General features: G+C 35.4%; 1 protein-coding gene across 3 annotated transcripts; it reads left to right on the forward strand.

Moving 5' to 3' along the window:
* The first annotated feature begins 9,742 nt into the window (after window positions 1–9,742).
* On the forward strand, window positions 9,743–101,633 carry TMPRSS11F (transmembrane serine protease 11F). 3 transcript variants are annotated; one of them, XM_058722385.1, is made up of 11 exons: window positions 9,743–9,904; window positions 28,174–28,254; window positions 59,212–59,363; window positions 66,744–66,862; window positions 81,137–81,204; window positions 82,760–82,923; window positions 85,125–85,163; window positions 89,953–90,154; window positions 92,068–92,327; window positions 94,530–94,672; window positions 98,775–101,633. In XM_058722385.1, exons 2-11 carry the CDS (start codon window positions 28,244–28,246, stop codon window positions 98,931–98,933), a joined length of 1,317 nt encoding a protein of 438 aa, XP_058578368.1. In that variant the 5' UTR covers window positions 9,743–9,904; window positions 28,174–28,243; the 3' UTR covers window positions 98,934–101,633. The 3 variants fall into 3 exon arrangements, with proteins under 3 accessions (XP_058578368.1, XP_058578370.1, XP_058578369.1); XM_058722387.1 differs by lacking the exon at window positions 98,775–101,633 and adding an exon at window positions 94,975–96,901; XM_058722386.1 differs by lacking the exon at window positions 9,743–9,904 and having other exon boundaries at window positions 28,014–28,254.
* Window positions 101,634–108,124: the final 6,491 nt, after the last annotated feature.

Here is a 108,124-nt window from a genome sequence, read left to right on the forward strand (position 1 = left end):
AAAATAATTTGTTAATCAATTATCAATAAGAAAATTGTTAGATATTCAACATGAAAATTTCAACTTCTAGCAATTTCATTCTTTTATCTGCTGAATATTAGTTAGATTTAGTATAGTTTATTTAACCTCTCCTATATTGATGGACACTTTAGTTCTTTCTGGTTTCCTATAATTAAGAGAATCCTGCAAAGAACATACTTGTATTTGTTAGGTAACACAAAACTGTTATAACATGCCAGAGCAAGAATGCATAATGGGGATTCTCTGTGCCTTTTGGTTCTGGATATGTGTTTCCTTCCCTAGACTGGGGAAGTTTTCAGCTATTATCTCTTCAAATAAATTTTCTCCTCACTTTTATCTCTCTTCCTCTTCTGGTACTCCTATAATAGGAATGTTATTACATTTGATGGAGTCACTGAGTTCCCTAAGTCTATTTTAACTTTGCATAATTCTTTTTCTCTGTTTTGTTCAGCTTGATTACTTTCCATTGCTCTGTCTTCTAGGTCATTAATTCATTCCTCTGCTTCTTCCAGCCGGCTGTCATTCCATCAAGCATGTTTCTCATTTTGTTTATTGATCCATTTTTCTCTGCTATATTATTACTTTTCTCTGTGTTAAGGGTCTCACTCATGTCTTCTCTTTTATTAAATCTAGGGACTATCCTTATAATCATTACTTTAAATTCTCAATTAGGTATGTTACTTATGTCTGTTTCACTTAGATTTCTCTCCATGGGCTTTTCCTGCTCTTTCATTTGGGATACATTTCTCTGGTTTCTCATTTTGTCTAAGTTTCTATACTTGTTTCTGTGTGTTAGGAAAGTCAGTTACATCTCCTGTTCTTGAGGGTAATGGTCTTATGAAGAAGCCCTATATTTCCCTGCCAGGTAGTGTCCCCTGTTCCCTAGGGCCTGGCACTTCTAGGAGAGTCTTTAATGTGTGCTGCATCTGCTCTGCTATTTTGTTCTGGCTACTTTATCCTTTAGGTCAGTTGACTGTGGAAGCTCTCTTTGCCCATTGTGGGCAGAGGCTGGTCCCTGGCCTGAATGTGGTGCACTTTAACTAGGTGAGCGCTGGTGTGCTTGTGAAATGAGATCTGTCACCACTGCTGCCAGAACCAAGGCTCTGCAAAACTCCTGAGTTGAGAGACAAAGTGTGTGCAGGGATTTGGCTGGGGGAGGGGGCCTGCTGTGCTGGGACTGAGGCAAGCAAGACTGGGAATGGACCTGTGAGAGTGTGAGAGCATGGGGTTTGATGAAAACAAGTTAGGTAGCAAGTGTGGGCACTGTGTTGGTTCCCCCATGTGTCCCTGTGTTTATGTTAAGGGGCAGGGGAGGGGAATGGCACCTGCCAGTTCCTTTGTTCTTAGAGGGGTCTCTCCATGAAAGCTGCCTCTCTGGGACACATTCTGAGATGAGCAAATAGCGTCCCCCCTGTGTGTGCCAGACACTATTCAGATCACTGTTTGGGGGCTAATGTCCATGGACTGTTTGCCTGCCTTTGCTCCAAGAGCAGCACAATGCTCAGCCAAACTCACTGACCTTTAAAGGTTTAGGCTTTAAGCTCCACTTGTTGCCCGAAGTCACAAAATTCAGCCACTCTTGCTTTCCAAGCTGATTGCTATGGGGAATTATCTCTTCCACGGGCTCCCCTGCATGCTAGTCTGTCCCTTGTCCTTCCCTAGGACCTTGGCTCCCTCTCCACCATGGTGGCCTTGATCTTTTTCTCTCCCAAACAGTGTGTGCCTGTACTTCCTACCTTCATGATGTGACCTCTTCTCTACCTTTAGTTGTGGGGTTTGTGTGCCAGTCTTTAGTTGATTTCTGGAATACTTAGGATGATTTGATAGTTATCTAGTTGTGTTCATGGGACGAAGCAAGCTGAGGGTGCTCCTACTCCTCCATCATCTTCCCTCTCCTCTCCTCTTAAATAGGATTTTTAAATATATTTAGAAAAGGCACACTTAATATCTGTTTTAGTCAAATTATCAAGCATTTTAGAATCTGTTCTACATGTCATAGAATGTAAATTACTAAACATACACAGTAAAACATTAATCTAAGAAGAGGTAAGCAATACTAAAATAAAATTTTCAGACTTGCAGCTACAAGTTCTAGAAATCTGATACAGTTACATAATTCAATTATAAAATAGGTATTTATCTGTAGGTTTTAGCATAATGAGTTATTCAAGAATATTTATTGAGCCAACTGCTATTGAGAGTTAATTTGAGAAGACACAATTTCTATAAACCCAGCCAAATGGATGGGTAAAACCACCAAAACCTGCAGGTTAGTATAAATGCATTATTACCTCCCAATGCAAAGACCCCAGTCAAGTTTCAGTAGTTATCCCCACCACATGCGTTACAGCAAGGGACTCAGAATCACTTGTTGCATTTGGTTGTTTAGACTCCTTCAATCTGGAAGAGTACTTCAGTCTTTCTTTGACTTTGATGACATGGACATTTTTAAAAAGTATAGGACATCTATTTTGCAGGCTTTTTTCCATTGGAATTTTTGTGTTTTTTTGCAGAAACTTCATAGGAATGGTGCTGCAGTGTGCTTGTTATATCCTATCAAGTAGAACACAATTTTGATTTGCCCCATTCCTGGTCATATTAATTTTGATACTTAATTAAGCAGTTGTCTGCCAGTTTTCTCTACTGTAATATGGTTTTAATTAGGAATTTTTAAAATATTTATTCATTTTTCAGAGAGCAAGAGTCAGAGCAGGAACAGGGGAGGGACAGAGAGAGAGGGAGACACAGAATCCGAAGTGGGCTCCAGGCTCTGAACTGTCAGCACAACACAGGGCTTGAGCTCACGAACCAGGAGATCATGACCTGAGCCAAAGGTGGATGCTTAACTCACTGAGCCATCCAGCCACCCCTTCACTGTAGTATTTTTTGTAACTAATAAGCAATTTGTGGAAGATGTATTGACTCTATGCAAATATTTTGTTCTTCATCAGGCTTTCCCTTACTAAATTTAACATCCACTGATTTTTTGGCTTAATCAATCATTGTTATGATATTTGCTAAGAGGTAATGTTCCCAATTCCATCATTCTACTTACATTCGTTGATGGACATTAAATTGTAAAGAAAGACTATTTCTTTTCTCTGCTTCTTTATTCATTTAATTATGTATAAAAATATTGCTTTGTAACCTCCTATTTTATTCAGATTATAATGCTACTATTATTATTTATTTTGATACTAAAGTTGTCTTGGATTTGGTCTGTATGAACCCCTTCATGCTGGCTTCCATGCCTTTTTGGCATGTTCCTATAATTCTTTGAATACTTCCATACGTTCTGGCTTTGTGTGAGTCAGCCTTGAAATCAATCATTTCTCTAAATCCCTGTTTAATAAAGAATGGTATTTAGAAACCAAGACCTGACTGCTAGGTGTGATCATTACTATTGGGGTATTGCTTCTCCCAAGCCCTCTTGGTGGACAGAACTAAAGAATATATGCATATGTATATCCACATCTATATACAGTTATTGAACTATAACTATATATATGTATGTACATATTTGCATCTATATTTCTTTATCAATGTATTGAAAACTATGGATTCATACCAATATGCCCAATGTCAAAGAAAAATCACAAGGTTCACTCAACCTTTATCCCTTTTAATATTTGTAATTTCCTTCTATTGTGAGAAGCTTGGCTCTTACCATCCTCAAAAAATTTACTTATTCACTCAAGTTACCACTGAGTAACCTGACTCCTTGACAGGCTGTTGCTTCTGCCTTCTACTTCCCAATCCTGGGCCCCCACGTGAACACACTCTGTGAGGTCCCACCCTGAGTTAGTCTGCTCCCACTGCCACCTCCTTTTTAAAAATTTCATTCATTCATTCATTCATTCATTCATTTTTAAAAAATTTAAACCTAAGTTAGTTAACATATGGTATAATAATTATTTCAGGAATAGAATTTAGTGACTCATCACTTACATATAACACCCAGTGCTCGTCCCAACAAGTGTCCTCCTTAATGCCCCTTGCCCCATAAGCCCATTCCCCCACCCAACACCCCTTCAGTTACCCTCAGTTTGTTCTCTGTATTTAAGAATCTCTTATGGTTTGTCTCCCTCTCTGTTTTTATATTATTTTTGCTTCCCTTCCCTTTTGTTTATTTGTTTTCTATCTTAAATTCCACATATGAGTGAAATCATATGAGATTTGTCTTTCTCTGACTGACTTACTTCGCTTAGCATAATACACTCTAGTTCCACCCATGTTGTTGCAAATGGCAAGATTTCATTCTTTTGATTGCCAAATAATATTACATTGTGTATATATAATATATAGATGTACCACATCTTCTTTATCCATTCATCTGTCAATGGACATTTGGGCTCTTTTCATACTTTCCCACTGCCACTTCTTTGGATGGATACGTGTCATTCCACTTAGGCTCTCTTTAAGCTGCCACATTTGAACACCTATTTCACTCACCCTTGTTTAATGGGTTTTCAAGTGAATTATGAAAGAAGGGAGGAAACAATTAAGGAAAGAAGGAGGAATACAGGGAAGCAAGTAAGGAAGAGAGGAGCATAGGATTAATTGATTTTTATATCAAGATCATGTTAACATTTAGAAAGACTTTAGGAAAAGTTTATGCTTCCCTCAGCAGTATATGAGACTGCCTTTTTCTCCATGGCCTGTGTTAAGGTCTAGTATTACAAAATTTTTTAAATGCTTATCTAATGGGTGCAAATGATACATCTCTATTTAGAGTTCCTTGATTCCTACTGAGATTGCATATTTTCTCCCATGTTTATTTGGTCATTTGTTTCCTTTTTTGGTATTATTTATTTGATAGGAAGTAATAGTTGCTTAGAGAAATTTTGCTGTAAAGCAAAATAGAGAAATGACAATGGCTTAACCTATCAAGGATTTTCTTTCTTTCTTAAAAATGGGTGTATTCACCTTTTGGTATACTAAAAGGAACAATCCAGTACAAAGTAGAAAAATTATTGATGCAGGAGAGAAAGGCTATCAGTTGCTAGAATGACATCTTAATAGACTAGTGGAGGTCAGCATTAGGGCCCAAGAGGAAGAGTCTCAGATAAGAACGATTGATGCATGCATCCATGGGTCAGAGAAAGAAAATGTGTGGATTCAGATGAAGGCAGGCCACTAGATGAGTGTGGGACTTGACTCCTATTTCTTCAAGAAATAAGTAATAAGACCATCAGTTGGGTGAGAATGAGGAGGAATTATTTGAAAAGAACAGAAGGTCTGAAATAATTCTCTAGGAGAGTGTAAGAATTGAATAGAGATGTATGGTAGGATTATTAAATAGCATTTGGGGGCTACTTGAGGTTAGCATCATGAATGTAAAGACAGAAGAGAGTTGAAAGCTTATTCAGGAAATTGTTTATAGAGAAGGACCATGTAATCTAAACTGGGTAAGCAGGGGTGCCTGGGTAGCTCAGTTGGTTAAACATCTGACACTAGATTTCTGCTCAGGTCATGACCTCATGGTTCATGAGTTTAAGCCCTGCATCAGGCTCTGCACTGGCAGTGTGGAGCCTGCTTGGGATTCTCTCTTTCTCTCTCTTTCAAAGTAAATAAATAAACTTAAAAAAATAAATTAAACTGCATAAGCAAAAGAAATCAGATTTGATTTGGGTGAAAGATCATGTAAAGGGGTTCTGTGGACTGAAGGTCCGAGTGGGGTCCAAGAATTGTTGGAGTCAGGTTACTAGAGGAAGTGAACTGGAGAGATAGGCAGTGAATGCATGCCAATATCTTAATTTCTTCCTCCCCTTAAATAATTATGTATCTGAAAAATGGAGTTCTAGCTTATACATTATTTTCTTATATTTTTAAAAGTATTGCTCTTTTTTCTTCTTTTTGCATCCTGTGTTTGTAAAAGAGTAAGCTGTATTTTTATATGTTTGATTTGATATTTTTCCTGGTTATTGATATTCTTAAATTTTACTGAAATATTTTATAGATGAGAACTTTTAAAAGCACTTTATCCTACTTTCAAATTGTTAGGTTCTCTATTCTTAAGATTTATGCTTTTAGTTCTTAGAAATTCTTGGCTATTATTTCTTATAATGTTGTCTCACTGTGTAATATCCTTATGAGATCCTATGGAATATGTTTTCATCTTATTTTTACCTTTATAGGTATTTTAGGTAATCCTCTTTGCCATTTTTAAATAAGAAATTCTTGGGCTCAGCATTTTAACTACCATTAACCTTATTTGTTCTAGATGTTTATCAACAGCAATACTTAGAGGTGTTCTTTATAGACTTTTAGAACATGATGCAAATATTAAATGAGACTATTTAAAAATGTTATTATAAAATATTTTAAAAATAGGGGCGCCTGGGTGGCGCAGTCAGTTAAGCGTCCGACTTCAGCCAGGTCACGATCTCGCGGTCTGTGAGTTCGAGCCCCGCGTCAGGCTCTGGGCTGATGGCTCGGAGCCTGGAGCCTGTTTCCAATTCTGTGTGTCTCCCTCTCTGCCCCTTCCCCGTTCATGCTCTGTCTCTCTCTGTCCCAAAAATAAATAAAAAACGTTGAAAAAAAAATTTAAAAAAAATATTTTAAAAATACATAATGAATTATATGTAGCTTATTAAAAGTTACCTGGTTATAGGCTGAATATACAAATAGGCAATAGGCAGATTATATATAAAAATGTAAAACTCTGACCCATTACCTTCAGCAATCAGCCCAGAAAACCAACTCACTATCTGTGACAATCAATCCAAGAGGCTCAACAAGAAATTGGTCCCAGATGACTAGAATTTGATTAGTAATTTAATTAATAGACGACAACTTCCTTAATATTTTCCTCTGCTTCCAACTTAGGACCAATCACAGGAAGCTAAATATGCACCTTTATCCAATCAAGTAGGATGCCTTACTTTTATTTAACCCTTCTACAGTTTTCCTCTGCTCTGCCTATCTTTGAGTCTGCCAGACACAAATGACAATGGCTGACTCCCTTCCTACAGAAACTCTGAATAAATACACTTTACCTGTTCTCATTTGGTTAGTCTTTGTTTATTACTGTGTGTGTTTGTGTGTGTGTGTGTGTGTGTGTGTGTGTGTGTGTGGAGAGAGAGAGAGAGAAGAGAGAGAGAGAGGGGGAATTTATAATGTATTATGTATGTGGTTCCAACATTAATTTCTAGCACTTTATTATTAAAGAATTGGCCATTAGGTATAGCTAGTGAAGATATCTCAAAAATTAGATATTATGGGGGCACCTGGATGACTCAGTTGGTTAAGCATCTGACTTTCAGCTTTGGCTCAGGTCATGATCTCACAGTTTGGTGACTTTGACCACTGCATTGGTCTCTGTGCTGACAGTGCAGAGCCTGCTTGGGGTTCTTTCATTCTCTCCCTCTCTCTCTGCCCCTTTCCTTCTCACAGTGTCTCTTTATCTCTCAAAATAAATTAATTAATTTAAAAAATAAAAAATAAAAAATAGGTATGTATACTGTTTATGTACAAAGTCCTTATGCATGTGTACTTGATTAATTTTTTACTTCAATAATATTTACAACTATGTGCCAAGAACTGTTGTAAGCACTAAAGAGGCAACAATCCCTGTTTTCAATCTCCTAATAAATTGATGAATTAATATATGCATATAGGTATATATATATGATACATATGTATACAGAGACAGAGACAACAAGCTGTAAATGCTAAGACAAACAAGTAAGCAAAGGTTGAGGATGGAGAGTGAAGGATTCACTATTTTAGAGAACATGGTCAGAGAACTACCTTTGATGAGGTGACATTTCAGCAGAGATGTGAAAGAAATAAAGGATCAAGACTTGTAAGTATCTCTAGGAAGAGTTTCAAAGGAGAGAGAGAACATAAATTACAAACCCGCAGGGCGCCTGGGTGGCTCAATGGTTAAGCATTCGACTTCCACTCAGGTCATGATCTCACCGGTTGGGAGTTGGAGCCCGGCATCGGGGCTCTGTGCTGACAGCTCAGAGCCTGGAGCCCGCTTCGGATTCTGTGTCTCTCTTTCTGCGCCTCCCCTGCTCATGCTCTCTCTCTCTCTCTCTCTCTGTCTCTCAATAATAAATAAATGCTAAAAAAAAATTAAAAAAAAAAAAAGAAATTACAAACCCGGAGGACAACATGGCTGGAACTGAGTGAAAATGAAACTAGAAAGAACAGAGAATTAGTAGGGCAAGATTATATATGGCTTTGTATGCTAAGATAAAACAGTAGTATTCTAACTGTGCTGAAAATGCATTTGAGCAATATAATCTAATATTTCAATGAGATCACTCTAATTGTTGTATACAGGATAGATTAGATGGAGCCAATTATGGAAGCAGTGATGCCAGTTAGGAGGTCATACAGTATTTCAGATGACTGATGATGAAGTTATTGATTAGGGTGGTATTGGTGAAGATGGTGACAAGCAGTCAGATCTGAATATATAGTTTGAAGGTTGAAACTCCAGGATTTTCTAACGGATTGGATGTGGAGGGCAGTCTAGGATCACTTCAAGGTTTTGTCACAACCAACTGGGTGAGTAATGGTGCAATTTACTGAGATTGAGATTGAGTGGGAAGAAGCAGTCAGGAGGTTTAGGGAGAACTAACTGTTAAGGTTGGGACATGTTACGTATAAGATGCCTGCATGAAATACAAGTGAGTATGTTGAGCAGAGATTTAGATATGCAAGTTTGGGGTTCAGAGAATGTATCAGAACTGGAAATATAAGTTTGGGAATCATGAACAAACAGAGAGTATATTTGAAACAAAAAAGACCATAAAAGTCAGAGAGTAAATGTGATAGAGAAGATATTTGAAGGCTGAGCCCTGAGAACGTGCAAGATTTACTGGTTGAACAGAATGGAGGATTTTGCAAGAAGTTTCTCAGTCATTGCCCTGTAATTAGCCGTTGGTGAGAAGTCATCTAAATCTTAGCTGATTCATGTTTCAAGTATTAGATACAATCTACTACTGCCACAGGTGCACTAAGAGCATGGCGTGTGGTAGTTTGAACACATTTTCATTATTAATTAGCAATAATTTAAAGCCAAAAGGTAGCTACAAATTATTTTCTTGGGTAATTGTTCAATAACCTTTCGAATTAGATGTTTCAATCAAACACTAAAAGTACTGTAATTTAATTTATGTAATAATAATGTCTGCCAAACCACTCAAATCTTTTGTGCCTAAAAGCATGCCTTATAGTAGGAGCCAAATAAATATTAGTTTCATACTGTAATGTTTTGTTGGCAGATATTTAATAGTCACAAAACCATTTTATATACTAGCAAAGAACACTCTAAAAATTATTACCGTAGAGGATATTTCCTATTCATTTGCTTTGGCAGCAAAAAGGGAATATGAATAAGAAATGTATTCCTTGAAATAAAGATCCCATATCCAAGTTATTTCATCAATATTTTCTCTTCTGACTTACTGTGAGGCTTAGGTCAAACTGCATAACTCTTATATAGAGTGAGCATAATTTTTTCTTGCTACATGTTGGAAGCTATAAGTCTTGATAGGATGGTGTGCTGTCCTCAGAAGTCTCTGGTACAGAGTCAGCGTTAATGATAGTGGTGATTATATAGATGTGTTAGAATGATATCTCAATTAACCAGCTGTTGTTTTTAGCATGGCCCTATGATTGGCTGAAGAAAGATGGCATGTGACTAGCTTCAAATTGGCAAGAACCCTTTTGAAATTGGGCCCATGTCTGACTCAGATTTAAAGGGTTAAGTCCTGGGAGAAGGAGGTTAACTCTGCATTGTCTTTAATATATTTCGGATGTCAGAGAAAAGATTCCAGATTGTATCCTAGGACCATTTCCAACAGCTGCCAGCCAAAGAAGTAGAAATTCTCTAATGATGAAACCAGTTCAGACTATAAACTACAAGGTATGGAAGCAATGGTTAAAAGGATTAAACACATATGTAAAAATCCATTTGCTTTCTTCCTTATGCCCTATTATAGTTTCCTATGACATGCTTTTTTTTTTTAATTTACTCCTTATGCTTATATTTTAAATCTATCTTGTTCAAATTTTATTCTCTCTACTTGAACCTTGAATGATTAGGCATTTCAATTTATTGTGTAAAAATGTACTTATAGTCGTTTAAAAAAGTATCTTGGGAGGTTTAAAATGGCATTTATTTTGCTTGAAAACTTTAATTCAGTACGTACTGAAGACTCCTGGGAATTCCTGAAACTCTCATGGACTGCTAATATCAAACTTAAAGTACTACTAGTAGTTTTGCTGTGTTGACATTTGTACTGATTAAAGCAAAAGCAATGGCGTTGAAAACTGCTGGCACCTTAGTGTGAATCAAGACAATGGCACCAAACTGCCATCATATTTTTGCTTTCAAGAATTCCAGAAAAAAAGAATTCCATTTTCACTTAAGAATGTTATTGATGAAGCAATAAAAAGTATTAATTTTATTAAATCTTGACCATTGGGTACAGAGCTTTATTAATATGCTGGGTGACAACATGAAAACCATGCATAAACACTTCTGGTGCAATGCTGAAGTGCAGTTATCTTGAGGAGAGTTCTTGGATATTTGAAAAAAACTGGAAAAGCTACTATTTAACATATTGTACCATTTTTACTTTAAAGAGCGACTGATGACAAATTAGGGTTACTTAGACTTAGTTTTTTGGCAGGTGAAATTAATAAAGTAAGCCTGCCACTTCAAAGAAAACACTAATTTGTTGTTTGTGATAAAATTCAGACTCACAAGTGTTAATTAGAATTTTAAAAAACTTGTATAATCCTCTAAATTTTACAGCTTTCCAATATACTTACTTTTTATAATGAGGTTGGCGTTATATTAATATGGCTTTTTTGATATTACATAATGAAATGTGTCAACACTTGAGAGATGTGCATGATTATGTGAATTAAGTGAATCAGAACTTTATAAATAGCAAGCTATTACAAAATCATACACATTAAGAGATCCACTCAAGTGTGACAGAGACTGATGGATTTTAACATAACAAAGTATAAAAATTTCATTGATGTGGTCTCAGATTCTACACGGCAACAACTAATCTCTAAGAAGCGACCATTTTTCAAGTTTTATCATAAAATCAGAATATCCACAATTATTCAAAAGGCTATCAAAATGTTCCTTCTTTCTAATTACATCTCTGTGTGAGATAGAATTTTCCTAAAATACTTCAATCAGAACAACACATGGCAATACAGTGAGCTTACAAGCAAATAAACATTAAAAAAATCACATTTTTTTGAAAATATAGTTTTTTTAAAAATAAAAATGTCAGGGGCGCCTGGGTGGCGCAGTCGGTTAAGCGTCCGACTTCAACCAGGTCACGATCTCGCGGTCCGTGAGTTCGAGCCCCGCGTCAGGCTCTGGGTTGATGGCTCGGAGCCTGGAGCCTGTTTCCGATTCTGTGTCTCCCTCTCTCTCTGCCCCTTCCCCGTTCATGCTCTGTCTCTCTCTGTCCCAAAAATAAATAAAAAACGTTGAAAAAAAAATTAAAAAAAAAAATAAATAAATAAAAATAAAAATGTCATTTAAATGGCTTATTATTTTTATTTTAAACAATGTTTCAAGTTTCTTAGTTTTAATATATAATACATTAAATATTGATAGATAGTCCACATAAACCATAGTGCTTAAGGTCCTCAGTAATTTTTAAGGGTATGGGGTGGTCCTGAGACCAAAATGTCTGAGTACCACTGATTTAATTTTTTGCAAAGGAGAAGCCAGCCATAACAGATTTATGTAATGGTAGGGTGCTAATTCATTAGCCTTGAAGCTAGATTTTAAAAATATATAAGCCCACAAAAAATGTTATCTCTTCTTTTTTCATTCAGTGACTCAGTCCATGACATATTTAACATAGTGATTATACATATGCAGATCAGAAGCTGTGCAGATCAGAAGCTTTAAAATGTATAATTCTAGTGCTCTGGGTGATATATATATGTATTTTGCTTGTTTAATTAATACTTATCTCCTGGCTCCCAGCATTTAACAAGGATCTTTAACAAGATATATTTTGATGATCAGAGCTTTGTGTGACCCTACGATAAATAGTCTTAGGTTTGTTATAGGTCATGTGATTAAAATCATGGAGATATAATTATTTTAGAATAGAAAAAGACATGGATGAGGTAGTCCAAACTTTCTTTTGGCAGAAACAGAAACAGAGGCCCAGACAAGGATAAATAACATACAAGGTCAGCATGTGACTAATTCTGGAACTGGAATCTGGTTTCCCAGTTGAATATTCTTTTCACTGTACTGCTATTTATTCCCTACTTTCTGATATGTGAAATATTTGATCTTGAGTGCAAAATATTGAATTATGATGTTACCATAATTCCATAAATTGCTGATCTTTGAAACTTTCACCCCCTTCTTCCGTCCACTAAAAGGGCCCAATTTTATTAAGTTAATGTTTTGAGGTATTAAATTAGAGGTGGAAAAATCCAATGATGAAAATCAAATTTGGAACTTTAGCTTAACTTTCCAGGTAGTATTATTCTAGTTGTTACCATACCTGCTTTGTAAAAAACATGTATTTTTTTAAAAAAAATTTTTTTTTTCAACGTTTTTTATTTATTTTTGGGACAGAGAGAGACATAGCATGAACGGGGGAGGGGCAGAGAGAGAGGGAGACACAGAACCGGAAACAGGCTCCAGGCTCCGAGCCATCAGCCCAGAGCCTGACGCGGGGCTTGAACTCACGGACCGCGAGATCGTGACCTGGCTGAAGTCGGACGCTTAACCGACTGCGCCACCCAGGAGCCCCAAAAACATGTATTTTTTACTATAATTATTTGGGTAACATAACTAAACTGAAGCCTCTGAGAAACTATAGATAAAAAGCATTTGAAGAGCCACAAGCTGAAAACATTCTGAATTTTATACCTATAGGAATATTTGAGCATTAAAATCTACTAATTTTCTGTTTTTTTCTCTCATTTTCATTATTTTTTTATTGTTTTCTGCCCATTCTCTTCTTTCTCTTCTCTACTTCTCCCCTTCCTCATCGTCAAATCTAATATGAATTTTCACATTTAAAAAATATTCCATTTATTCAATAATTGGGTGTTATCAGTTTTCACATATAAAATCATCCATTGAGAGGTGCCTGGGTGACTCAGTCGGTTAAGCGTCTGAATTCAGCTCAGGTCACCATCTCATGGTTTGTGAATTCAAGCTTCGCATTGGGTTCTGACAACTCAGAGCCTGGAGCCTGTTTCAGATTCTATGTCTCCCTTTCTCTTTGCCCCTCTCCCACTCAGGCTGTCTCTGTCTCTCTCAAAAATAAATAATAAACATTAAAAAAATTTAAAAAATCATCCATTTAGCTTTTCTTTTGTAAAATTTTTCTGCATATCTTTGTAGTATTTTTTTTTCTCTTTAAAATGTGTATAGCTTTCTTTATGTGGGTATTGCACATTTCTTAAGGCTATTACTAGTTACATTTAATTAGTTTTGCTTTTGTGAAAAGATTTTATTATTTACAACTGGCTAATACTGATAAAGTTATTGTTTGCTATATTTACTTTTCAAATCAAGTCACTTTGAAAGCTTTTATTAGATTAGCTAATTAATCCTTAACTAACTTCGATATTCTATCTAGAAAATCACATTGTATGCAAATATTAATTTACCTAACAACCTTTTAATAGTTAAATGTCATTCTATAATTGTGGTCATATCATATTATCATGAGCATTACAGAAAACTGTTAAATAGCATTTAAATCCCTCATTTTAACAATGGGAAAAACCATGGCTCAGAAGAAATGATAACCTATATTTATACTAGCTAGAAAAAAGTATGCATATTAATCTGTAATCAATCCCTACAATCCCTACTGAAACAGATTTAAAATCATTTTCTCACATGGTGTAAAATAACTGAATGGTTATTTATGTAGAACTCAGAATAAATCATCCCCTTTAAAATCTTTATCTAAATATATTTCATAAATTTTAGCTGTTTAAATACATTTTTGGAAATTTTATACTAATGATTAAATCCCTGTTTATCATAAACCAAAGAGTATATAAGGGAGAATAATTTGTAGTATTTGAAATGTATCATTAAATATAAACTTCTCATCTTGCTGTTAATTAGGCATCTAACCATAGTTTTCATGAAGAAATCCTGGCCAGCCAACATTGCATCATGACTGGTTTCATTAATGAATTATGGGCATATAATAACTCCTCCAGTGAGAAGTACTTGAATTATGCATAGATAATTATAGAGATACCTAAGGAATTAGTACACTCACTGGAGATGAATAAAACAGGACACATGGTATAAAGAGGGATGGAGATTAATGAACTTCAGTGTTATGTGAATTTGGAATGGAACTAGAAACTGGCCAGAGTTCAATGAGAATAAGTGTTTTGAGATGGGGAATAGGGTTGAGGAAGAGATTGAGAGAAGGTACTCAGGTCAGGGCCAGATTTGGAAATGGAAACTCCAAAGAACAAGGGTGTGTGTGTGGGGTGGATTTTGGGGTGACACCCACCTCTCAGCCTGGACCGATGGTGGGGCTCGAACTCACAAACCGTGAGATCATGACCTGAGCCAATGTTGGACGCTTAACTGACTAAGCAACCCAGAAGCCCCAGGAATTGCACTTTAAACTGCTACCCTAAACTGTCAGAGATTTCATTAAGGAGGTGGTAATTGGGTTGAGCTTTTACAAAGTGTCATACTTAAGTGACAGAAAATAACAGGGAGAACACTCCAATGGGAAGGAGTCTATAGTAATAGAAATTACAAAGTCAGAATGAATATTACACATTTTAAGAATGACAAAGCTTAATTAGGCTTAAAATTCATGATGCAATGTAGCATGGGAATTAAAGGTGGGATGAATTTGATTCTTGGAGGATTAGAATTTCATTGAGCATATTTTTGATGAGGTAGAAAACAAGGAAGCTATTAAAAGGTTTTTTAATAGTGACATGATGAAAGTCATGTTTATAAACAATTAGTTTTTAATGAGCATGAAGGTGAAATGGAATAAGAAAAGAGTAAAAGTCATAAAATTCAGCTGGAAAGCTATTATAATAGTCATGAGAAAGGAATATATGGACCAAAGAAATAATTTGAGGGAATAATTACAAAAATCATTGGCTTGATACAGAGAATTAAAGTGACCACTGAGTCAAAGATACATTTCAAATTTTGAGTGTAGCTGATTGAGACATTTGGTGGTGCCATTGACAATGACAGAGAAATTTGGAGGCACAAAGATTTGAGTTTGAGATAACTGGCTAGACTGTAAAATTCTCTGAGAGCAGGGTGGTATCATATTTACCATTTTAGCCTTAGCAAGTTGATAGGCTCAATGCCTGGCACATAGTAGTTGCTAAAGAAAATATTTCTTAAAATATATGATTGAATATAGTTACGGTAAGACAATGGGGGGCGCCTGGGTGGCTCAGTCGGTTGAGCGGCCGACTTCGGCTCAGGTCATGATCTCGCGGTCCGTGAGTTCGAGCCCCGCGTCGGGCTCTGTGCTGACAGCTCGGAGCCTGGAGCCTGTTTCGGATTCTGTGTCTCCCTCTCTCTGACCCTCCCCTCTTCATGCTCTGTCTCTCTCTGTCTCAAAAATAAATAAAACGTTAAAAAAAAAAAAGACAATGAAACAAAACATCAATAGGCATCTATAGGACTACAACTTTAATGAGGGAGTAATTGGGGATACAGATTAAGGAATGGTCTGAATAGAGGAGAGTCCTATAGAGTCATGAGAATTAATTAATTAATGAAAGAAATTGTTTTGAAAAAAAATCTAGAGGACCTGGTATAGAAACCTCCTACTTGAGGTCTTAAGGGACTTCTTTCAATTTAGAAATTATGAAGAAAAATAAATGCTTATTTAGTGCATGTGTCACTAAACAGTCTTTTCGCATGTAACCCTACTGGGGGTGTGTTGATTAGTTTGACGTATTTTTTCATTCAGTCAAAGACACTGACATGTAACTAATACACAAGAATGTAAAAAATACATTAGTCTGTCTTACTCAGATCCAGTATCATTTGATGACAATGGGAATATCTCAGTCTGCTTAATTACAAATGAGAAACATGTAATGATTTTTAATTTTTTTAAATTTTATTTAAATCCAAGCTAGTTAACATATAGTGTAGTAATGGTTGCAGGAGTGGAATTTAGTGATTCATCACTTACATATCACACCCAGTGCTCATCCTAATGAGTGCACTCCTTAGGGCCTGTCACCTTTTTAGCCCATCCCCCCCACCCAACACCCTGTCAGCTACCCTCAGTTTGTTCTCCGTATTTAAGAGTCTCTTATGGTTTGTCTCCCTCTCTGTTTTTCACTTTATCTTTGCTTCCTTTCCCCTATGTTTATCTGTTTTGTTGCTTAAATTCCCCATGTGACTGAAATCATATGGTATTTGTCTTTCTTTGACTGACATTTCACTTAGCATGGAACATTCTAGTTCCGTGCACATTGTTGCAAATGGCAAGATTTCATTCTCTTTGATCACTGAGTAACACTCCATTCTGTATATACACCACTTTTTTATCCATTCATCAGTTGATGGGCATTTGGGCTCTTTTCATACTTTGGCTACTGTCGATAGTGCTGCTATAAACATTGGAGTACTTGTGCCCCTTTGAATCAGCATTTTTGTATTCTTTGGATAAATACCTAGTAGTGAAATTGTTGGGCTGTAGGGTAGTTCTATTTTTAATTTTCTGAGGAACCTCCATTCTGTTTTGCAGAGTGGCTGCACTAGTCTGCATTCCCACCAGCAGTGCAAAAGGGTTCCTCTTTCTTCACATCCTTGCCAACATCTGTTGTTGCCTGAGTTGTTAATTTTAGTGATTCTGACAAGTGTGAGGTGATATCTCATTGTGGTTTTGATTCGTATTTCCCTGATGATGAGTGATGTTGAGCATTTTTTCATGTGTCTGTTAGCCATCTGGATGTCTTCTTTGGAAAAGTGTCTATTCATGTCTTTTGTCCATTTCTTCTCTGGATTATTTGTTTTTTGGGTGTTGAGTTTGGTAAATTCTTTATAGCTTTTGGATACAAACCGTTTATCTGATATGTCATTTGTAAATATCTTCTCCCATTCTGTTGGTTGACTTTTATTTTTGCTGATTGTTTCCTTCACTGTAGAGAAGTTTTTATATTGATGAGGTCCCAATAGTTCATTTTTTCTTTCGTTTTCCTTGCTGCTGGAGACATGGCCAGTAAGAAGCTACTGCGGCTAAGGTCAAAGAGATTGTTGCCTGCTTTCTCCTCTATAATTTGATGACTTCCTGTCTTAATGCTTAGGTCTTTCATCCATTTTGAGTTTACTTTTGTGTATGATGTAAGAAAGTGGTCCAGGTTCATTTTTCTGCATGTCACTGTCCAGTTTTCCCAACACCATTTGCTGAAGAGACTGTCTTTTTTCCATTGGATATTCTATGCTGCTTTGTCAAAGATTAGTTGGCCATACATTTGTAGGTCCATTTCTGGGTTCTCTATTCTGTTCTATTGATCTATGTGTCTGTTTTGGTGTCAGTACTATACTGTCTTGATTACAGCTTTGTAATACAGCTTGAAGTCTGGGATTGTGATGCCTTCAGCTTTGGTTTTCTTTTTCAACATTACTTTGGCTATTAGGGGGTCATTTCTGATTCCATACAAATTTTAGAATAGTTTGTTCTAGCTCTCTGAAGAATGCTGGTGTTATTTTGATAGGGATTGCATTGAATATGTAGATTGATTTGGGTAGTATCAACTTTTTAACAATATTTGTTCTTCCAATCCATGAGCATGGAATCTTTTTTCCATTTTTTTGTGTCTTCTTCAGTTTCTTCCTTAAGTTTTATATAGTTTTCAGTGTATAGATTTTTCACCTCTTTGGTTATGTTTATTCCTGGTATTTTATGGTTTTTGGTGCAATTGTAAATGGGATCAATTCTTCGATTTCTCTTTCTGCTGCTTCATTGTTGGTATACAGAAATGCAACAGATTTTTGTACATTAATTTTATATCCTGTGACTTTGCTAAATTCATGTATCAGTTCTAGCAGTTTTCTGGTGAAGTCTTTCAGATTTCCCATGTATAGTATCATGTTGTCTGTGAAGGGTGAAAGTTTGACTTCCTCCTTGCCTATTTGGATGATGTTTATTTCTTTTTGCTGTGTTATTGCTTAGGGTAGGACTTCCAACACTACATTGAACAGTGGTGGGAGTGGACATCCCAGTCATGCTCCTGACCTTAGTGTTTTCCCCACTGAGGATGATATTAGCTGTGGGTCTTTTGTATATGGCCTTTATGATCTTGAGATATGTTCCTACTATTCCTACTTTCTTGATGGTTTTTATAAAAAAGGATGCTATATTTTATCAAATGCTTTTTCTGCATCTATGGAGAAGTTCATGTGGTTCTTATGCTCTTTTATTCATGTGATGTGTCACATTGATTGATTTGTGGATATTGAACCATCCCTGTGCACACCTTGCACTTCTGGTCTGACACTGTGCCATCGGGCACCTCATCCTCGTGACTGGGCTTTTTCTCCTACTGGTTCTCCTCCCCGGCCCTGTTCTGCTTGGACACCAGCTGCAGCTCCTTCAGCTTGTGCATGATGAAGAGGTGCTTGGACAGCGACGGGTGCGATGTGTAGCCGGCACTGGTAGGAGGAGTCATCTGACTTGTGCTGAGGGTGAATACTTGTTCATGGTGAATAATTCTCTTTTTTTCTACCTTGTCTCTTTCTTTCTTTCTTTCTTTCTTTCTTTCTTTCTTTCTTTCTTTCTTTCTTTCTTTCTTTCTTTCTTTCTTTCTTTCTCTTTCTTTTTCCTTCCTTCCTTCCTTCCTTCCTTCCTTCCTTCCTTCCTTCCTTCCTTCCTTCCTTCCTTCCTTTAAGACAGGCAGGGAGGGGAAGAGAGGGAGGGAGGGATAGAGATAGAGATAGAGATAGAGATAGAGATAGAGATAGAGATAGAGATAGAGAGAGAGAATCCCAAGCAGGCTCCTCACTGGCAGTGCAGAGCCTGATGGGGGCTCAAACCCATGAACCGTGAGATCATGACCTGAGCTGAAATCAAGAACTGGAAGCTTAACTGAATGATTCACTCAGGTACCCATGAATAGATCTTTTAATGTATTGTTGGATTCAATTTGTTGGAATCTTTTTGAGAATTTTTGCATCCATGTTAAATAGGGAAATTGGTCTGTAGTTCTCCTTTATAGTGGGGTCTTTGGTTTTGGAATCAAGGTAATGCTGGCCTCATAGAGTGAGTTTGGAAGTTTTCCTTCCATTTCTATTTTTTGGAAGAGCTTCAAAAGAATAGGTGTTAATTCTTAAATGTTTGGTAGAATTCCCTGAAAAGCCATCTGGCCCTGGACTCTTGTTTTCTGGGAGACTTTTGGTTACTGAATCACTTTCTTTTTTGGTTATGGGTCTGTTCAAATTTACTGTTTCTTCCTATTTCAGTTTTGGTAGTGATATGTTTCTAGGAATTTTTTCATTTCTTTCAATTGCCCAATTTGTTGACATATAATTTCTCATAAAATTCTCTTATTATTGTTTGTATTTCTGTGGTATTAGTTGTGATCTCTCCTCTTTCATTCTTTTATTTTATTTTTTTTTTAATTTTTTTTAACGTTTATTTATTTTTGAGACAGAGAGAGACAGAGCATGAACAGGGGAGGGGCAGAGGGAGAGGGAGACACAGAATCCGAAACAGGCTCCAGGCTCTGAGCTGTCAGCCCAGAGCCCGACATGGGGCTCGAACTCACAGACCGCGAGATCATGACCTGAGCCAAAGTCGGCCGCCCAACCGACCAAGCCACCCAGGCGCCCCTCCTCTTTCATTCTTGATTTTACTTATTTGGGTCCTTTCCTGTTTTGTTTTGTTTTGTTTTGTTTTATCAGTCTGGCTAGGGGTTTATCAATTTTGTTAATTCTTTCAAAGAATTCAAAGAACCAGCTCCTGGTTTCGTTGATCTGGTGTTTTGTTTTTTTGTTTTTTATTTTTTGTTTTTTTTATAGTATTGATTTCTGCTCTAATCTTTATCATTCCCTTCTGCTGGTTTTGGGCTTTATTTGCTGTTCTTTTTCCAGCTCCTTTAGGTGTAAGTTTAGGTTGCATATTTGGGACCTTTCTTCCTTCTTTAGGAAGGCCTGGATTGTTATATACTTCCCTCTTATGACTGCCTTTGCTGCATCTCAGAGGTTTTGGCTACCATGTTTTCATTTTCATTGGCTTCCATGTACTTTCTAATTTCCTCTTTAATTTCTTGGTTAACCCATTCATTCTTTAGTAGGATGTTCTTTAATCTCCTAGTATTCATGGTCTTTCCAAATTTTTTCTTGTGATTGATCTCAAATTTCATAGCATTGTGATCTGAAATATGCATGGTATGTTATTGATCTTTTTGTACTTGATGAGAGCTGATTTGTGACCCAGTATGTGATCTATTCTGGAGAATGGTCCACTGTATTCTGCTGCTTTAGGATGAAATATTCTGAATACATCTGTTAAGTCCATCCAGTCCAGTGTGTCATTCAAAGCGATTGTTTTCTTGCTGATTTTCTGTTTAGATGATCTGTCCATTGGTGTAAGGGGGGTGGGTATTAAAGTCCCCTGCTATTATGGTATTACTATCAATGAGTTTCTTTATGTTTGTGATTAGTTGATTTATATATTTGGGTGCTTTCGAGTTGGGGGCATAAATATTTAAATTGTTAGCTCCTCTTGGTGGTTAGACCCCTTAATTATGATATAGTGCCCTTCTTTATCTTTTAGTACATTCTTTGCTTTAAAGTCTAGTTTGTCTCATATAAGTATGTCTACTGAGGCTTTCTTTTGACATCCATTAGTATGATAGATGGTTTTCCATCCTCTTACTTTCAATCTGCAAGTGTCTTCAGGTCCAAAATGAGTCTGTTGTAGGCAGAATATATATATGGGTCTTTTTTTTAAAAAATCCATTCTGTTACCCTATGTCTTTTGATTGGAGCATTTAGTCCATTGACTTTAGAGTGGTTATGGAAAGATATGAATTTAGTATCATTGTGTTGCCTGTAGAGTTAGTTGGTGTTTCTCATGATGTTCTCTGGTTCTTTCTAGTCTTTGTTTCTTTTGGTCTTTTTTGTTTTGTTTTGCTTTTTCAACATTCAAAGAGTCCCCCTTAAAATTTCAGGGCTGGTTTAGTGGTCACAATCTCCTTTAGTTTTTGTTTGTCTGGGAAACTATCTCTCTAATGAATTTTTGGAAGTGTATACTGAGGGATGCCTGGGTGGCTCAGTCAATTAAGCATCCAACTCTTGATTCAGCTCAGGTCATGATTTCATGGTTCATGAGACTGAACCCCAAGAAAGACTCTGTGCTGACAGTGTGGAGCTTGTTTGGGATTCTCTCTCTTCCTCTCTCTCTGCCCCTCACTTCCTCTCTCTCTCAAAATAAATAAATAAACTTAAAAAAATAGCATATACTGTAAAATGTTAGATCATATTCTGAGCTCATGTTTTATCATCTGAGAATGGTATACATCAAAACAATGGCAGTGGTTAACTCTGAGTGGTATGGGGAGATAAAAGAGACTAGAAGAGTAGGTATTTATCCAAAGAGACTTTAGTCATATCTTTGATATTTAAGAGGCTGGATATATTATTTAAAAGTATTAGAAACAAGAGCATGACTTCCTCCCATGCTTCTCTGAAAGAGTTAACCTTCCCAATAGGTCAAACTTCATACTTCTTTATTATTTATACTCAACCTTTCCCATTTTTTGAGGAATGTTTATAAAACCAGGTATATTTACTCATAAAAAGTTCACCTAATCAAATACATGAAATTTCAAAACATCAAAATATGATAAAAGCCAAACAACAAATACCAGTGTCACTGTTAACTGAACCCTTAGCCTAGGATGCCATCTAATGACCTGACATCCAAGGCTGAGTGAAGATGCCAATCTCAATCAAGGAATTAAACACGAGTAATGTGTTGCTTCTTTCTTAATATTCTGTAGATTTAAAAATACATGTAAAATAAGTTCTAGCAGTTTCTTTCCATACCTCTTCTAATGACCTTGTGCCTCACCCACCTTATAGAGTGTGAGCCCTTCTCTTTGAAGACTAAACTATATCAGACTAGCCTATATATACTCTACATGTCAATAACTCAATAACACAATGGGTGTAACTGCTTAAAAACAACTATGAGAATGCCAGAGAAGGCAAGGAGAACTATGCGAATGCAAAAAAGAAGAAAAAAAGACAAGAAATAAACAACAACTGCCCCCTACCACTCATCTGTCTATGTAATCTTTCCAGGATAAGGAATAGAAAAAAAAACTTGATCAGGAAGCTAAGTGTCCTGATGACAGTACTGACTGCCATCTCAGAGTTATGTGTCTGAACAATACAGATAACATCTCTAGATCTCATTTTATATATACTTGATGGATAAATGGATAGGTAGGTAGGTAAATGATAGATGACAGATGATATAGATAGATAGATAGATAGATAGATAGATAGATAGATAAGATAGATAATTTCAGTGTTTGGACTAGGTCCAAGGCCCGTAGATGTATTTCTTTTTTTCAATGTTTTTTAATGTTGGGAAATCAGCATGGAAGAAATGCAATCTCACCCGTAGCCACAAGCTATACTCTTCATAGTATTGCATGATGACATCAAACATATCATCCAGAAAGCTTTTCAACATGGTTTTGTTGTTGTTGTTGCTGTTTGTTTTGTTTTGTTTTGTTTTCCTGTTTTCATGAGTTTGGTCATTCCTTGTTCTTTGGCCATTCCAATGACCCAGTGCACTAATTATCTGATCATTTGATAACAGAGAAGCATACACACTCCCTGTTGGGACACATGGAAATCCTTCCTTGTATAGCTTTGGCATCATATTATTGTCCATTTGGCTATTTGACTTTAATGCTATACCTATGCTCAAAGAATTTTTAAAGAAAGACTCTTTTGGTGGAAAGATCTTTGGCTTTAAGAAGTTCATATTTTTTTCAATTTTTCTGTTATAGACTACCCTTTCATCTAGCATTCAAACTTCTTATCAGGTTGGAGATCAAGGTCAAGTTTTTTTTTTTCTTTCTAAAGATGACAGGTTTTAATCAGTAGTTACAGACTATTACCACGCCACCCCAGGAACATACATTTTTAGACTTCCTATCATGTGAAAAAGTTCGTATAGATGTTATTAAGCCATTTATGTACATAGAAGACCTATTCATTTTAGAAAGCCAGAGTTAAAAGTATCATGAAAGAAGATATGTGTGAACTATAGATATACTGAAAGTGTAACAAAAGAATTTCCAAAATTTGAGTTGAAGTTGATGTAGTGTTCTATCTCAACAGAACCTACTAATTTTTTCCCAAGAGTTAAACAGCTTGTACATAAACTATTTTCCAGTAATGTCACGCAAAGAATGAAAATAAATTACTTTTTGATTATTAGAAACAATCGCAGTGCTATTGATATTAGACAATTCCCCTTCCATATAAACACTTAAATATCTTCTATTCCCCAACATTTATCTAAATAATAAATGGATCACAAAGCACAAAAAGTGAACTCTATATAAAAGAACTCTATATAAAATGCAGAAATATATCTTATAATTACTTGTAAAATAATTTGAGTAGCAGTATTTTTAAATATAGAGACTGATAAATTATTTTAGATTTATAGATTTAGACAAATACAAATATTTAAATAAATACAGCAAGGAAATCATTTAATACTTTATATTTGAATGAAGATAGAATATTCTACAACTTTGAAGATGGTTATAATGAAGTAATTAAGCTATTTGTATTGAAATAAAATAATTTCTCTTATATGTAAAATATATATTTTGCCTACAAATAAACGTTTTCTAGGGGCATCTGGGTAGCTTAGTCTGTTGAATGTCCGACTCTTGATTTCAGCTCAGGTCAGGATCCCAGGGTTGTGGGATCAAGTCCCATATAGGGATCTGCACTGAACATGGAGCCTCCATGAGATTCTCTCTCTCTTACTCTCTCTCTCTCTCTCTCTCACTGTCTCTCTCTCACTCTCTCTCTGCCCCTTTCCCCAACTCACATGCTCTCTCTCTCCAAAATAGAGAAGAAAAAAACTATTGACTTGAACATTGGCTCAAAAAACTCCAAGACCTATTCTTTGAGATGAAAAAAAAAAGCTCATATATTATCCTTTGATCTCAGTTCCATGATTTAATGAACACATGGAAGTGATACATGGAAATGAGTTGATCTTAGAGTGAGTGTCTCCAATTTTTGTCACCCTAGTTGTCTGGGCAAATGATATCTGTTAGTTTTTATATACATTAAAGAGAGGCCATTCAATTTGGTGTTATTTTCCTTAGGTCAGTGATACATTCATTCTAGTCCAAAGAACTCATTGTTTCCTTTGAGGGTGGCCTCTTCCATGTTATCACCCTTTGGCAGTGCTCGTACATTAACTCCCTTACGTTCTTTCTTCAGTGGTAAAATTGAATTAAAATTGTCTTAATAAGTGTAAGATAAAACTTAAGGCCACTTCTCAAACCTTAAGCTGTTAGCAAGTATGAGGCTAATTTATTTGTATGTGATAATGCTATTACATTCATAAATTTAATTTATTACAAAATCTGCAACTACAGGGAAATGTATAAAAACCTTTTATAGATTCTACTCTAAAAGTTCTCTTTTTTCTATTCCTTTCTTTTATTTTGGACACTGAAGAAACATGATCAGTTTGGGAGTATCTTAACTTTCCCCTTGATGTCATGATGTAACGTCATCTTATTGTTGACTTTCCCCATTGACATTTTGCAACATACACTCATTGTGTTTTGACCAATAATAAATCAATCAACAATGCAGTAACAGAAACCAGTATTGTGCCTGCACACATGTAGCAAGTTGTGCTGAGGGTGCTGAGAACCAATTAAATAAAACTCACATGTAGTAATTTCACTTCTACAGTGCAAACTGTTAATGCCTGCCAATCTTCAGAATTAGCTGATAGTTATTCAGCCTTATAAGGAACATTTATTTAAAAAAATGCATATGTGGGGTGCATGGATGGTTCATTCCATTAAGCATCTGACTTTGGCTCAGGTCATGATCTCATGTGAGTTCAAGCCCTGTCTTGGGCTCTCTGCTGTCAGCACAGAGCCCACTTCAGATCCTCTGTCTGTCTGTCTGTCTCTCTCCGCACCTCCTGAACTTACACTGTCTCTCAAAAATAAATTTAAAAACTCTGCATATGCTACATTAATTAGAATCCAATACATCAATATCTTTAATTATGCATTACAATTAAAACTAATTTAGTTAAAATTAAAAAAAAATTGTGTAGACACAATATATATTGCTGAAAAGAGAACCATAGAAACAGAAGAGTTTGGAAATAGCACTTTTGAAGTCTGTTGAAAACAATTAGCAATATAGGACTAATCTTAGAAAAAAATGAGAGTTGGAGAGAAGAGTGTACCTAATATTTTTGTGAGCTTTATTATGAACCAGGCGTTACTTTAAGTCCTTTACATTTATTATTTCATTTAAACGATGTACAAGTATTATCCTCACTTCACAGAGGGAGAAACTTGGATGTAGAAAGCTTAAGACTTTTCCTAAAGTTTATACAGTTAGTTGATGACAGCAGCAGGAAATGAACCCAGCCATCTTACTTGGAAGCTTAGGGTACTGCAACCGCACCATGGCAAAGACATTACCTCAGAGAGTAAATGGAGTTATTTTACATATTCACTGAAAGTAGAAGGAGGGGGAAAAAACGAAAACAATTAAAGAAATAGAACATTTAAAATCAGAAGATAATTTGAGAGAATGGAATAGGAAGAAAGATTCCTGAGCGTAACAATTGAACCTCTAGTTTTGCATATATATGAATGTAAGAAATACATGCTTACCACATGTCTCAGTCCAGAAACCTCAAAGTGGATTCTTGTACTTACAAGGTTCTTGTATAGAAAAATTTCCTCCATTTAAGCCAGACTTTGTGTTCTCTGTATTATCTACTAACATAAAGAACTGAGGGGTGCCTGGGTGACTCAGTTGGTTGAGCATCTGACTTCAGCTCAGGTCATGATCTCACAGTCTGTGAGTTCGAGCTCCGCATCAGGCTCTGTGCTGACAGCTCGGAGCCTGGAGTCTGCTTTAGATTCTGTCTCTCTCTCTCTCTCTCTCTCTGCCCCTTGCCTGCTCATTCTCTGTCTCTTTCTGCCTCAAAAATAAATAAAAACATTAAGAAAAAAATTTTTAAAAAGAACTGAGAATATTTTAGTATTATAATATTAATTTATGCAAATATATTAATTTATTAATGAGAAACATTTTAATGTAAACATTAAACAATTTTAAAAGCATATGTGTATGATGTTAATTTCAAGTTAAAAATTTTTTTTAAATGTTTATTTATTCTTGAGAGAGAGAGACAGGCAGACAGAGCATAAGCAGGAGAGGGGCAGAGAGAGAAGAAGACACAGAATCTGGAGCAGGCTCCAGGCTCTGAGCTGTCAGCACAGAGCCCAAAACGGGGCTCAAACTCATGATCCATGAAACCATAACCCAAACCAAAGTCGGACACTTAACTGACCGAGCCACTCAGATGCCCCACTAATTTCAAGTTAGCATGGTACTATAATACAGAAACAATAATGGGTCTTTATTGTATATTAAAATTAGTATAATTTTTCTAGTACTTTTTTTGGTTATAATTTTATGATTTTTTTTTCACTCTTGAAAAAAATCAAATCTCCAAAGAACAAAATTACTTTCTGCCAAGTTAAGTTATAATTTTCAATATAGGTAAAGTGATTCAGTAACTTTTCTGCAATTATTTATTCAGAAATTTTTATTCCTTTTCAAAATTCTATTGTCACATGTCTTTTTTTGCTGATAATTGATTACACAAACTGACAATTTGGCCAGTTTTTCCATTCATAATATGTCTTGAGAAATATATTTCATATTCATGACTATGTGGAATATTATAATAAAAATGTTGGAATTAGATTGATATTGTTTGTAGCATTTTAGATAAAGGTATTCTGTATGAACAACAAAAATGCATGTTTAATTTTTTTTCCTTTAATATTTCCTGGCTCTAAGCCTTTAAAAGCAGCTCTTAAAATTTTCATATCCATTCTGAAACTTTACTGATCTTCATTAGAAGTTCATATATTGAGACCAGAATCTCTGTGAACGAATGCAATTATCTAAAGTGACAATAGGGGTGCCTGGGTGGCTCAGCTGGTTACATGTCTGACTCTTGATTTCAGTTCAGGTCATGATCTCATGGTTTGTGAGTTCAAGCCCCGCATCAGGCTCTGTGTTGATAGCGTGGAGCCGGCCTGGGATTCTCTCTCTCCCTCTCTCTCTGCCCTTCCCCTGCTTGTACTCTCTCTCTTTCAAAATAAATAATTAAAAATTAAAAAAATAAAAAAAATAAAGTGAGTATAAACACTGAGGAATTCATACCCAGTTAAGATGAACTAAGCTGTTCTTAATGATGAGAAAGAAGAAAAAAGTTTTGTTTTGTTGGTTTTTTTTTTTTTTTTTAATGTTCCTCTTTTGCCTTTTGGGGGATAATTAAATTCTTTCGATAAAATATATAATCTTTAGAGCTAAAATGCACAATAAAGCTAACACAAGTATTGCCATTTTACTTATGATCAAAATAGTTCCAATGAGTTAAGTACCATGCCTATGGTCATACTACCACAGTGGTGGAGATAAGCACCCTGGCCCATAGCCCAGGTCCTCACCACAGCACCATAAAGTTTCTCTTAAAGGGAAGAGACACAACAATTCTCATGAAGAAGGAAAAAGTACCATTGAGGTGCTCTAATGTTTTGTTGTTGTTGTTTTTTAAACAAATTGGAACCACACCTCAATCCTGATCATACCTCCCCAACCGGAAAAGTACGGTCTTCTGAATCATCAGCAGTTGCACATTGTGCCGTCCACTGCTTGGAGCTTCTCTATGCTATGAAGTATTAATAATTACTTCACTGTGTTGAACTGGCTGGCACAAAATTGATCATGTTCTTATCAGGCTACATCAGGACAGCAGATCTCAGTCAGTAAACCTGTAGGACTCGTTGCCTTTCTTGTTGCCAGTGACTCTTATTATTTTCCAGCCTCCCAGCCTTGACCTGGCTGATAGAGATCAGATGGTGACTGAATAGAAGCTGCCCCAGTCCTGGGTCCATGATGTACGCGTAAGTACGCAGCTTTTCTCAGTCAGAGTTATCAACAGGGACAGAGGTTCACAACTCCTGAGATGGGCAGGACAAACGGCTAGTGGATAGTGCTTTAAAACTAAGAGGTTTTTTTAAAAAAATGTGTTACTATATTTTCTGTTAAAGTTTTATTTTGTTGCTATGTTTAAATATAAGATTTTTTTAAAACAAAAGGAGCCAATATGATCCTTTCTTTCTAAATAACAGAAATAGAAATGATATGCAGTAATATATTAACTATATTATATTTAAACATTTAGAAAAACCTATGCTTCAAAAAATAATCTATAATACAGTTTAGTTAATTTCTTTGGTATGATCAGTAGCTTGGAATAAATTTTTGTCTTATGCTGCTTTGTGAAGTATATTCTGGGAAAATTTGAAATATAAGAGGAGAGTTTATTGGAATTTCAATTTTTAATTCTAAATAATAGAAAGTATGGTAGCAGTAAGATTTATACATATATATATATATGTAGGATGAAAATTAAAATTCATATATAAATATTTTTGAATTAACAAAATCTAGACTATGTGACATTTGTCATGATATATATATATATATATATATATATATATATATATATATATGTATGTACATATATATATACACATTTAGGTAATTTCAGGCTATTGTTTAACAGACTCAGAAATAAATAACTAATATTTTATGTGAGTGATTTCATTCAAACACCTGCTTAGTCTAACCTTGCTTCTCAAAGAGATTCTTGACCCCTCTACAGACACCAATTTCCCACAAGGTTTGCATTGACTGATGTTTCAGACTTAATCATGATTCTTTGATAATTATAATTGTGCAGTCATTTGATTTTGTCTTCAATGAAACATAGTACTTTAAGCCTGTAGGCTCTGGTGCTCTTAGATAATGAGTGTTCTTGCCCTTCCTAAATTACTCTAAAATAAAAGCATTAGCCTGAGGAAGACTGTCTATTTCATGCATAAAGCTTCTCCCCACAGGCCTTTTAAGGACAGCCTGATACAGCATATTATCTGTACTTTTTATTAAATATGAGAGGTGTACTTCTTATTAAATATGAGAAAGTATTATTTCTAATTCACCACGATAAGGACAGAGTAAGACAAAATGTGCAGTAGGAAAAATTAGTTTTGTATTTAATAAACATTCACAAATACATGCTATGCTCACAATTTCAGTTGTAAACAATTAACAAAGAACTTGAAGTTCTCCCATTCTCATTTTGCTCAGAATTGTGTAGTATGGCTTTTCTGTGAGCCTGGTTCCTCTCTTTCCAACTTCTGGTATCATCTCTGTTCACTCCTTTTCCCACTCTAAAAGTATCATTACGGACACATCAAATTTCTATATTGAAACCTCATCAACTCTGACCCAGAGTTTACAATTCTGAGGATTTTAAGTATCTTTTCTAATTGGATTCTATATCAGTATTATTTTTAACATGGATATTCTTTCAAAAATGTGGGCTGTGCCACAAAAGTAAGAAGGGTAGGTAGCAGGCTTATTGACTTCCTTAGTACAGGTATTTTGCCCATTGGCAAAGAGTCTGTCTCAAAGAATGAATGACTTAGATGCTATAGCTTCTTCACAGCAGCTCCGTCTTTCTCACTGTGGTGTAGTGGAAAGAGCACTAGCCTGACATTTAGATGTGTCCTAGATCCAGCTTTGGACTCATTGTCTGGACAAGTCACTTATCTCTCAAGACTTCATTCCCTTTATGTGTAAAATGTGAGGAGAGTTTACACTAACAGAAATGGGGGAGTAGTTGTCACTATTAATGGGACTAGAAATCATTTTTTGGTGGGTAAGCACAAAGCTATTTTATTTATTATTTGGCTTATTTTGATATTATTTATCTTGGGTTTTTTTCTTGGTTAAATTAAATAATTGTGAAGTAATATCTGATATTGGGGTTTTTGTTACATTTTTACCATATCATACCTAGTAAGTCTAGATATTGAATTGTGGAACTGTTGTTTTAGATACATGATTATGTGTGTGTTCCATGCTATGATGCAGAACATTTCTTACTGTGGGTCAGGGCAAAAAATATTTTAAAAAACTGCATTAGCCTTAAAGTCTTTTGAATTCCATGATTTCAAAAGTGTTAAGAGCTAGTTAATATGGAGGACATTAACTTTCTTAAGGCACTAGAGAACCACTTAAATTATCCCAGAGTAGAGCTTTTCTTTTCACTAGTCCCTATAACTGGTGCCTCCCACAGGTGAGGCAGAGATGAGATATGGCTACCTGCAATATAGATACTTTAGTGGCAGGATGTCACATCCTGAGGGCACAATCTGACAAGTGTGGAAAAAAAAGTATAAACAGAATGCTATAGGGATACCCACTCTATCTCATAAAGGCCTCTTTGAACATACAATGATAGAGTTTAGTCTAAAAAAAACCTTCAGAATCAGCTGGAGGAGAAGGAAGTCAGGATTCTGGACTGGTTGAACACAGCTCTTGCAAAGGTCATGAGACTTGACATACACTGGTGAATGGATGTTGGAAATTATCAGATGAAATGAGCAATTGGTCAGACGATAAAGGACATTTTGTGCCAGATGAAAATCACTGAGCTGTATTATGAGAGTTGAGTAAAACTTTAGGCATAAGGAAGGAATGACAAAATTTGCTATTGAGAACCATTCAGGTAGACAGAGCAGTCTAGGGGGGCTCTACTGGTGCAGTTGCAGAACTGCACACAGACACATATACACATGCACATAGACACATATATACATGTGCATGAAGGGAACGGCAGGGAGACTGCCATGTACAGGTTGTTTCTTCTGTCTAAAATGAATGTTCCTTCCCACAGTTGATGAGATTCCATATCTTCCTTGAAGATTCTAATCAAAATCGCTGTGAATTTTTTCTTACTTTACATTTTATGTGTTAATTATTCCTGAAGCACAGCCATCCTATTAAAAACTCGCATAAACATTGTATATGCTACTGTTGTCACTTCTCTGTATGGTCAAGTATTTTACAATTATGGCCCCCAGTCAAACAGACAGCTCTCTATATTCCCAGTGCCAAACACATTGCCTGGCCCATTGGAGACCCTCAACATTAGTCTGGTGACCTATGATAACGTATGCCTGAAGCCAAAGAACAGAGACTGAGAAAGGAGGAACGGTTGGAGTCAATGAAAATTTCAAGTTTACTTTTCATTACATATCTATTCAAGAAGGCCTAGGAGATATTTGAGGTAGAGTAATTCAGAAGGTAAACAAAAAGCCAAACAGTGGAGAGAAGAAAACTTGTGGTGCTGATGGGGATTTATTATAAAAGAGATGAAAGCATCACATCTATAGACTAGATTTTAAAGTTTCATTTATTCATTAATTCAACAAATGCCTATTATTCTAGCTTATAGTGTACCAGTAGCACATTATATACACACATAATATAGACACATATATACATGTACTATATATGCATTGTGAGTATATATCATGTTTGCATATATACATGTATCATATGCACATAAACGTACACATAGACACATACAGGAATCTGTATTGTGTTTGCAGTGTGTACAGTTGTTTGCAGTAGTCTTTAAAAAGGGTATTGTAGGTATTTACCCAAAGGATACAAAAATACAGATTTGAAAGGGTATATGTACCCCAGTGACTATGGAGAGAGGCCAACTGTCCATCAACTGATGAATGGATAAAGAAAATGTGGTGTGTATGTGTGTGTGTGTGTGTGTGTGTGTGTGTGTGTGTGTTGGAATATTACTCAGTCATCAAAAAGAATGAAATTTTGCCATTTACAATGATGTGGGTGGAACTAGAATGTATTATGCTAAGTGAAATGAGTCAATCAGAGAAAGACAAACACCATATGATTTAACTCAAATGTGGAATTTAAGAAACAAAACATATGAACATATGGGGGGAAATAGAGAAAAGAGGAAAACAAACCACAAGAGACTCTTAGTGATAGAGAACAATGAGTTGATGGAGGGAGGAGGGTGGGGGATAGACTAGATGGGTGATGGGTACTAAGGGGGGAATTTGTTATGATGAGTACTGGTGTTGTATGTAAGTGATGAATCACTGACTTCTATTCTTGAAATCAATATTGCACTGTATGTTAACTGAAACTTAAATTTAAAAACAGGATGAAAAGAAAAATAAATAAAATTATAACGAAAGGATGGAATTAAAAAAAGGATATTGTGTCTTTGGAGTACTGTGGGGTTAGGTGTAGTAGGGTAATGGATGGATTTTTGGGAAAAATAGCAAGATGGTTTTCATGCTATTGAATCATATATTCATTATATGGTTTCATTATTTATGAAGCATTCAAACCCTTAGCATTTCAAGAATATTCACATCAAAATCCAAGTTGAGATGTCAATTCAAAGAGATATGAGAGAAGTTTTCATCTGCTGTTTTAGGCTCTATACATTATATTTTCTTCCAATAATGTATACAACTAAACTTTGACTTTTAACTGATTCCTTGTAGTTGCCAGTATTAAAATGTATTTGTCTTTGAATTATTTTACAAAGTTTTTAAGATTTTATAATTAATTGTTTATTACTGCTCACTATTTGAAAACAGGCTACTTTGAGGCATTCAGTAATTTATGTAACATTATCATTGGGTAAAAAGAGCAGCCCACAACTTTGGCATTTTATATAAAATGAAAATTAATTAATCTAAAATATAACTGTAGAACATATACAGTAGTGTGATCTTTTAGTGGGAACCATATGAAGTTGCCCTTTTATAGGTTAAAAATGACTGAGCCAGGAATTTCACATGGTTCAAACTACTCAAATCTCTTCCAAGTCTTATTTTGTTTATAAATACACACATATAAACACACATATAGAATGACTGACACAACTTTAAAATTCCATGATTTTAAAAAACTATGAAGACAACATTTGAAAAATCCTCCATACTATCTAAAAAACCACAGACTTGGATACTAGAATGTAAAACAAACTTGAACACACATCCCAAAAGGTGAGATAAGGTAGAGCGAGCTGACAAAAATTAACTCCTGGAAAAAAAAATCCAGTGCAAAACAGAGTGTAGGGTGTATCTATACACTATTGTAAGCAAATGGGGGGGGGGAAATCCAGTTATTTATTTAATCTACAAGGTGTCAACAACTCTTACATGTCCCCCTTTTACACCTGTTGACAGATTTTTGCATATGCTCTGCACTGCTTCTTTTCATAATCAACCAGATAAACCGAAATAAGTAAAAGGACCTGAAATGAATGAGGCGTTTAGTACAACCTGGCAGTGTCAAGTCATAAGAGAAGCTATATAAAGCAAGAATCTACAGCTTTATCTTGATAAAAGTTTTTAAAGATAGATTAAAAATCAGGTCAGTTATGTTGCTCCCATCTTACACACTCAACTCCTGATTTTGGTCATACGTGCAGACATGAACAAGTTGTCTGTTAAAGATAGTGTTGGGCATATTAGCCCAGACACCGCCTCGAAACTACGTCAGTGTTTTCATTTTATCTCTCCTCTCTACTATGTCAATGAGGCATTTGCTGCCCAATTATGTTCCTAACTTCTCCTCCCTCTTATCATTCATCCTTCCATAATCATTTTTCTCCTTGACGGTTACTTGCCTCTGATTATACCTTTACTTTCAATCTCAAACTTCAGTTGCTTTGGTGGTACTGGCCACCATTTCTGCTACTGGCAAGAGAGAGGAAAGATAAATGTATTATTCCATTCCGTATATACCATGTCACTTTTAAGAACATATTAACTCATGGGATATTGTGATTGGGTACTTGGGTTATCATCAGATAAAATGGTTCAGACAAGTACCATCACCTGTTCACATTTTTGATAAGGTTAACTGAAGAAATATGCCCTCTTTAGAGGAAAACATAAACTTAGAATCCTCGCTTTTCATGATTCAGCTTTTTTGGAGCAACTACTTCTTGTTTAGGACCGCTCCTGTGTCCTTCACCCTTTGGTCCAACAAGAGCAGGAAAAATTTAGTCAGTATTTACTACTTCTTTAAAATTGGTAAAACCATTCATTTTCCTTTGTTGCTATTTATTTAACTGGTCAGCTGCCATCTTTCTCTTGCTGACAACAGCTTTTAAAAGAATATTAAACATTGCTTATAACAACCCTGTGGCAACAGGGAAGGATATAGCTTATTAGCTGAGAAAGACTTCGTTCACAAACTTCTGGATTTTGAATCAAATTTTTAGTAGTGTTGTGCACATCTATTTGTATTGTGTGATTTGTCCTGACTCTTTCAAGGCTCTCTATTAGTTGGAAATTTTCGTGGCTGAGGTAGAGTTGCAGTTTATTATCAAGGAACATAGCAAAGGCAACTGACTGTATTCTTACTACACAATTCTAATAAGCTAAGCTACGTACCCCTTTTATTAGTAAACTGGAATTCGGGTTCAAGGATCAACCTACCTTCCCTCAGAAAAAAGTTTTTTAAGTGGATCAGGCACTCAGGGAGCACACTGCATATCTCTAAACTAATGAGGATAAAGCGTGCTAGATTCATGATTTCTTTCTGGAAATGATTTAATGCATTTTAAATAAAATGTAGTTTGATTCAAGACTGATGTATTAGTTGTTCTAGGTGCCTGAAATGGGATTTTCTGCTTCAATTATGTGTTACATATTCATTAGAGTAAATGAAATAACCATTATTCAGAGTGGAATCTACCTACCAGAATTGCATTTTCTTTGATTCATAAATTAATGTTGTATTTATAATACTTAATTGTTTAATAGCATAGGAGAAGATATATAGAAGCTGAATTCCAAATTCTGCAATATTTATAATGAAATATGGCTATTATTATTCACATAGCTATGAAATAAGCTTTTTTTCTGACTCTAATTCCCTTTCAGAGTTTTATCTGTGGCCAGATGTAATACCATGATAAGTCAATTAATGGACTTTCATGGAAATATAGAAGTAAATTCCTGTTGATTCATTTATAAAAATAGAAGTAGAATCTATCAGAATATGAAATTCAATAATGGAGTCCTACAAAAATGGAGTCCAAACAAAATGTAATATTTACACTGTTTAAGCTTTATACATAGTTTGTAGGATCTCTCTAAAAGTTCAGAAGTTCAAATCCAATTATTTTATGTGATTCCATAGCTACATAGTGTTTCTTTAAACCACTGGGACTTCGATGATTTTACTATAGCAATTAGTTCATTATCAGTGGAGGCACCTGGGTGGCTCAGTTGGTTAGGCCTCCTCTGACTCTTGATTTCGGCTCAGATCATGATCTCATGGTTTGTGAGTTTAAGCCCTGCTTGAGATTCTCTGTCTCCCTCTCTCTCTGTCTCCTCCTCTCAAAATAAATAAATATTTTAAAAATTTATCAATGAGCCATTTAATGTATACTCAGACCTTCAAAAAATAAAAAATAGCTGTTTGAAAAAAATACAAATCTAATGAAACAGCATTTGGGTTGCATGGTATTTTAGTAAATTCATCAATGATAAGGCAATTGAGCATTTGAGGGGAAAATTCTAAGAATGAGAATCTCTTAAACTCTGTATCCAGTCTAGCACTCTTACCTACTCATTACCTCTTTCACACATGACACCTCAGAAATGTGACAGAAAGATTCTGGGACATGTTAATTTTGTTTATTTAATATGCAGATTATATTAATTGCAAATGAGAACACTGTTGATGTGCTTTATCTAGGACATTTATATCTTAATCATACATCCTCCCACTGAACTGGATTGCAAAATACCATTGACATACAAACCTTCATATCAATCATACAGGAAGCTAAGCAAAGAACATTGGCTGCTTACTGAAAGTAACTGCATTTTAAAAGTACATATACATGCATATATGCATTTATTTATTTTGCCAAAAACTGCAAATCAATAGCACATTCTGTTTGGTATCTGTGATATATATATATAACATTGCAAGTTCAAATTTATTGTAACTAACAGCATTCTGTAACTATTTAGTCTTTGAATGGTAGACAACATACCGAAGGCTTTTTAAGATTAGCATCCAAAAATGTTTCACATCAACAAATACACAAAATATTTGTCAGGAGAGTGTATGCTTAGCAGTTTATGAAATTATTCAGTCACTATGACCATTTTAATTCTGTCCTCTAAGATATTCTCCCAAATTCAGTCACAAGTAGCAGAATGTGATTTCAATGGAAGCATATTATGCTGTGTTAAGTGAAGATGAGTAAAATTATTTTCGTTGAAACAAATGGAATTGAGTTAAAAAGAAAATTTGTTGAGAGTTCATTGGGCTATTTCGTAAAACTTAAAAAGGAATTGACACAGGAGATATGGCTCCAGTATGGATCCAGTCAGCTGGATGTGCTATATAGAAGGGGAGGTGAGGCTGATATGCACTTTCTTATAATTTTTTTCACTTTCTTGTAATTTAGGAATTTTCTTTTCAATTTCTCGTATGTCATATTTTAAAAGAGAATTCCAGGATCATACCTGAGGAAAAAAGTAAACACCTTGCCTATTACCTGACCTGAAGTTCAAAACCTTAATGGAAAACCTTGTTGTTCTTACTATTAGATAACATGTGTTATTATTTTTCTGAAGCTTCAGAGGAGAAAATAAAAACCTCAGACCAGGGATTCTTGATTTGATTCTGGGAAGTTATTATGGTTGTTCTCAATTGTTTTGTGTCAAATATTGATTTATGTCTTCCTTGTCTTCAGGAAATACTGGCAAGTTTGTGGATTGGGTTCCTTGTGACTTATTCATATTTGAAATTTTTCAAGTCAACCAGACTTCCTAAATAATTGCCATGCAGGAGCCTTTTGGAAATATGAAAGCAGAAGACAAACCTTGATTCTTTAGGAGTTTATAATCTTAGAGAAGTAAACTTTATACACATAAGCAAAAAATAAATCAGCATGTAACCGGTGGCTGAATAGAGCAGTACACTGTAAAATATATGTAGAAAAAAAAAACAGAAGAATGTTAATATACTAGGATGTTTATATTAATGATCACAGGTAGTATTTCTGTAATTCGTTTACCTTTTGCCTATAAGGTATCCATGTTAATACTGGTTTTCTAACATTTTTACATGACTAAATTTTACAAATATTCAGAGTACTATGATGAGCTCTGTATATTTTTATTTTTATTCATTAATGAACTTTTTATGATAAAAATATTGTCCAGATTTGTGGAACTAATTTTGTTCACTCATACACAAAAACATCTGTGGAATTATTTTGTTTATCTTTTGCAGTGACTTTAGGCTGTTCTCTTTCACACACCTTGTGTTTCATCCACACTGGTCTTATTTTAGTATTTGAATTTACCAAACTTCAACTCACCCACATGCGTTGCTTCCTCTGCCTGTGCTGCTCTTCCTTCTAAGCTTCACTTAATTAGATAAAGCTTCAGGTTTTAGTTTAAATGTTCTTGGGGGGATCTTCCCTGATCCCCTACACTAGATCAAATTTTTGTATTATACACATAGATGAGCACCTTGCATTTCTCTTAGCATTTTCATTATGGTAATTATATACATATTCTTATAATAGTTTTTAAGTCTGCATTTCCCCCTGGGCTATAAACTCTATGAATATGTCTGCTTAACCATTCTACCCCTAACAGTAAAAATTTTCAAGAACTATTTTTTCAATGAATATATAAATATCAGAACTCCTTACCAAGGAAAATCCTGAAGACCCTATTTCAAAGAATTGCTAGAAATATTTATAATTAGTATACCAAGGATTCGTAATTGGGTGCTTCCAAATTGCATAAAATACAGACAAAGCAGTGGGTTAAAAAGAATTTTCTTTTTAAATATTTCTGTAGGCATGTAATACGAGAGCCTGTGTCTGAACTATCCAAAATAGAGTTACAATAGAACCTGAATCAAATCTTTAAGCTTGGGAAAAAACAAAACAAAAAACAAAAAAAACATCCTTTCCATATTCTTGGAAGATACTGAGGCTGAAGAATTAACATTTAAATATGTGTATTAGTTTCGATGTTTTCAATTGCAATCAATTAAAAACCCAGCCTCTGGGGATATCTGGGTGTCTCAGTAGGTTAAGCATCCAACTTAGGCTCAGGTCACTGTTCGTGAGTTCAAGTCCTGCCTTGGGCTCTATGTTGACAGAGCAGAGCCTGCTTCAGATCCTCTGTTTCCTTCTCTCTCTCTGCCCCTTTCCGGCTTGTACTCTCTCTCTCTCAAAAAGTAAAAAAACATTAATAAAATAAAATAAAATAAAATAAAATAAAATAAAATAAAATAAAATAATAAAGTAAAATAAAACAAAATAAAATAAATAGAAATCCAGCCTCAAACTGGCTTACACAATAAGAAAAATTACTTAACATAACATGATTTCTAAAAGCAGAGCTGGTCTTAGTCCTGTTTAATATAGCAGCTCAAATGTGTTAGGTAAGATCCAGATTCCTTCTGTCTCCCCTAGGCTGTTTTTAGTGACTCAGCTTTGCCCTCAGGTTGGCTTCTCTCAGAGTTGCAAGATGGCTATAGCAATCCCATGTGTCAGATTGATACAGGATGTGCAGAGGAAAAGAAAAGAAATGATCTCTTAGTTTGACTTATTTTATTTATTTATTTTTAAAATTTTGTTAGCATTTATCTATTTTTGAGACAGAGAGAGACAGAGCACTAGTGGGGGAGGGACAGAGAGAGGGAGACACAGAATCCAAAGCAGGCTTCAGGCTCTGAGCTGTTAGCACAGAACCTGACATGGGGCTCGAATTCAAAGACTGTGAGATCATGACCTGAGCCAAAGTCGGACGCCCAACTGACTGAGCCACTCAGGCACCCCTAGTTTGACTTATCTTAAAAGAAAGGAAGCCTTTGCTAGCAGTCCTCCAGCCAACTTTCCCTCCCATATACTTGGCCAGAACTGAATTGGCATGTCCACTCTTGAAGAACCATTGGTCAGGGGGGTGGAACCACCTAGTTTAGCTAACACTAATTACATGGGAGTGAAATAAATGTAGGGATGTTCTTTAAGAGAACTTTTGCCCAAGGATCAATGGTAATTAGTAGTTCTTTTTATAGTTCAGTGAATTGAAGATTGAGAATTCTAAGAGGCAAAAACATGAACTAGAAAGGTTTTTCAGTGAGGATGCCCAACTTTCTACTCAAGATAACATTAAATAATCATTGGATATTACTTGTATTAGTACTCAGATTCCTTTTTGGGGGAGACATTTATCCTTTATTATGACAAATATTTGTTCAAAATTTCAAGAAGTCACCTTTCTTTACCAACATGTTAACAGAATAATACGAAGATTCTACTGTTCAGTCTGTGAACATTATGTGAATACTGTTTCTTTCCTCTTGAGAGTAATGTCAAAGGATCTTCAAGGACACCCTTTGATACTCAAGATAATTGAAAAATAAAAATTCCTAAGTACAAAATTCCATTCTCCATTTGGGAAAGTGATAGGTTTCCTCTACTCTCTAAAATAGACATTTCAACGTAATAAACACTGAAAAGTTCTTAGGTCATAGTGTAAGATTTAAGTGAAGTGATTTTTTTTTATGATTTCTCTCTCTCCCCTTGTTATAGTTTAGCATGTGGATGTGGAATGGCCTAAGCCTTGCTGAACCTTTCACCCAGTGATAATCTTACTAAGAAGGGGGGTCCTAGTTGAAGAGAGTCTTAACAGGAACAAACAGCAAGCAAAATATTCCAAGAATACGTGACACAGTAACACGGACCCCACCAAGATATTTGTTACAGAAAAAAATTAACTCTTATTCTTTTCTTACATTTAAATAAATAATTTTTGTGGAAGGTTTGTCTGGCCATGAAATTCACTCATAGGAGCCCATCCAGCCTAGTAATATGTTGCCAATCCAACCTCAGGAAGTGTAACATGTAATAATCTGCACTGCCTTTCTGTTATCAACACTAGAGATTAAATATACTGCAACATTTTTTAGTTGCCATTTATCATTTCAGTATTTATAAACATGTACAAATTCTCTTTTTCTCCACCATGTTTCCTATCAGCACAACCTCTTGGAGTAAGTTTCATAAATTTATTATCTATTTTCAGACATCCCAGTTTCCATTTGGCTTAATTCTAGTTTAAAAGGATGCTCACTCTTTTTAACACTTTGGGATTTGTTAAACGAGTTTTTGATAATGACACTGCTCACTCTTACTCTTTCCAGATTAGAGTTTAATATTTCTACTCTAGGATCATATGGGAACTCTAGGAGCCCCTTGGTCATTTAATTTCCTTTCTTTGGGCCTGTTCTGTGTCCATTAGCATTTTCCTTCAGTGCAGTCACTGTAATTATTATACATGGTGTTACAGAAGATTGATTGGCCTTTTATATTCATGAGATTTTCCTTCCTAACTTTCCTTTACAGCAAATTTACTCTTTTAGTTTTGCAGTTCTATGAGTTTTGAGAAATGTATACAATCAAGACTATATCTATTGCCTTAAAAAGTTACCTGTGCTCATTGATAGTCAATCTTCTATTCCTGCTCCAGTCTGTGATGATCACTGGGCTGGTTTTCGTTCCTATAATTTTACCTTTTTCAAATGTCATATAAATGGAATCAAATAGTACCTAGTCTTTTGTACCCAGCTTCTTTCTTAGGTGTGTGTGTGTGTGTGTGTGTGTGTGCGTGTGTGTGTGTGTGTGTGTGTGTGTCTATCATAAAATCATTGGGAGATTTATCTATGTTATTGCATATATAAGTGTGTTCATTTTTATTGCTGAGAAAGAATACATTGCATGGCTATATCATGATTTCTTTATCCATTTAATAGCTGGTGGATATTTGGAATGTTTGAAGTTTTTGGTGATTTATTTTTTTTCTACTGGTTTTCTATTTTGCTCTTTGCTATTCCTTTCTTTGACTTTTTCTTGGTTTACTTTGCTCTTCTTGTTTCTAGTGTCTTAAGGTAGAGGCTAAATTATTGTCTTATTTTCTAATAAAAGAACTTAAAGCTATAAAATTTTCTCTTAAGCACTGTGCTAAGAGTATCCCACAAATTTTTATATGGTAGATATTTTTTCTTTCGATGCAAAGTATTTCTAATTGTGAATTCTTTTTAATCTATAAGTCATTAGAAGGTGGTTATTTAATTTCTCAATACTTGGTGGATTTTCCAGACATCTTCCTGTTATCAATTTGTAGGTTAATTCTCCTGTTAAGATTTATTTTTAATTTGTTGAGGTGTAACCAGATTGTGGTTTTTCTTGGTAAATGTTCCATATGCAGTGGAAAAGAATATATATTGTGCTGTTGTTGGGTGGAGTGTTCTAGAAATGTCAACTAAGGCAAGATGGTTGATACTGTTCCTAAGGTATTTTCCTTCCTTACTGATTTTCAGTCTACCTATTCTATAAATAGGATATACTACTAAGGAGAATATATAATATACTACTAAGGAATGTTGATGTTTCAAACTATAAGTGTGGATTTCTCCTCTGATTTTAATAGTATCTGCTTCAGGTATTTTGAAGCTCTGTTATTAGTTGCAATGATTGTTATATCATAGTTATGTTGGTGAAATGACCTCTTTATTATTATTCATTACCTTCTTTAGTTCTTGATAAATTCTTTAAATTTGTAGTCTAATTTTGTCAAATGTTAATAGAGTCTATTACAGCTTTCTTTTGATTGGTGTTTGTATAATAGAAAGTTTTTCTATCCTTTTACTTGTAGCTTATGGCTTTATATGTATAATAGGTTTTTTATAGACAGAATATAGTTGGGTTTTGTTTCTATAACCAATCTGATAATCTCTGCCTTTTAATTTGGGTTTTTAAAATAATTTACATTTAATGTCGTTTTGATATGGTTGTATGTATGTATGCATGCATGCATGTATATATTTTCAAGTTTTTATTTGAATTCTAGTTAGTTAACATATGGTGTAATACTAGTTGAGAAGTAGAATTTAGTGACTCATCATCTACACACAACATGCAATGTTCATCACAATGTATTCAAATCTAACCATTTTGCTAATTGTTCTATATTTGTTTCATCTGTGCTCTTTCCCCTTTTACTCTTTCCTGCCTTCTTTTGGATTAATCAATTATTTATTTTTTCCCACTTTATCTCTACTATTGGATTTTATTTATAACCCTTTCTTAAAAGTTTTAAGTATCTTTCTATGATTTACATCTTTAAATTATTACAATTTACTTTCAAATAATATTATACCACTTCATATAGTATAAGACGTTAATGCTGTATTCTTCCAGTTTCTTTCTCCCATCCTTTGAACTATTCCTGGAAAACATTTTACTTTTTGTATGTTATAAATCCCATAATGTATAAAAATCCCACAATATGTGGTTACTAATTTTGCTTTATACAATTATCTTTTGAAGCAATTAAAAATAATGAAGTTGTCTTATATCTACCACTCACTACTTCTTAAACACATGGGGCATTTTCCTAATTTAGACTCATTGCACAAGATGTTGCCTCTACCTAAGGTTATCTTTCCCTGCCATGTGTATGTATCATTTTTTTTACTTATTATGGTCTTGCTTCATAGTGAGAGTTTCCTTGGCTACTCTATTAAATGTTTTACTCCTGCAACCTAGTTCACTGTTATGCTTAAACTGCTTTATTTTCCTCCTATAAGAATTAGTACCATCCAATATGCTATATATTTTTTACTCATTTTTCTGTCTGACTCTTCTAGAACATTCATTGTAAACTTCATGAGGATAGGGTTATCTGTTTTGATGACTGACATATTCTTAGGCCTATAGCACACAGTAGGTGACTACTCAATAAAAAAGATGGTGAGTGATACTAATGGAACATTATTTGCATGACTCTGTTTTTAATAATGAAATGGAGGCATATCTAAAAAGACCAAAATGACATTACTTTAATTGTTATTACAAGTCTATGGGATAGATTTTGAAAGAATGAGTTTTCAATGTTAATATTACCATGACTAACCTATTTCCATCTGTAGTTCCATCAAGTGAAACTGAAACTATTAATTTATAACAAAAATTTTACTAAAATGCTCATTGATGGAATGAATAGTTTTATTACTAATCTTTTCTACCCTTTATGCTAGATTTTAAGATATTTATACAAATTTATACAAATTAATGGTGATAAAAGTATGTTGGGAAATTCTCTCTGTGAAGAAAAGTCTTTTGTGTGTCATGACTATCTCTCCTTGGGATTGTTCTAATACCAACTAAAGGCTGTGATGCAGATAATCCATAAGCTGCTTCCATGTAAATTTTTAAAATTAGAATCTATCTGTCTGGGTGAATTTATAAGGGCTTTCATTTCCCTAGATGCTGATTCACTGCAGTGAATAAGAAAAAAATGGAATGTTATGTTAAATCAATATGAGACCTGATTTCTTCCCTTGAGAAATGTACACTATGTAGGTGTGTCTCTTGTTTAGCTATGTGCATATTTGAAAAATAATGAAAACAGCTGAATACACCTTTGACACAAGCTTATAGTTCAACTTGATAGAGGTTTCTGTTATTAAATACTAAAAGAGCAATAACAGTAATGATCATTTATAGGAAGATGACTGTTAAGTTAAATGTTAAGCTCATTTATTTATCAGGTGGTTAATTGATAGCTACCATGTGTCAGGAATTAAGTTAAAATATTCTACCAGAAGAGGTAGAAAATAAGTAAATATATAACATAATTTGGATAGTTATAAGTACTAAAAAAATAACAAAACAAAGCAGAATAAAAGGGTTGCTTGGAAAGTGATATGGGCTATTTTAAGTTAATCAGAGAAGTCCTCTCTGAAATGGTTTTTGAGCAGTCACCTGAATGAAATAAAGGCATGAGACATACAGATGTCTGGTGGAGTAATATTTTAAGCAAAAGGACTTTTCAATGCAAAGATGCAGACTTAATTTTTTTAATGACTCAGAGTAAAATATTACTCTAAATAACTGGCCAGAATAACTGGGAGATATGACAGATTGAATTATAAAATATTTGAAAATGTAATTATACACATATCATTTTCTATCCCTTTGTTCTTGATTCAGTAGACAGTAGGCATCTGGAGATGTTTAAGCAGAAGAAACACCATCAGAAAAGTACTTAATAAATATCTCTATTCACAGGGTGTTAGATAGATTATCAGGAAGAAAAAGTGAAAACAAAGAGAACAGCTTAGACTCTATTATGATTGTTCAGTAAGGACACAGGGACGCAGAACTTAACCTAAATCTTTGGGTTTAATTGTTTGTGGGTTCAGTTATCAAAAGTAGGTGTGTAAAATACAGAAACAATTTGAGATTTGGAATCATAGTCCTGAATTCAAATCCTAATCCCAAATTTTGCCAATTTTACTTTGCCCAAGTTAATCTAAATCTTAGCTAATTCATCATTAAATGAGGCTATTAGTAACTACATGGTAAATTGCTGGAAAATTTGAGATAAGATGTATCAACTGCCCAACACCATGACTGACAGAGAGGAGATGTCGCAAAGTAGAAAATACACAAATCTGCCTCCCTCAAGGTGACATCTGGGGGATACCATCCTTTCATTGACTACTCATTATATGTCAGACACTGTGCCTCAGCATTTAACTTATATTATCTTTTAATATAGTCCATAAAATTAAAGCCATTATCCCCATTTTATCAAAAAGTTATCTGCCAGCTGGAAGTATTAGGCAATCTGTTTCATGTTCTCTTAATATAGCAGGCAAGAATGTCTCGGCTGTCATAAGAATATTCCTAAAATTTTTGGAAGGAGAATGTGTTTATTAGAGATTCAAAGTGACAGAATAATTTCAGAAATATTAAAATTGTGATAGACGTGTAAACTTCAACTGTAAAATGTAGACTTAGGCAATGAAGGTAAAGAAAGGGAAAATAGCTGTGTTCTGGAATTACAGTGTTGAGGTTTAGTTATATTATAGTATCACACCTAATATAACACAGAATTCATATAGAAACCTCCTCTACTTGTTGAGCTTTAACATAAATGAGGCATAAAAGAAACATGGCATAGGATCAAAATGCATGATGGTCTTAGTTTTTTTTTGAGGTGACTTAATAGTCTCTTTGAAAAATGATTGAAGAATTATTACTCTTCATTCCTGTCCTTGGACCCCTACTAGAGCTATTTTTCTTTTTTGAGGCAAGAAAGTCTGACAAGAATACAGAAAAATATTCTACTGGAGTGAGAACCAAAATTAAATTAACATACTGTAAGGGAGGAAAGACATTGGATTCAATTATACCTGACAAAACACTGTGTTCTTTTTTAAATAAAAATTAGCAAGCTAATGGCAGTTTAATAATAGCAAGCTCATTTATAGCATTCATGGCACTTTACATATAGAATTTCATTTTATTTCCATAAAACTTATGAAGTAGATACTCTCACATCCATTTTGCTAATAAAAACAAAACAAAACAAAACCGAAACACAAAAAAGTTAAGTATCTTCTGTAACGTCACACAGCTGATAAGCATTAATGTAGGATATAAAGCAAATAGCTGGACTCCAGAGGGTGCTTCTGAACACTATACTATATCTCAACTCAAATCACTCAAAACAAACTTTATGCCTTTTAAGTAACCATAGAGCAGACCATAATGAAAGGCCATTGTTGGGGATTTAATTTCACTGTACCTTATATCCATGGCTAAACACTAGAGAGAAATGGTCTAAGTCTATGGATATTTGTTTCACAGGTATCTTTGTGCATTCAAAACTGCATTTATTTATTTATTTATTTATTTATTTATTTATTTATTTATTTATTTTTGTGTGTGTAAAGTAATTCTATCTATTTATTTAGATTGTATTTTTTTAAATACTGTATTTTTTTATTATTTTTTGTCATCTCCTTAACATAACCACTTCCGTTATTGCTTTTAGTGTTTTTCTTTTTAATATAATTTATTGTCAAGTTGGCAAACATACAGTGTATAAAGTGTGCGCTTGGTTTTGGGGTAGATTCCTGTGGTTCATCACTTACGTACCACACCCATTGCTCATCCCAACAAGTTCCTTCCTCAATGCCCATCACCTATTTCCCATCTCCCCCGTGCTCCCATCAACCCTAAGTTTGTTCTCTGTATTTAAGAGTTTCTTATGGTTTGCCTCCCTCTCTCTTTTTTTGTAACTATTTTTTCCCCTTCCCTTCCCCCAATGGTCTTCTGTTAAGTTTCTCAACTTCCACATATGAGTGAAAACATATGATATCTGTCTTTCTCTGACTGATTGATTTCACTCAGCATAATACCTTCCAGTTCTATCCACGTTGCTGCAAATGGCAGGATTTCATTCTTTCTCATTGCTAAGTAGTATTCCATTGTATATATAAACCACATCTTCTTTATCCATTCATCAGTTGATGGACATTTAGGCTCTTTCCATAATTTGGCTATCGTTGAAAGCGCTGCTATAAATATTGGCGTCCATGTACTCCTATGATTCACTCCTGTATCCCTTGGATAAATTCCTAGCACTGCTATTGCTGGGTCATAAGGTAATTCTATTTTTAAGTTTTTGAAGAACCTCCACACTGTTTTCCAGAGTGGCTGCACCAGTTTGTATTCCCACCAACAGTGCAAGAGTGTTCCCGTTTCTCCACATCCTCGCCAGCATCTGTTGTTTCCTGAGCTGTTAATTTTAGCAACTCTGACTGGTGTGAGGTGGTACCTCACTGTGGTTTTGATTTGTATTTCCCTGATGATGAGTGATGTTGAGTATCTTTTCATGTGTCTGTTGGCCATCTGGATGTGGATGGAATGCAGACTTGAAACTGCATTTAAAATGAATATCGTGTCAAGTAAAAATTGCTGCGGCTGAGGTAAGAGAGAGGTTTTTTCTTGTTTTCTACTCTAGGGTTTTGATGGTTTCCTGTCCAAAGGCAAGGGAATTAAAAGCAAAAATGAACTATTGGGACCTCATGAAGATAAAAAGCTTCTGCACTGCAAAGGAAACAATCAACAAAACTAAAAGGCAACCAACGGAATGGGAAAAGATATTTGCAAATGACATATCAGACAAAGGGCTAGTATCCAAAATCTATAAATAACTCACCAAACTCCACACCAAAAAACAAATAATCCAGTGAAGAAATGGGCAGAAGACATGAATAGACACTTTCCCAAAGAAGACATCCAGATGGCCAATAGGCACATGAAAAGATGCTCAATGTCACTCCTCATCAGGGAAATATAGAGCAAAATCACACTCAGATACCACCTCACGCCAGTCAGAGTGGCTAAAATTAACAAATCAGGAGACTATAGATGGTGGAGAGGATGTGGAGAAATGGGAACCCTCTTGCACTGTTGGTGGGAATGCAAACTGGTGCAGCCGCTCTGGAAAACAGTGTGGAGGTTCCTCAAAAGATTAAAAATATATCTACCCTATGACCCAGCAATAGCACTGCTAGGAATTTACCCAAGGGATACAGGAGTGCTGATGCATAGGGGCACTTGTACCCCAATGTTTATAGCAGTGCTTTCAATGATAGCCAAATTATGGAAAGAGCCTAAATGTCCATCAACTGATGAATGGATAAAGAACTTGTGGTCTATATACACAATAGAATACTACTTGGCAATGAGAATGACATCTGGCCTTTTGTAGCAACGTGGATGGAACTGGAGAGTGTTATGTTAAGTGAAATAAGTCATACAAAGAAAGACAGATGCCATATATTTTCACTCTTATGTGGATCCCGAGAAACTTAACAGAAGACCATGGGGGAGGGGAAGGAAAAAAAATTAGAGAGGGAGGGAGCCAAATCATAAGAGACTTAAAAACTGAGAATAAACTGAAGGTGATGGGAGATGGGAGGGAGTGGAAAGTGGGTGATGGGCATTGAGGAGGGCACCTGTTGGGATGAGCACTGGGTGTTGTATGGGAACCAATCTGACAATAAATTGATGGGAGATGGGAGGGAGGGGAAAGTGGGTGATGGGCATTGAGGAGGGTACCTGTTGGGATGAGCACTGGGTGTTGTATGGAAACCAATTTGACAATAAATTTCATTAAAAAAACTTGACCACCCCCAAAAAAATGAATATTGTATTTGTTTTCTGTTGCTGTTTCTCTCCATTAACATGTGTGCATCACTACGTGTGTGTTTTAGGGGAGGTTGTTAACCTCAGTTAACCCATGTTATTAAAGAGGTATTACTAATCACAGGCATTACCAGAAATGAAGGCTTTTTGGCAAGAAGTAGAGAGAATCGTTTCCAAACAGAATATCTAATGTGTATCTGTGCTTCAGGTTGAATACAAATACGTTAAGACATGTGTAAGACATAAAAAGAATTTCCCCTTGGGGCTGCTGCTGTGAGAACACCTGATTAGCAAATAAATTATGCTGCACATTGAGGAGTGTACATCATTTATCTTAAGCTGGTTTATTCACATTTCTTTAGTACCAAGGATAATCAGATATTTAAATTCTCATTCTGATGGCACCAGCTATCTGATGGATTCACTTCATCCACTTCAAATTAATTGTACAGAGTCTCTTTATAACATTTTAATGGCATTAAGAACAAACACAGAAATATGCCCAATGAGGAAGTTATGTGAGAGTGATCAAAAAGTTTTGAATAATATTGGTCATACTCTGTTAAAGGATGTTTATATAATCATTACAAAGTAACTTCTCTTTTGTACATAAACACTTAGCCAACTCTTTCTCATTCCCTTGTGTTACTAAGTCACACTAACCTTATTCAACATAAACTCTTGGCTCTGTTTCTAATTTTGAAAGGCATCATTTAGTTGGTTGATATGAAATCAAAGGCAAAGCCTTACATTCTTAATGAAAAAAAAAGCATACTTACAAAGTTCTCTGGGACCTGTGCTTTCATCATTTATATTCACCTAATATATAGTTCCTGTTGATATTTTTATAATTCTTTTTTTAATGTTTATTTATTTTTGAGAGAGAGACAGAGACAGAGTGCAGGCAAGGGAGAGACAGAGAGAAATGGAGACAGATTCTGAAGCAGGCTCCAGGCTCTGAGCTGTCAGCACACAGCCTGATGCGGGGCTTGAACCCATGAGCTGTGAGATCAGGACCTGAGCTGAAGTGGGCAGATGCTTAACTGACTGAGCCACCCAGGCACCCCAATATTTTCTTTAATTCTTGAAAGTTGTTTGGGAAATGTTTTCTCAACATGTCTTTCCCAGGCAGTAAAGAGCTTTAACCCTTTGGTTTGGCCCACAGGTGGAAGAAATTGACATGCTCACCTGATTTTAATTTATGTGACACTATGGGGATAGGTTTGTTAGTCAGCAAATACCCAGTGCTTATAATGGTGCTGGACAAACAGTAGGTGCTCAATAAGAAATTGTTGAATAAATTACATGTGGCAGAAGGATTAGATCCATTTTATATGAACCTAAGGAAAGATAACTAGTGTAATAGATGTAAACTTTAGGAATGCGTTCCTTAAAACCATTGTAAGGTTATTTAAAGGTAAAAGGAGCTTCCTCAAAGAATTAGGAAGGAAGGGTTTTAAGAACCGGTTGGAAAACATTATAGTGGTGACATAATAAAAGAGAGTTTAGCATTGGTGATTGAAGTGGATTAATAATGTTACATTTAACCATGAATTTTGAGAAACTATATGTGTTCTTTGGTAAAATCAAGAAAGGGGTCTTCATATCCCTACCCCCATACTTGCAGATACATTTGTATCTGCAACCAGTTTCATAGGAAGCAGGTCCCTTTATCAAGACTCTCTCTCGAGATCCTAGCTTTTCCTACCTCTTCTGAGGCCCTACGACAGAGAGGGAATAAAGGACTCACGTCTGTGTCTACCACCTGCCTGCTGATTGCTTAAAGGTCAAAGCCGGCTCCAGTTCAGGAGTTTCCTATGATGAAAAGACTTTATAGAGGTACCCCTTGAAAAGGTTCTCCTTGGGACGACAGGCAAAGGCTGCGAATTGAATGTGAGGAAAGTGATTAGGGGCTGTGTGACAGATCAGGCTACAGTGGGTTCCATCTTGGGGCATCTTCAGGATTATGCTAAAGAGTTTGTACATCAGTGTGAAAGTCAGCAGTTCATTCTTGTGAATGTGTCTCAGTGAGGAGATTACATACTAGTAGAGTTCTATATATCCTCTCTGTTCCAGAACAGCTCTGTTTTAAATCAGTGTTCTACGGTAGAGTTCCATGTAAGCATTAATTTGAGAAAAGCGTTCTCACCCCCTTGGACATGTTTCTTTTCCCTGCTTAGGGTAAATACCTTGGGATCCTCCTTAACTCTTTCTCTCACATTCTGCATCAATTCATCAACAAAGTCTGTCAGCAAGGCCTGCAAAATATATTCTGAATCCAACAATATATTCTGATCTTCTCACTGCTCACATTCTAGTCCAAGCCACCATCGTCTCCAGCCTGAACTTCTGCAGTGGTCCCCTAACCAGTTTTCCTGCTTTTACCCTTCATGCTACCCCCTCCCTCCACCACAATGTGTTCTCTACAGAGTGATCCTTTTGAAAAGACCCTTACATTCCACCAATCAAAACTCCATAATGCTTTCCTTTCTCACTCAGAATAACATATAGGAGTCCTTATGGTGGCTTGCTAGGTTATGATCTGCTGTGTGACTCTCTCTGACCTCGTCTTCTCTTCTGCTTGCTCACTGCACACTGGCCACATTGACCTTCTCGCTCTTCGGCCAACACACCACATCTGCCCCCACTTCAGGACACTCATACTTCTCTGTTCCCTTTGCTTGTAGTACTTTCCCCTCAGACAGCTGCATGACTCCATCCTTCACTTTGTTCATGCCTGCTTGGATGTCATCTTTGCAGAGAAGTCTCCTCTGATCGCCTTAATCCCACCCACCTCCATTCATTCTCTATTCTCTTACCTGACATTTTACATTTATATATAGATTATGTGTTGTTCACTGCCTTTCTTCCTCACCAGGAGACATGAGGGCAAAGAATATACCTTCAGTCCTACTATATCCCTACTACTAAAATAGTGCCTGAAACAAATAGACAATGAACATATGCTGACAGGATGAAGTCCAAGCATATTAATGGTATGCTTGGCAATCATAATAACCATAAGATCTTTTCCATGAAGGAATTGTGATCATTCTAATGCAAATTTTGTAGTTATCCAGAAAATAAAAGATTTTGAAGAGCCTGCTATATTTTTGAGGGACACATGAAAACTATAGCTAAGTTACCCATATGTATAAGAATGAAATTAAATTACTAAATATTGTTGTTCTTGTAGCTGCTTTCACAGAGATGGAGCTGACCTTGATAATATTATAGCATGGGAGAAGGTGGCCTTTGAGTGCTTAGAAGATGGCAATCATGATTTTGAAAATAAGCTAGCTATAAGGGGGACAGATCTCATGTTGGATCTAAAAATCATAGGTCTAAAAGAATTTTTTTAAAAGCATTTTTGGAAAGCACATGAAATTCTTATCAGCAATATCCTAGGATGTCCTATATGCTTTTATGTTACATTGCATTATGTAAATAGGATTTAATAGGATTAACATACCTGCCTCCCTGCAATGTACAGAACTATTCCACACTACAATAAAGGAACAGATTGCTATCCATTTTCTGCCCAGTCTGCAACTTTGCCCTTTTCCATTACCTGCCAAACCAGTCAATTTTATGACTAACTCATACTTGAAATCCCCCCAGGTTCTCATCACTTTGCTAGCTCTTTATGCTACTGTAGTCACTTATTATCATCACATTTTTAGAATATGCTTTCATGTGCCTTTTGAAAAAAAACAGGGGCATTTCTTGCTAGAGTCCCTTGATTTGTGTTCCTAGTCTTTAAAATTCTTATCAAGTCTGAAGCAAATTTTGCCTCATCATGAATATATCAGTGTCATTACTACTTAGATGACTGAATTTATTTATCTATTTATTTATTGTAATTTTTTTTACTCAAGTATAGTTGACATACGATGTTACAGTAATTTAAGGTGTGTAATACAGTGATTCAACTTCTCTATACATCATGCTATGCTCACCACAAGTGTAGCTACCATCTGTCACATACAGCACTATTACAACAGTATCATTGACTATATTCCCTATATTCCTTTTATTCCCATGACTTTTTAATTCCATAACTGGAAGACTGTATTTCCCACTCCCCTCACCCATTTTGCCCCCACCCTTCTCCCCTGTGGTAACCATCAGCTTATTCTCTGTATTTATAGGCCTGATTCTGCTTGTAGTTTCTTTGTTTATTCATTTGTTTTGTTCTTTAGATTCTACATATGAGTGAAATAATATGGTATTTGTCTTCCTCAGTCTGATGTATTTCATTCAGCATAATACGCATTAGTTCCATTCATGCTGTCACAAATGGCACGACCTCATTCTTTTTTATGGCTGCATAATATTCTATTTTACACACATACACACACACACACACACACACACACACACACACACACACCCCATATCTTCCTTATCTACTAATTATATATCTTATAAGAGTTTAATATCCAAGATAGATAAAGAATTTCTACAACTCAACACCACAAAACCCAAAATTTGATTAAAAAATGGGCAGAGAACCTGAATAGACATTCTTCCAAAGACATACAGATTGCCAAAGACACACGAAAGATGCTCAACATCACTAATTATCAGGGAAATGCAAATCAAAACTACAATGAAATATCACCTTATGTCTGTTTTCTTTTGTTGATTTTATCAATTTTCATTTGAGTGATATCATTTATTGGTGAGTTTTCTTTGACTTCCAAATAAAGTCTGTGGTCATATTCCTGTTTAAAAAGGTGCTTTTATAATAATGAGAAGTTGTTCTGCTTGCAAGCAAGGAGTAAACAGGAGCAGGATGTATTTAACCCATATCACATGCTGGAGAGCTCCTTTGATCCATCAAGGTCCTGCTCAACTGTCATGTCTGAGATGTCTTTCCTGTATGCCTCTCTATCCCTTTCCCAAACACCTTTATTATTCAATCTTCCATGTTTACTTATCACTGTACTTGGTAAATCTATTATTTTTCCTATGACACTATATTCATTTTATTATTTTATATCTTTCTACTCTACCATAAGCCTCTGGAATATATTAGGCACATAATAAGTTTCTTAAATAGAATTGAATTAAGTATAACAAAAGGACATATAGCGGTTCCACTGGCCAGATCATGAATCATGTATCTGGGTTCCAAATTCAGTAGTAGCAGAACTTTGTCTAGAGATAAACACTTGACATATTTCACATCAATAAACTAATTGTCATATTATTATGGTAATGTGATAATATAGTGTTGGGATCTTTTACCATGAACTCAATAATCGCATAGTAAGACTATAGGAGAAAAAAAAAGTATTGAAGAAACTTCTAGTCTATGTGGAGTTCAGAGAAAGTAGATAATACCCACATTTACAAAGCACAAACCAAGCTTTGCCTCAGCATCTACAAATAAATTTTTATAGTATAAATAATACAGATATTTTAATTATATCTCTATTAGTTATTATTAAATGCCTATTATATATATATGACCTGAAAAGAGTATAATTAGTAATTAGCTCAGAGAAGCTGAGAATTAGTCTATCAATGCTAACACTAATACCAACACCAATGCTAAACCAAGAAATAATTATTCAATAATAGCATAAATGTTTTCCAGTGATATAAACTTAGAAAACCAAACACACACACACACACACGCACATACACGCACACACATGCACACACACACAACTATAATAGGAAGTCTAGAAATGGGAAAAGCAATGCCAGTATATTTCAGTAATGAAATATGGTGAATTAACTAAAATGCCAATTTTATAACTGAATTAACTAAAACAGATTAAAGTTTAAAAAGAGGCAGGGTACTGTACCAAAACACATGCTATTGAGGGTCTCAAATTAGTAGTTTAAGTCCTATCAAGCAAAATGACAGGCAGAAGATAAATTCTAAATATGAATTTAAAAATTAACCTTTTTGCCACCTGACTCTTTATTCCATCTAGATAATATCTAGTAGTTATGTTTGCTGAGTAAGAAAGTTTTACTCTAGCTTGGGAATGGCTATCATGTGAGTATCCTCTGTGACTGGTATAATCCCCCTGAACCATATAGGCTTACATATATTTCAATTAACTCTTTATTTTTCTTATTTATTTATTTATTTATTTATTTATTTATTTATTTAATTTTTTTGAGATAGAGAGTGTGTGTGTGAGTGGGGGGAGGCAGAGGAAGAAAGAGAGAGAGAGAGAGAGAATGAGAGAGACAGAGAGAGACAGAGAGACAGAGAGACAGAGAGAGAGAGAGAGAGAGAGAGAGAGAGAGAGAATCTTAAGTAGGCTCCATGCCAGTGTGGAGCCTTATACGGGACCCAATCTCATGACTGTGAGATCATGACCTGAGCCGAAATCAAGAATCAGACCAACTCTGAACCGACTGAGCCACCCAGCTAGCTGCCCCTAACTCTTTAAAAGGATACAAATGGATTAATTTTGAGAATTCTGGAATAAGAGTAATTTAGGCACGAATAGGCTATTTTCATTTTCATGACTTATTTCTAATTCATTATTCCTGAATCTGGTAAAAAATACTATAATTTTTCCATATTTCATGGATTTTGAACAGCTTTGTTCCAATGATTCTCATATTAAGATCTATAACCTAAAGATATATGGGACTGAGATCTGAAGGACTGAGAGATATCTTAATCATACAATAATCTCCCCCATTGTGCCTAACATAGAAGAAAAATACACATGCTATTTAATGCACAAAGATATGCTTCTTTCTGCATACTTCTACTTACACTACACTAGTTAGAATCTGAATAATTTTGTTGTAAATGCCTCCATTTTAAGAAAAGTTCTGGAAAAGAAACTGGGTAAAAGCAACTCAATTTCAATTGCTTAAATAAATTTTCTAAAAGTGCATGACTGAACTCTGGTAAGCATCATATGTCCAACAGTCAGCCATCTTTGATACAGTAATCATAGAGCTTATTACAACTAGTTTTTGAGAGAGGCAAGCTTTCTCACTTATTTATTTAGGTATAATTACAGCACTTGTCACCAAAGAATCTGCCTCTAAAAGAGGACATAACTCTGAACTTAATTGCTAATCTAAACAAATGGCATTTTGGAGGAGAGGTTATGTTTGCTCTTTTCATCAGAGCATTTGTGAAGCTGTCTGCAGAGAAAGGCATAGACTGAACTTTCTTACAGACATCTTTTTGGTCTGGGATACTGTAGTTAGTGAGCTATATCTACCTGAGTTAAATCATAAGAATGAAATAGCTAGGCGCTGGGGCAGGTGAGTTCCTGGGAACCTTTAAGAGCTATTCTCAGTTTGCTACAAATCTGTGAGTCTGGTGGAGGCGAACCTTGATGGTTTTCAAAGCTTGATCTTTTTGTACTGTTTTCAATCCTAGCAAAGCCATAAAATGCTTCCTCATTTTACAGGTGAGAAGACTGAGCTTCAGAATTTAACTAACTTGCTATTATGAGCAAAACCAGGATTAAATCCAGTTTATCTGGGTTTATGTCCATCATAAAAAAAGTAGTTACCCCTTTGGAGCATGTACCAACATTTTCCATTTAACTTTAAAAAATTTGCTTCAATGGAGGAATATATTTGAGTTGTATTTTCCTTCTCCACTTAGATATTTCCCAATTTTAATTTTAATTTCATTTTAACATGAAGAAAATAAAACAAGACAAAACAAACAACCCTCCTTCTCAAAAATGAAGGGAACAAAGGCTTAATTCTCTTTGAAATACAATACAAAGTCCCATAAAAAGGTTAAAAGGTTCCATTTAGCATCAGATTCATATTCCGATTTAAAGAAATAATTGTCATGTACAAATCAGAATAAACATATAGGAAAATACAAAGGGATTTGAAATGTCATCAAAATAAAACAATCTTTTTCAAAGTTTGAACCTGTTACGTATTTTAAAATATCTTTCTAACTTTTCATAGCCAAATTCTAGTTATTGCATACTTAAGACTTGGATGCATTTTGTTTTGCTTATTATGCCCAGCACAGACATTTTACAACAGACTAGCCAACAAATTTACAAATTTTTTGAATGCTTTGTTGGGTTTTATAACCTTATTTTCCCAATTAGGCTAAAGACCACTTCCTTTGTACGTAGCTGGTATCTGCATAATGTTTCTGCCAGCTCTACCTCAAAACATGGAAATGAGTATTTGGTAAAACTTACTTCAACTTCTGTGAGACAAAAGTCAACATCTCAGTTACATCAGACTGAGAATAACTGATCACCAGACTAAATTCGTTTTAAAATTAAATACGGCCATGATTCAAAAAATCTTCTTCACCATGATGCAATGTTATCATGGCTTAGTATATGGCTATAATCCCCACAAATTGGACAGAATTTGTTTTTGGCCATTTCTTGCATCTTGAAGGGGTCAGGTACAACAAAGCAAATTGGTAAAACTTAGGAAAAAAGAAAGTGAGAAAAACCTCAGCAACCAAAATATCCACAAAATAAATAATCAAGAATTTTTAATGTCAAAGATCTTGTATATGGAAACTTCAATTATGGGTGAGGAAGAAGGTATTGCACATGAGGATATTAATCATTTTTTTTTATTCTGGATCTGTGGTGCCAACTTTAACATTGGCTTTTATTAGAGGCATGCAAACAGGTATCGGTGACACAACTAAAATAAAATGAGTCAAAGAGAAAAGGGCATAAAATAAGGACTTTCCATTTGGCTCAGAACCAAGTGTAAGGACAGCACATTGTTCATTACTAACAACATTGATGTCTCAATTGAAATCACTGACTCTTCCTTTAATCTTTCTCATCTTGCCAGGAGACACAATCATTTACCTAAACATTAAAACAAGGGAGCCATTAATTAATGGCTTATCCCACAGCTAAGCATTCAGCCAGCAAAAGTCAAGAATTGACTAAATCCATCTCCTCCTCTCCATCCCACTGCTCCAGCCTTGGCTCAGGTCCTCACCATCTTTCTCCGGGACCTTCAAAATAACCTTTAAACTAGTCTTTCTCTCTGCACTCTTGCTCTAATCCCCATCCTGTTATTATCTTAAATTCCCAGTCTGATTAAAACTTTTATTGGCTCCCCATCTTCAGCAGAGTCAATTTCAAACTTTTTACTTTGGGTTACGGGACTCCTCATGAGCTGATCAGCCCACCAACCTTAGCATATCCTCTTTCTAGTACAGCAGTGCTGAGAAAACATGAAACCATGAACATACTTTGGAGACCATAATAAGTTCTTTGAGGACAAAAGCACGTATATATTTTCAATCCCAGTACTAATTACATCAGTACCATCACCCCCCACCCCTTGCTTATTTGAGACTTCACTTTCTGTGATTTCAGTTACCTGTGGTCAACCTAAAGCAGATAATCCTCCTTCTGACTTGTTAGAAAGTCAGTAGCCTAACGCTAGTCCCAATGCTTATGTCATTCATCTCACATCATCACAAGAAGGGTGAGCACAGTACAGTAAGATATTTTGAAAGAGAGACCACATTTGCATAACTTTTATTACAATAGCTTGTTACAATCACTCTATTTTATTATCAGAGATTGCTGTCAATCTCCTACTATGTCTTATTTATAAATTATACTTTATCATACTTATGTATGTATAGGGAAAAACATAGGGTTTGATACTATTCACAATTCCAGTCATCCACTGGGCGTTTCAGAACATATCCCTATTCACACTCAAAATTTAATCGTGTCACCTTCTTGATGAAATCTCCTGACACAGTCCTCCAAAAAGTTAATTGTTTTCTCTTCTTGCACAAAGTTTTATTCTGGTACATTTCATGCTATATATTAATTACTTGTTTCCACATTGGTATCCTCTTTTAAAGAGTGAACGTCCTAAAGGCAAAGAGCGTATCTTAAAATCTTCATATCTCTAGGGATCTAGAACTGTTTCTGAAACATTTTTGTCATGTGGTAGGTACTATTCTAAGAACTTTCTATATCTCATTCAATGAATAAAGTTTGTAATAAATATTGTTAGATAAAGTTAAAAATATAAAAACTTGGGGCACCTGGGTGCCTCAGCTGGTTAAGTGTCTGACTTCAGCTCAGGTCATGATATCAGGGTCTGTAGTTTTGAGCCCCATATCAGGCTCTGTGCTGACAGCACTCTCAAAAATAAATAAACATTAAAAAATTTTAAAAATATATAAAAACATAAAAATATCTCACTTGCAAGATATTAAACTTTGAATGCTATTCAGGGATTTGGAAAATAAATAAATGCCAACTTTCAAGTTAGAGAAAGATAATTTCAATGGCTTAAGATATTTTGAGTGGGGAAATAGTGCATGAGTAGAGACAGGTAAAAGTCAAGTGGAAATAAACATTCTTCCTGGGAACTGGAGTCTTATCAAGAAGAACTCACAATTGGTGATTTCATTGGGAGGTGCTAATGATATTCAAAGAACCATGATCAGGTCTTTTAAAGCAGTGTTGCCACTTTTAAAACAAATCATGAAAAAGTATTAATATTATTTTTTTATTTTTAATCAAGCAGAACTGATGAGATTATTATATAACTGTTGCTAGAAACTTCTTATTAAAATGTTGAAATGTTATTTATAAATTATCTTTTTATTAAGTGAGTCTTTGCACTTCCTCATTCAAATTTCAAATTGCCAATATGTCAGACAAAATGCAGTGAGAAAATATTCTCACTTGAATGACAACATTGGTAGAACTTTAACCAAAATTTATGCTGTGATTCGGGTATTGGGAGAGGGTATGCAAATTAAAGCCTTGTCTTCTTTTCAAGATCCAAGTATCCTACTTTTTAGCAGTATAAAGGATTTTCTTAGAGGAACATAACAAATGGACATAAAGTAGAACCATAATGACTTTTTAAATTGTTTTACTGTTTCTTTCTGTTTTCACAGACCAGTTGAGTTTTCAGAAGTTGATTACCCACAAGTTGAATATCAAAGAAGACAACAATTTTGGGATCCTATACGTCTAGCTCTTTTCACATTGGCAATTGTAGCAATCATAGGAATTGCAATTGGTATCGTTACTCATTTTGTTGTTGAGGGTAAGTATCCAGGTCACATTTTTATTGCCTAAGTGCTCTATGACTTAATATCTTGAAATTCTCTGTTGTATAAAAAAATGCTATTTGCATGATATTAAAATTTTAATTACTAATTTCTTATTGACGTTAAGTTATTGTTTGTTCCATTATTGAGTTCAGGGTTACATATTTCCAGCCAGTGAAGCTTGCAATATACCTTATCACATGGATAGACATCTAAAAGCAATAGTTTTAAAATGAGAAAGAAGAATGAAAGCTTAATCTTTAGAATAGATACAAATCACATCGTGTGCTGAGTTTAATATGTTTTCGTTTTTCAAAAACAATATATTAATGAGTTCCCCAAGCAAAGATGATAAGAGAAAAGTTACCTAAAAAAGAATCTTTAATGGGCTAAAAATCAAACATTATCTTTGAAGGAAAAAGAGATTGTTTCATGACTGGAGGAAGAAAGGAAAACTCAATTTTGCATGATGTGCAAAAATGGATAATACTAATTAAACCAATGACAGTCAACCAATATTCATTTACCTTTACTTTGGCATGTGTATTTATAAGCACATGTGACTGAGTCACTGACTAAAATTCTCCAGAATCATATGACTCACAACAATAAAGTCACACTTGAAAGATCAGGAAGTGATGAAATATTGTCAAACATGCTAAGTTTACCTTCCTACCCACTTTATTGGGGGATTGAAGATATCAATTTTTTTGACTTTCATGAAAAAAAAAAGGATAAACAAAATTGTCCTCTGTAATTATGTCTTTCTTGTTAATATATCCCCAGGTCAAAAAGGAGTAAAGTAGTTCTGTGTGTAAAATGTCCTCCATCCCCAATACTGCAGGTGTTCAAAAAAGAAAAAAAAAATGAAGGGATAATAAAAATAATGGCATTATAGTGTTTTTAAAATGTCATAGAGGTTGTGCTAGGCTGAATGATGCCTCCCTTCCCACTTTGGTTACCCATGTCTTAATCTTTGGACCCTGGGATGTTATCTTATATGGCAAAAAATACTTTACAGATGTGATTAAGTTAAGGTTTCTGAGAAAGGAAAGTTACTCTGGATTTTCTAGATGGGTCCTAAATGTAACTCCAAGGTTTTTATAAAAGGGAGGCAAGCAAGTTAAAGAAGGAAGAAGGCTATGTGATGACAGAAGCAGGGGCAAAAAGGAATAATGTGATATGGAATCACAAGCCAAGGAATGAGGATAGCCTCTGGAAGCTGAAAAGGCAAGGAAAAAGATTCTCCCCTTACAGCCTCCGGAAGGAACCAGCTCTGAAAACAGGACTTGACTGTAGTCCTATAAAACTCACTTCAGACTTTTAACCTCCAGAACAGTAAAATAATAAATTTGTGTTGTTTTAAGCCTCCGAATTTGTGGTTATTTGTGACAGCAGCAACAGGAAACTAATACAGAGGTTAATACTCAAGAATTTCAGAAATCTATTACATGGAACTTCCCTGCAGTTAATTGAAAGCTGCATCATTATAGATGGAAATTTAGTAAAACAAAAGAGAAGATAGTCTGTGACAAAGGATTAATGAATCCAAGGAATAAGATAGAGGTAATAACATATACATTTCAAAAGATAAGATGATAGACACATTTCAAAAAAGTAATATACATATTTTTATAGCATAAAGAAATAAAAATGAAATGAAATCACAGTATAGTGACCAGGATAACACCAAGAAGAAAAAGTATCTAAAAAATAATAATTTTAAAGAGTGAAAACAAATGGATCTAAAAGGCAGGAAAATAAAAATGAAATATATGAAATAATCAAAACAGAAGTAAGGATTTTAGCATACTTGATAAAATTTACATCACTAGGATTGAAGTATATTTGAGGAAGCTATTTTTATCCTAGGGATCTCAATAATTATGAATGATTAGCTTTCACTGTATTATCATTCTGATGAATTATCTACTTCCTAACATATGGGAAATTTTCAAATAAGGATTATAAAATAATCCAGTGACTTGTAGAATATGAATGGTTTGTCAGTGCCCTCCAATTAAATATCGCCAAAATTACGGTTGCATTTGAACAAGGTGGGTTTATTCTTGTAGCAGAGGAGAACATACACCATGGGGGACCATGAGGCGGTCAGAGACTGTTGGAAACGGTGTATTAAATGATTTAGGGAGGGTTCAAGGAAGTAGGATGCATCCTTCATTGGATGCTGTCAGAGAGCTGGAATAATGCTGTAATTTGGTATCTTAATAAATCTTACCTGAACGACAACAGCAATGAAGTGGGGCTAACGCTGTTAACTGTTGGAGAAAGAGCACTCATTTATAATAGCCAGAATAAGGGAATGTTTTGCCTTGTTTGATTATTTGTTTGAACAGTGTTTTTGTCTGAGCTCAAATATATCTATAAATGATCTCATTTTTGTCATCACCTATATTGTCACAGAGTGGCCTTGTCTAATGTTGATGTTCTACAAAATTGTAACAGAATACCAGGGCCTAGGCGATAGTATCAGGCCAGTTCCTAGATGTCAGGAGCCACTTTTCCTCTTTCTCAGGTTTTATATTTACAACTTCATAAATTCTTGGGTATCCCTTTAAAAGAAAATTTCTGTGTTATTAATTAAATATTAAGTGCCTAACAGAATTAATGTAGCTACCTTTTTGTTACTCATCATGATAAAAAGACTGATGAAATGTTGGATTCTTATTTTTCTTTGAGATTTCCATTTAGATCCTCCCTTTTTATTTAAATGAAGGTAAATTAAATATTTAAAAATGAGGTCATAATTGAATAGTAAATTATACATACTTTTGAGCCTTGTTGCTACTCAATATTGTTATAAGTGTCATCCACTCTGTAGTTAGCTTTAGTCTATTTATTTTCAATATTGACTAATATTCTGTTGTCTTACACATGCCATACTCATCTATTCTAATGTTCATGGACATTTGGGTAGTTCCAGGTTTTAGACATTAAAGCAATACAGCTATGAACCTTCTTATGTATATGTATTGGTACACATATGCGAAGTTTATCAAGGGAACATAAACAGATGTAGAGTTGCTGCATCACTGGGCATATGCTTTTTGAACTTTATGGATAAAACCAAGCTGTTTTCTATCAGTACTGTATGGGAGTTCCCACTGCATTCCATATTTTCACCAGCATTTGCTATTGCCATACTTTATATATTTGCTAATTTGGTATAGATTGTAGTGTTATTGTAATTTAAATTTTCTTTTAATTTTATACATTTATTTATTTTTGATCAAGAGAGACAGAGCACAAGTGGGGGAGGGGCAGAGAGAGAAGGAGACAGAATCCGAAGCAGGCTCCAGGCTCTGAGCTGTCAGCACAGAGCCCGACGCAGGGCTCAAACTCACAAACCTCGAGATCATGACCTGAGCTGAAGTCGGATGCTTAACTGACTGAGCCACCCAGGTGCCCCTGTAATTTTAATTTGTATCTGACTTATCACATACTATAATTTTAATTTGTATCTGCCCGATGACTGCCAATAACACCGGGCACTTATCCATGTATTAACTTATAATTTAGATTTCTGTTTTTGTAAAATGCCTGTTCAAATCTTTTTCCCATTTTTTATTGAAGTCCTTAATTGATTTGTGTAGTTCTTTCTATATTCTGGATATATATATCCATGATCTATTGAATATGTTGCAAATATCTTCAACCAATGAAAAATATCAAATATCAACGAAAAATACCAAAAACATAATGATAGCTTCATAATTGTGTGAGGATAATTTAATATTAATGAAATCATCACCACCACCATTCACATGAAATATTAACAAGAAAAATTCAAACACTGAGTTTTCAAGTTGTCTTTTTTTTAGGTACCTAGAATTATATAGTAAATTATATTTTTCAACAAATAGTTTCATTATCCAGATTAATTTTTTCAGAATTATTTAGAATTACTTATATCTTTTCTTATAGGATAAAAACATATCTTTTATAAAGAATTCCATGAAATATTTTGAAGAATTGCCTTTAGAATTATATTTTCACAAAATCAAGAAACTCAATTTTCTAAAGTTTTTTTTTTGTTTGTTTTTTAGAGAGAGGGGGAAAAGAGAGACTGCTTGCATGTGCACATGCACAAGCAGGGGAGGGGCAGAGAGAAAGGGAGGTTCCCCATCCAGTGAGGAGCCTGATATAGGGCTCAATCTTACAACCGTGAGATCATGACCTGAACCCAAATCAAGAGTCAGATGTTTAATGGACTGAACTACCCAGGCACTCCTCTAAAGCTATTTTTAATATTTTGACTTCTTGAAAACCTAAGTGTTCTTAGTTAAGTCTGGATTGAAACAGCATCATTTGTCTTCCCATTCTACAAGACTGGCTCCAGTTCCAGGAATGTGGGGAATATATACTCCCATGGGATTTAGAGTCAAATTAAAACCTTGGTTTTAATCTCAGGCCCATCATATAATAGCTGGGTCATTTTGGCAGGGTACTTTCCTAATTCACTAAGTTGCAGTCAATGGAAACAATATTTTTAGAAAAAGAAACATAAGTCAAAATAATAATATTAGTTCCTTCTAGATGTTAGGGTTATAGATTACTTTTACTTTTTTTATATACTTCTGTTCATTTCAGAGTTTCTAATATAGCACTTATAGTCTGAAAATTTAAAAAAAATTAAATTAAAAGTTAGAATGCTTAGCACAGAGTCTGATCTATTATATACTTAAGAAATATTGACTATTGAAATAATTATTTTTCCTTGACTTGTAAAAAGCTTAAGGTATTGTTCTTTTTACTCATATTACCTAAAATGTTACTTCCTCTTCAAATGCAAAAATGGTACAATACTTTGCTCAAAGACTTGACATTACAGTGGACTAAAATGTATAGGTTATTATGATATTGTGGCAAGTACCAAATAGAGCTCTTCACAGGATGGTTATAGTGGCACAATTGTGAAGTCCTTATCTAACTAAGGCTGAATGTTCCAGACATTTTCCCCATTTGGAAGTAATGTCATGAGTAGAATTTATGCATGGAAATGCCTTTGGAATGGCATTTCAAGCAAAGGGTTTACAGAAGCAAAATCTTAGGGGGAAACAAATACCCAGCATGGTAAATGTAGACAAATGCAAACAGTTTGCTGTAGTTTCAATATAAATCCTAAGGGGAATGTTGCAAAGAATATGCTCAAAGGCACAGGTAGGATCTAGGTCAAGGAAAACTTTTGGAGATCATAGTTAAGACACCTTTCCATAAGAAACGGAGAAAAGTGGAAACATTTTAATTGGGGAAGTCATCTTGTCAAATTTTCAATTTTAAGATTACTATGTGGGGAATAGATTTTAGAAAAACAGAACTTGAGGCAGGGTATTAGTTAGTATGCTATTACATTTTATTTATTTCTCTTTTTTTTTTACATTTTTATTCATTTTTTGAGAGACAGAGGGAAACAGAGCATGAGCAGGGGAGGGGCAGAGAGAGGGGGAGTCACAGAATCCAAAGCAGGCTCCAGGTTCTGAGCTGTCAGCACAGAGCGTGACATGGGGCTCAAACCCACAAACCAGGAGATCATGATCTGAACCGAAGTCAGAAGCTTAACTGACCAAGCCACCCAGGTGCCCCAGCTGTTACATTTTCTAGACAATAAATAATAAGGGAATAAACTACAGCACTAGTAGGAGTACAACATGTGAATAGAAGATAGATTTTTAAAATTTAGATAACATTGTCAGAACTTGCTGATTAATTAGAAAGAAATCAAGATTTCTAATGTCTAAGATTTCTAGTCTGGTTGTAATGATATCATTGTGATGATAGCATTTAAGATAGACAATCTAGATGGGCAACTTCTTTTTGAATAAAAAAGTCATTTTGTTTTGGATAGATATTAGCTAGGTGGTTGATGAGGACCTGAATTAAGGATGTAGCTTCTCTGGGTGGGAGAAAGGACTTGAGATATATTAATAGATTCAATACATAAAACTTAGAGATGGAAAGACTGGATGTTGGAAATGAGGATGAAGCTAAGTTTGGGGTGATTGTGGATGATGGAGCTGTTAATGAAGATAGAAAATGTAGGAGGTGGGGCAGGCTTGGGTACAGGAAGAAGTAAATGATTATTTCCATTTGGGAATATTATTTTTAAGGTGCCTATTTGATGTCCAACAAATAGTCTCCTTATTTGATAGAGAATTGAAATTCATGACAAAGATCTTGCTTGAAGATAAAAATTTAGGGGTCATCAATTGTTAAAATAATTAAACAGGGAAGTCATTGGACTAAGGTGGCTCTAATGCCTTGGTAGCCTATGTAAGGAAACCTAAACCTAAACCAGAGTCAGTGCACTCAAATCTCAGAAAATGAAACTTAAGAACAACTATCACAAACAGCTCAGTAGGCTTTCCTTTATAAGGCAACTGCTTAAGCTACAGGCAAATGGTTTCCTTGCTTTTCTTTTACATCCTGTCTATACAAATTTCCCTTCACTTCTGTCAGTGGAGGGATCTTAATCACTTGGTTTGATGCTGCCCAACTGGAATCGCCCTTTGCTCAAATAAACCCTTGCAAATGTAAATGTGCCCCAGTTGATCTTTCAACATCAACAAATACTTGATGTTTGAGGCCATCACCATTAGGATCACCCAGAAGGAGTTAACTAACATTAACATGACCAGGACAAGGATAAAATGCTAAGTGGCTAAGGATAGAAGTAAAAATAAAGAGCTCTCCAAGGTAACTGAGAAGGAGTGGCCAGGTAGAAAGAAAGTTAGAAGATGTCTCCATAAAGTCTAGGATGGGGTTTCAAGGAATATGATTAAGGCGGCAAAGAAATCAAGATTAAAAAGAAGAAAGACCCCCAAAAAGGTGGCTCTTAGATATTATGACTGTTGTCCTAGACAATGGCAGTTACACTGGTGTGTCAAGGGTAGATTACAGAGAATTGAGAGTTAAATGGGCAAAAAGAAAGTGAAAACAATAAATACTAGTACCTATTAATAGCATGGAAAAAACTGATAGCCTGTTCAATGTATCTTCATAATACAGCTCAGCTAAGATATACTTATGCTACAATTCTTTGAGGAAATTGATAATTTTTATATGACTTTCAGCAGTCACTTTCAATATTTACTTTCCATGTTACATGTCCAATTGTATGAAAATTTTGATATGCGTAAACACTGTAAATGAGGTATTCTGAAAGTATACTTGGAGGCCTGAATTTTCTATTTTAGATGGGTACAATGATAAAATTATAAAATATTTGAAAAATGTCCACAATAATTTTTGCACCAAGAAGAAATAAACTGCACTATGGTAAATCTATTTCCTGGGGTTGGGGGACACAAAACTGATTATATTTAAGCATGGACCTTTTATTTATTTTTACCTTTCAGATGATAAGTCATTCTATTACCTTGCCTCTTTTCAAGTAACAAATATAAAATACAAAGAAAGTTATGGAATGAAAAGCTCAAGAGAGTTTATAGAAAGGAGTCATCAGATTGAGAGAATGGTAAGTTCACTAGAAATTCTAAAAGTTTATGAGTGTGTTTTCTGTTTCACTTTCAGTATGGTTGCTATAAGAACTTAGCTTCTTCCTGCCTTAACTTCTTCTTCTGTGAACTGTAGATAATATATAGATCATATGGTTATGAGGATTAAATCACTTAATATATGTAAAATATTTAGAATAATGTTATGTACCATTAAACGTATGTAGATTACAGTAGGCCACCAATTAGCAACAACAACAAAAAAACCTGATGAGTCAAATAGATGGTCTTCCTATTTTTAACTCTTGATTTTCTTTCCTGGTTCATTTTCCATAATCTTTTTCAACATAAGAATGTAGGATTGCCATTTTGCCTTATCATTTTGTTTATTTTGCTTTTAAAATTATGTAAAGCATCACATACGAGGATGTATGTTGGCAATTTTTGATGCCAATCTCAAATCTAGTTCTGCCCCTCAAATATTTTGGTTTACCTTGAAAATTTACACATTTATCCAGGCATGTCTAATTTTTAAAGTATATAAGACAAGCTAGATCTTTACCTATCCTAGTAGAAAGTCAAATAGGATAGTCTTCTATTTTTCGTCCCATGAAAAGCATGTCCACGGAGACCACAGATTTGTTTAGCAAAACCCAGTATATTAGCTTAAAGTGTACTCCTTAATGCTTAGGAGAGTTATTCTGGAACAACAGAGCAATAGCTCTGTAGAAAGGAGATTGAATTCGTATGATTATTTATGATTAGCTGTAAATACTAGCTCAATTAAAAGATGACCTTAGCACTCCAACCCTTCACTCATTTTACTTTCCTTTCTCTGAATTATTAACAATGTAGGAAAGTATTTGCATTTTATTTAGTTATTTATCTATATGTAGGTTGATTCTAACTATTGAAAACCAATGAAAGTATTTTTCATTTCCATAGTTGTTTAAATAGTGTTTGTCATTTAACAAGTGTTTTTTATAATCATGTTGCAGCAATTTTTATGCTATTCAAAGAAGAATGCTCCCAGAAGCAATTTAAATACAACTCACTTATTTTTTTAAAGTTCTCCACCATTTTGCTATGTCTTCAGATATGTCCAAAGTCTCAATATTTCTTTATTTCTTTCATTCTTCTCAAAACTTTGTGCTTTCTGCTTCAATTTGAACTGGTTGCTTTCTAGGTCCACTTCAGAGAGGTAACCTGGGTCAAAACAGGACTGCTCTAGCATGTGAGATCCATTGCTTCTTGAATCCCATATTTTCCTTGATATGGTGGGTTATGTCCTCAAGCACCTTCCTTAAGAAAAAAGTGCATGGGAGGTAACATTTATGAATTACTTTATGTTGGAAAAAAGTCCTATGTTCCACTCAAGCAACAGTTCGAATATAAAACTTTAAATTGAAAATCACTTCTCTTCAGACCATCTGAAACCTTGCTTCATTTTTTTTATTCTATCACATGCAGCTGATGAGAGATGGTGTTTCTTTTAAGGAAATGTCTTCTTTCTCTAGAAGATTTTGTACTCTATTTTTTGTTTTCTAAAATTTCATAATGATGTGTCTTGGTATTTGATATTTGATATTTCATTCATTTTTGTTGGGATATCATCATACTTTAAAAAGTGTGTAAAACATTTCAAAGAATATCCAAGAACCCACCACCAATTTTCAGAACTTTATCAGTACTTCTGAAACCTCTATATGTTCTTCTCTCTCTCTCTTCTTCATAGTTAAACATTTCTATTTTGAATTTGGATTTAATCATTCTGTGGTTTTATCACCTATTTATGCATACTCAAATAGCATAGTATGCAATTTTACCTCTTTTGAACTTTATGTAAATGTAATCATATTATATCCTTCTGTGATTTCATTCTTTCACTCAACATTATATTTTTGAGATTTTTCCCATTTTGATGCATGTAGCTATAGCTCATTTATTTTCACTTCAGTGTAGAATGCCCTAAAAAGAATATACTACTAATTATTAATTCATTCTGCAATTGACAAACATTTGAGTTACTTTGTAATTCTGAATAATGCAGCTAATTAACATCCTTTCAGTTTAGCGCATGTACTCCTAGTGCATGTGCAAAAGCCTCCCGTAGGTCATGAACCAAGCAGATGGTTTGCTGGGTTATAGGTAATGCTAATACTTAGCTTTAGCAGATTTTTATCAATGGTTTTCCAGGGGGTTTGTAGACATTTACACCACCACCAGCAGGGCATGAGAGTTCATCTTGCCCTTCCTACTCACCAAAATTTTCTACAAAATTGACTTTTGCCAAACTGGTATCTGTATAAAATGGTAACTCATTGTGGATTTAATTTGCATTTTCCTGATTATTAATAAGGTTCACCAGTGGTTAGCAACCATTTGTATTTTGTCCTTTATAAATATCTACTCATGATTTTTTTCCCATTACTTTTCTTTTTTTTTTCTTTTTTTTTTAGTTAACATACAGTGTAATATGACCATGTCTTCTTGTATTTTTGGTTTTTAATTTTTTCTTAGAAACATTTTTGGGAAATGAATACTTTGTTCATTATATTATTGAAAAATTCTTTCAATTCAATCCTTTCTTCCATTTTGTGGCTTGTCTTTTCATTTTCTTTATAACATATTTTAATGAACAGTATTCTCAGTTTTAATATAGTTACGTACATCATTCTTTTGTTATTAGTGCCTTTTGTGTTTGTAAAAGAAATCCTTTCTGATACTGATGTCACTGTCAAAAAAATCCTTTTTCCTTTTTGCATTTAAGCATTCATTCTACATGGAGTTGATATTTGCATATGTGTTTGATTTAGAGATTTAATTTCATTTCAACCCCCCCCCCCCCCCCCATATGAGTAAGCAGTTCTCTTAGCACCACTGATTGAGCAGTCTTTTTTTTTTTTGGCTGATATGCCATGCCATTTCTGCCACAAATCAAGTTTCCATATGTGAATCTGGATGTTGCTGGGCTCTCTAATCTGTTCCATCAATCAGCTTGTTTTGCATTGTGTCAGTATCACAATGTTTTAACCTCTGCAGTTTGACAGTAAGTGTTGATACTGGTTATATTAGTTTCTTAGTGTTGCTGTACCAAATTACCAAAAACTAGTGGATTAAAATAACAGAAATTTATTCTCTCACAGTTATGGGGGCTAGAAATCTGAAATCAAGGTATTAACAGGGCTGGGTTCCTTGAAATGTTCTAGGGAAGAATCTTTATTTGCCTCTTTCAGCTTCTGGTAGGTTCAGGCATTCCCTGACATAGCTACATAACTGCGATCTGTGTTTCCATCTTCACCTGACCTTTTGCTCTGTGCTTCTCCACTCCAATAAAGGCATTGGATTATTAAATTAAAATCATTAGATTCAGGGTTTTCCTGGATAAAACCACATTGGTTTTATCTTGAAATCCTTAACATAGGATCTGCAAAGATTCTACCAAATAAGATCACATTCACATGTTCCCAGACTTAGACATGTCTTTTTAGGGGGGCATCATTCAACCCAGTACACCTGAATTTATCACCATCTTCTTCAGGTATGTCTTAGTTATTCTTAACCCTTTTCTTTTCATATCAAATAATACACACATATGCACACATACAAACATTTATATTGGGATTTTTATTCAGATTGCTTCAAATCGAGAGATTTAGAGAAATAATTGATATCTTCATTTATTTACCCATATTTACTATATTTCAATAAAGCTTTAAAGTGTTTTTCTTAAAGGTCTTATTCATCTTTGGTTAGATTTAATAGTAAAAGCTCTTTTTTTTGTCATTGCTTATATTTTGGATATTAACCCTTTATCGACTATATGATTTGCAAATATTTTCTCTCATCCCATAGGTTGCTTTTTCATTTTGTTGATGGTTTCCTTTGCCATGCAGAAGCTATTAATTTAATGTAATCCCACTTGTTTATTTTTGGCTTATTTTATTTATTTATTTATTTATCTATTTATTTATTTATTTACCTGATTTTGGTGTCATATACAAAAAATCATTGCCAGGACCAGTGTCAAGGGCCTTTTTCTCCATGTTTTTTTTCTAGGAGTTCCATGGCTTCAGGTCTTAAATGTAAGACTTTAATCCATTTTGTATATGGAGTAGGATAAGAATCTAATTTCATTCTTCTGCATGTGAAAAACCAGTTTTCCTAAGACCATTTATTGAAGAGATTATACTTTCCCCATTTTGTATTCTAGGTGACCTTGCCAAGGATTAGTTGACCATATATGCATGGTTTTATTTTTGGGTAGTCTATTCTTTTCTATTGGTCTACATATTGGGTTTTGTGCCAGTATCATACTGTTTTGATTACTATAATTTTGTAATATAATTTGAACTCAAGAAGTGTGATGCCCTCAGCTTTGTTCTTATTCAAGATTGCTTTGGCTATTCAGGGTCTTTTGTGGTTCAATATGAATTTTATGATTGTTTTTCTATCTGTGGAAAATTGCCATTGTAATTTTGATAGGTATTATATTGAATCTGTAGATTGCTTTGGGTAGAATGGACATTTTAACAATACTAATTTTTCTAATCCATGAACACAAGATATCTTTCCATTTGTGTCTTCTTCAATTTCTTTTATCAATGTTTTATCATTTTCAGTGTACAAATCTTTCACCTCCTTGGTTAAGTTTACTAGTTTACTAGTACATATTTTATTGTTTTTGATGCTATTGAAAATTATATTATTTTCTTAATTTCTTTTTTAGATAGTTCATTATTAGTGTATAGAAATGTGACTGACTTTTGTAGTTTGATTGTGTATCTTCCAACTTCAATGAATTCATTGATTAGTTCTAACAGGTTTGTGAGGTGTGTGGGGAGGAAACATGTGTAATCTTTAGGGTTTTCTACTGTAAGATCATGTCATTTGTTAAGAGAATTTTACTTCTTCGATTCTGATTTGGATGCCTTTTATTTGTTTCTCTTATCTGGGATTTTTGTTTTCTTCAATAGCTGGGATTTTCAGCACTGGGTTGAACAGAAGTGGTGAGAATGGACATCCTTGTCTTGTTTCTGATTAAAGGAAAAGCTTTCAGCTTTTCACCACTGAATATGATGTTAGCCGTGGGCTTGTCATATATGACCTTTACTATGTTAAGTTACATGCCTAATTTGTTAAGAGTTTTTACTCATGAAAGGATGTTGAATTTTATCAAATGCTTCTTCTGTCTTCATTAAGATGATCGTATGATTTTTATTTTTCATTCCGTTAATGTGGTGTGTTACATTTATCAATGTACTTATGTTGAACCATTCTTGTATTTCAGGGATAAATCCTACTTGATCATGGTGTATGATCCTTTTATGTGTTGTTGAATTTGGTTTGCTAGCATTTTGTTTAGGGTTTTTGCATCTATGTTTCATCAGGAATATTAGCCTGTACTTTTCCTATAGTCTTCTCTGGTTCTGGTATCAGGTAATGCTGGCCTCATAGAATTAGTTTAGAAGTATTTCTTCCTGCTCAATTTTTTGGAAGAGTTTGAGGTGATTGGTATTACTTCTTTAAATGTTTGGTAGAGTTCACCAGTAAAGCCATCTAGTCCTGTACTTTTCTTTGTCGCAAGATTATTGTTTACTGATTCAGTCTCCTTTATGTTATTGGTCTTTAAAGATTTCCTGTATCTTCATGACTTAGTTTTGATAGGTTGCATGTTTCCAGGAATATACCTATTTCTTCCATGTTATCCAATTTTTGGCTTGTAATTGTTCATAGCAGTCTCCTACGATCCTTTTTATTTCTGTGTATCAGTTGTAATGTCTCCTCTTCCATTCTTGATTTTATTTATTTGAGTCTTCTCTCTTTTTTTCTTAGTTTAACTAAAGGTTTGTCAATTTTGTTTAACTTCTCCAAAAGCCTATTCTTGGTTTCATTGATCTTCGCTATTATTTTTATGGTCTCTATTTCATTTATTTCTGCTCTGATCTATTTCCTTCCTTCTGCTAACTTTGGGCTTAGTTTTTATTTGTTTATTTTTTCTAGTTCCTTGAGGTATAAAGTTAGGTTTTTTATTGTAGATTCTTCTTTCTTGATGTGGTGTTTATCACTATAAACTTCCCTCTTATAATTGCTTTTTATGTATCACTTAAGTTTTGATATGTTGTGTATCAATATTCAATTTGTCTCAAGATTTTTTTTTTTTTTGCTTTTTTTTGCTTTTTTAAAGATGTTTTTGCTTTTGATTTCTTCTTTGATTTATTGCTTACTCAGGAATGTGTTGTTTTATCTCCACATATTTGTGAATTTTCTTATTTTCCTATTGTTATTGATTTCTAGGTTTATACCATTGTGATCAGAAAAGATAACTGATATTTCAATCTTCTTAAATTTATTGAAATTTGATTATAGTCTAACATATGATCTATCCTAGAGAATGTTCCATGCATACTTGAGAAAAATGTGTATTCTGCTATTATTGTAGGGCATGTTCTGTATATGTCTTTTAGGTCATTTAATTTATTGTGTTCAGCTCTGTTTCTGCATTGATTTTCTGACTGAATGATCTAGTCAGTGTGTCAAGTGGGTTATTGAAATTATTATTGTATTGCTGCTAATTTCTCCCTACATTTCTGTTAATATTTATTTTATATATTTAGGTGCTCCGATATTAGGTTCAGCAAAAAAAAAAAAAAATAAGATAGTTATTTTCTCTAGTGTCATTCTCTGCCCCAAGGCCCATCTGAAATGCCAGAGCAAGATGTGTGGTAGGGTTTGCCACAAAACTGTTTTGTTTAGAAAACAGATTTATATTTTGACGTGTGCTCCATTGTTTTTGGCAGAGTTTAAAAAATAACTAATATAGTAATTAAAACAAGATAATTGTTTTCATTCTAAGAATTGCTAGTTTAATTATGTTAAAAAGTCACTGAAGAGTGACTATTTAATTCAATGCAATGCAGCAAGGAATTACTGTGTACCTTTTCTAAGACTAGCACTCAGCTAGATATTCTAACACAGACTGATCTTCACTTTCCCCTTGGAGATGTTAGATAATTAATCAGTGCACTCTTGGAAAGATTCCACACCTTAGGGCCAGTGCTCTGAAAACTTGTTTTTTTTTTTAATTGAAAAATAAATATAAATAGAAGTTCTAATATTTTTCACATCCTCTATGAATCATTAGCTTCACTTTGAAAATCAATGCTCAGAATAATCCAAAAGATTATTACTAAATTACTTCACAGGTGATTGCACCCAGAGGTAAGAGGGTTGGGCTATTTATGTTATACCAATTAGAGCTGTCCAGGTAAGGTGGAGCATAAGCTCCCAGACATCAATAAGTGAGGTGCTCAGGCTAGACAAGGCAGGCCTCCGGAGAAATACAGGTGTAAACTGTTCCCAATCAATATTTCTAGAAGCTGGATTATGAGTACACCTTCCCAGTAAATGCAGTTTAGATAGGGAACAAGTATGCTACATTTCATCTTTTACCACAATTCATCATCTGTAAGTGATTTCAGCTTCTTAAGAAACTCCTTAAGAAAGAGGGAAAAAAATATTTGCGTGTAAGTGATTATAGACATATAATTCCCATTGGATGGGGCGCCTGGGTGGCACAGTCGGTTAAGCGTCCGACTTCAGCCAGGTCACGATCTCGCGGTCCGTGAGTTCGAGCCCCGCGCCAGGCTCTGGGCTGATGGCTCAGAGCCTGGAGCCTGTTTCTGATTCTGTGTCCCCCTCTCTCTCTGCCCCTTCCCCCGTTCATGCTCTGTCTCTCTTTGTCCCAAAAATAAATAAACGTTGAAAAAAAAAATTAAAAAAAAAAATTCCCATTGGCTAGGCCTCCAGATCATCTGAGACATGATCCTGACTTTGCTTCTTCTTCTTCTGTTGCTCTGTTAATTCCTATTCCCATAATAAATGGAACACTTTGGGTAGAAAGTACCAGAAACCCAATTAACAAGTCAAACAGAAGGAAGGAAGGAAGGAAGGAAGGAAGGAAGGAAGGAAGGAAGGAAGGAAGGAAGGAAGGAAGGAAGGAAAGGAGGAAGGGAGGGAGAGAAGACTGTGGGAGAACCTAGAGATTCATTTGACTTCAGATATGGTGGGATTCAGAGGCTCAAACAGTGTCTTCAAGCTATTATTATTATTCTCCATGTGGCAGACAAAATAGCTTACATTTATTCTATATTCACATGTTACCAGGTTATTAACTGAAGCAAGAAAAGAAATTTTTCCGTAATAGTCCTTGAAGGAAATTTTGAAGAATCAATATAGTTGGCTAAAGTTGGAATACCTCCTCAACCCTTCACTAATCACTGTGACCATGAGAGTAAACCTGTGCCACCTTGTGTTAGGTGGGAGAAGGGGCAAGTTTAATTTCAACTGGATCATATGGAATGAGTTCTCTGTAGGCAAGCAGGGATCTCTTAGCAGAAAAAAAAAGGGGAAGTACCAATGGGTATACAATAACTCTAATCTAAAAATTTTTATCTCTAACCCAGATATCTCTGAACCCTAGACTTGTACGTTCAATGGTCTACTTGACATTTCCACATGGATTTCTCACAGGCATCTTGAAGTTATAACTAAATCCAGTTTTTGAAAGTTGTTGCCTTCTCACTCTCTCTTTCCTACATTTTTCCACTCAACAAATGGCATCACTGTCCATCTAGTTGCTAGAATACTATTTTTCCTTATCTTCATGTCTAATCCATTCACATTTGATGTTTCTACTTCTAATTCACTATCTCTATCCTGGACCTAGATAATCATTCATATAGCCAGCTCACCATAATCATTGCTTCCGCTCAGGCTCCCTCTAATATCTGTCTACATAGCAACCAGATGTTAAAAACACATTATAGGAGCACCTGGGTGGCTCAGTTGGTTAAGTGTCCGACTCTTGGTTTAGGCTCAGGTCATGATCTCATGGTTTCATGAGTTTGAGCCCCCATCAGGCTCTGTGCTGACAGTGCGGAGCCTGCAGAGGAGTCTCTGTCTCCCTCTCTCTCTGCCACTCCCCCACTCACACTGTCTCTGTCTCTCTCAAAATAAATAAAATAAAAAAACTAAAAACCCCATACGATAGGTTTTATTTTGGTTAAAATTTCATAAGTGGCTTAGAATAAGTCATTTTATGTACTTATAATAAAAACCAAACTTTTTACAAAGTTGTCTAAGGAGCTTAATGCTCTGCTTCTGACTATTCCTCCAATTTCTACACTCCTCCTTTCTCACTGTTCTCTATCATATTGACTTTTTTTTTTGAGGGGTGGGGGATGCTCTGCACATTCAATTTCTTCTACCTGGAAGATTGTCCCATGATCTTGCTCTTGCTTACTCTTTCTGATTTTTTAGATTTCACTTAAATGTCCCTCCTTGGAAAACCCTTACATATTATAGACCCTCCAACCATAAAACTATCTTACTTAACTATATGAGTTGCCTCTTGTAATTAATTTATTTTTGCTTATTGCTGTCCCTCTATTCTATGAGTTCAGGGACCATAACTTTTTATTTACTAATTTTTAATGTTTATTTATTGTGAGAGAGAGAGAGTGAGCACAAGGGGGAGGTGCAGAGAGAGAGGGAGAGAAACAATCCCAAGCAGGCTCCGCATTGTCAGCACAGAGCCTGATGTGGGGCTTGAACTCATGAACTGTGAGATCATGACCTGAGCCAAAATCAAGAGTTGAACCCCAGCCAACTGAACTACCCAGGTACCTCATTTACTAATTTTTATCCAGTGTTGTCACAGTGCCTTACACATAGAAAACTCTTGATCCATTGTGTTGAATGAATAAGTAAATGAGAAAAAAAAAGGAAGGGGACAGAATATAGTGAAAAAGACATGAAGAGATGCAAACGCCAGCATTTTTTTTCTTCACACTGTTGTTTATGATTAACCACAGCTGGAGAATCAATCAGTTAATGAAAATGTTATTGTGTACCTATTTTGTGTAAGACTATGAAGAATGCCAAGATTTGAATAGCACAGTTTTTTGCTTATTGTAGTTTATAATATAGTTTATGTATAAAATTCTGTGCGTGTAAAAGAATACAAATTGAAAAATTAGACAAGAAGATGATTTGGTAATATGAAAGCTTCCACAGTACTGAATGTAATTGTCAAATATATATGATGTGAATGAAAGGTATTCTAGGAGTTCAGAGGAAGGGAAAATTCTTTTAAGCTAAGAGGAAGTTTTCTTGGAGAGGAAAGGGACAAAGGATTTGTTTTATTGGTGTATTCACCCTCTGTTCTTATATATTCCCCTGACAGTAGCAGAAAATCTTTAAACTTGCCTGACTTATTTTCGTGGGTGGACCTGGAAAGGGATTCCCTAGGTGGCATCCAGTAACTACTGATCTTTATGAGGACTTAATCTGAATGCAGTTCCCAGCCAGAGGGAAGGTGCAAGCTCAAGCTTGTGAAAGATAGTAACTGGATGTCCTATTAGTCAGAGTCACACGTATTGTTTCAAACACGTCATTTTGTTTTTTGATGCTGGAGTTCAAGCCAAGGACTACAAGTGGGATCTGATTTTAAGGTGAACTTTCCCCCCATTTTAGCTTAAACTCTATCTTGTTTTAAATAGAACAATCTCTAAAAAACAACGACAACAACAACAACTATTCTTTGATTTGGACATGAAAAGGGAAGGATACAATTTGTTTTTGTAATTTGGACTAAATGTAGTATTACTGAGTTCTCAGAAAAATATAAACATAAGTTAATTTTCTCTAGAATTTGCTTACAATAATGATTAGGTGTCTGAAAAGGAACAATTTTTCAGAAGCAGAAAAAAAAAAGCAACCTCCCAAGAGATGATCTTTTATAAGGTTTAGATTCAGGATATAAAAGATGTATTTGAGGTCTTCTTTAAAAGTTGCTTGCCCCAGGACCTCTCTACCTCCACCAACCTGAACGTCTGTCATCAGCTATATAAATCGCTCAAGTTGTCAGTGTTACTTAATATACTTGAGAACACCAGATCTAGGGCCAGATTCCCTGAGTTCAAATGCCAGAATCAGCATTTCCTATGCCACCTCAGACCAGTGTACTTAAGTGTCCTCATCCAGTTTTTTTTTATCTTCAAAATGAGGGTGATGAGAATTTTAAAAATACTTTACTCCTAAGATGGTGTGAGGTTTAAACAAAGGAATTGGGTCAATGCATACTGTGTAGTATGGACTTTAGTACATGTAAACTATTGTTTGTGGTCACATCAATCCTGTACTGTATCCATTTTTTTATTTTTAATTTTTTCAACGTTTTTTTTTTTTATTTATTTTTGGGACAGAGAGAGACAGAGCATGAACGGGGGAGGGGCAGAGAGAGAGGGAGACACAGAATCGGAAACAGGCTCCAGGCTCCGAGCCATCAGCCCAGAGCCGGACGCGGGGCTCGAACTCACAGACCGCGAGATCGTGACCTGGCTGAAGTCGGACGCTTAACCGACTGCGCCACCCAGGCGCCCCCCTGTATCCATTTTTAAACAGAGGTCAACTCCTCAGGAGATGATAGGCTTGTTAACAATAACAACTAGTTTGAACAGATTCTTAGTACTTTCTTATATCTGTCTGATATGACAGAATCCTGATCCTTTCCCCTACTGCCATTATGTGTACAGTTCAAAATTTCAGGGGACACTTATGTAAATTGTTGCAGACCTTAAAATCATATTTTTCTCCAGGTTACTTGATACAGGAAAATAAAATGAATTCAGAGAAGCTTAGTGAAATCGTAAGTGACATAACTCAAAACTGATCCAAACCCTTGGAATGACAATACAAAAGGGGGGTCACCACTAGAGTCTTCTGCCTCCCACCTTGCTTTATATTCCCATAGATTTCTACTTTTTGGAAAAAATTTTAATTTTTTTAATGTTCATTTATTCTTGAGAGCGATAGAGTTGAGTGGTAGAGGGGCAGAGAGCTAGAGACACAGACTCCAAAGCAGGCTCCAGGCTCTGAGCTGTCAGCACAGAGCCCAACATGGGGTTCCAACTCACGGGGCACAAGATCATGACCTGAGCCAAAGTCGGACACTTAACCAACTGAGCCACCCAGGTGCCTCAAAGGATTTCTACTTCTACTTTGCAATAAGATTTGCAGATAAAACAAAACAATGTGCTATTCTCTTCTTCCCTTTACCATATTGCTCATTTTTAATTCATTTATTCATTCATGGATTTTCACCATAATTCATCAAACATGCATTGAGTGTTTACTGTGGGCCAGGCAGTGTTCCAAACACTGGAAATACAAAGATGAATCAGACACACTCCCTACCATCATATAGCTCACAGTCTACAGTGAGAAAGCCACAATTGTAAACGGGTGTGATAATTGCTATAACAGCCTCATGTGCAAGTTGCTGGGGTGGCCCAAATAAAGGAGTATTGAACTTTGAGGAGGGCAAGTCAAAGATAATTTATTTGTCACTGGAGAGTCTGAATAGTATCAGAACTGTAATTAAAGGAATTGCAGAGGGAAAAAGTGCATTGTAGAAAGAGGGAAGTGAAATGTGCAAAGCCATAGAGGTGTGAATCAGTCTAGTGGGATCAGGACAGAGCAAGTAACTCAGTAGATGAAAAAATAGGCTTTGAAGGTAGGGATGGCTCAAGGGCCAGTGAAGGGATAAGATTGCAGAGCTCATGCTGAGGGAGACAGAGGGCTTGAAGTGGGAGGATCACATCCTCAAATTTGCACTTTGGGAATATCACTCCAGTTGGTACTATTGTGGGGGAACAACTGAGGGGAGAAAAGACAGAGTAGAACCACATAAACGTGCCAGTGAGGGGATGCGGCAGAGACCCAGGCACAAGTTTCAAAGGAGCTGATTTTAGACTACAGCTGTGGAGTTGGAGGAAAGGAGAGAGATTCAATATTGAGTAGGTAAAATCTATTGAGCATTGTTATTAGTTTTTTTGTTTTTTTTTTTTTTTTGAGCATTGTTATTAGTTTAAAGGCATCGAGGAGAGGGAGAAATCTTGTGGAGAGGGAGGCAATATCCCCTCTTCCCAGTGGATGTAGTATTTGAGGGGAAAGATTTACCATGGTGGTGGGCCTTCTGTAAACTTATGTGGACCTGGAATTTCTGATTTCTGACACTCAGTCCAGTGCTTTTTACTGTGAGGCAGTGCCTCAACAGTCTTTTGGGAATTAGGGCCCAGGAAATCAGCTCACTGAACATCCAAATCCTTCAATGGCTCGGGCTGGAGAAGCTGAGTAATAAAATGCTGATGGTATGGAGTGTGGTGAAACTTATTTCCGAACCTGGTACCAGCTGGAAGCCTGCCTGCCACGGAAAGATGACTAACACGTGAGGGTGTCAGAGTCAAATGACACGTCCTTACTTATTATGTCAAATGCTCTAGTAATGGGATAATTATTTAAGAAAGCAAAGAGTTGAGGGGTGCCTGGGTGGCTCAGTCGGTTGGGCATCCAACTTCGGCTCAGGTCATGATCTCATGGTCCATGGGTTAGAGCCCCGCGTCGATCCCTGTACTGTCATAACAGCTTGGAACCTAGATTCTGCTTTGGATTCTGTGTCTCCCTCTCTCTCTGCCCCTCCCAAGCTCAGGCTCTGTCTCTCTCTCTCTCTCTCTCAAAAAATAAACATTAAAAAAATTTTAAGAGAAAGCAAAGAGTTGAAACAAACAATGGACTGGATGCCATATTTGGAAATACCACAAACTTAGGATGGGCTTTCTTAAAAGTGAGGATGCTTCCTTTAAAAATAGCACGGATACTTAAATTCATTTGACAATGATCAAATGAACATTATCAATAGTTTGCTATATGACGGGCAAGGTGTGAAATGTGTGAAACATTATTTCATTTAATCTTCAAAACAACTCTGAGGTAGATATTGTTGTTATCCTGTTTTATAGAAGCTGAACAAAAGTATACAGTTTTGTTAAAGTTATTCAGTTCTCCAAAAATTAGAACCTCTTTTAGTCTTACCACTGTGATAAACCAGTTCCTGTCTGGGAAAAAAACAAAATTCTTTTTTTTTTTTTTTTTTTTTAACGTTTATTTATTTTTGCGACAGAGACAGAGCATGAATGGGGGAGGGTCACAGAGAGAGGGAGACACAGAATCTGAAACAGGCTCCAGACTCTGAGCTGTCAGCACAGAGCCTGATGCGGGGCTCGAACCCACAGACCGTGAGATCATGACCTGAGCCGAAGTTGGACGCTTAACCGACTGAGCCACCCAGGCGCCCCACAAAATTCTTATTTTTGCCTCAACTCTCTAGGAAAGACAAAGGAGTAACATTTTTCTTATGACTAATACTTCTCTTGTTTAATTATTCTAATCAGATGTCTAGGATATTTCGACGTTCTTCGGGAGGAGGTCGGTTTATCAAATCTCATGTTATCAGACTGAGGTATGTATACTTAGTTTGCAACTTCAAGCCAGTATCCTTAAGAAGTACTTGATCAACATGACTGCCCAGCTCCCTTGGGAAAATCTTTACAGGAACACAAAGATTTCATAAACCTGAGTAGTCAGCTTATGGTACACAGACATTTCCCAGTCATGACAGGAATATGTCTGGAGGCAATGCCAGTCATTAGATGCTGGAAGGGGAAGAATGGCACTGGTACTGGGCTAAGTAGAATTTAGATGAGCTCTTTTTGGTTATCCTCTTTGTAGGCCTATCCAATAATCAGACTATGACTCTCTCTGCAGTAAGATTTTTCTTTAATGCCATTGCATTTTTATTATTATCTCTAATAGCTTTTCATTTTTATTTTTGGATGAGAGGCAGTATGCATAAATTAAACATACATATGTTATGAGTCTCAAATGAATTATTAGAATCCATCTAATAATTAGTATATACTTTTTATATGATGTCCAAAAGGCTTAGCATTTACTGAAATAATGTATTTTGTTTTCTACCCATTTTGGTGAAAAATTTTAAAATTTTTCGGTGGCTATCAATCAATATACAAATATAAATATATGTAATACTTAGTAGTCTGCTTCATTTCTTGACGATAAAAATACCTGTGGTTAAGAAGAACCTGCCTTTTCTTCTCCTCTCTTCCACTTTTTTTCCTTTCTTACTTTACTTTCTCTCTCCTTCCTTCCTACTTTGATTCTTTACATGTTTCAAGGTGAAATTCATTCTCAAGAGGTAACTAGAGGCTTTCTAGACCTATACATGGTATAAATGCATACCTTTGAACCTCTTATCAAAACATTTATTTTAATAAGTGCTTTCTATAATTATCCACTTACCAAACATACGTAAACTATCAAATTCCAAAACATAAATAACTTAACACAATAAAGGTTTACTTCATTTCCATGACATAGTCCAAAGAGTCAGAAGTGGCCACAGGGGACATGGGTACTGGGAGGGACTGCAGAATGGAATTGGCCACTAGATCTTTGGTATCTGGTTGGCAAATCCAGGAAGAGTGAAAGCAGGGAGGGTGGTATGGGAAGTTTTCAGGGGCCAGGCTGGAAGTGGGATACATCATTTCTGCCCACAGAATTCACTAGAGTTACAATAAACTGCAAAGGAGGCTAGGGAATGAAATTTAGTCCTGTGGTCAGGAGGCAAAGGTAACTGGGTTTCGTGGGCACAAAGCATTGTCTCTGCCACACCACTACTGAAAAATGGTGTTGGTTACCGTGGCTTATAATGTCTTCAAAAGCAAATTGTTTAAGTGCATATAAAGCATGATTTCATGAACATGTCTTCCTTTCACTACCGCCTGCAGACTGTGACCTAATTAAGGAGAGAGAACAATTTTTTTTCAGCTCTGTATCCTACTCAGCGTTTCTGGAGATAATTTAGAAATCTGATATACACATATTTCATCCATTTTTAAAAATTTAGTGGGAATCTTAATAGGTAAAAATAGTTAATAATTAGAGAGGTGGCTTTGTTGTTATTATCTCTATTTATCTGCTTTTTTGCTCTTTAGTCCAGATGAACAAGGTATGAACATCCTTATGGTGCTTATGTTTCGATACCCATCTACTGATAGTGCTGAGCAAATCAAGAAAAAAATTGAGAGGATTTTATATCAAAGTCTGAAGACAAAACAGTTGCCTCTGACTATAAACAAATCATCATTCACGCTCACATGTAAGTCCTTTTATCATCTTTGTGGTTCCTTGGCAATCCTCTTTATTTTTCATAAGAATTTAGATCAATGTCTTCTCCCATTTTAAGACTTCACCACTGATATAGCAATGTAAATCTAAAATATAAATTCACTATAAGGCAAATTTTAATTTTGGAATTTATTTTCATATTTGATTAGGGGTTTTGCTAAGGTTTCTAAAATTTTTCCCATGTATCATGTTGGACCTTTGCAAAAGCATGAGAGGGAAAGTATTATTTTCACCACTGTAAGGAATCTGAGCCTCAAGGAAGATATAAGACAGGGTATTAGCAAGCCTTGGGGGCCAAAATTAAAGCACAGGTGTTCTGACTCCCAGAGATCTTTACAGGTCAGTTCTGGGAATGAGCGCCTATAGTATCAAGAAAACCAACATCTTTAGAAAGGTTTACCACTCTAGGAAGAACCATTGCCATGATCTATGAAGAAGTTCTCTGGATCATTTCCAACTTAAAACAATGTTTTGTTCATTTCCTCCTTTATTCCTCACAAAATAAAATCAAAAAAGTTAATTTGTTTTCCCCCAAAAGTAGACAAAAATAAAGATGTTAAGAAATTAAAACTACCTTTAGCTAGTTGGAATCTAAACTGAGATGCATAACCATGGGGTTCCAATGATAAGTTTCATGGTCAAGTACTGTGGCTTTTTAGTTCCTTACCCCCTCCCCGAAAACACTAGCAGATGTCTCACGTGTGGTAGGTGCTCTGGTTCTGTTCATTGTTCTGATTAAGTACACCAAGGGCAGAGATTCCTGATTTGCCCTTTGGACCAGAAAGTCTGTTCCTGTCAAAGTATCCATGAATTTAAGAAAAAGATTATTTAAAGTTAATTTCTCTGTTTTTAGAAATCAGGAAACCCCCTTAAATCCATTTTGAGATAGAATCCTCACACACAGTAATGACAACTTTCATGAATTAGAAATAATGAAGAGTGTACTATCTACCTTAAGTGTTAATCAATTATATGCCAAAGTAAAAGATGATATTTTTCAGCATTCCATAAAGGGCAATCTCAAATTAAATTTCAATTCCTGATAATATAATTTCTCCTAATGCATGATCATATATGCTAAAATAAAATATCCATCATAAAAGACATGTCAAAGGGATTTTTTTTTACAATTAAAAAATAATTTTTCCAATATTTTTAAAAATAATTTTTCAGACTTCTTGGTCATGCACACTGACTTTTTACCCTACGGGTTATTGTTTTAATATCAAATAATTATATTCTATACCCATACTCCATAACCAAAATTCTGCTACAAACATTTTCTTCTGCCACATATATATCTCCCGTTACATAAAGAGAAATGAAACGCCCAGGAAACCTCTAGTACAGTTTGGGGTTCATATCCCTTCTTGTGGAGAAGTCAGTGTTCCTGAGGAAATCGTTATATACCTCTCAATTTTCTCTGACAAATAAACAAAACAAAACAAACATCAAACCAAAAAAAAAAATGCAATGAAATTGAACTCAAAAGAACGTGAAGAAAAGTTTGAAGGGAAAAAGATGTCACAGAAGGGAGGCATAAAGTGGTATGGGGAGAGTGTCCCTGGACAGGCTGTATATCAGAGATTCTTCATGCCTCTAGTTCCTGCTGCCTGAGCAGCAACCTTCTATAATATTCACCAGGAGGAAGAATCCCCAGTGAGAGAAGACCATCAACTTGTATTGACTGAATTCCTATTGTTTATAGACCAGGGCCGGAAATGGGGCTGTGAAGAGTCTGTGATGCCCTTGGCTCCCTGAAGCTGCCCCTTTACACTGGCCACCAGGCATGTGCCTGACACGCATGGTCTGGTGCACCTAATACAGAGAGCACCAGCTGCATGGGAATCAGAGGTTGCCTCTTCCAGTTATGCTAGGGCTCCCAAAGAAGGCAATCAGGGATATTTATCCTTACCATTCTTTCCCAATGTCCTTTGCAGATTTCATAGCAAAAATCAGAAAATAACAAAACGCTCTCTTTTCATTTCTATGTAAAATTATACATTTTAGACCAAATCAAATCTGAGTTATGTATATATTACTTGACTGAAAAATCTCATGCCCTCTTGAAAGATGGATAATAAGCATTTCTTCTAGTGATAATTTGAACAAAATCACATATAAACAGGAACATATTCTTTGACCAACTAATTCAATTTTTGTTTATTGCAGCTATCGACAGCAAAAAGATGAGGAATCTTCTCAACAGCCGTAAGTTCCAAAACCCACCACTGTCTATTTCATAACAAAGATAATGAATCAAAGTCACAGAAAAGTTAGAAGAATTCATCAAGTCTTTTTTGCTCATCTTACGTTTTTGTAAACCACCTACTGTTTTATTAATGGTTATTATTTTTTAATGCTTATTTATTTTTGAGAGAGAAAGAGCGTGAGTGTGGGAGGGACAGAGAGAGAGAGGGAGACACAGAATCCAAAGCAGGCTCTAGACACTGAGCTGTCAGCACAGAGCCTGATGTGGGGCTTAAACTCATGGACTGCAAGATCATGACCTGAGCTGAAGTTGGAGGTTTAACTGACTGAGCAGCCCAAGCACCCCTATTGCTGGTTATTTTTAATATTTAAAACATTTAAATTTATGAATTTACACCAAATACAATTTTAAGTTTTATGACTTGCAGAATGTAGTAAAAGAAAATTCATAGCTTCTTGATATTATGCTTTTTGTGACTATATTTCTAACATTGTATTTTGAACATTTTAAGGTGTATTTATTTATTTTGAGAGAAAGTGTGCATGCAAGCAGGGGAGGGGCAGAGAGAGAAAGAGGAAAGAGAATCCCAAGTGGAATCCACGCCATCAGTGCAGAGCCCCACATGGGCATCTAACCCACAAACTGTGAGATCAGGACCTGAGCTGAGACCTAGTTGGACACGTAACCAACTGAGCCACCCAGATGCCACCTAACATTGTATTTTAATATTCTCTTTAAATATTTCTATTTTAATATTCTCTCAAATTAAAGAGAATGTTTTAAAGTAGTAACTAGTTAGGATTTTTCCTGTTAAATTTCTGTTTTCTTTCATCTTTGTTAAAATATCTGCTGTGTACATTTTCTGCCTTCTCTCGATTTCCTTTATCTCAATTTCTTATAGGATTCTTGGGTCATACACTTTCCCCTATAAATTCTATACACATTATTCCGTTTTCTTCTAGTGTTTTGTTGTAGAGGAAAAGTCTAAGGCTGCTGCATTTTTTATTTTTACATAGGTTAATTTTTTTGTTCTTGGATGAATGTAGGAAATCTTTATCCTAAATTTTTTGTCAAGAAATCTGGACAATTATATTTTGCACTGAATTTTGACTAGGACATTATGAATGTTTTCAATCTGTACACTTTTTTTTGTCTTATTCTGGAAAAACGTTCCATTGTACATTTGATGATTGATTTCCATTCCAATTTTTCTTTTTCTTCTCCCTCAGGAACACCAATGATTTATTTGAATTCCATTTTCTGCTTCCCATATCCATCATTAGTTCTAGTTCCAGTTCAGGTCACTTTCCTCCACATTCTGAAAGATCTTATCAATTCTGTACTCCCCCAAACCACTTATCTCAGTTGTCTGGTGTTACTTTTCCTCTTCCATGTGGATTTCATATCTGCTATGATATGCCTGTGATATCTAGAATTTTATTTGATTACTGACAGCTCTTTTGTTATGTGTACTCTTCTCGCAGCATATTTTCCCTCTTATGTTTGGCTGCTTTTGTTACATTAATATCATGTTTACTTGCACAACTTGGCTGGTAACACACATGTTTCCTAAAATTTTTTGTGGAAGATAACTTTCAGAAATATGTCTGTCTTCTGAGTTTTTATATCATCTGATTTGGGGGTCCCTAACCATACTATACAGTAAGATGCAGGCTTAAGGTTTGATCTTACAAGCAGAGTTTATGAAAACTACATCAGTCTCCCCCTTTGCACCACCAAATGTAGCATTCGCTGATGCCAGCGCTCTTCCTTTCACTGCTTAAATACTTTTTATGAGGCATCTCAGCCTGTTCTTCGTGCTGTAACTAAATATCATAGACTGGGTAGTTTATAAACAGCAGAAATTTGTTGCTCACAATTCTGGAGGCTAGAAGTGTGAGACCAGGGTACCAGAGTGGTCCAGTGGGGACCCTCTTCCAACTCACAGATTTAAAGAATCATCATGCCATGAGCAGAGGGGCTAGAGATCTCTCTGGAAACTCTTCCAAAGCACTAACCCCATTCGTGAGGGCTCTGCCTTCCTGACTTAGCACCTTCCAAAGGCCCTACCTAGTAATACCATCACCTGTAAGAGTTAGGATTTTGACATAAATTTGACAGGTTCACATTCAGACCACTGCATAAGGTTAACTACATTTTCATAGAATTTCTCATCTTTCCTATATCTCTCTATAGTATGGTGTGCCAGAAATGTAGCTTCTGCATACATACATACATAGGAAGAAAAGAGTTTATGAGTCATAGTGGGATGGCTTAACCTATAGTATCTGCTTGGCTGGGAACAAGTGCAGTGTAGCTTAATTTCCTGGACTGGGGAATCCCCATAGCAGTAAGACAATGGCTTTGTCATCTTACCAGGATTCTCCACACAGTTCTGGCTCACAAGCTAGAGCTTATATAGTCCAAGAAGTTGCTCTCAAACCCCACTGGCTATTGGAGTTTCTACCAGAATTTATATATTTTTTTTCTTATTTTTCCTTATGTTGTGGTGATTTTGCTCTGTTGCCTTTGAAAAAATACCAGACTCAGATTTTTCATCTGCAATATGAGGATGACACCTAGCATAGGAATTGAGAAAATTAGAGAAAATATATGTAACAGTACATAAAAGGCCTGGCTCACAACTAGTAGATAGTATTTATATTAGCATTACTTTCATGCATATTTTAAGAGGAATTTGGGAGAGGAAGTATCTATTAGGTACTACCAATATATTAGCCTAGAAATCCCATCTGTTTGATTTCATGGTCACCTTAAACTGGAGCTATTTAACTCAGAGGGAATTATGATGAATCTATAAACATGATTACAGGCGTCTATTTTTAACCTGTTTCTGAAAAAATATTCCTTTATGAAAAAAACCTAGTATTTTTAATAAAAATATAAATAAAGTACATTCATTAATAGTGGTACCTGGCTGCCTCAGCTGGTAAAGCATGTGACTCTTGGAGCCATGAGTTTGTGCCCCAACTTGGGTGAAAGCTTATTAAAATTAAAAAAGAAAGACACATTAATAAAATATATCAATATGCTTTCTAGTCTTATTTAAGGTTGATTTGAACTCTAACAAATTGAGGATTTCTTGTCAGGGAATCTGATTTAAATTTTTTTTTAAATGTTTATTTATTTTTGAGAGACAGAAGAGAGTGAGACGGCACAAGTGAGGGAGGGGCAGAGAGGGAGACACAGAGTCAGAAGCAGGCTCCAGGCTCTGAGCTATCAGCACAGAGCCCAGCATGGGGCTCAAACTCACGAACCGTGAGATCATGACCTGAGCCAAAGTTGGATGCTCAACCGACTGAGCCACCTAGGCATTCCTGTATTTTTTTTAAAACTAGTCTTTCAAATTTTAGAAAACCAAAAAAGGTCATTATTGTTTAAGACTGTTTAAATTCAGGACTTGCAAAGACTGTGTATAAATTCATGTCAAGGGAGAATCATGACCTGCATTTGGTACTAGGCTATCTCTCAGGAGCAAGAACACAAGTTTTGATGTAGATCCTCCTAATTTTACGTCCAACTCGTTCACTTACCAGCTGGATGACCTCTAGCACTTTATGATCTGTTTCCAAGGCTCAGTTTCCTCATCTGAAAAGTGGCTTGCTATAAATAAATCTAAAACACTTAGCAGAGGATCTATATATATATATTTTTTTCATGGTGTAAAATCCTTTTTATTTTTTATCTTTTTTAAATATATGAAATTTATTGTCAAATTGGTTTCTATACAACACCCAGTGCTCAACCCAAAAGATGCCCTCTTCAATACCCATCACCCACCCTCCCCTCCCTCCCACCCCCCATCAGCCCTCAGTTTGTTCTGTTTTTAAGAGTCTCTTATGCTTTGGCTCTCTCCCACTATAACCTCTTTTTTTTTTTTTTTTTTTGATGCTCAATAAAATTTTTATCTACCTCTCTATGTATCCATCCATATATGCTTAATATAGAGAGACAGAAGTTAATTCCTAGACTGGATGCCTCGACATGTTAGTAAATATTTCTTCTGAACCTCAACAGGATCAGGAAGACCCCTATAGATTAACCTCAGACACTGAGTACTGGGAAAGGATTAAAGAACAGCAGGCACATGCACCCAATGTTTATAGCAGCACTATTGACAATAGCCAACCAAAGTATGGAAAGAGCCCAAATGTCCATCAACTGATGAATGGATAAAGAAGATGTAGTATATGGAATATGGAAGATGGAATATGGAATATGGAATATGGAATATTACTTGGTGATCAAAAAGAATGAAATCTTGCCATTTGCAACAACGTGGATGGAACTAGAGTGTATTACGCTAAGTGAAATAAGTCAGTCAGAGAAAGACAAATCTCATATGATTTCACTCATATGTGGAATTTAAGATACAAAACAGATGAACATAAGAGAAGGGAAGTAAAACTAATATAAAAACAGAGAGGGACACAAACCATAAGAGACTCTTAAATACAGAGAACGAACTGAGGGTTACTGAAGGGGTGTTGGGTGGGGGGATGGGCTATATGGGCAAAGGGCATTATTAAGTAGGGCACTTGTTGGGATGAGCACTGGCTGTTATATGTAAGTGATGAATCACTAAATTCTGTTTCTGAAATCATTATTATACCATATGTTAACTAACTAACTTGGATTTAAATTAAAAAAAAAAAAAGAAGAGCAGGCACAATGGACTACCAAAGCATCTGCACCCTATGCAAATCAGGATATGCTTCTTTTCTCTCCCTTTTCATGAAAACAAGCTAACATACATTTCTGTGACAGGCTGCGGAATAAGGATGACATCTTCAAACATGCCTTTACCAGCATCCTCCTCTACTGAGAGGATTGTCCAAGGGAGGGAAACAGCCATGGAAGGCGAGTGGCCGTGGCAGGCCAGCCTCCAGCTCATAGGTTCCGGCCATCAGTGCGGAGCCACCCTCATCAGTAACACGTGGCTGCTCACAGCAGCTCACTGCTTCCGCAAGTAAGTTCTCGAGGCTGCTGGGAGTCTTTCCCCAGTGCAATTTCATGTAATTGCACAATGCCTTATATTGTTGTGAAGAAAAAATACAGCGTACTTTGAAGACAATATTACAATTATCCAAATAGCTTTTAAAATTTTATAAGTGTATTTTTTCTACAGAAATAGTGTAATCTTAAAAATTGTGTTTAAGACAAATCTTTGTACCTTGGTGTTCATGAAAAACTATTCCAACCTTTGTGAACCAGTGTGGATGTCCTTGACATCATGAAAATGTTCTTGACAGCATGTCAGGAGCCCCAGGCCATCTCTCTCTGACACTAACCAGCTGGATCTATCACATACCTGGGCAAGCCATTTAACTTCTGATTTTCAGTGTCCTTATCCATAAAGCATGGATTGAGCTGGGCCTTTTAAATGAGGTCTCCTTTCTGGCACATAATGCACGGAGTGATAGGGTACTTCTATAATTTATTTTTTTAATGTTCATTAATTTATTTTGAGAGAAGGAGATAGAGATATCAGGTGGGAAAGGGACAGAGAGAGAAAGAGAGAGAGAATCCCAAGCAGGCTCTGTGCTGGCAGCATGGAGCCCAATGTGGGGTTCAAACTCACAAACCATGGGATGATGATCTGAGCTGAAATCAAGAATCAGTAACTTAACCAACTGAGCCACTCAGGCCTCCCGGGATAGGGTATCTCTATTTGATCTACTCAATTGGTTTATGAGTTCCTTAAGGACTGAAATCACATATGTCTTCTTATCTACCAGAATTCTAGTTTTCAAAAGAAATCTTCAACCCTAAGATTTCTGCATCAAATAAAACATTCCTTTAAAGTATAAATAAGTAAAACAGCCTTCCCCATCTCCAGCTCCCCACCATGTCCCTTTCCTCCCCCTCCCTACTCCCACACCCACCAGTCCTGCTCATCCTGAAGCAGTGCAGAGTACTTTGAAAATCACTGATCTTTCTGGTTTTTCACTAAGAAGTTTATGATTCACCAGCATTGTAATCCTGTATGAATGAGGAAATCCCCTTTATGAGTTCTCCTCTGTGTGATTTCCTTCTACATAAGTTTCCTTTACATAGAGAATTTCAAGTTTATATATACAGTATTTCTAGTCATTCCTCACAGGAATAATTAGAAAAAGAGGGAACTGGACTTTGAGGACAAATAGGGAGGTAAAGAGATAATAGGACTAGACAGAATTTCCTTGTAATACAACCTCGTGAGAGAGAAAAACTTCTGTGTGAAGGGAGAGCCTGAAAAATACTAAGAGGGACTGAGAAAGCCAGATCAAAGGGATTGGGGAGTAGGAAAGAACCTCTAACAGCCTGACATGGAGTTAAATCTGCTTAGCCCTTGAATATTGGGGTTGTGTATGGGCAGAGGGCAAAAAAACAAACCTGTATACACATGAGGGTTTGTGAAGCAGGCCAGATTATACTTTGTCCCAAAGATCATGGTAAGACCCAGAAACAAGAGCCAACAAGTGAGTCATAAAGTTAGAATGGATGAAGTATCTGATACGCAGGGAAAATGCCTCCTACTATCCATATTACCCAAAACAAAATGAATTTCTACACATTTCATTGAAATTATAGAAGAAAGAGAATCTGAAGAGTTTTTAATGAACAAGGAATTAGAAGATTGACAATTAATTATAAAATACCCATTACTACTATTAATCTAAACAAAGCATGGAAATTCCAAAATATCTTTAAGAGCTTTTGTACTCACATTTGTCTCATTAATATTTTAAACTCTCTGCCTTAAGGCCAACAACTGCAAATTCTCTCACCAGAGAGATTTTTCAGGAGCATAATCCCAATAGTTGCGAGAAATACAGTCTCAATCTTTTTTAGATGACACAGGTAAGCATCACAAATCTTACCCTGTGATTTTTTTTGCAGAAATAAAGACCCAAGTCAATGGATTGCTACTTTTGGTACAACTATTACACCACCTGCAGTGCAACGAAGCCTGGGGAAAATTATCCTTCATGAAAATTACCATAGGGAAACAAATGAAAATGACATTGCCTTGGCTCAGCTTACCAACCGAGTTGAGTTTTCAAATATAGTCCAGAGAGTTTGCCTCCCAGATTCATCTATAAAGTTGCCACCTAAAACAAGTGTATTTGTCACAGGTTTTGGATCCATTGTAGATGATGGTGAGTGGTTCAACCTAATATACTTAGTACACAATTGTCTTGAGCTCTAACAAGCTGTCCTAGAGAATCTCTCTTTAGACTTTTCATAAAAATAATGATGGTTCCAATGTGTACAGCCCAGAGCAGAACAGGAATTTGTAGGTTAAAAAGGAATCAGGTCCCATTCCTTGAATTCACAATTAATTGGAGCAATGATGAAAAAGGGGTGAGGCTGAGAACAGCATATCAGACTACTTTAGGTGCTATAAGAAGGGACAAAATACTATGGGACTATAAGGGAGTAAATGATTCTGAATTGTATATTTCCCAATGTAGAAGCTCCTAGTTAGCATATACTTCAGATCACAGTCTTACTGATAACTTTTTCTTTCTCTTTTCTTTCTTTCTTTCTTTCTTTCTTTCTTTCTTTCTTTCTTTCTTTCTTTCTTTCTTTCTTTCTTTCTTTCTTTCGTACTTCCTCATTTAATGGGGATTTATGATGACCATAAACATAAAAGTGTTTTGTGAATGTTTTGAGAATTTTCATTTTGATTATTTAATTTAACATACATTTCTTTTCACCTGTGTCACCTCCTGGTTGGTTCAAAGACATCAGTTCTAAAATTTTATAAATTGAAGACCAGAATTTAATATTTCTAGGTACCAGTTCATTTCACTCTAAATAGAGAGATTAATTGAATATTTTAAAATGGGAAAAAAGGGGTGCCTGGGTGGCTCAGTCAGTTGAGTGTCCAACTCCTGATTTTAGCTCAGGTCATGATGTCCTGGTTACTGGGTTTGAGCCCTGTGTTGAGCTCTGTGCCGACAACATGGAGCCTACTCAGGATTCTCTCTCCCTCTCTCTTTCCCTACTCACATACTCTCTCTCTCAAAATAAACTTTAAAAAAAACAGATAAAATAAAATGGGAAATAAATGTTTAAGGTTCTGTCAAAGATATCCTGAAAAAATTAAGAGACAAATGTTAATATATATTTACATTTTTTATAATGTTTATTTATTTTGAGAGAGAGAGACAGAGCATGAGCGGGAAGGGGCAGAGAAAGAGGGAGACAGAATCTGAAGCAGGCTCCAGGCTCTGAGCTGTCAGCACAGAGCCCGATGCAGGGTTCGAACACATGAACTGTGAAATCATGACCTGAGCCGAAGTCGGACACTCAACCGACTAAGCCACCCAGGCACCCCTGCTAATAAGTATTTAAATCTGGATTTTTTTTTCTTGACAGAACTCTATTATATGTGAAATTTCCCAAATGCCCCATGCATCTCTAGCGTGACTTTGTGAGATGTTGTTATAAGTCTCTTTTTGTGTTCTCTTCTCTTATCACTAGTGTAAGACTATTCACCAGCAGCTTCAATCTGGAACCATATGCTATTTACCTTCTTCTAAAATCCAGTCTTGCTTTGTACTGGCATCACATTTATGGCATATTGTGGGCATCGGTTCTTTTTCCCATGCTTCAAGTCACCTCTAAATAATTCGCTACAGCACAGAGTAGGGAACATAGCTCTGTGCAGCTCATGTACTGGTTTTTACTTGAATATCTTTCAGAAAATCAATGTACTTCCCTGAGCCTTGATTTCCTTATACATAAAAGGCTACTGGTTAGTCAAGATCAGTGTGATGAACCCTCTCCTCATGAAAAAAAAAAAGTGTAGACACACACACACACACACAAACACACACACTATTACATGTAGTTGTAAGGATTTCTCCTTTTTTTTATGTTTATTTATTTCTGAGACAGAGACAGACAGAGTATGAGTGGGGGAGGGGCAGAGAGAGATGGAGGGACACAGAATCCGAAGCAGGCTCCTGGCTCTGAGCTGTCAGCACAGAGCCCGACGAGGGGCTCAAACTCACAGACCGCGAGATCATGACCTGAACTGAAGCCGGACGCTCAACCGACTGAGCCACCCAGGTGCCCCAGTTTTAAGGATTTCTAATGGCTTGAAGATTCACAGATATGATATAATATTGGGGTATGCATATGCATGGTTCCTTGAATTTAGACATTTATGATACAGAACATAAATAAAGCAATAATTATAATTAATGTTAATAAAATAATCTTTTGATTTTGTGCTTTTGTTCCTAGAAATATACAACACATACTTATTCCATGTCTTAGATACAGTTATATTCAAAGAACATATTTTTTGCTTGTGTGTGTGTGTTTGTATGTGTGTGTTTATATAATAGGACCCACGCAAAACAAACTTCGGCAAGCCAGGGTGGAAACCATAAGCACGGATGTGTGTAACAGAAAGGATGTGTATGATGGCCTGATAACTTCAGGAATGTTATGTGCTGGATTCATGGAAGGAAAAGTAGATGCGTGTAAGGTAAGTCCAAAGTCAAGTTCAAAACTTTGTAAATTCCCATTAGCTATTTATAAATTTGGCATACATTTCCCCTAGCAGAAAAAAAGTCATCTATTTCACCAAGAATTCAGCTTATTTAATAATCATAATTTAAAAAGTTCTTGTATTAAGTATTTACTGTATGTCAAGCCAAGTGCTTATTTCATTTAAAATAGTGAAATCAAAGAGGTACGATTTTTACAAATTGGGAGATTAAAGTCTATTGCTCCCTATTTTTGGTTCAAACAATTACTCTTCTGTTCTATTGTTATTTTCTTAAACAGAATTGGAAACAAAAGACAGAGAAACCTCTCCTCTGAAGATCACCTTATTCAGCTGTGGCATCATATCTCATGTATCTTACTTCATCTCCTGGCCTCCAAGTCTCTGTGTCCCTCCCACTATTAATGACATTAACACCTGAAACAGGTTTCCTGTCCATCCCAAGCCTGCATTATTAACACTGGCTCATTTAAATGCTGGATTCTTAGTTCCTAGACCTCCTACTCCCATTGATCTCCACTTCTGAGCCACATTTCTAGGGCCACATTTTGAGCCTTTCATCTCCAAGAACACTGATTCCCCAGTCTTCCTATTTAACTTCCTGCCTGCATGTCAAGCTATTCCTGCTCCCTTGGCCATACCCTTTATATTATACCCCTGTCTACCCATCCTCACTTCCCAACTTACACAGCCTACACAAATGTACATTATGTCCCTTCTTTGTTTTATCTTTACCTTTACCTTCTATTGCCATCCAACAGACAATTTATTTAGATGGTTTATTGTCTGTCTCTCCCACTAAACTAGAATATAAACTTCAAGAAGGCACAGATTTGGGGGGGTCTATTTAATTCACTATTGTATTAACAACACCTAAATCAGTGACTGGCACAGATATTTGTTGGCCAAATAAAATACCACTTTTCTTCAACTTCATAAAGACCTATAGACCATTGCTTCTCTGCTTTATCACTTTCCATTAATCCTTTCTTCCATTGTCCACTTGTCCAATTTAGATTTCACTATTAATCATTTTCTGAACACTTTTGCTAATATCCTAAGTTCTCTTGTTGATCTGTCTTTTCAGTGTTTCTGTCTGACAAAGTCCCAAAACTGGAAGAACTTCACAATCTACTCTCTCTCTCTGCCTGCACCAAGGATGTCAAATGCTCCTGGAAAAAATACAACACAACACATTGGTTCCACTTTAGGTTTCAGATGACAAAAGTGACAATCCTACTATTTTTCTTTTTTTTTTTCCAAATCTACCTTTCTCTGAACTTACTCAAAATTTTCCACTTTCCTTAACTTCTGGTTTTTTTCAACCTCTTTATTTTCAACTGATAATTTTGCTTCCCAGTTTTCAAAGAAAAGTAGAAATCGTTAAGTGGAGCATTGCCTCATCTTCCAACACCATGAATGCAGACCTGACTTCATCTGAACCCATAGTTAACATAGTTAACATTTCTCTTATACCTAGCTCCTTCTCTACTCATATCTCTCAAGTTAGGGGGAAAAAAACCTCTAACTTTTTCTTGACTTATAATGCCTCCAGCTTAGCACTGCATCTTATCTCTTTACCGTGAAATATTTGGGAAAATGTCTATATCCATTGTCTCAATTTTCTTACCTCTCACTAACTCTTCAAACCATTTCAATATGATTTCTGCGCTTTCACTTCAAAATAGCTCTTCCTGAGGTTTTCACTAACCCACCAATGCCCTCCAGTAAATGTATTTTTGTCCTATTCCTTTTTTTCCCCTCTTAGCACCATTTAATAATGCCTACCACTCCCTCTTTCTTGTCTTCCTTGGCTTATAATGATTTTCAACTTACACCTCTGTCTACTTCTTCTCTGTTTCCTTTTCAGGTTCATTCTCTTAATCTCAGCCATTAAATTTTGATCTATTCTATGTCTGCTCCTCTTTTTACTCTATACTTTCTCCCTAGAGGATTTGCTTTTCCTCTTTAGCTTCAAATGCCATCCTTTGACAGATGATTCATGAATTTATACATTTAGCCCAACCTCCCCTTTTATCTCCAGATTTATATATTCAACTCCTACTTGACAACTCCCCTTGGATATTTCAAAGATATCTCAAATTCAAAATGTTGCACCTGATTCTGTTCTTTTTCCCTCCCCACCTGACCCTCTTCCTTTATTTTGTCTCTGTGAATGGCATCCCTTTTCACTCTGTTAAAGCAGAAAACTAGGGGCGCCTGGGTGGCGCAGTCGGTTAAGCGTCCGACTTCAGCCAGGTCACGATCTCGCGGTCCGTGAGTTCGAGCCCCGCGTCAGGCTCTGGGCTGATGGCTCGGAGCCTGGAGCCTGTTTCCGATTCTGTGTCTCCCTCTCTCTCTGCCCCTCCCCCGTTCATGCTCTGTCTCTCTCTGTCCCAAAACAAAAAACAAAAAACAAAAAACGTTGAAAAAAAAAAAAGCAGAAAACTAGAAGACATTCTAGCTTTCTTTCCCTCTCCCATACCCAACAGATTACTTAATCCCATGGATTTTACCTCCTTTTCCCTACTTTTTCCTCACACTCCCTGATCTAAAGGAATTATTCATCTAGCTCATTTCCTTATATTCACACTTATGCTCCTGTAGTCCATTAGTCAAATGAAAGCCAGGATGATTTACAAGATGTTAATCTGATCTTGTAAGCCTCCTTCTTAAAACACTCCAGTGGTTTACCTTCAGTCTTAAGATAGAAAATATAACTTCTAAGCAAGACCCTCAGGGTTTCTCCAGGACTAGTTTTCTTGACCTTTACAGACTCATCACAGTCACTTGCCCCCTTGTTATCTTCTCTTCAGTACTCCTTTTTATCCACGCTGCCCCAGGCTTTTGCATATGCCAGGTTTCTTCATGTCACAGAGCATTTGCAGTACTGTTCCCTTTGCCTAGAACATGTTATATAGCCAACTCCCTTTTCATAAAGATTAAATTCTTTAGATATCAGCTCAATTACATCTCATCAAGGAAAACTTTCCTGACCTCCCTGACCAGTCCTATTCCCCTATGTATGTTTCCATAGTATTTACCATAGTAGTCACCTTGCATTTATTTGTGGGCTTGTTTAATTTAATTTGAGAGACAGAGACAGAACATGAGTGGGGAGGGGCAGAGAGCAAGAGAGACACAGAATCTGAAGCAGGTTCCAGGCCTGAGCCTGGGACACATAGCTGGAACTTATTAAGTACTTCACAAAAGAATAAATGAATGTGGTAGAACAGGCACAGAGAGCTTACATATTTTACCCTAAGTCACATAGACAGTAATTGATAGAGCTAATCCTAAAACATAAGCGGTTCAAATACCAAGACCACACTTTTAACCTCTACATGTATATCTATTTATGTACTTAACTGTCCTTATTCCAAAACAGATTTAGGAGTGTTTATATAAAATTCAGCAAGCAAGCATAATTATAATTAGGTGCATGAAAGCCAAGGAGACCAAGAATCAGTCTATAACATTGAGTCTAGCTAAGAATATTCGGAGATTATCAAAACTTTCCACCTATTCCCATATATACTAACTTCATATTTAATATTTTGTATATATACTTACTAACCCATGCAAAAAGCGTCTAATGAAACTAGCAAGGGGGCACCTGGGTGGCTTAGTTGGTTAAGCGTACAACTCTTGATTTCAGCTCAGGTCATGATCTCATGGTTCCTGAATTTGAGCCCTGCATCAGACTCCATGCTGACGGTGTGGAGCCTGCTTGGGATTGTCTCTCTCCCTCTCTCTCTGCCCCTCCCCAACTTGTGCTAACGCTCTCTCTCTTTCTCTTTCTCCCTCTCTTTCTCTCAAAATAAATAAACTTAAAAAAAAACTAGGACTTAAAAAAAAAAAAAAACAAGGATGCTGAACCAGAAATAATGTAACCATTGCACTTTAAAGTTTAGAATAAAATTTTAACTCAATTCAGAGAAACATTATATAATCTATCTCTAGTCTGGCTGCATGTTCTGCATGCCAATTTCCTTTTTGTCTGTGGAAGGGAGATGATTGCAGTGACCTACCTCCTGAGTAAGAGTTTATAATTCTAAATATATTTTTGTTTTTTCTCAAGGGCGATTCTGGTGGTCCTCTGGTTTATGATAATCATGACATCTGGTACTTAGTTGGTATAGTAAGTTGGGGACAATCATGTGCTCTTCCCAAGAAACCTGGGGTCTATACAAGAGTGACTCAGTATCGAGGATGGATTGCCTCAAAGACTGGTATCTAGAGTGAATTGTCTATGAATTATATGCATGGCATATGAAGCTGAAATTCCTGCATATTGTATATTATTTATATTCATGCGGTTTGGATCAGTGTTTTTTCTGGATGTCAAGAAATCCTCTGACTCAGACCTATGTAATATCATGAAGTGGTCTTTGCACACAAGTGACCGAACTCTTTCTCTACCCTGTGGGAGGAAGACAGAGCAAATGGCAATAGCACCAACTCCTCACAAGGGAAACTGTGGTACTTATAATAAGAGGACTATTTATAATGGTTTCCCCCAGTGGAAGACAAGGAACATCATTTTTCACAGGATACGACAAGCTGCCAGGGCTGCCAAAAACTTACTCAGAGTATATCCTGGAGCACCTGTGACTCTTGTATCAAACAGCTGTCTTTCCTGAGAATTCAGAGCTTCAACATTCAAAGACTGATGGCTGGACGTTCACTGGCTAGAATGGAGAAGCATGGAATTACAATATAACTTGAACTCTAACCTGTGTTTCTAAATAATAATACAAAGCATTGTCATTAATAAGACTTGTGATTTAGAAGATGTTTGGGTGTACCTGAACTTGCTGTTAACACTTACATACACAAAGACTAGCTTCAGGATAAAAGCTGTATTGTGAAGGAGTGTTTCTGATTTATTCTTTAACAGCATCTTGCCATCCATATATCAATTGAAGTCAGGCCAGAAAGAAGAAAAAGAAGAATCTTGGGAGCATTTTTCCATGTGTACAAGGAGGATAAAAAAAACTGATGGGACCTAGGCTAGTTGAGTTGCTTTCAAATGATTAAAAGCAAGAAAAACACACCTTAGATTTTTGGTGGAATGAGCCATCCAATTATTTATTTAGAAATATGTACAGCAGCATACAGTAACTGGTGTCTTTGTAAGCATAGAATTGTAAAGTCTTCAGCTCTCTGCCAGGTCAGATATCTATCAGGTTGGGAGAATTGATTTGCGTAAGCACTTCGGACAGTGCCTCACATATATTAAGCACTATGTGGATATCTCCTGTATGTGGAAGAAAGGAAAGCCTCCATGAGTTTTAAGATAAATTAACTTTGTCAAATGAGTGAATGGCTTTGGGACTTAAATACAGCTCAGAGTCTAATGGCAGACAGCACAGGCTTTGGAAGCAGACTGCCCAGGCTAAATGTTGGCTTTGCCACGTATGAACTGTGCATCCTGATGCAGGTTTCTTGACATCTCTGTGCATTAGCACTTTTATCTCTACAATTAGAATAAAAATAATACCTACCTCATATGGTTGTTATGAGGATTAAATGCATTAGTAAAAGTAAAGCACTTGGAACAATGTCTGCACACAGTAGTCTCTCAATATGAACTAGCTACTGTCAATTATTATTAATGTGCTTTGGACTCAATAAAACAGTATATTTTTTAAAAGCAGTCCCTTCTTTAAAATCATGTAATTGATTTAAGAATGCTTAAATTACACTGTAAAAAAAACCCTAAGTGATCTGCTGGATTTTCAAAATCATGTTTTGATATCTCAATATGTTTAGGACTGTGTCTGGTTATAGACATAGTTGTAGGGTGTGTGGTCATCAGTCACCGGGGTTGTGACTACAGAGATGCAGCGGTATTCATCTTCAGGGTTCACATGTACGACCAAAGTGCTTGATTTCTTGTTCTGATCTATCAGAGAAAAATCTAGCCTTTCTATTTATTTAATGACAAAATTTTGTTAATTTACATGTATGTATGTTTATCTGTAACATATGTAGACAAGATAAATATAACTTAAAAACTTACCTAGTTATCATTTACATCTTAATATTGAGATACAATAAACACAAAAGGGTCATCCACTCACACTCTCCTTTAAAAGGAAAATGTCACCAAATTTCTGAGTTGATGACTGCTAATAACTAAATGTCAATAGAAGAAGCAGAGTAAAAACTTGAATGTTTATACTTCCTTCTATGCAGAGAAACAAAAGCTTCCTAGAGAGTATTTAGCATATTTAAGATGTATTTGATTCATAATAGACCTTTTTATATTAAAGCTAAACATAGTCTTTTGTAGAAAGAGGAAAACAAATCTGTCTACAAAATCAATAAATTTCTACTGTGTAAGTTCTCTAACAATGAATATATGCTTTTGTGTAACTATATTTACATTTCAGAAGACTGATAGCTTTTTTGCATAGAAGTGCCTGTGAAACTGCACACTGATTTAAATGATTCAATGCTCAGTTCAAATTCAATTCAGTGACATTTTAACACAAATGAGAGCAATAAATACAAAAGGCCATAAGTAAATCCGAGAAATGGAAAAGTGGATTTTTAAAACAGGATTCATATGTCCTATTTTTAGTTTGATACCTGATCTGTTGAGTGGTGTTATAGGAGTCATGCAATGTATTTTACCTCATGTTTTCCATCTACCAAATGGGACATTAACTATCTACCTCATGAGATTGTTGTGAGGCTTTCCTGTTGAATAATAAGTTGAAAAGTCAAAGAATGTTTAAAGCCTGCTAAACAAATGTGAAGTGTGTTATTGTAAACTGATATCAGTACAGATGATGTTGCAAATACATTAAGATTTTTAAAAAAGGTTGTATTTTTTAAAATAGTGTTCACATTTTTACTGATAAATAGTATTGCCTTGTGAATTTTGCAAAAATATTGTGGTTAAAAAAAAAACAAATAACAAACAAACCTGGGTTTTGCCTCCTGTGTTGTAAATGTTATAGTAATACTCTCATCTTAAAAAAACAAACAAACAAAAACCACCAAAATTTGCTTGACATATTGTTTTGAAAGGTCAAATCCATTAAACTGACAGTAAACAATACAGCACATAATCCCTGTGGAATCCTGATGGCATTTGGGGTGCCATGAGAACTAAAGGGTTCGTTTTTAATGCTAGAACAACAATGGACCAAAATTTTTGCAATGTTTAACCATCTCTCAATGAAATTCACAATTCAACAATAAGAGTAAAAGTACATCAATGGGAATCTACCCTCTTCAACTGAATAAATCTGTCACTTTGTTAATATGTTTGTTTGAGGGTGAGGGGATGTATTTAAGGCATTCCTTCATGCACTCATGAGAGTGAAAAATAACCTTGTTACAAATGACTGGAACCCTTGTGGCCAGTCTAGTCTTCCCCCACTACTCTCATCTGTTATGTGGCTGTCGCTAGCCAGGAGCATTACAGTTCTAGAAGTCGCAGGAATTAGATTGTTGCCAGCTAATGTTTCTCTGTGCAAAAAAAAAAAAAAAAAAAAAAAAAGTGAGGAAAATTAAATTCACATAGTATTCAGCAAAGTTTCATTGGACCAAAACAGTTTTACTGTTAAGACAAACAACAAAAGTATATCCAACTATACCTAAGGAAAGGAGGATAATTTTAATGAGGCAAAGCTGCAGAGCTAGGTAAATTGGCAGCAAATTTAAAACGTTAATATGGTATAAATTAAAAATCTAGATTATATTTTTAAATAACAAGCAGCAAAAGAACTCTACTAAACAACCAATGTCTTTCTCTTTGCTCTTTTCACTGCCTCATTAGAAAATCTGTTTTATGAATAGATAAAACACAGAAAGCCCACTAAAATTCAGCAAATTAAAATTTTTGATTGAGTTGGGTTTTTTTAACGTTTATTATTTACTTTTGAGAGAGAGAGAGGGAGCGCGTGAGCAGAGGAGGGGCAGAGAGAGGAGAGAGAGAACCCCAAGCAGGCTCCACACTCAGCACAGAGACAAACCACCGACTGAGACACCCAGGTGCCCTAAGCTGTTTCTGTAAATACTTACAATAAACATTCTTCTACAGATTTCAATATTTTCCTTGCCTTAAAGTTTTAACATGGCTAATAAGAAATGCAAGCATGTCATAAAATTAAAAATCTTGTCATAAAAATTAAAAACTTTGCTTCCAACTGCTTCAATCTGTGAAATGCAACATTAATCTACCTACCTCATGATGTTTATGAAACTTTCCTGTTGAATAATACCATCTAAAAATCAGAGAATATTTAAAACCTGTTTGAAAAGTGCAAAGTTTATTGCTGGATACCGATACCAGCATGGTTGATGCCAAACGTGCACTAAGATTGTCATAAATTTTTATACAGTGTTACCATTTTCATTTATCAATACTAGTTGGTTTGTGTATTTTGCAAATGCCAGTGTTTTGTTGAATTATATTTAGTATTTTCTTTTTGATAATGTTTTATTTATTTTTGAGAGAAAGAGACAGAATGTGAGTGAGAGAGAGGCAGAGAGAGAGAGAGAAACAGAATCTGAAGCAGGCTCCAGGCTCTGAGCTGTCAGCACAGAGCCCAAGGCAGGGCTAGAACTCCAAACTCAGTCAGAATTCCTCCAACTCTTAATTATAAGCTTCTAAATACTTGTGTAGTCTTCCAACAATTACTGCTACACACTAGTATAAAACATGTAGTGTTTTTAGTATATAGGCTCATACCTCTATCTATTCCACACATTGTGCCTCCTAATTACTGCCAACCTCTTGATCACTCCTCACAATTATTGACTTACTAGGTGTCTGCTCAAAATAGATCTCTCTCCCTAACTTCTGTCTTCATTGTAGTCAATTTCAACAGCCAAGTGGATAATCCACACTTAGTTACAATTCTTTGAACTCATAAATCCAAATGACTCTAACTTCCAAATGACCCCGCCTCCATAATCCCCTGCCTAGATTTTTGGAAGAACTCCAAAATGATCTTCCTTCTCCAACTTGATGTCCTCTAGTCCATTCTCCTGCATTTCTGTTTCAATTACCTCTAATTTCTCCATCTCCTACAGAAGAGATACTTACTTAATTTAGAGCCCAACAACTTGGATAGAAAAAAAATCTTAACTTTATTTTCACTAACTTTTAACAGAAATTTGCTTTTTCTTTCTATTATAAAACAGGCATAAAAAACCCAAAAAACAAAAATAAAAATAGTAACATAAGTTATATCAGTGACTTTGTCACCAAGAGAGATTATAGATATTTTTACTTCATTTAACAGTTGTTACATACTTATCAAAATATGTTTATGCTCATCACAGCTTTGAAACTGTTATTCAACATTGCTAAATCCTGTGATTTAATATGTTAATGGAAAAACATATTTATTACTCTGTCACAAATTTAAAATTTTTCCCATAACTATACTACTATACATTGGTTTCCCTATAATTCTGTGTATTCTATTTTATGCATCTAAAAAAAACACACATTTTTAGGAGAAGGGATCCACAGCCAAAGATAGACATGGCATTAAAAGAAATTAAGAGACCTTGACCTATAGAGTAAAAAACAAAATCCATTTTCTTGAAGTTAAAAAATTTCATGATTATACTCTTCCTATTTTCCATTTTAATCTCCCATCTTGGCTTCTTCCTTTTGCCATTCTTCACTTCAGTTTTTAAAAAGGTACCGCTAGTCCTTTAAATACACTGTAATGTTGCATCGCAAATGAACCCTTTTGCATAGAAGCTTCCCCACCATCATTTTAGCAAGTGTGCTTTCTGAAACTGTTATACCAACTGACCATATTCCCAGAGTATATGATGTTAAATTTTCACTAAAATCTACTAACGTTATTAAACATATAGGTAAAAGGATAGAAAATAATATTTTATTTTAATGTTGTGGTAGGGAGGCAGAATTCTGAAATGGTCCTCCAAGATCTTCTGTCCTAATCTCATTGTAAATAAAATGAGATACACATGTCCATGATAATGTTACATTATATGGCAAAAGGAACTTTGTAGATATGATTAAGATTACTAATCAGTTGACTTTGAATTAATAAAAAAGGAGGTTTTCCAGGTAGGTTTAACCTAATCTTTTAGAAGTAGAGAATTTCTCTTTCTGGTAGAAGAAAAGTCAGAGATTCTAAGTATGAGAAGATGCACTATTTCTTGCTTGAAGATGGAAAGAACTGTGTATCAGTTGCAGATAGCATTTAGGAGCAGAGCAGTCTTAGCTGACAGGCAGCAAAGGAACAGGGAACTTAGCCTTTCTGCAAGGAACTTAATTCTGCCAATGACTGGAATGAGCCGGAACATGATTTCCCTCCATAGCTTCCACAAAAGAACCTAGCTGAGCTCATACCTTGCTTTCCACCTATGAGACAGAAAGCAGAGAACAAAGTTGAACTTGCCCAGACTTCTGATCAGCAGAATAAAAACAGATAACAAATGGCTGTTGTTTTAAGTGGTTAAGTTTATAGGAATTTGTTACTCATTAATATAAAAATTGGCAAAGATATAGAATTTTTATTTATTAACTAATTTGAACATTTTGTCCATATATCACTTATCAATTGTAATTATTGTGTGTTCCTATCTTGCCAAAAACTTTTTTTCAAAACAAAAGAGGGATGGAAATGTGAGTGAATGTGGATTGTCAAATCAACGTTATAAAAGAAAGACAGTACCACATGTCCAAGTGTTTGCAGAGGTGCTGATAAGTGCATTTTCATTCAAAGACATCAAAGTTTCTAGTCTCAAATGTTTCACTCTTTAACAGGAGAGATGGATCCATAGACCTGAAAATAAGAAAAAGTAAAACTAGATGCCAGCTTGAAGGGAAAGCATGGGTGAGGGGTTGCTCAGATAGTGTGAGAGCCAGGGAAATCTGGAGGAGTCATCCGAGAATGTAGGCTTTCAAAGTCTCGGGACTCTGTGTAGACGGATTCTAATTAAATTACTTGAATCTTACAGTGAGGTGGATTTTGAATTGAGAACTGTGCAAGAAAGAAAGGAAAGGATATTTTAGGCACGTGGGCAAAGACACAATAGGAAAAAAAAAAAGGACTTGATAAACAGAAACGAAAACTCAAAGTCAAAGAAAGCAGATATAGCCTTAGCTACAAAGAGCATATGAAAGAGAGTATGATCAGCTGGTGAAGCCTTTTAAAATGGCGGTTGGCACAAATATATTTTCATTTTTCTACCTTGAAGCTGGATTCCCCTTTAGAATACACACAAATGAACCACTGGGCCAGGCATAATGAGTACAGGTACCATTGCACTGAGAAAAAAAAAGTCAAGGGCTATCAAATGCTTTACGAAAACCTTTGGTCTTGTTTCACGATTGCTTCTGAAAGAGAGGAAGAGCAGGGCCTGAGGACTAGACCTGTAGTGACTCAGAAGGAAGAGTGACACCTCTTGAAAGACAAATACAAAACTTCTCCAAGTTTTCAAGGGTGTTGCTTAGGTTTTGTAGACGATACTGTTTCTCATTTATTTTCATTAGCCAAAGCCAGGAAATTCTTACTTCCTGCAACAAAGACTTATCAAGTGATTCTTCACTTCAAACCCTACTATTGGCTAAAATGTACCCATCCCAACTTGTTAAACTAGTTTATTCTAAATCCTTAAGCATTCTTTCTTTAGTTAGCTTACAAGTCTGAAAGAATGCCCAGGATGCTACTCATTTGACAAGAAATCTTAAGAAACACGGAGGTGGAGAAGTTTGTGTTCTCAGCAGAGTATGATGTATCAGTAAGTTTAACTTTATTTCATGTTTGACAGATTTGTTTCAGGTTGTGGTTTCTACTTCTGAAAATTATCGCGAACTGGAAATTGAATAGGTTTTTCTTTTCCTTGGCTGTTGTTGAAGACAGTACGGTCGTGTTCGTGTTTTTTATTTCAGGAAACCATGCTAACAATTTCATATTTAGGATTTGAAAGGTTTAACAAGTTGGATTTTTATTGGAAATTTTAATGTGAAAATGAGATAGTCACAGAGACAGGAAGGAGAAACAGAGTCTGGGGTAACATTGTGTAAATTTGTATGAGTGAAAGGATGGGGCAATTCTTGCATGTATCCAGATTCTAGAATATCTAATGCTGTTTGTGATCTTTCCAAATCATGCATTCAGTTGACACATTGAAGATACAGGAAATATACAAGTTGTAGAGCAAGTATTGTATTTTACCCCCATTCTGAAATTGATCAACATCATTGAAACTCAAAAAAAAAAAAAAAAAAAAAGGAAACAACGTCCTTTGAGACTTTTTTTGCTTTTTAAAATAAAAAGTTAAAGAACAATATAAGAATAATGTATACACAAGAATATAAAATAAGAGCAAAAAAATAATCCTAAAATTTTTGTATTTAATAGATTTGAAAGGAAGTCTATGGAAAATAAATCTTAGACGTTTTTTAGTTCCCACTCCCCTGTCTAATCCATTCGGCATTTTTCTATATTTTTAACATTAATTATTTATTTGCAAATATGAGTCAATTAGTACAAATTACTCAAAATAATGAGGGAATTACAAATATCTTTCCTAATACTGTTTTTCTAGAGTTGCACTATTTCCTTTGTTGGTAATAATTGAATATTGTGTATAAAACTCAATTAAGCACACATGGACTTCTGGATCACAGTCTCCCAACAGATTTAATTCTCAATAGTCATTCAAAATGTTCATTTTTCTGCCTGCTCCCCATAGAGCTACACATTAATAACTTTAGGTTGTTAAAAGACAACATGAAATGAACAAAAACAACTTTTTACACTTAATTGATCTTATTTCTAGAACTGGCACACATTAGGATTCACTTTTTAAATGGAATGTAATAGAAGTGGGACGATGATCATTATTAATATTATTTTTATTTTTACTTAAAATTTTCTCCATTCTGTAGGGGGAAAAGTGGTGACTCCATATGATAAAGATAATCCAATTAATTAATTAATTATTATTATTATTATTATTTTGCTCTTCAATATGCTATTCAATTAATAGTCCTCAATTTATTCAAGAATTACTATGTACTAGTCACCATTTGGGACATCAGAGGCATAGAGATGAATAAACACACAGTTTTAATTGCTTCTTTTAAGGGTTATGTAAATGTCAATTGTGTATTAGGGCTGGTTAAAGAAACCTACCATAAAGAAATGAAAGTGACATAAAGGGATAGAGACAGGAACAACAAGCTGAAGTAAAAATCTAGGAAAAGCAGAAGACCTACCTCTGATCAATTGACCAGTAAACCATTTAGACCTCTCCATTCCTATTATTTTATATTCTTAAGATTTTCAAAATTTTCCCCTCCAAGTCCAAAATCCTTACAAATTCTATTGTACCTATCCGTATTCAGATAAATGATTATATCTACTGTATAGATATTTGCCATATTGGTTTTGGTTTTTCTTAGTTTTGTGGCTC

The sequence above is a fragment of the Neofelis nebulosa genome, chromosome 3 (assembly GCF_028018385.1).
Source record: "Neofelis nebulosa isolate mNeoNeb1 chromosome 3, mNeoNeb1.pri, whole genome shotgun sequence".
Classification (NCBI taxonomy): domain Eukaryota; kingdom Metazoa; phylum Chordata; class Mammalia; order Carnivora; family Felidae; genus Neofelis; species Neofelis nebulosa.

Excerpts from the sequence above, each read along its gene's own strand:
- TMPRSS11F (XM_058722385.1), top strand. Across the intron at positions 90,155-92,067 it reads GCAGCTCACTGCTTCCGCAA|AAATAAAGACCCAAGTCAAT; the intron begins GTAAGTTCTCGA and ends TTTTTTTTGCAG. Across the intron at positions 92,328-94,529 it reads TGGATCCATTGTAGATGATG|GACCCACGCAAAACAAACTT; the intron begins GTGAGTGGTTCA and ends TTTATATAATAG.